The 134,211-nt window shown below is 64.1% G+C and overlaps 5 protein-coding genes across 6 annotated transcripts; all 5 read left to right on the top strand.

The window, feature by feature from the left end:
• Window positions 1-1,742: 1,742 nt before the first annotated feature.
• On the top strand, window positions 1,743-36,318 carry KIRREL1 (kirre like nephrin family adhesion molecule 1). Its single transcript, XM_064175814.1, has 15 exons — window positions 1,743-2,044; window positions 22,811-22,960; window positions 23,639-23,788; window positions 24,286-24,443; window positions 24,564-24,714; window positions 25,464-25,569; window positions 27,538-27,686; window positions 28,495-28,622; window positions 29,545-29,671; window positions 30,935-31,035; window positions 31,890-32,088; window positions 32,823-32,930; window positions 33,039-33,178; window positions 33,270-33,347; window positions 34,408-36,318. The coding sequence occupies exons 1-15, from the start codon at window positions 1,993-1,995 to the stop codon at window positions 34,867-34,869; spliced, it is 2,259 nt and encodes a 752-aa protein (XP_064031884.1). The 5' UTR covers window positions 1,743-1,992; the 3' UTR covers window positions 34,870-36,318.
• Window positions 36,319-41,515: 5,197 nt separating this feature from the next.
• Window positions 41,516-53,365, top strand: LOC135192579 (SLAM family member 9-like). 2 transcript variants are annotated; one of them, XM_064175822.1, is made up of 8 exons: window positions 41,525-42,000; window positions 47,258-47,599; window positions 48,509-48,802; window positions 50,144-50,263; window positions 50,387-50,478; window positions 51,198-51,325; window positions 52,051-52,797; window positions 52,939-53,365. In XM_064175822.1, exons 1-6 carry the CDS (start codon window positions 41,916-41,918, stop codon window positions 51,315-51,317), a joined length of 1,053 nt encoding a protein of 350 aa, XP_064031892.1. In that variant the 5' UTR covers window positions 41,525-41,915; the 3' UTR covers window positions 51,318-51,325; window positions 52,051-52,797; window positions 52,939-53,365. The 2 variants fall into 2 exon arrangements, with proteins under 2 accessions (XP_064031893.1, XP_064031892.1); XM_064175823.1 differs by lacking the exons at window positions 52,051-52,797; window positions 52,939-53,365 and having other exon boundaries at window positions 41,516-42,000; window positions 50,387-50,467; window positions 51,198-51,319.
• Window positions 53,366-54,795: 1,430 nt separating this feature from the next.
• LOC135192583 (SLAM family member 8-like) lies at window positions 54,796-59,289 on the top strand. The gene is made up of 7 exons (XM_064175829.1): window positions 54,796-54,874; window positions 56,657-57,004; window positions 57,266-57,538; window positions 57,620-57,739; window positions 57,829-57,902; window positions 58,879-58,949; window positions 59,046-59,289. Exons 1-6 carry the CDS (start codon window positions 54,826-54,828, stop codon window positions 58,933-58,935), a joined length of 921 nt encoding a protein of 306 aa, XP_064031899.1. The 5' UTR covers window positions 54,796-54,825; the 3' UTR covers window positions 58,936-58,949; window positions 59,046-59,289.
• A 1,314-nt stretch (window positions 59,290-60,603) lies between these two features.
• Window positions 60,604-76,943, top strand: LOC135192715 (ETS translocation variant 3-like). Its single transcript, XM_064176030.1, is given in 6 exon segments — window positions 60,604-60,719; window positions 64,123-64,186; window positions 67,825-68,062; window positions 71,656-71,771; window positions 75,650-76,575; window positions 76,577-76,943. Coding segments are annotated over 5 exon segments (1,635 nt in total). The 5' UTR covers window positions 60,604-60,719; window positions 64,123-64,140; the 3' UTR covers window positions 76,886-76,943.
• A 13,026-nt stretch (window positions 76,944-89,969) lies between these two features.
• LOC135192784 (rho guanine nucleotide exchange factor 11-like) lies at window positions 89,970-131,424 on the top strand. Its single transcript, XM_064176161.1, is given in 44 exon segments — window positions 89,970-90,089; window positions 98,362-98,397; window positions 99,030-99,118; window positions 99,964-100,062; window positions 100,925-100,974; window positions 101,065-101,122; window positions 102,810-102,985; window positions 103,163-103,234; window positions 104,427-104,546; window positions 105,117-105,171; window positions 105,279-105,355; window positions 106,177-106,293; window positions 107,126-107,200; window positions 108,009-108,110; window positions 108,872-108,970; window positions 110,158-110,200; window positions 111,155-111,251; window positions 111,374-111,496; window positions 112,503-112,526; window positions 113,467-113,611; window positions 114,535-114,634; window positions 114,909-114,938; window positions 115,238-115,361; window positions 116,997-117,176; window positions 117,733-117,780; window positions 118,354-118,541; window positions 119,481-119,627; window positions 120,631-120,710; window positions 120,997-121,122; window positions 121,251-121,368; window positions 122,391-122,569; window positions 123,981-124,056; window positions 124,788-124,955; window positions 125,525-125,612; window positions 125,743-125,880; window positions 126,024-126,106; window positions 126,182-126,409; window positions 127,020-127,224; window positions 127,226-127,266; window positions 128,109-128,204; window positions 128,800-128,846; window positions 128,848-129,006; window positions 129,473-129,641; window positions 130,310-131,424. Coding segments are annotated over 44 exon segments (4,557 nt in total). The 5' UTR covers window positions 89,970-90,057; the 3' UTR covers window positions 130,360-131,424.
• Window positions 131,425-134,211: the final 2,787 nt, after the last annotated feature.

Below are 134,211 nucleotides of genomic sequence, written 5' to 3'. Positions count from 1 at the left end.
CCCTGGGCACTGTGCCCCCTGGGCAGGCTGCTGGGGGTGCCCTGCTGGGGGGCAGGGGTTGGGGGTGCAGGAGATGCCCTCCAGAGCTTCTTTCCCACCCCTCTTCCGGGCTGGAATTTTGTCTCTCCAAGCCCTTAAAGACCTTTTCCAACCCAAGCAGCTCCAAGCTCCTTTGCCAACCTGCAGGCTCCGAGCCAGGAGTGCAGAACCCCCAACCTGCCCCCTGGCATTTTTCTGCGGGGGGGTCCCTTAGAACCCCCCCCCTTGAGCTTTCTGCTGCCTCAATCCCTTTGGTTTTTAGCTCCTACCCTCCCTCCCCTCCCCTTTCCAAAATCCTGGAATTGTTTTGGTTGGAAAAGACCTTTTGAGGCTCCTGGAGCCTAACCCAGCCCAGTGCTGCTCTCCCACCCCCTTGGCAAGCAGCTTGAGGCCGGGGGGGGGGGCGATGGGGGGAGGAAAAAAGGCAGCTGAGGAAGCTTCTGCTGCTGACTCAGGCCCTGGGACCCACTCCTGATGTTTTCCTTTTCCCCTCCTCAAACCCTCAGGGCTCAGAATTCTATTTAGGAAGAGAAAGGAAAAGGCTTAAAGGGGGTGGGGGGGGGATGGGGGAGGGGAAATTGGCTGAAAATCCAAAGGAGCTCCAAAAAGGGACCCGAGGAAAAAATACTGAACCCCCCCCCCCAGGGCAGCCCCAATCCGAGCGGCAGCGGCAGAGGGATGAAGCTTCTGCGACCAGGCAGGAGCAGCTCCGGGCGCAGGGGAAGGAGGATTTGGAGCCGCTGAAGGCTTCAGCCTGAGCCTGCGGCCAGGGACTGGGGGGAGAGGGGAGGGGGAGGTGGGGACGGGGACAGGGGGCAAGCGGGGGGGGGGGGGGGGGGTGCTGCCGTGGGGAGCCGAGGGAGGGGTGCTGAGGGGTCTGGGTGGGTGATGTGGGGTCCTAGATAGGTGCTGTGGAGTCCTGAGTAGGTGATGTGGGGTCCTGGGTGGGTGGTGTGAGGTCTGGGCAGGCGTTATGGGGTCTGGGTGGATGCTGTGGGGTCCTGAGGAGGTGTTATGGGATCTGGATGGGTGCTGTGGGGTCCTAGATGGGTGCTGTGGGGCTCTGAGAGGGTGTTATGGGGTCTGGATGGGTGATGTGGGGTCCTGGGTGGGTGATGTGGGATCTGTGTGGGTGATGTGGAGTCTGGGTGTGTGTTGTGGGGTCCTGGGTGTGTGCTGTGGGGTCCTGAGTGGGTGCTGTGGGGTCCTGAGTGGGTGCTGTGGGGTCTGGGTGTGTGTTATGGGGTCCTGGGTGGGTTCTGTGGGGTCTGGGTGGGTGTTGTAGGCTCTGGGTAGGTGCTGTGGGCTCTGCGTGGGTGTCTTGGGGTCCTGAGTGGGTGCGTGGGACACCTCCCACCTGTATGTGTCCCACCACAGATGTGTGTCCCCCCCCCAGCATGTACGGACCCTGCCCTAACAGACACGAACCCCCCACAACACGCGTGGGGCACCCCCGAACACCTACGTACCCTCCCCCCCCCAACACACACGACCCCTCCCCAACACGCCTGGGACGCCCCCACCCCCCCCCAGCCCCCACCCCCGGGCACACGCATGACGTCTGCGCTCCCCACCCCAAACACGCAGCCCCCCCTCTTCCCCTCCCCCCTCCCCCCTCCCCCCTCCAAGCCCCTCCCCCCCAGGCCCCTCCCCCCCCAGCCCCTCCTCTCCCGTTCCCCCCCCCCCCCTCCCCGTCCCCGCTCACTCCGGGGCTCGGCGCGGTCGGAGCGGAGCCGGCAGCAGGGATCCGGGCGCGGATCCTTCCCCCGCTCCCCTCCCCTCCGGGCCATGCTTTAACGGGGCCGGTACCGGGGTGAGGGGGTCCAGACAACCCCCAACCCCCACCCCAGCCCCCGCCCCCTCCCCCCCCCCAAAAAGAAACCCTCAACCCCCCAACCCCCCCCCCCCAAACTTCCAGCTCCCGGTGCCCGGAGCGCGGTCGGGACGGGAGCTATGCGGATCCTGCTCCTCTGCCTGCTGACTCTCGCTGATAGCCGCGGGCAAGGTGGGTACCGGCACCGGGCAGCGCCGGGCAGCGGGCACCGAGCCTGGGCACCGGGCAGAGAGCGCCGGAACCGGAGACCGGCAACGGGGGGGGGGGGGGTCGGGAGCCGGGGAGAGAGCATCGCGGAGCGGGGACGGAGCAGCGGGAACAGGGGGACCGAGCTCTGAGCACCGGGAACCGGGGACCGAGCTCTGAGCACCGGGAACCGGGGACCGAGCTCTGAGCACCGGGAACCGGGGACCGAGCTCTGAGCACCGGGAACCGGGGACCGAGCTCTGAGTATCGGGAACCGGGGACCGAGCTCTGAGTACCGGGAACCGGGGACCGAGCTATGGGCGAGAGGGATGAGGGGGACTGAGCCTCGAGTACCGGGAACCGAGGATCGGAGACCGGGAACCGGGAACCCAGGACCGAGCATTGGGGATCGGGAACCGGGGGCCGAGGACACAGGACCGGGAACCGGCGACCGAGGATTGGGGACCGGGCACCCAGAGCCGAGCCTCGGGCACCCAGAGCCGAGCCTCGGGCACCGGAGCTGGCCCCGAAGTGCGAGTCCCAACTCCGCGGGCAAGGCTCCAGCTCCGGCTCCGCTTCCTCGCCCGTTGGCCGCGGGGCGGGAGCGGGGCCGGGGGTGCGGGGGGGGGGTCGGAACCGCAGCGGGCTCCGGGCACTGGTGGTTGTTATTGTTCCGGGGGGGGGGTCCTCGGCGTGGGTAGGATCCCCCCCCCCATCCTCCCGCCCTCTCCCGGTGTGGGTAGATCCCAGCTCTGATCCTCGTGGACCTCCCTCTCCGCTTTGCTTTATCCTGGGGGGGGTTCAGTCGCCGTAGACCTCCCCCCCCCACCCCCCCTCCCCTTTCCTGTCCCACTCCCACCTTCCTGGGGGCATTTGCGGACCCCCCCATCCCCCCACCCCCTTTTATTTAGCTGCGCTTCTGGACCCGCCTTACTTGGGGGGGGGTCCCCAATTCTGCCCCACTCTCCCACCTCCGCCTTTATAGGGGGGGGGTTGGTACTCGTAGACCCCCCCCCCCACACACACTTTCACTGGGGGGGGGGTCCTGATGCGACCAGGTTCGGTTTCCCCCGTGCCGGGGGCAGGTCCTGGTGGATGTCCCAGGCTGGGGTCGGGGTCTTGTTGTCGTCGTCGCTGTTCCTCCCCCCCCCCCCCCCCCATTCCCGATCCTAATCCCCTCCCACCCCCACTCTCAATCCTGCCCCCCCCTCCCCCTCCCTGAGGCCTGAGCAGGAAGTCGTGGGTGAGGGCACCCCCAGGTCACTTCTTGGGTGCCCCCAGGAGTTGGGGACCCAACCCTGCCCCCCCCCCACCCTCTGTTTTTTGGGCGGGGGGGAGGTGTTAAGGGGAGGGACTCAGTAGGGACATGGTGGCGCTGGGGGGGGCTGAGCAGAGTGGGAGTCCTCTGCCCCCATCCAGGAGGGGAAACTGAGGCCCAGGCAGATGCTCAGCCGAGGTCACATGGGGGGGGGGGGGATGGACACACGGACACAGGACACGACCAACCCTGCTGCCCCCCCCCGCCCCCCAAACTCTCTCTGTGGGGGGGGTGGGGAAGTTCCTCCTGCGTGCAGTGAGCTCAAGCAGGTCTCAGCCCTGCTGCAGCCTCCACAGGGCCGGAGTCTGGTGGCCTCTTCCCTGCTTCTTCCCAGCCTCTTCCCTGCCTCCTTCCCTGCCTCCTTCTTCCCTGCCTCCTTCTTCCCTGCCTCCTGCTGTCTTCCTTCCCTCCTTCTGCTCTCCCTCCTCCTTCTCTGCCTTCTTCTTCCCCATCTCTTCCCTGCCTTCTCCCCTGCCTCCTTCTTTCTCCCCTGCCTCCTTCTGCTCTTTCTTCTCTGCCTCCTTTCTTCCCAATCTCTTCCCTGCCTCCTTCTTCCTTCCCTGCCTCCTTCTTCCTTCCCTGCCTCCTCCTTCTCTCTCCTTCTCCTCTGCCTTCTTCTTGCTTCCCAATCTCTTCCCTGCCTCCTTCCCTGCTTTCTTCTTCCCTATTTCTTCCCTGCCTCCTTCCTTCTTCCCAATCTCTTCTCTGCCTTCTCCTCTCCCTCCTTCTCCATCTCTTCCCAGCCTCCCCTTCCCAGCCTCCCCTTCCCAGCCTCCCCTTCCCAGCCTCCCCTTCCCAGCCTCCCCTTCCCAGCCTCCAGGCTCCTTCCCTGCTGCAAAACCCAATCTAATTTTTAATTAAGGGGGCGGCGTTGCCGAGATGCCAGAAGCTGGGAACCGGGAGCAGGGAGCCGGGAGCTGGGAGCAGGGAGCCAGGGGCCGGGAGCTGGGAGCTGGGAACTGGGAGCCGGGAGCCGGGAGCTGGGAACTGGGAGCCGGGAGCCGGGGGGGGGTTGAGGCCAGGCTGTGGGGGGGCCAGGCACAGCCAGACACAAGAACTGAGTCAAGCCTCAGGGTTTAGGAGGAGTCTGCAAAGCTTCTTAGGGGGCTTTGGGAGAGGGGGGGGTGGGTGGGGGTCAGATCCCAGGGTCCCCCGCGCCAAGCCTGGGGGCAGCACTTTGGGGGGGAGGGGTGTCGGGGGGGGCACTCCGCTGCCCTCCCAGGGACAAAAGCTCCTCCCGCTCTGCTCCCGGGGCCATGCGGAGCTGGCCGAGGGCAGGGCCCCCGCGGCTCGGGCTGGGGACCTCAGCGGCGTTCGGGCTGGGATGTTTGGGGGGGCGGGGGGGGGGTCGTACCCCTAGGGAAGCAATGTGGTGCCCCCTCCCCAAAGTCCATCCTGAGTGGCCTCATCCCGACCTGCATCCCAGCGTGGGGGGGGTTGGTGGAGCTCCGGAGGGTTGGGATGTGGTATTGGGGGGGGGGGGGTCACATCCCTAGGGAAGCAACGCGGTGCCCCCTCCCCCCTCCTCTCCCCTTGAAGTCCATCCTGGCCTCATCCCGACCTGCATCCCAGCGTGGGGGGGGTTGGCGGAGGGTTGGGATCCGGTGGGATTTGGGGGGGGGAGGGGTCACATCCCTAGGGAAGCAACGCGGAGACCCTCCCCCCCCCTCCTCGCGAAGTGCATCCTGAGTGGCCTCATCCCGATCTGCATCCCAGCGTGGGGGGGTTGGTGGAGGGTTGGGATCCGGTGGGATTTGGGACTGGGGGGGGTCACATCCCTAGGGAAGCAACGTGGTGCCCCCTCCCCCCTGCCCAAAGTCCATCCTGAGTGGCCTCATCCCGACCTGCATCCCAGCGCGGGGGGGTTTGGTGTGGGGAGGAGCTCCGGGGGGTTGGGATCCGATGGGATTTGGGACTTGGGGGGGGGGGGGGCACATCCCTTAAATAAATGACCTGGTGACCCCCCCCCAAAATCCATCCTGAGCAGCCTCATCCCATCCTGCTCCTCACCATCACAGCTGTGGTGCAGGGATGGGCTGGGGGCTCCAGAGGGATTTTGGGGGGGGGGGGTCCCATCTGTGGCCAATCCATGTGGTCCCCCCCCCCAGGCCATGCTGAGCAGCTTCATCCCCACTGCTGGAACTGTGACATGGATAAGATGGGATTGGGGGGGAAGGGAGGGTTGGGGGGGGGTCACATCCATATGTGAGCAACTTGGTGACCTCCCCCACCCCAAAATAATGGATGAGGACCCAGCTGCCCCCCCCCAACCCTGCCCCAACTCCCCCCCCCCCCCCCAGCAGCCTCAAGCCCATCCCAGACCCCAACCAAGTTGTGCTGGGGAAGGGAGGAAGGGAATTGGGGGGGGGAGGGGGAGGGTCCTACCAGCCCCTCCCCCCCCAGCCCCACCCTCTGTGTCTTAGGGGGCACCTGGGTGGGTGGCATTGGGGCCTGGCACACTCAGTGCCCTGAAAGGTGGCACTGGAGAGACTGGGAGGGGGCAGGGGGAGGCTCTGGGGTGGTTTGAGATGAGGCTCAGTCCTTTTGCTGGTGGCTTACTGGGATGGCACAGGGATGGCACTGGGATGGCACTTGGATGGCATTGAGATGGCACTTGGGTGATATTGGGATGGCACTTGGGTGATATTAGGATGGCACTGAGATGGCAATCAGATGGCACTGGAATAGCACTGAGATGGTACTGGGAAGGCACTGGGATGGCACTGGGATGGCACTTTGATGGCACTGGGATGGCACTGGGATGGCACTTTGATGGCACTGGGATGGCACTGAGATGGTACTAGGAAGGCACTGAGATGGCACTGGGATGGCAATTGGATGGCACTGAGTTGGCACCAGGATGGTGGCCTCAGCTTTCTAGGGCAAGGAGGATGGGCATGGTATGGGGGGGGGGAGGGATGATGCCAGGGCAAGGGGCAGAAGGGAGACAGTGACTGGCAGAGCAATGCCAGGGCAGAGAGGGGGAAGATGGCAGGACACAAGAGCACCTAGGTGGCACCAGCCTGGCATGTTCCTGCCCTTGGTGGCTCCTGCAGGTCCCCACTGGAACCCCCACAGCTGGGAGGGTGATGAAGATGGTGGTGGGCACCTCCCTGCCCTCCCTCTGGTGCCAACCTGCTGGTTCAGCTCCCTGTGTGCCACCATGCCAGGGTGCCAAGGTATGGCTGAAGCTGGCCCTGTCCCCTGGGGGTGAGATGTGGCAGAGAGGAGGAGGATGGTGACCTTCACCCCCCCTTGCTGGGCACCATCGTGCCCTGCCCGTGGGCATTCAGGGACTTGTGGTGCTGCTGCCTGGCCCCAGAGGAGTCCCTGGGTTTGAGGTGAGCTCAGTGCCCCCTGGGCACCCTCTGCCCTCAGCTGATCTCTGCCCATCCTCCTGGCTCTGCTTGGGCCTCGCCTTGTGCCCACCTACCCCTCAGTGCCACAGCAGCCCCCACCATGTGCCAGCCAGCTCCAGGGCACCCCTGTGGCAGGGCCCTGGGTCACCAGCATCGTACCACGGGGCCATGGTGGGCACCATGGGCACCCCACAGCAGGGTGACCACCCCCAGCCCTGCTGCCACCCCTCAGGACACCAGTTTGGCAACTGGGATGGAGGCTGGGGGGCACTGGTGGTGGTGGGCACTGGTGGTAGTGGGCACGGGTGGGCACTGGTGGGGTTTTGGTGGTGAGCACTGGTGGTAGTGGGCACTGGTGGGGTTTTGGTGGTGGGCACTGGTGGTAGTGGGCACTGGTGGGGTTTTGCCAATGCTTTTCCCTCCTCCAGGGTGGGGAGGGCAGGGAGCAGGGCCTGGATGCAGCCCCAGGCTCTGCCCTCTGCGGTGCCAGGGCCAGTGGGATGGGCTCTGCCACTGCTCCATGCTGGGACTTGCCTGGGCAGCCTCTGCCAGGGCTGAATCACTCAGTGCCATGCTGGGGCCCAGTTTGCCAGCAGGGGGGCAGCCACTCAACCTCTGTGCCCCCTGCCCCAGCACCCTCCCTGCCAGCCCCAGGGCACCCCTGGGCCCTTTGTCCCTGTGTCCCATCTGCATCCTGACCCTGGGGAGGTGGCACCAGGGTGGGTGGTGGCAGCTCTGTGCCAGTGCCCGGAGCTGGGCAGAGCTCCTCAGGCTCCTGTGGGATTCCATTCATGCCTCCTGGCCTGGATCCCACCTGGGATCCCACTGGGATGTGCTCCCCTCCTGCTGGGCTGGTCCCAGGGGGTGCTGGAGCCATGAGAGGTGCTGGCTGCCACCCTCGGTGCTGCCAACCTCGGTGCTGCCACACTGCCAGCCAGGGGCCCTCTGTGGCATCCATGGAGCTCTCCATGGGCTGCATCCATGGAGCTCTTCAGGGGTCCCCCCAAGGCTCTTTCCCCTCCATAGCTCCATCCATGGATCCATCCAAGGGGCTCTTTATGGAGCTCTCCAGGAGCTCATCCATGGGATCCATCCACAGGTCTCTCCAAGACTGCCTCTATGGATCCCTCCAGGGGTCCCCCCATGAGTCCCTCCAGGGGCCCCCCCATAGGTCTCTTTATGAGTCCCTCCAGGGGTCTCTCTGGGGGTCCCTCTGTAGATCCCTCCAGGAGTCCATCCACGATTCCCTCCATGGGTCCACCCAGAGGTCCCTCCAGGAGCTTATCCAGAGGTCCCTCTGTGGGTCCATGCAGGATCTGCCCCTGGATCCATGTAGGGGATCCGTCCGTGGGTCCACGCAGGGATCCGTCCGTGGGTCCATGCAGAGATCTGTCCGTGGGTCCACGCAGGGGCTGCCTGGGTGGGTCCATCCAGGGGGTCTCTGGGTGGGTCCACGCAGGGATCTGTCCGTGGGTCCACGCAGGGATCCGTCCGTGGGTCCACGCAGGGGCTGCCTGGGTGGGTCTCTGCCTCCCCCGCGCAGCCCCTGCCGTGCCACCCCCGTGGGGGCCGCAGCAGACTCCCCCCAAGCTCCCCCCCCCTAATTGCTGGGCTCGGCTCAGGTTTGCCGATCAAAGGCTGCGCCGCTCCCTCGCTGCCTGCTTTGCTTTTCATTATCTCTTAATTAATCACTGCGGCTCCCGCACTTAGCAGATAATTAAGGTCTCCTGGGCACGAGGCTCATTTTCATAACCTCCTGCTCCCAGCCAGGAGTGGGCACTGCTGGGGGGGGCCAGGGGGGTGGGAGCTAGAAGGGACCCAGGGACCAGCCCGCGCCTGGCAGCGTGGCCACGGCAGAGCTGCTTGGCACCAGCTCCAGCTCCAACCCAGTGCCAGTTCAGAGTGGGGTACACTGGGATGAGGACCCCCCCAGTGCCAGTTCAGAGTGGGGTACACTGGGATGAGGACCCCCCAGTGCCAGTTCAGAGTGGGGTACACTGGGGTGAGGACCCCCCAGTGCCAGTTCAGAGTGGGGTACACTGGGATGAGGAACCCCCTGACCTGGGTACCAGCTCCCAGAGGAGGATGCTTGGCATGAGCCCCCCCCCCCCAGTATCAACCTACAGGGAGGATGCTGGGATGAGGACCACCCCCCAGTATCAGCCTGCAGGGAGGTGCTGGGACTAAACCCCCTCAGGGTACCAGCCCCACGTGGGAGATGCTTGCACAAGTAGCACCCCCCCAGTGCCAGTCCACAGGAAGCCCCCCCCAGCATCAACCCATAGAGAGGGAAGCTGGGATGAGGACCCCCCCCCAGGGTACCAGCCCAGAGCTGGGGATGCTGGCATGAGGAACCCACCACTGGGGTTGGCACTCCCCAGTGCCCACCAGCCCAGAGGGGGGAGGATGCTCAGGGGGAAGCCTGCCCAGTGCCAATCCATGAGGAGCTCCATCAGTGCCAGTCCAAAGTGAGGGTACTGGGATGAGGAGCCCCTACCAGTGCCAGCCTGAAGTGGGGGTACTGGGATGAGGAGCCCCTACCAGTGCCAGCCTGAAGTGGGGGTACTGGGATGGAAGCTGCAAAAGTGACTCCTTTCCAGCCACTCCCTTCCTCCTCTCCTTCTCCTCTCCCTTCCTCCTCTCCCTTCCTCCTCTCCCTTCCTCCTCTCCCTTCCTCCTCTCCCTTCCTCCTCTCCTTCTCCTCTCCTTCTCCTCTCCTTCTCCTCTCCTTCTCCTCTCCTTCTCCTCTCCTTCTCCTCTCCCTCTCCTCTCCCTCTCCTCTCCCTCTCCTCTCCCTCTCCTCTCCCTCTCCTCTCCCTCTCCTCTCCCTCTCCTCTCCCTCTCCTCTCCTCTCCCCTTCCTTTCTTTCCTCCTTCCCTCTTTCCCTCCTTCACTTCCTCCTTCCCTTCCTCCCACCTCCTCTCCCTCCCTCCCTCCTTCCTCCTTCCCTCCCTTTATCCCTCCTTCCCTTCCTCCTTCTCTCCTTCCTTCTTTCCTTCCCTCTCTCTCTTCCTCCCTCCCTCTCCCCCCCAGGTCCCTCAGGCTGGCATCGGATGTGGCGCAGTGGCTGCGGTGATGCCAGAGGAAGAGGCTGGCAGGAAGGGAGGGCTTAAAGGGTGGGGGGGGGGGGGTGGAAAAAAAGGCAACTCCAGTTTGGGAAAGCTGAAGGAGAGGCAAGAAAGGAGGAGAGAGAGAGGGGGGGGAGAGAGAGGGAGGGAGAGGGAGAGAGGGAGGGGGGGGGGGGGGAGAGGCCTTTGCTGCAAGGGCCGGGCCGCGCAGGCTGCCAGCGTTGCCATGGCAACCGCGGGATTATGATCCAAATGGAAATCAAAATAAGAAGTGGAAGGAGGAGGAGGAGGAGGAGGAGGAGGAGGAGGAGGGAGGGAGGGAAGGAGGGAGTGGGCAGGGGGGGGGAGCTGGAGAGCAAAGCCAAAGAGTGGAGTAAAGGAGGAGGGGAAGGAACTTTCTTGGCGCTGGGTGGCTGCAGAGGTTGCCATGGCAACGGCGGCGAGAAGGAGCTGGGGGGAGGGAGGGGAGAAGGAAAGGAGGGGGGGCAAAGGAGAGAGGTAGAGGGTCGGGGGGGGGCTTGAGGGGGGGCAGGGAGTGGCTTGGAGGGGGGTGAGGAGCAGCTTGGGTGGGGGGAAGGAGCGGCTTGGGGGGGGCAAGGAGTGCCTTGGGGGCATAAGGAGTGTCTTAGGGGGGTAGGGAGCATCTTGGGGGGGGTAAGGAGCATCTTAGGGGGTAAGGAGCATCTGGGGGGGGGTAAGGAGCATCTTGGGGGGGGTAAGGAGCATCTTAGGGGGTAAGGAGCATCTGGGGGGGGGGTAAGGAGCATCTTGGGGGGGTAGGAAGCATCTTGAGGTGGGCAGGAAGCATCTTGGGGGTGTTAGGAGCATCCTGGAGGGGGATAGGAGCATCTGGGGGTGGTAAAGAGAGTCTTGGGGGGGCTAAGGAGCATCTTGGGGGGGTAAGGAGCATCTTGGGGGGGTAAGGAGCATCTGAGCATCTTGGAGGGGTAAGGTTGTGTCTTGGGGGGGCAGCAGGGAGCATCTTGGGGGGTAGGGAGTATCTTAGGGGTCCAAGTAGCATCTTTGGGGGGGGGCTGGAAGCATCCTGGGGGTCCTGGTTGTGTTTCTGGGGGGGGGGCAAGGGGACAGGTCTGGGTGTGGAGGTGAAGGTCTGCAGCTCCCTGCAGCATCCTCACTGCCCAGCACAGTGATGCAGAGGAGTGGGAGGAAGGCTGCAGCCTCCCTGGCGCTGGCACCTCCTGGGGGCTGTGGCATCAGCCCCGCGTGGAGTTAAAGGGGGGGGGGGGGCGGGCGTCGGGGGGTACCCAGGTTGCTGCCCACTTCCCCTGGTCAGCTTTGAGTGTTTTGGTGGGTGTCGAGTGCCAGCTGGGCACAGGAACACCATGGTGGGCACCAGGGCACTGTGATGGGCATAGGAATACTGTGATGGGCACAGGGATGCCATGGTGGGCACCAGGGCAGTGTGATGGGCACAGGAATACTGTGATGGGCATGGGAGTGCCATGGTGGGCACCAGGGCACTGTGATGGGCACAGGAATACTGTGATGGGCACAGGAGTGCCATGGTGGGCACCAGGGCACTGTGATGGGCATAGGAATACTGTGATGGGCACAGGGGTGCCATGGTGGGCACCAGAGCACCGCAGGGGCTCAACTCTTTCTTGGGAGGGTCTCAAGCCCTTGGTGAGAGTCTTAAGGCCTGGGTGGGGGTCTCAAGCCCCTGGGAGGAGTCTCAAGCCCTTTGCGGGGGGGGGGTCGCAGCCCCCTGGTGAAGGTCTCAAGCCCTGAGTGAGGCTCTCAAGCTCTTGGGGGGGGGTCGCAGCCTCTTGGTGGGGGCCTTAAACCCTGAGTGAGGCTCTCAAGCCCTTAATGAGGGTCTTAGTGCCTGGGTGAGGGTCTCAAGCCCTTGGGGGGGGTCTCAAGCCCTGAGTGAGAGTCTTAGTGCCTGGGTGAGGGTCTCAAGCCCTTGGGGGGGGTCTCAGCTCCTTGGCGAGGGTTGCAGCCCCTTGGGGGGGGTCTCAAGCCCTGAGTGAGAGTCTTAGTGCCTGGGTGAGGGTCTCAAGCCCTTGGGGGGGGTCTCAAGTGCCTGGGTGAGGGTCTCAAGCCCTTGGGGGGGTCTCAAGCCCTGAGTGAGAGTCTTAGTGCCTGGGTGGGGGTCTCAAGCCCTGCATGAGGGTCTCAAGCCCTTGGGGGAGGGTCTCAAGCCCTGCATGAGGGTCTCAAGCACTTGGGGGAGGGTCTCAGCCCCGGGTGTGGATCTCAGCCCCTTGGTGAGGGTCTCAGCCCCGGGGTGAGGGTCTCAGGCCCTCGGTGTGTGCGGGGGGGGGGTCGCAGCCCCCCGCCCGCCGCGGGGAGCCGAGGGTTAAGCTTTGCCTTTTCTTTCCGAAGAGCCTTGGCAGGAAATTCCTCAAATTCCAGGCTCGTGGAATCATCGCTGGGCTCTGACCGCAGGAGCTGGGAGCCAGAGCTGCTCCCTCCCGCTCCAGCCTTCGGCGCAGCCCCCCCCGGCCCCCACCCCCAATCGGCAGACAGGAGAGAGGAGGGGGTGTGGGGGGGGTCAAGGCTGTGACTCCTACCCTCCCCCCTCCCCCCCAATTCCCGACCCTATCCCCAAATCCAGGCACATCCCAGCCTGGGACCCTCCCCGCAGTCGCTCTGGAGGTGCCCAAAGTGCTCCCTGGGACGGGGGGGGTGAAATTCCAGCAGCCACTTCCCAACTCCCCCCCCCCCAAATATCCCATTTGGGTCCCCTGATCCTGATGGAAGAGACCAGGAGGGGGGGCGGGGAGGGGTCAGCTGAGGGCAGTGTTTGGGGGGGGAGGGGCAGGTTTCAGGGGGCTGCAGACCCCTCCCCAGCTCCTTCCCACCCCCACCCCTTGTGCTGTGCTGATCCAGGCCGGGGGGGGGGAGGGGGGAAGGGAGCTGAAATTCCTGCCCTGTGGAAGCAGAGGGGAAAGGGACACCCCCACCCCCCCCATGCCCCCCCAGGCAGGGGCTCACTGTGGGGTCCACACTGCCCCATAGAGATGGATGGGATGGGGTAGGGATGGGATGGGGATGGGATAGGAATGGATGGAGTGGGATGGAGATGGATGGAATGGGATGGGATTGGATAGAGTGGGATGGGGGTGGATGGAATGGGATGAGGATAGGATTGGATGGAGTGGGATGGGGATGGATGGAATGGGATGGGATGAGGATGAATGGATATGATGGGATGGGATGAGAATGGGTGGATATGATGGGAATGGGATGAGACAGGGAAGAATGGATGAGATAAGGATAGATGGATATGATGGGAATGGATGGATGGGATTGGATGGAGATGGATGGGATGAGGATGGATGGATATGATGGGATGAGCTAGGGGATGGATGGATGGATGGAGTGGGATGGGATAGGATGAGCTAGGGGTGGATGAGTGGGGTGAGGATGGATGAGATGATCTAGGAATGGATGGAATGGGATGAGCTAGGAGTGGATGAGTGGGATGGGATGAGCTGGGGGGGATGGATGGGATGAAGATGGATGGAATGGGATGGGATGGGATGGGATGAGCTAGGAGTGGATGAGTGGGATGGGATGAGCTGGGGGGGATGGATGGGATGAAGATGGATCAATGGGATGGGATGAGGAGGGATGGGATGAGCTGGGGATGGATGGATGGGATGAAGATGGATGGAATGGGATGGGATGGGATGAGCTGGGGTGGATGGATGGGATGAAGATGGATCCATGGGATGGGATGGGATGGGGAGGGCTGGGCAAGGCAGGGGCCACAGGCTGGGCCCCTCTCCCATCTGCTTGTCCAGAATCCAATGGGAATGAGAATTCCCTTAATTAGGATTTAGCTCATTAAGGCCTCTGGGCCCAGCAGCCCGGGGGGAGGGGGGGGGCTGGGGGCAGGCTGCCAGCTCAGGCTGCTTTGCTGCTTTTCATCCTCCCCCCCCCCCCGCCCCTCCCCCTCATTAATAATTAGGGAATTTTATTCTCCCCCTCCCCCCCCTCAGCCCTTCCTCTCCCTCCACCCCCCCAAGACAAGAGCCTTAATTAGCCTTTGTGCCCAAATTAATTACGCTGGAGCCAATCAAGGGAGCAGCTCCCAGCTCCCAGCAGCCCCAGAGCCGGGGGGGGGGGGGGGGGGGGGGGGATGGAATAAGGAGGGGAAGGCTCCAACTGGGGAGGATGAGGAGGGGGCTCAGACCCCCAGGGGGTCCTGGGTGCAGGTCTGTGCTGGGGGGGGGGAAGGGGGTACCTGCTGGGTGGGACTGAGACTGGGAGGGGTCTGGGAGGGAGGTGCCCAGAGGTTGGGGTGCCCCTTGAGGGGGGGGTTTAGGTGGGGGGCTTAGGTGGGGATGCAGCCTGGAGACCTGCTGGGTGTGACTGGGCACAAGGGATGGGTCTGGGGGGGGTGCCCAGGGGTCGGGGTGCCCCTTGAGGGGGGGCTTGGGTGGGGGTGCAGCCTGGGGACCTGCTGGGTGACACCGGGGACCTTGTGTGGGCTGAGATGCTCTGGGTTGGGGCACCCCTGGGCTACTGGTGCCACCCTGGGGGGGTGCGGGGGTATGCCCACCCCCACCCTTTGGTTCCACCCTCTGGGGGGGTTGGGTTCGAACAACCTCAATCCTGTCCCTGCCAGCCAGGAGGGGACACTGGCACGGGGTGGGTAGGGGGGGTGGGGGTGGAGCGATGCTCCCCCAGGTGGCAGCGGTGGGCACAGGGCTGGATGTGGCCCCATGCCGGTGCCTCCCGAGGCTGGGTGCTGGGCACTGCCAGCCAGGAGCTGGCACCATCCATGGCACTGGAATTCTTTCCATTCCCTCTGGGATCTGGGGAGGAGCCAGAGAGCTGCCAGGGGGCTGGAGGGCAACCCGGCTGGGGGTGGGCACAGGGTAGCTGCTGAAGGTGGTGGCATGGCAGGGGTGAGGGCAAATGGGCACCAAGGGTGGCAGGGATGGGGGAGATGGGGACTGGCTGCTGAGGGTGATGGCATAGCAGAGGGGAGAGCAAGGGCAGGGACACTGAGACTGGTGGCACCGTGAGGCTGGGCACAGGCTTTTGGCACTGTGGGGCTGGGCACAGGCTGGTGGCACTGTGGGGCTGGGCACAGGCTGTTGGCATTGTGGGGCTGGGCACAGGCTGTTGGCACTGTGGGGCTGGGCACAGGCTGGTGGCACTGTGGGGCTGGGCACAGGCTGTTGGCATTGTGGGGCTGGGCACAGGCTGTTGGCACTGTGGGGCTGGGCACAGGCTGGGGGCACTGTGGGGCTGCTGCCAACTCCCTGCTGCTGAGGGATTCGATTTTAGTGAGGGCTTCAGGAGTGGAGGTTCAGTGAATGCCACCCAGGGGGCAGCAGGGACAGGAATGTGCCAGGAGCTGGGAACCAGGCTGGGGAGGGGCAGGGAGGGGACACAGGGACGTGGGGCAGGGACAGAGCTTGAAACGACCCCCCCCAGATAGTGAGACTGGGACCAGGAGGGATCCTCCATCATCAGGATGGATCCTGTAGGACCAGGATGGGATCCTCCAGCACCAGGATGGATCCTGCAGGATCAGGATGGATCCTCCAGCACCAGGATGGATCCTGTAGGATCAGGATGGATCCTCCAGCAGCACCACCCCAGCCTGCATGTCCCTTGGAGCTGCTCCAGCTTTGGCACCCTCCCTTCACCCAGCCCTGGCAGCCTCAGATGCAAGAGACAGGAGAAGAAAATAGCAGCAGGGACTGAGGAGGAGGAGGAGAAGAAGAAGAGGAAGAGGAGAAGGAGGAGAATAAGAGGAGGAGTAGAGAAAGGCAAGGAGGAGGAGAGGAAGGAGAGGAGGAGAAGGAGAGGAGGAGAAGAGGAAGGAGAGGATGATGAAGAGAAGAGGAAGAGGAAGAGGAGGAGAGGAGGAAGAGATGAGCAGCAGAAGCAGCTTCTCCTGCCAAGCTGCTTTCCCAGTGCCCACCTGTGCCCATGCCTGGCCCTGGCTGTGGAGCCTCAATTGCCGATGCCATTGGGGACCCTCCGGAGCCAGCAGGGAGCTGCCAGCTGCAAGCTGCAGGCCAGAGCCTTGCCGGGGGGGGGAGGGGGTGCCAAGGGGATTGGGTCTCCAACTTGCCAGGGTGCAAGGGGATGCTGTGGGAGATGCCTGCTGGGTGCCAGTTGGGTGCCCATCGTGTCGTGGGTGGAGGGGATGCTTGGTGGCACCGCCGAAGTGAGCACCTCCCCCAGCTGCCCTCCTTGGCAAACCTCACTGGGGGCTTACCCCAGCCCCACTCTCCACCACTGGCATCCTCACTGCCACCCTGGGCACCCCCCAAGGTCGGGGGGGTGGTCCTCAGTGCCCAGCAGGCACTGTCCCTGCCTGCAGCCGTGGCTGGGTTGAGCTGAAAGCCCCAAATTGGCAGAGCCAAAAATAGCCTTGGCCAGGGAGCAGAGCGGGGGGGGCATGGGGGAGGAGGTGCCAGGGCCCATCACATCTCCACCCTGGCACAGCCCCGTGGCACTGCGCTGCCAGCACCCCGCAGGATGGCATCTCAGGGGGATCCTGCTGGGATCTGTCACCGGGGCTGGGCTCAGCACCCTCCCTGCCTCAGTTTCCCCTTGCAGCATGGGGGAGGGAGGGGACCCTGCAGTGCCAGCGCCCCGGGGGGGCTATCCCAGGGCTGGCACCGCTCATTTCCGTCCCACTGCCTCCTGCCGGGTGAGGAGAGGCTGCGGGCACCGAGGCTGTGACAGCAGAGTGCCAGCAGCGGGCACAGGGACGGGAGAGGTGCCCTGGGCTGAGCAGCCAGGCACAGCCTCACCCTGCAGGGCTGGGACACTGTGGGCACAGAGCAGGGGGGACAGGGCCAGGAGAGATGCCACAGCCACAACGACCTCCAGCTGTGGCCTCATCCTGCAGGGCTGTGGCACTGTGGGGACAGTGGAGAGGGGACAGGGACAGGGACAGCCATGGCCTCACCCTGCATGGCTGTGGCACTGTGGGGACAGTGGAGTGGGGACAGGGACAAGGGCAGTCACAGCTCACCCTGCAGGGCTGTGACAGTGGAGAGGAGACAGCAACGGGGACAGGGACAGGAGAGATGCCACAGCCACAACGACCTCCAGCCATGGCTCACCCTGCAGGGCTGTGACACTGCAGTGACATCGCGGGGGGAGGGCAGGGCCAGGAGAGATGCCACAGCCACGAGAGCCTCCATCCTGCCATGGCCTCACCCCGCGGGGCTGCGGCGCTGTGGCGACAGTGGAGTGGGGACAGAGGCACAGGAGGTGCCTCAGGCTCAGCATCCTGCCGTGGCCTCACGCTGCAGGGCTGCGACAGCGCAGAGAGGGACATCGATGGGGACAGGGACAGGACTGGAGCCATCCTCATCCTCCTCTCTCTGCCCTCTCCCTGCTTGGAGCAGGGCAGAGAGCTCCAAATCCTCTTCGCTCTCCGGCAGGGGAAGAGCAGGGCAGGGCTGAGGGCAGGGCTGAGGGCAGGGCTGAGGGCAGGGCTGAGGGCAGAGCTCAGAGCAGGGCTCAGGGCAGGGCTGAGGGCAGAGCTCAGGGCAGGGCTGAGGGCAGAGCTCAGAGCAGGGCTGAGGGCAGGGCTGAGGGCAGAGCTCAGGGCAGGGCTGAGGGCAGAGCTCAGGGCAGGGCTGAGGGCAGAGCTCAGGGCAGGGCTGAGGGCAGAGCTCAGGGCAGGGCTGAGGGCAGGGCTGAGGGCAGAGCTCAGAGCAGGGCTGAGGGCAGGGCTGAGGGCAGAGCTCAGGGCAGGGCTCAGGGCAGGGCTCAGAGCAGGGCTGAGGGCAGGGCTGAGGGCAGGGCTGAGGGCAGGGCTGAGGGCAGAGCTCAGGGCAGGGCTGAGGGCAGGGCTGAGGGCAGAGCTCAGAGCAGGGCTGAGGGCAGGGCTGAGGGCAGGGCTCAGGGCAGGGCTCAGGGCAGGGCTCAGAGCAGGGCTGAGGGCAGGGCTGAGGGCAGGGCTGAGGGCAGAGCTCAGGGCAGGGCTCAGGGCAGGGCTCAGAGCAGGGCTGAGGGCAGGGCTGAGGGCAGGGCTGAGGGCAGGGCTGAGGGCAGAGCTCAGAGCAGGGCTGAGGGCAGGGCTGAGGGCAGAGCTCAGGGCAGGGCTGAGGGCAGGGCTGAGGGCAGAGCTCAGAGCAGGGCTCAGGGCAGGGCTCAGAGCAGGGCTGAGGGCAGGGCTGAGGGCAGGGCTGAGGGCAGGGCTGAGGGCAGAGCTCAGAGCAGGGCTGAGGGCAGGGCTGAGGGCAGAGGGCAGGGCTGAGGGCAGAGCTCAGGGCAGGGCTGAGGGCAGGGCTCAGAGCAGGGCTGAGGGCAGGGCTGAGGGCAGAGCTCAGAGCAGGGCTCAGAGCAGAGCTCAGGGCAGGGCTCAGAGCAGGGCTCAGAGCAGGGCTGAGGGCAGGGCTGAGGGCAGAGCTCAGAGCAGGGCTGAGGGCAGGGCTCAGGGCAGGGCTCAGGGCAGGGCTGAGGGCAGAGCTCAGAGCAGGGCTCAGGGCACAGCTCAGGGCACAGCTCAGGGCAGGGCTCAGAGCAGGGCTCAGAGCAGGGCTGAGGGCAGGGCTGAGGGCAGGGCTCAGGGCAGGGCTGAGCCTGGAGAGGTTTTGGTTTCCCTTCCCTGCCCTCGGCGAGGATTTGAGTTCCCTTCCTGTGAACAAGCAACAAATAACAACAACGATCACAGGAACCTTGGGAGGGAAGGAGGAAAGGGGCAGGAGGAAGGGGAGAGGAAGGAAGGGGAGAGGGAGGGAAGGGGAAAGGAAGGGAAGGGAAAGAGAGGGAAGGGGGAAAGGGAGGAATGAGGAAAGGGGAAAGGGAGGAAAGAGGAAAGAGGGGAGAAGAGGAAAAAGAGAGGAAGGGGAAAAGAAGGGAAAGGGAGAAGAGGAAAAGGGAAGGAAGGGAAAAGGGAGGGAAGGGAAAAGGGATGAAGGAGAAAGGGGAAAGGGAGGAAAGGGGGAAAGGGAGAAGAGGGAAAGGGGAGAAAGGAAGGGAAGGGGAAAGGGGGGAAAGAGAAAAGGGAGGAAGGGGAAAGGGGCAAAGGGGAGAAAAGGAAAAGGGAGGAAAGGGAAAAGGGGAGGAAGGGGAAAAGGAGGAAAGGGGAAAGGGAGGAAAGGAAAAGGCACAGAAAATAAAAAAGGAAGAGGGAGGAGGAAAGGGAGAAAAGGAAAGGGGAAAGAAAGAAAGAGGAAAGGCCAGAAAAGGAAAAAGAAGGAAAAGGAAAATGGAGAAGAGGAAAAAGAGGAGACAGAGAAAGGAGAAGAGGGAGCAGAGGTGAACGAGGGAGGGGAGGGAAAAGGAGGGAGGAAATGGGGGGAGGAGGAAAAGGGGAAGCGGAGAGGGGCAAAGAGCGGCGGAGGGGGCTGGGGGCTGCGGCGAGGCGGGAGCGGAGCTGAGCTCGGGGAGCTTCGGCTCCATCTGAGAGCTGTCAGCGCCGATCGCAGCTCCGCGCTTGACGCGGCCGCGGGAGAGCTCAGCCCGGCCCGGCCCTGCCCGCGGCACCGGCACCGGCACCGGCGCTGCCCCCCCCCCCACCCCCGGCAACCCTGCCCCCACCCCGGCCCCGCGGGCACGAGTGGGGTGAGGAGAGGGAGGGGATGGAGGGGAGGGAGCCGCTGCGTGTCTGTGTGCCCCCCCCCGACATCTGTGTGCCCCCCAGCATGTCTGTGTGCCCCCCCCCGACATCTGTGTGCCCCCCCAACGTCTGTGTGCCCCCCAATGTGTGTGTGCCCCCTGCATATGTTTGTGCCCCCCAATGTGTGTGTGCCCCCCAATGTCTGTGTGCCCCCCAGCATGTCTGTGTGCCCCCCAGCATGTCTGTGTGCCCCCCCGACGTTTGTGCGCCCCCCAATGTCTGTGCCCCCCAATGTCTGTGCCCCCCAGCATGTGTTTGTGCCCCCCAATGTCTGTGTGCCACTCTGCATCTGTGTCCCTCCCAACATGTGTGCCCCCTGCATGTGTGTGCCCCCCAAACGTCTTTGTGCCCCCCCAATGTGTGTGCCCCTCTGCATACGTGTGCCCCCTGCATGTATGTGCCTCCCAATGTGTGTGCCCCCCAATGTGTGTGCCCCCCCCCGACGTGTGCGTGTCCCCCCAGCGTGTGTGTGCCCCCTCAAGGTGTGTGCCCCCAGCACGTGTGTGCTCCCTGGCACAGACACGAAGGGGGCACAGCGACAAGGAGGGCACTAGGATGAAGCGGGGGGGGGGGCACAGCAGCAAGATTAAGGTGGCAGGAGGGGCACGATAACGAGGAGGGCACAGCGATGGGGGTGGGCACGGTGGCAAGGGGAGGGGCATGACGAAGAGGAGGGCACAGCAGCGAGAGCAGCAGGAGGAGGGTGGCAGGGTGAGGAGGGTGGCACGGGCAGGGAGTGCCCCCCGGTGCCTCTCCAGCCTTCAGCCGTCTCCTTGGCACAATGTCAAGGCCCTGTGCCACCAGGAGCCTTGCAGGGCTGCCTGTGCTGTGCCAGTCGCTGGGCACTCAGCCTCCCCCACAGCCTCTATCACCCGTGCCCAGACTAAACAGGGACTGGCATCTTAGGGGCACATTTGGGGCACGCAGTACAGCCCCTCCTTGGGGGCAGGAGCTCTCTGCCAGCCGAGGGGCATCGCATGGTGACAGCTCCCACGCTCTGACGGGCACTGGCAGCAGCCACTGGTGGCTTGGCTGGCAGCAGGAGGGTGACAGCAGCACCCACTAGTGCCTGGCCTGGGCTACTGCTGTGCTGGGCACTGATGTGGCACAGGAGGGTCCCTCGACGGGTGTCTGAGGGGGAGGGGGGTGGGTGGCATTGCTGCCATCCAGGGGTCGTGCCCTTGGTGTGCCAGGGGAGAGTGAGTTGTGCCAAATGCGATTATCTGCTGCTGGGATTAGTGGCTGGGCTGGCATTTGCTGGGCAGGGGGCTGGGCAGGGGGCATTGGCACAGCTGGAGGTGGGCAGAGCACCCAGAGTGGGCATCTCCTCGCTGCCTGGCACTGTTACCTGTCATCTGCCAAACCCAGTGCCTGTGCCATGCCATGCCAGCCTGGTGCCCAGCCGGTCTGGTGCCATGCCTGCCCTATGCCAGCCAATGCCAAGCCAGTGCTGCCCATGGGGCGGGCGAGGAGGAGTCTCTGGTTCCCTCCATGCTGTGCCAGACCACAGTGGTACAGGGTTGGTGCCACCCCAGCCCCATTCCATGCCAGCCAGCTATGCCCACAGGGCAGGGGGGATGGGCTGGGGGTCCCCCTGCCTGTGCCAACCTCCCCTCACCCCCCTCCTGTGTCGCTGCCTCTGCCAGGCTGCTCTGCCTCTGATCTCTCGCCCACCTCTCTCCTGGCACCTTCCTCTTTGATCTCAGCTCTGCTCTCCCCTCCCCCACCCCTCCTCCTCCTCCTCCCATTCCCACTCCTCCCTCCCTGCATCTCCTTCCCTGCATCCCTGCTTCCTGCTCCCATCCCGAAGCATCACAGCCTTGGCACGTCTATGGCTGGCAAGGTGGCACCAAGGTCACCCCCCAGGGTGGCCCAAGGGCACCTCTGTGCCCCCCTCCCCCCCCCCAAATTCCTGATCTGGGAACTGCCTCATCCCAAAAACGTCCTTGGGAATTCCATCCTGGGAATGCTGAGGCTGCCACTGCTGGATCCTGGGGGTCCCAGGGGGCTTGAGGAGCCCCATCCTGGGCATGCTGGGGGGCACCACCCTGAGCTGGGGCATCCCACCCCCAAGTCCTGGGCATCCTGGCATGCCATGCCCCAGGGATCCAGCAGTGATCCCATCCCAGGGATCCTGTGGGGGGGTCCAGTCCAGGGATATCCTATCCCATGTGTCCCTGGGGGTCTGATCCCATGCCAGGGACCCTGAGGGCTCTGATCCAGGCAGGACCATCCCATGCCAAGGACCTGTGGCTGCTCCCATCCTGGGCCAACCCTTCCCAGGAGGGTACCAGATCCCAGGAATCCTGAGCTGCCCCTTCCCAGGGTGCCAGATCCCAGAGATCCTGGGGGGAGGGGGGCAGCATCCCAGGGATCCTGGAATGCTCATTCCCAGGTACCCCCAGGCCAGAGGTGCCAGGGGTGCCAGGGGTGCCAGCTGCCAGCCCTTCTGGGTTGTCCTATCCTGGAGTATTCTGGGGGTGCCCAATGCCAACTCCTCTGGCACAGCCTGGCACTGGGGATCCTCCCAGCTCAGAGCCCTGTGGATCCTTTGTGCCAAGTGCCAGCATGCCCTGTTGGCATCCTCGGGGCTGGCATGAGGGCTGGCAGGAAGGGCAGGGAGCTGGGGCACAGTCTGGGATCTCCTGGGATCCCTTTGGGATCTCTCAGGGGGTTTAGTGCCCAGGAGTGAGCCTGGACCCTCCCTCCACAGCCATGCCAGGGCTGGAGGTTGCCCAAGCTGTTTGCCCATGCTTGGCACGGGCATAACAAGGGCGTGGGGCACCCTGAGGGGGCAGAGCCAAGCCGTGCCAGGCTGTGCCAAGCCCAAGTGGGCCATGCCAGGGACTTAGTGACTTCATTATCCTCAGCTCCCTGATCCCAAAAGGGATTTGTGCCCTCCCTGCCCCGCCGGGAATTAGTCAAAGGAGGATTTGGGGGGGGGAAGTTGGCACTAAGAGGGTGGGGTTGGCACCATGGAAGGGGGGTTGGCATCGTAGAGTGGGGGTTGGCACCATGGAAGGGGGTTTGGCACCACAGAGATGGAGTTGGCACCACGGGGGGGGGCAGGAGAAGCAGCTCTGCCACCACCATGGGTTCCTTCTTTGTCCCTTGCCCCCCCGGGGCTGGCAGGGCACGTGGGTGCCACCACCCCGCACGTGTTGCCCTCCCCCCAACCCCTCCCTCCCTCCCTCCCTCTGCCCTCTCCTGGTCGATGCCCGCTGGCGCGTGACGGGCACCCAGCATCGACCCCTGGCTGCGGCGTGGGCCTGGGGGGGGGGATGGGGATGGGCACGGAGGGACTCTTGGGGGGGAGGGGTGGGGGTGGGGAGGGTCTGCCAGGGCGTTTTGGGAGAGCCATGACGGAGCACAGGGCGCAGCTGGCACGGGCAGCACGGTGCCAGGCTGAGCCCCCTGGTGCCCACGCAGTGGCACAGACTCGGTTCGTGGAGGAGCCTGAGGACCAGACGGTGGTGGCAGGGCAGAGGATTGTCCTCTCCTGCGTGGTGCTCAACTACTCTGGCATCGTGCAGTGGACCAAAGATGGCCTGGCCCTGGGCATGGGGCAGGGGCTCAAAGGTACCCAGGGGGCAGCTGGCATGGGGGTGGCACCGGGGAGGGGGAGGGAGGGGCTCTGGGGATGTCACCGTGCAGGGAGTGGTGGTTGGCACAGGATGGGGAGGGGGAGGGAGGGGCTCTGGGGATGTCACCGTGCAGGGGATGGTGGTTGGGTGGCACAGGTCCTGCCAGTGCTGGCTGCCAGCTCAGCTCCCTGGTGGTGGCACCCCCACGAAAGGGTCGTGGGTGTGGTGCTGTGGGCATGGTGCTGTGGGCATGGTGCCATGGGGCTGGGTGTTGGGGGATGCCTGTACTTGGCTCTTTGCTCTGTGTACTGCGGGTCCTGGGCACACAGAGGGCCCTGGGCACACAGAGGTCTCTGGGCACACAGGGGTCCCTGGGCACACAGAGGGCACTGGGCACACAGGGGGCACTGCTGCCTGTCTTCACCCAGCACCAGGGATCCCTTGTGTGTGCCAGAGACCCGTACCCGTGCCAGGTCCCTACTGGCCACCTGTGTGTGCCCACTGAGACTGGCACCCCTTTGCTCTGTACCCACTGGGGCAGGCACTGCTGCTCTATAAGCAGGGGGGTTGGATCCCTGCTCCCCACCCCTGCAGCCCTGTGGGGATGCCCTGCGGGGATGCCCTGCGCTGCGGCGGTGCCCTGTGCCGTGGCGATGCCAGTCTGTGCCCGCAGCCTGGCCGCGGTACCGCATCGTGGGCACGGCAGACTCGGGGCAGTACAACCTGGAGATCAGCGAGGCAGAGCTCTCCGACGATGCCACCTACGAGTGCCAGGCCACCGAGGCCGCGCTGCGCTCGCGCCGTGCCAAGCTCACCGTGCTCAGTAAGGGCAGAGCCCTGCGCCCCTGCCGCACCCCCCTGGCTCCACCACGCCCCCCTGGCACCACCACCCCCCTGGCACCACCACCCCTATAGCTTCACCATCCCCATGGCACCACCACCCCTACAGCCCCACCACCTCTATGACTCCACCACCCCCTTAGCCCTACCACCCCACCCCTTTGGCTCCACCATCCCCGTGGTACCATCTCCATGGCTCCACCACCCCCTTGGCTTCACCACCTCCTTGGCTCCACCACCCCCTTGGCTTCATCACCTCCTTGGCTCCACCACCCCCTTGGCCCTACCAGCTCCTTGGCTTCATCACCTCCTTGGCTCCACCACCCCCTTTGGCCCCAGCCATATCCCCACCATGCCCATGCCCCCCCCCCCGTCTCTGTGCCCCCTGTCCCCACGTCCCCTCCACTCCCCACCTCCCTCTCCCCCTGGGACCCAGCACCCACCCAGGGCCTCTCTCTCTCTCCCCCCTCCCCTCTGCAGTCCCCCCTGAGGACCCAACCATCGACGGTGCCCCTGAGATCCTGCTGCGTGCGGGCACCCCCTACAACCTGACCTGCCGGGCACGCAGTGCCAAGCCTGCTGCCACTATCGTCTGGTACCGCGATGGGCTGCAGCAGGACGGGGCCATCACCACCACGGTACTGGGCACACCCCCCCCCCGGGGGAGGGGAGAGGGAGGGGACCTCAGCTCCAGCCCCTTTCACCCCTGCTCCTCATCCTTGGGTGCCAACCTGGACTGTCCCCCCCCTGGCTGGCAGGAGGTGCTGGCAGATGGCAAGAGGGAGACGACCACCAGCCAGCTGGCAATCAACCCGAGCGACCTGGACATCGGCAGGGTCTTCTCCTGCCGCAGCACCAACGATGCCATCCCGGCGGGCAAGGAGACCTTCGTCAAGCTCAATGTCCACCGTGAGTCGGTGCCAGGGGAGGTGGCCTGGAGCCTCGGTGACACCCAGAGGGCAGGGAGAGGTGGCACAAGGCAGAGGCTCCTGGGCGCTGCGGGGTGGGACTGAAAGTGCCAGGGCCACGGATGGAGCCTGCGTGGCTGGAATCTGGTTGGTGCCTGTGGGGTTTGCCCAGCGCCTCCGGTGCCAGGCTGGAGCCCAGGGTGGGATTCGGTGGTGAATGTCGCCCCCCTGTGGCTGCTGCGGGAAGGGTCTGCGCAGCCGGGACCCAGAGCGCAGGGCAAGGGACACGCTGGGCGCAGCACCCACACCGGGCAGGGCTGCTGGGTGCCCACGCCAGGCAGGGATACTGGGTGCCCACACTGGGCACAGATACTGGGTGCCCACCCCAGACCAGGGTGATGGGTGCCCGTATCAGGAAGGAATGCTGGCTGCCCACACCAGGCACAGATGCTGGGTGCCCATATCAGGAAGGGATACTGGATGCCCACACTGGGCAGGGATGCTGGATGCCCACGCTGGGCAGGGATGCTGGGTGCCCACACTGGGCAGACATCCTGGGTGCCCACACTCAGCACCAGACCTTTGAAGCTCTCTGTCACCACCAGCCCCAGGCTTTGGGTGGCAGCACAGGCTGGCAGCATGATGCCCAGTGGCAGGGCCGGGCAGGGGACTCACCTTTTATCCCCTCACTCTCCACCACGTCACACCTGTGCCAGCACTGGTGCCAGCTGTGTGTCCCACCCCCTGCAGACCCCCCGACTGTCACCTTGTCCATCCAGCCCCAGACGGTGCAGGAGGGTGAGAGAGTTGTGTTCACCTGCATGGCCACTGCCAACCCCGAGATCAAAGGCTACAGGTGAGGAGGAGGAGGAGGAGGAGGAGGAGGAGGAGGAGGAGGAGGAGGAGGAGGAGGAGGAGGAGGAGGAGGAGGAGGAGGAGGAGGAGGAGGAGGAGGAGGAGGAGGAGGAGGAGGAGGAGGAGGAGGAAGGGGGGGGGGGGGGAGTGTGCTCTTGTGCCAGTGTGCTCTGGTGGCCAGCAGGGGCAGTGCCATCCTGGGGTGGATCAGAAGGGCTGTGGTGAGTAGGTGGAGAGAGATTCTCCTGCCCCTCTGCTCTGCCCTGCTGAGGCTGCCTCTGGAGGACTGTGTCCAGATCTGGCCCCGCCCTGGTTCAAGAGGGAACTGCTGGAGAGAGTCAGAGAGTCATGGAAACATAGAGCCATGGAACCACAGAGTCATGGAGCCATTGAGCCATGGAGCCATAGAGTCAAAGAGTCCTGGAACCATAAAGCCATGGAGCCATAGAGCCATGGATCCATAGAGCCATGGAGTCATGGAATCACAGAGTCATAGAACCAGAGAGTCATGGAGCCATAGAACCATAGAGCCATAGAGCCATGGAGTCCTGGAACCATAGAGCCATGGAGCCATAGAGCCATGGATCCATAGAGCCATGGAACCACAGAACCATGGAGCCAGAGTCAAAGAGTCCTGGAACCATAGAGCCATGGAGCCATAGAGCCATGGAGTCATGGAATCACAGAGCCATGGAATCACAGAGTCATAGAACCACAGAGTCATGGAGCCATAGAACCATAGAGCCATGGAACCATAGAGCCATGGAACCATAGAGCCATGGAACCATAGAGCCATAGACCCATGGAACCATAGACCCATGGAACCATAGAGCCATGGAACCAGAGAGTCATGGAGCTATGGAGTCATGGAGCCACAGAACCATAGGATCAGAATCACAGAACCATAGGATCAGTCAGAGCTGGAAGAGACCACAAGGACCACCCAGTGCCAACCCCTGCCAGGCTCTCACCACCCTCATGCTGAACAACTTCCTCCTCACCTCCACTCTGACTCTCCTCACCTCCAGCTCTGCTCCATCACCCCCAGTCCCATCACTCCCTGCCAGCCTCAGAAGCCCCTCCCCAGCTGTTTTGTAGCCCCCTGCAGACACTGCAAGGTCACAATGAGGTCTCCTGGGAGCCTTCTCCTCTCCATCCTGCACAGCCCCAACGGCCTCAGCCTCTGCTCAGAGCAGAGCAGCTCCAGCCCTCTGCTTGTGTCTTGGACCTGGTGGCCCTGAGAGGCTTTGCCAACCTGGATGGTCCTGCGACTCTGTGAGGTTCTGTTGGCACCAGCCTGGCACTCACCAGTCCTCTGATCATGCTGGCAGCCCTGGTCCAGCCCAGAGCCACAAAGATGCTGAAGGGAATGGAGCAGCTCTCTTGTGAGGAGAGCCTGAGGGAGCTGGGGCTGGGAGCTGGGCAAGCAGCCTGAGAGGTGCCCTCAGCAGTGGGCATCAGTGTGTGCAGGCTGAGTGCTAGGCTCTGCTGGGTGATGCCCATGCCAGGCCAAGGGGCACTGGGTGCCAGTTGAGGCACAGAAGGTTCCATGTGAACATGAGGAGGGATTTTTTTCCCCTGTGAGGGTGGCACAAGCCTGGCACAGGCTGCCCAGGAGGGGCAGTGGAGTCTTCCTGCCTGGAAATACTCAACCCCTGCCTGGATGTGTCCCTGTGTGCCCTGCTCTGGGTGCTGCTGCCCTGGCAGGGGTGGAGGTTGGCACAAGCCTGGCACAGGCTGCCCAGGAGGGGCAGTGCAGTCTTCCTGCCTGGAAATACTCAACCCCTGCCTGGATGTGTCCCTGTGTGCCCTGCTCTGGGTGCTGCTACCCTGGCAGGGGGCAGGTTGGCACTGGATGAGCTTTGCAGGTCCCTCCCAGCCCCTGGCACTCTGTGGTTCCATAGGGAAGGTTTTTGTGTGCCCCCGGCCCCGGGAATGTGCCCAGCTTGGCTCTGTGCCCCTCTGCCAGGTGGGCCAAGGGAGGGGTGATCATCGAGGAGGCCACGGAGGACAGGTACGACACGCAGGTGGACTACACCTTCTTCACCGAGCCTGTGTCCTGCGAGGTGCACAACGACATCGGCAGCACCAACGTCAGCACCTTGGTGGATGTGCACTGTGAGTGCGCCCCGGCCGCGCCCCGGCCACGCCCCCGGCCACGCCCCGGCCACGCCCTCGGCCCAGCGCTGCTGCTGCTGCTGCTTCGGCATCTTCCTCACCCTCTCTTCTTCAACATCCTCTCTTCATCATCCTCTCTTCTTCATCCTCCTCCTCTTCACTCACCCTCTCTTCTTCTTCATCCTCCTCCTCTTCACTCACCCTCTCTTCTTCATCCTCCTCTTCTTCACTCATCCTCTGTTCTTCAACATCCTCTCTTCATCGTGCTCTGTTTCTTCACCCCCTCTTCTTCGTCCTCTTCTTCACCGTCTTCATTCTTTTTCTTCACCCTCTCTTCTTCTTCATCCTCTTCTTCTTCATCCCTTCTTCTTCATCCTCTCTTCTTCTTCACCCTCTTCCTCTTCTTCATTCTTTTTCTTCACCCTCTCTTTGCTCTATCTTCTTCACCCTCTCTTCCCCTTCATCTTCTTCACTCTCTCCTCTTCTTCACCCTCTTCCTCTTCTTCTTTTGTTTACTTCACCTTCTCTTCTTCACCCTCTCCTCTTCTTCATTCCCTGCTTCTTAACCTCTTCACCCTCTCTTCTTCATCCTCTTCTTCATTTTCTCCTTCTTCACCTTCCCTTCTTCACCCTCTCTTCTTCTTCACTCTCTCTCCTTCACTCCCTCTACTTCACCCTTTCTTCTTCTTCATCTTCTCTTCTTCTTCCTCTTTTTCTTCACCCTGCCTTTTTCATCATCCCCTTCTTCATCCTCTGCTCTTCACTCTCTGCTTCTTCACCCTCTCTTCTTCATCTTCCTCTCCCCCAGTTGCCCCTCGGATCGTGGTGGACCCCAAGCCTACTGTCACTGACATCGGCTCCGACGTGACCCTGACCTGTGTCTGGTCAGGCAACCCCCCCCTGACCCTCACCTGGACCAAAAAGGAGTCCAACATGGTAGGCTCTGGTGGGCAAACTGGGATGGGGGGGTTGGGCTGTCCAAGGAGGGTCTTGATGGTCCAAAGAGGGTCTTGGGGGCCCAATGCGGATCTTGGGAGCCCAAGGAAGGTCTTGGGAGCCCAAGGAGGGTCTGGGTGGTCCAAAGAGGGTCTTGGTGGCCCAATGAGGGCCTTGGGGGCCCAAGGAGGGTTTGGGTGGTCCAAGGAGTGCCTCATGTTCCTGCTGCCCCCCTGCCCTTAAGCCAGCACTCAGCTCTGGTGGGAGATGTCCACAGCAGGGTGAGGAGGGGTTGGAGCTGCCTGCTCTTGGAGGTCCCTTCCATGCCAACCCAATCCATGAGCTCCTTGCCCAACCCTGGGCTGGTGAGAGATGCCCACAGCAGGGTGAGGGTGGGGTTGGACCTGGCTGCTCTTAAAGGACCCTTCCAATCCATTCCATCAGCTCCTTGACCATGGCAGTGTGTGGGGAGGTGAGGGATGGGGATTGGACCTGGCTGCTCTTGGAGGTCCCTTCCAACTCAACCCACTCCATAAGCAGGGTGAGGGGAGGGGGTTTGGACCTGGCTGCTCTTGGAGGTCCCTTCCAACCCATTCCATCAGCTCCTGGACTGCAGCAGTGTGGGTGGGGGAGGAGAGTGAAGGTTGAGGATTGAACCTGCCTGCTCTTGAAGGTCCCTTCCATGCCAACCCAATCCATGAGCTCCTTGCCCAACCCTGGGCTGGTGAGAGATGCCCACAGCAGGGTGAGGGTGGGGTTGGACCTGCCTGCTCTTGGAGGTCCCTTCCAACCCATTCCATCAGCTCCTGGACCGCAGCAGTGTGTGCGGGAGGGGGGTGACAGCTGAGGGTTGAACCTGGCTGCTGTTGGAGGTCCAGCCCAAGCCATGCCCAGGCTGGTGGTGATGCCCTCCCCCCCCCAGGTGCTGAGCAACAGCAATCAGCTGTACCTGAAGTCGGTGACGCAGGCGGACGCGGGGCAGTACATCTGCAAGGCCATCGTGCCCCGCATCGGCGTGGGCGAGAGGGAGGTCTCCCTCTTCGTCAACGGTGCGTGGGCGACCCCGCCCCGGGGGGAGGGCCAAAAGCAAGCCCCGCCCCCACAGCCCCGCCCCCACAGCCCCGCCCCAGAGGGACCAGCTGCAGAAGTTGGCAGCTCTACCTCTGGGGGGGGTTTAACCCCCACTTGGGTTCCCTCCCCCTGCCAAGGCTGTCCTGGGAGATGTGAGGGGCAGCAGGAGGGCAGAGGCTGGCACAGGTTACCCAGGGAGGGGTTGGAGGTGGGCAGAGGTCACATCCAGGCTCCACCTCGGGGGGGTTTAACCCCACTTGGGTTCCCTTCCCTCCCCCCAAGGCTCTCCCGGGGCTGAGGTTTGCTGGCAGGGAGCTGTGGGGGGCAGCAGGAGGAGGGCACAGGCTGGCACAGGTTACCCGGGGTGGGGGTGGAGGTGGTCAAGGGCAGGGTGGGTGAAGTCTCCAGCTGCTGGCCCCTGGTGCCTGTGGGGTGCAAGGGGCTGGGAGTGGGCAGGGGCTGGGGGGCAGCAGGAGGAGATCCTGCAGCAGCTCTGGGGAGCTGCTGAGCTCCTGGGCTGGTGCCCAGCAGTGTGGGCAGCAGGGGCAAGGGAGGGCACCCTGCAGAGCCCTGCCCAGCTGTGCAGAGCAGGGCACAGAGAGGGAGCTGCTGGAGCAGGGCCAGAGGAGGGCACAGCAGTGCTGGCAGGGCTCTTCTGGGGTGCCAGGCTGGGAGGGTTGGGGTGGCACAGCCTGGAGAGAAGGCTCCAGGGAGAGCTTCCAGTGCTGAGCTGGGCACAGTCTGGAGCAGGAGCTGTGGTGGCAGGAGCAGGGTGGGAGATGGTTTGGAAGTGTCAGAGGGAGGTTGGGAGTGGAGAAAAGGAGAACTTGGAGGTGCTGAGGGTGGGCAGAGCCTGGCACAGGGTGGTACAGAGAGGTGGGAGATGCCCCCTGGCTGGCACCATGCCAGAGCAGGGTGCTTGGGGCTGCCCCTGCTGGCTGCAGGGGGTTAGTTGGGCTGGGCAACCTCTCAAGGTGCTCTTCAACCCACCCCACTCCACAACTCTGCCACAGCCCTCCCTGCTGGTGCCCTCCCTGCTGGTGCCCACCCTGCTGGTGCCCACCTCCCCACCCTGCCACCTGCCAGCACCGAGCTCCAAAGCTCCTTTCGACCCACTCCACGCTGCCCACCGCCAGCCACTGCACACCCTGTGGGTGGGGGGGGGTGGGGGGGGGATGTGCGTGTGTGCCCACCTGCCCAAGCTGGGCATCTCACCCTGTGCCCCCCTCATGCCCCTGCAGGCCCCCCCATCATCTCCAGCCAGCCTGTGCAGTATGCAGCCCGTGGGGACCGCGGCAAGGTCGAGTGCTTCATCGGCAGCACTCCCCCCCCGGACCGCATCGTGAGTGCCTGAGCCCCCCCCCGGGGCCAGCCAGCAGGCAGCGATCAGGCAACCTGCAGCTGCTTTGCTCCTGCCTGCAGCCTGGGGGCTGCCCAGGGGCAGGGGGGCAGGGGTCTGCTGGAGGCAACCCAAGGGAGGCCTGCGAGGATGAGGAGGGGAAGCGGAGGGCTGCGTGAGGAGGAGAGGCTGAGGGAGTTGGGGTGACAGTATGGAGAGGAGGAGGGGAGGGGGAGGAGGAGGAGGAGGAGGGGGAAGAGGAGGAAGAGAAGGAGAAGTGAGGTAGAGGCAGTGAGGCAGTGAGGCAGTGAGGCAGTGCAGTGAGGCAGAGCTGCAAGGCAGTGAGGCATTGAAGCAGAGCAGTGAGGCAGAGCAGTGAGGCAGTGCTGTGAGGCAGAGCTGCAAGGCAGTGAGGCAGTGAAGCAGTGCAGTGAGGCAGTGCAGTGAGGCAGTGAGGCAGAGGCTCAGCTGCTTGCAGCTTGGCTCCATCTCCACTGCGTGCCCGAAGGCTCCTTTGGCCGTGGCCTCTCGCCAGCCAGGTTGGCACTTTGCCCAGCCTGACCTCATGAGGTGCCCCCAGGACTTGCCCACCCGGATCTGGGCAAGGCTGTGCCCTGTGGGGCACAATGGGAGGGGGCACAATGGGAGGGGGCACAATGCCCCAGGGCCCCTTTGCTTCCCCCTGCAGCAGCAGCAGCAGCAGTGGGGGGGGGGGTTATATATGGCCCATCAGTGCCACTGCGCAGGGGGCACAGGGCTGGCTGGGCACCTTGGCACCACGCTGGGAGGGTGCTGACACAGCCTTCCCCCCCCTGCTGTGTCCTTCCTCCTCTTCCTCCTTCCCTGGGTGGGAGCAGGCCTGGGCCTGGCAGGAGAACATCCTGGAGGCAGGGACGCTGGAGCGGTACACGGTGGAGAGGGCAAACACTGGCACCGGAGTCCTCTCCACCCTCACCATCAACAACGTCGTGGAGGCAGACTTCCAGAGCCGCTACAACTGCACCGCCTGGAACAGCTTCGGGCCTGGCACTGCCATCATCCAGCTGGAGGAGAGGGGTGAGCCTGCCTGGCACCGGTGCCACGCTGCCCGGCCGGGGGCCGCCCAGCACGGGGCTGTGGGCACGCAGGGTGGCGCTGGGGGCAGCTGGGATGGTGCCATGGCCACCCAGAGTGGCATTGTGGGCAGCTGGGATGGTGCCATGGCACCCAGAGTGGCACTGTGGGCAGCTGGGATGGTGCCATGGCACCCAGAGTGGCATTGTGGGCACTGAGGGTGGTGTTGTGGACAGCTGGGATGGTGCCATGGCCACCCAAAGTAACACCATGGGCACTGAGGGTGGTGCTGTGGGCAGCTGGAATGGTGCCATGGCACCCAGAGTGGCATTGTGGGCAGCTGGGATGGTGCCATGGCTACCCAGAGTGGCATTGTGGGCACTGAGGGTGGCATTGTGGGCAGCTGGGATGGTGCCATGGCCACCCAGAGTGGCATTGTGGGCAGCTGGGATGGTGCCATGGCCACCCAAAGTAACACCATGGGCACTGAGGGTGGTGTTGGCAGCTAGGATGGTGCCATGGCCACCCAGAGTGGCATTGTGGGCAGCTGGGATGGTGCCATGCCACCCAGCATGGCATTCTGACTACCCAGTGTGGTGCCATAGCAACCCAAGATGCCACCATGGCCACCCGACATGGCACTGTGGCCACCAGGGGGCTTCGGGGAGGGCGCTCCTGCCGCGGGCAGCTCCTGGCAGTGCCCCTGCCCCCAGCTCACGTGTCCCCACCTCCTGTAGAGGTCCTGCCCGTTGGCATCATCGCCGGTGCCACCATCGGTGCCAGCATCCTCCTCATCAGCTTCCTCGTGGCTCTCGCTTGCTTCCTCTACCGGCGCCGCAAAGGAAGTGAGTGGCAGAGGGGAGGGAGAGGGGCACAGGGTGGGCACCATCACCTTCTGGGGCAGAGCTGGCACACTGGCAGCCGCCTCCATGCCCGGTGCCACCTGTGCCCAGGCCGCAAGGACGTTACCCTGCGCAAGTTGGACATCAAGGTGGAGACAGTGAACAGGGAGCCGCTGGCACTGCACCCCGACCGCGAGGAGGACACTGCCAGCGTCTCCACTGCCACCCGGGTGATGAAGGCCATCTACTCGGTAAGGGGCACCCCCACCCCCCCCGTGCCCACAGCTCAGCCCCCCCCCCGAGGCTGGCAGCTGGCAATGGCTGTGCCCACATCTCCCACAGTCGTTCAAGGAGGATGTGGAGCTGAAGCAGGACCTGCGCTGCGACACCATCGACACCCGCGAGGAGTACGAGCTGAAGGTGTGCCAGGGGTGCCAGCTGGGGGCGCTGGGCTGGAGGGAAGGGCAAAGGGTTGGGGGTTGCATGGGTGAGTCTGCAGCTGGCACCGAGCTGGGAGCAAGGTGTGGAGGTGTTGGAGGGGAGCAGAGCCCTGGCAGAGGGCACCTTGCCAGGCTGGATGGGTGGGCAGAGGGCAAGGGGATGAGAGTGAAGAAGGCTCAGGGCAGAGCTCTGCCCTTTGGGCACAGCAAGGCCAAGCAGTGGCACAGGCTGGGCACAGAGTGGCAGAGAGGGCCCTGGGGGTGCTGGGTGGCAGCTGCAGAGGAGGCAGCAGTGTGCCCAGGTGGGCAGCAGAGGCAGGGGCAGCCTGGGCTGGCTGAGGAGCAGTGTGGGCAGCAGGAGCAGGGAGGTTCTTGTGCCCCTGTGCTGGCACTGCTCAGGCTGCCCCTGGAGTGCTGTGCCCAGCTCTGGGCTCCTCCAGTCAAGGGCAGCCCTGGAGGGCTTAAGAGAAGCTCGGAGATGCCAGCTGGTGCCATGGGTGGGAGGGCTTAAGAGCAGCTCAGAGGTGCCAGCTGGTGCCATGGATGGGAGGGCTTAAGAGCAGCTTGGAGGTGCCAGCTGGTGCCACGGCTGAGCCACCTGGTGCCATGGATGGGGAGGGCTTAAGAACAGCTCAGAGGTGCCAGCTGGTGCCATGGGTGGGAGGGCTTAAGAACAGCTCAGGGATGCCAGCTGGTGCCATGGATGGGAGGGCTTAAGAACAGCTCAGAGGTGCCAGCTGGTGCCATGGATGGGAGGGCTTAAGAGCAGCTCAGAGGTGCCAGCTGGTGCCATGGACAGGAGGGCTTAAGAACAGCTCAGAGGTGCCAGCTGGTGCCATGGATGGGAGGGCTTAAGAGCAGCTGGGGGAGGGGGGTGGTGCCAGCTGGTGCCACAGCTGAGCAGCCCTGGAGCTCCTACGAGCAGCTCGGAGGTGCCAGCTGGTGCCATGCGCTGGATGCCCCTCGAGTTCTCTTCCAGCCTGGCTGCCACTTTCCCCCGTGCCCACCTCTCGCCCCCCCTCTCTCGTGCCCGCTGCCAGGACCCCACCAACGGCTACTACAACGTCCGTGCCCAGGAGGAGCCTCGCCCCTCCTCCCGCTCCGTGCTCTACGCCGACTACCGTGCCCCTGGCACTGCCCGCTTCGAGCCTCGCCCCCCCTCGCGGCTCTCCCACTCCAGCGCCTATGCCCAGCTCAGCTCCTATGCCCGCCCGGGGGCACCTGAGTACCCCCCGGAGCCTGCCCCTGCGCCCGGCCCCGCGCCCACCGCCGGGGACAGCTCCGGGCAGCTGCCCTACGAGAACTACGGCGGGCACGGAGCCTTCCCGCCCGGCCCCGCCTATGCCACCTACCGCCTGGGCTATGGGCAGGGCCTGGAGCGGGCACCCTACGAGGCCTACGATGCCATGGGCAAGTACCCCAGTGCCAGCCGCTTCTCCTACACCTCCCAGCACTCGGACTATGGGCAGCGCTTCCAGCAGAGGATGCAGACTCACGTCTGAGCCCGCCCGGGGGGCACCCCGCAAGGAGGAGGTGGCAGGGGGTGGGCACGGGCACGGGCACGGGCATGGGCACGCACACGCGGGCAGAGGTGGTGGTGGGAGGGGTCCCAACAGGTACCTCACGACTGCCCCCCTGATATTCAGGGGTTCATCCTGACCCTCTCCTTGCCCTGCTTCCCCTCTGGTGCTGTGCCCGCTGCTGCCACCTCTGCCACCTCCCTGGGCTGAGGGGGCACTGCCAACCGCTGCCCCCCACCCAGAGACTCTCTTGGAGCTTCCACAGGTTCAGTTCCTCCTCTTTGGTACCCTCTTGGGGGAGGGAGGGGAGGGGGAGGTTTTGGGGAGGGCACCTCCCACCTCCCTCCGTGCCCACCCTGCTGCCCCCTGCCCCGTGCCAGCCTCAGTGGGTGCCAGCAGGGTTGGTTCTGCAGCTGGCGCCGAGCCACAGCCCCCCGGGCCCCTGCCGAGCTCTGCGGGGCTGGATCCCTCCTGGCACGGACCAGATCCCTCCTGACCACGGACCAGATCCCTCCTGACCATGGACCAGATCCCTCCTGGCACAGACCAGATCCCTCCTGACCACGGACCAGATCCCTCCTGACCATGGACCAGATCCCTCCTGGCACAGACCAGATCCCTCCTGACCATGGACCAGATCCCTCCTGACCATGGACCAGATCCCTCCTGGCACAGACCAGATCTCTTACAACCATGGACCAGATCCCTCCCTGGAGGTGGATCCCTCCTGACCATGGACCTGATCTCTTCTGACTATGGACCAGATCCTTCCCTGGAGGTGGATCCCTCCTGACCACAGACCAGATCCCTCCTGACCACAGACCAGATCCCTTCTGACTATGGACCAGATCTCTACCAACCACAGACCAGATCCCTCCCTGGAGCTGGATCCCTCTGGACCATGGACCAGATCCCTTCTGACCACAGACCAGATCCCTCCCCGGGGCTGGATCCCTTCCTGGGAAGCTTTCCCCCCCCCCAGGCCTCCTCCTGCCTCCCCCTGCCCCATTTCTGCCCCTCCCCACTCCCTGTGCCTTGATTTTGGGGTCCTCTCCCCCCACCCTTGGAGCCAGAGGGGGGGGGGGGATGGTGCCCTGGGGGGGGTCCCCTCCATACACACAGCCCCATCTGTGGGGGGGGCCTGGGTGCGTGTGGGGGGGTCCCCACTCAGCTGGTATCACCCTGAGCCCCCCCAGCAGCACCCCAAAGGACCCCAGGCACCAGCATGGGGATTTTGGGGGGGGTCCCCCATGAATGTATAGGAAGGACTCCCCCAGACACAGCTCCAGGGGCCTGGGGGGGGCACTGGGCGGGGGGGGGGAGGGGTCCACAACTTGGAGACCCCAAAATTGCTGCCTGTGGTAATGGCGGGGGGGGGTCCCCAATGCTTGACTGTGGTAATGGGGGGGGGTCCCCAATGCTTGACTATGGTAATGGGGGGGGGTCCCCAATGCTTGACTGTGGTAATGGCGGGGGGGGGTCCCCAATGCTTGACTATGGTAATGGGGGGGGGGTCCCCAATGCTTGACTGTGGTAATGGGGGGGGGGTCCCCAATTCCACTGCTCAAGGGTTGGGAGGCACATGGGTGGGGGTCACAACCCGGGGGGGGGGTGAAGGTGCAGTGTCCCCACAGCCCCTCCCTTACCCCCCCCAAGGATTAGGTACAAACCACCCCCATGGGTGTCCCCCACCCCAAGGGTCTGTCCAGCTCGGGGGGGGGAAACATTTGGGGATCCCCATCCCACTGAGCCCCCCCCGGCAGGGCCTGGCCCTGGCACAAACAGGTACGATTGGGGGGGGGGGGGAGGATTTGGGGGGGCTTGGGAAAGGACATGGCAGAAGTGGGGGGGTGGGTTTGGGGGGGGGGTCTCTATGCTTCTCCTTTCCTCCTTGCCACTGCCCCCCCCCCCAAAAAAAAGGTACTGCCAGGATGGGCCAAACCCTGGAAGGTGCTGAGCCCCCCCCCAATACCCCCCCCCCAAACCGCCCCCCCCCAGCCCAAGCCTCTGACTGCAGCCATTGCAATGGTGCCTGATTCACCTCCCCCCCCCCCTCACCCTGTAAACCCCCCCCCCCCCAAAGGGGACTACTCCATTCTGGGGGACCCCTACCTGAGGTGCTGCACCCCCCCAGTCGATAGCAATAGCCACACCCCCACGGCCCCCCCCCCCCCAAACCATAACCCCCCCCCAAAAAAAGGGATTTCTCCTCCTGTGTGCCCCCCCCCAGGCCCCCAAAACCTCCTCCAGGATCAAAGCTGAAGCTTTAAACTCAAACCTCACAGCCCTGGGGGGGGGGGGAGAGCGAAGGGGGGGGGCAATGAAATTTCGGGGGGGGGGGTGGAAGGAAGGGGAGGGGCAATGAAATTTGGGGGGGGTGAAATTAGGGGAGTGGGGGATGAAATTTGGGGGATGAAATTAAGGGGGGGGATGAAATGGGGGGAGGATGAAATTGGGGGGGTGAAATGGGGGGGGTGAAATTGGGGGGGTGAAATGGGGGGGGTGAAATTGGGGGGGGATTAAATAGGGGGGAATGAAATTAGGGGGGAGGGGGTTGAAACTGGAGGAGGGGCAATGAAATTAGGGGTGGGGGGAGATGATATTGGGGGGGGTAAAATTAGGGGTAGGGATGCAATTAGGGGCTGGGGGGGTGAGGTTAGGGTGGGGGGGACGCAATCAGGGGCTGGGGGGGCGAAATTGGGGCGGGGGGGTGCAATTAGGGGCTGGGGGGGCGAAATTAGGGCGGGGGGGTGCAATTAGGGGCTGGGGGGGCGAAATTAGGGCGGGGGGGATGCAATTAGGGGCTGGGGGGCGAAATTAGGGCGGGGGGGTGCAATTAGGGGCTGGGGGGGCGAAATTAGGGCGGGGGGGTGCAATTAGGGGCTGGGGGGCGAAATTGGGGCGGGGGGGGTGCAATTAGGGGCTGGGGGGGGTGAGGTTAGGGCGGGGGGGATGCAATTAGGGGCTGGGGGGGATGCAATTAGGAGTGGGGGGGATGACATTTGGGGGTTAAATTAGGGGTAAGGATGCAATTAGGGGCGGGGGGGGAAAGAAATTACGCGGGGGGGGGGGAGTGTGAAATTCGGGGCGGGGGCTCACCACCCCCCCCCCCATGCTGACCCCCCCTCAAACCCCCTCCCCCTACCTGCCGGCACCAGGGGAGAGGCTCCCTGCAGCCCAGGCTGGCTCAGCCCTCCCTCAGCACCACCTATTCCTGACCCCCCCTCCCCAAGCCCTTAACCTTCCTTCCTCCTGCCCCCCCCCCAGGGATACAAAGCCCCCCCCGGGCCCCCCCCCCCCCCCCCCCCCCCCGTTTTTTATTTGCCCTTTCCTGGTTTTTAAATGCTCTGTGCTCTATTTTTAGCCTCGGACACAATATCGGAGAGATATTTAATTTTTTTATATATATATAAAGAGAAAAAAGGTTCCAGAAGCTTCTCTGCTCCCTGGGGGGGTCCTGCCGCCGCCCCCCCCCCCCCCCACACACACATACCCCCCCGAAGGTGTCTGAGGTTTGGGTCCTGCGGGAACAAAGTGGAAGGGAAGAAAATTGGGGAGGGGGCAGAGAAAAATGTTCTGTGTATGGGAGGGGAGGGAGGAGGAGGAGGAGGAGGAGGAGGAGATGTAGAAGGAGAAGGAAGGAGGAGGGGGAGAAGGAAGAGAAGAAGGGGGAGGAGAGGGAGGAGGAGGAGGAGGGAGAGAAGGAGGAGGAGAAGGAGAAGAAGAAGGAGGAGGGGGAGGAGAGAGGGAGGAGGGGGAGGAGGAGGAGGAAGGAGGAGGGGAGAAGGAAGAGAAGAAGGGGGAGGAGAGGGAGGAGGAGGAGGAGGAGGAGGAGGAGGAGGAGGAGGAGGAGGAGGAGGAGGAGGAGGAGGAGGAGGAGGAGGAGGAGGAGGAGGAGAGGGAGGAGGAGGAGGAGAAGAAGAAGAAGAAGAGGAAGAGGAAGAAGCAAGGAGAGAAGGAGGATGGGGAGGAGGAGGTGGGGGGGAAGGGGAAGGAGGAAGAGGAGGAAGAGGAGGAGAAGGGGCAGAAAGAATTGGGGGGGGGCAGCTTATAGATAGATTGTGGGGGAGGAATAAGTAGGGAGGGGAAGGCAAAGGGGGGGGGTTAAAAACTGGGGGGGGCTCTGTAAGGGTCCTGAAGGACCTCCTGAGGGGAGTCCATGAGATCCTGGAGGGCCCAGGGGGGGTGGGGAGGGGGCAGGAGGCGCTGGGAGGCTGAGGAAGGCTCCAGGAGGTCCTTGGGGACTCAGCCGGGACAGGCTCTGAGGTTCCGGGGGGGAGGACACCCGGGGGGGGGGGGGGGGAGCACCTCGGGAACAGGCTCCGGGCCAGGCTTGGGCTCTCCCAGCCCTCGGCCTCCCCCTCCCCGCAGCCTCCCCCGGCCCCCCCCAGCCGCCGCCGCCGGCCCCGGGCAGGCTCCGCGGGGCCGTTCCCAGCCTCGGCGCTCAGCGGCAGGCGGCGGCGGCTCCGCTCCGGCGGCAGCGCTCGGCGCTGGGGAGGGGGAAGGGTCCCGGGAGCTGCCGGGGGGGGCGGAGGGGTCCCTGGCAGGGACTGAGAGCACCGAGCCGAGGGGCACTGAAGGGGGGCGGAGGCGTTGGGAGGGGTGGGGGGCACAGGCAGGAGCGGGGAAGGGGTGGGGGGGTGGGGGAGGGGGGCAGTGAGGGGGTGGGGGGCTTAGGGGCGGGAGGGGTCGCTTGGGGCTGGGCTCTGGAGGGTTTAGGTAGGGCTGGAGGGATGCTGGGGTCAGAGCCCGGGGCTCATGGGGGGGTTCGGAGGGGGCTGGGGGACTCTAGGGGGGCTCAAAGAGGACTGGGGGGCTCTAGGGGGGGTCAAGCAGGGCCGGGGGGCAGAAGCCCAGGTCTGGGGGCTTTAGAGGGCTCAGAGAGGGCTGGAGGGCTCTAAGGGGGGGCTCAAAGAGGGGTGGGGGTCTCAGGGATGCAGGTCTGGAGGCTCTAAGGGGGTTCAGAGGGGGCCAGAGGGCTCTAGGGGGGCTCAAACAGGGCTGAAGGACTCAGGGGCCCAGGTCGGGGGGGTCCAGGCGGGCTGAAGCAGGGCTGGGGGCTCAGGGGCTCTAGGGGGGCTGAAGCAGGGCTGGGGGCTCAGGGGCTCTAGGGGGGGTCAGAGAGGGCTGGGGGCTCTAGGGGGGCTGAAGCAGGGCTGGGGGCTGCAGGGGCTCTCGGGGGGCTGAAGCAGGGCTGGGGGCTGCAGGGTCCCAGGCTCTGGGGGGCTCTCAGCTGCGAGTCCCTGAAGCAGAGCACTCGGGGGGGGGCTCGGCGCTGGGGGGGCACTGAGAGCCGGAGGCCGCTGGGGCTCATGGTGCAGCTCCGCTCCGCTCCGGCGGGGGGAGGAGGAAGAGTTCCCTTCAGCTGCAGCCTCAACGCAGCCCTGACCCCCCCAGCTCCTCCTCCTCCTCCCTGCCCCAGGCCTCTGTCCCCATCTGAACCCAAATAGAGCAGGGGAAGGGAAGGGAAGGGAAAGAGAAGGGGAAAGGGGAAGGGAAGGGGAAGGGGAAAAGAGAAGAGCAAGGGGAAAGGGAAAGGGAAGGGGAAAGGGAAGGGGAAAGGGAAAGGGAAAGGGAAGGGGAAGGGGAAGGGGAAAGGGAAAGGGAAAGGGAAAGGGAAAGGGAAAGGGAAAGGGAAAGGGAAAGGGAAAGGGAAAGGGAAAGGGAAAGGGAAAGGGAAAGGGAAAGGCAAACTTCTGCCACAGCAACCTCTGCAGAGCTGCTGCTGGGGAGCAATAAAATGCTGCTTTCTCCCTCTCCTTTCTGCCAGCAGCCTCAGTGCCCTCCAGCAGCCCCAGTGCCCTCCAGCAGCCCCAGTGCCCTCCAGCAGCCCCAGTGCCCTCCAGCAGCCTCAGTGCCCTCCAGCACCCCCAGTGCCCTCCAGCAGCCCCAGTGCCCTCCAGCAGCCCCAGTGCCCTCCAGCAGCCTCTCTCCTTCCCTTTGCCCTTTGTGCCCAGAGAGGCTGTGGAGCCTCCTTGTGTGCAGAGCTGCCAAGCCCTGCCCTGGGCACTGTGCCCCCTGGGCAAGCTGCTGGGGGTGCCCTGCTGGGGGGCAGGGGTTGGGGGTGCAGGAGATGCCCTCCAGAGCTCCTTTCCCACTCCTCCATGCTGGAATTCTGTCTCCCAAGACCTTAAAGGTCTCTTCCCACCCCCCCAGCTGCAGGTTCTGTGCCAGCCTCTGGGCACCAGGTCAGGATTGGAGTTTTGGGACTCTTCCTGGGAAGATTCCTTCCCCCCCCCCAGCCCCCACAGCTCCTTGGCGCTTCCAAATCCTTTGCTGGGATGGTTCAGGGCTGGGAGTGGGGTGCGGGGTGGGGATGCTGCGCCCATCGCCCCCCCCAAGTGAGGAGAGGTAGAGTGAGGGCCCTCAGGGTTGCTTTGGCATCACCACCAGACCCTGCCAGAGCCTCTCCTCCCCTCTGTGTGTGTCCCCAGAGCCCCCCAAGCCTCACATCTGCCTGGGGACTTCTCCTCCCGCGCTGCTTTCTGCGCCATAGGGTGTCGAGCACCCCCCCCCCCCCGCCCCCCAAAACCCCCTCCCGGGGAGCACATCCCACCCCCATCCCCCCTCCCCAGGCTCCTGGGGGCGTTCCCAGGCTGCTCTCACTGCCTGAGCATCCCCAGGGGATGCAGTTTGGGTTTCTTCGAGCTCTGGGGCAGCCCCGAGCTGAGCATCCCCGGAACCAGCCGGAGCCTGGCCAGGGCTGTGCCAGCCTTAATCCGGGCACCGCAGCGAGCTGACGGAGGCTGCCGCAGGGTCGGGGGTCAGCCCCGGCCCCTGCCGTGCGGCTCTGAGCATCGGCTCGGGGCGCTGCGTGGGTCTCTTCCACTCGATCCTTCCAAGGGTCCACTCGATCCTTGCCGGTTCGCTCCCGCAGGAGCCGCTTCGGAGCGCGGCGATGCTTTGCTCTTCCTCCCGCTCGCAGCCGGAGGAAGCTTTCGCTCCTCCTCCTCCTCCTCCTCCTCCTCTCTCCTGCCGCTGACTCTGCCCACTGGAGCCGCACCGAGAGCCGAGCAAGGGGGAGAGGAATGGAGGGGCCCTGGAGCCGGAGCGGAGCTCTGCTGCCCTGCCCGCTCCTGCTGCTGCTGCTGCTGGCCCTGGGCTCGGCGCCAGGTGAGTCCGCGGGCGGCTGGCACTGGGGCTGGGGTGGCAGCGGGGCGGGCTGCGGGCAGCGACGGCAGTGCCCCCCCCCCCCCACCACCACCACATCCTGGCATCTCCGCGCTGCTTCAGGGCACTCCTCGCTGCTCGCTCCGATGCCCCAAGTGCCAGCTGGGGGAGATGCCTTCTGGAAGCCTTCGGTCGGAGCCTTCAGCGAAGGGTTTCGTAACCAGGCGGCAGCCGAAGGGCTGCGGGCAGCCCCCACCCCCTTCCCCCCCCGTTCCTCCTTTCCCCACTCCCACCCTTTCCCCGAGGCTCTCCCACCCTTAACCTGGCTTCTGTCACCCCCCTCAAGGGAGCCTTTTAAACCCCTTCCCCTCTATGCCAACCACCCCCCACCCTCCCGCTCACCCCCCCCCCCCCCCCCCCCCCCCGGGGCTGTGCCAGCTCCGCCTGGCAAACAGCTCCTTACGTAAAGCAGAGGGTGAGGAATCCCCTTAATTCCCGCTGCTAATCCTGGCCTCGTAATTCCCGCAAAACCTCCCCGATTCCTCCCGAAAGCATCTCCCGCTGCAGGCAGATTAGCGAGAGGATGATTAATGATTAATGATTAATTAGCCTCCGCCAGCGGGATGGGCTGCGGGCAGCTAACGGGCGAGAGGAGGAGGCTGGCACCAGGTGCCAGCTCTGCCACGCTGCTGCTGCTGCTGCTGGCATATCTGCCCCAGCTCCACGGCAAAGCGGTTCCTAACGCTGCTTCCCAGCTCCTTTCCCTGCAGGAAAATCCTTGGATGTTGGAGCTCAGAGGGATTTGGGGCGAGGGGAGGGGGAAGAGGGAGGGAAAACTTGGAGCTGGGAAGCGAATCCTGTGGCTTTCGGGGCTGGGAGCATCCCAGGGATGGATGCATGGAAGGGCAAACGTCTCCATCGCCGTCCTGCGCTCAGGGATGAGCAGATCCCGGGGTTCCCGGAATCCCAGGATAAACAGGATGGGCTGGGAGGGTGCCAGGGAGCAGAGGCAGCTGCTCCCGGCCGTCGTTTCCTGCGGCCCCTCGGGACTGTGGCGCAGGGAAGGCAGCTGGGGGAGACCCTCCTGGCCCGCAGAGGCACCGGGAAAAGCAGCGGGGAGGGAGGCAGCAGGGTGGGAGGCTCAGCACCTTCCCTGCGGGATCAGCATTCTCCCTGGGGGATCAGCATCCTCCCTGCGGGATCAGCATCCTCCCTGCGGGATCAGCATCCTCCCTGCGGGATCAGCACCTTCCCTGCGGGATCAGCACCTTCCCTGCGGGATCAGCATCCTCCCTCCGTCCTCCGCACCTTCCCTCTGTCCTCAGCACCTTCCCTCTGTCCTCAGCACCTTCCCTCTGTCCTCAGCACCTTCCCTCTGTCCTCAGTACCTTCCCTCCGTCCTCAGCACCTTCCCTCTGTCCTCAGCACCTTTCCTCTGTCCTCAGCACCTTTCCTCCGTCCTCAGCACCTTCCCTCCGTCCTCAGCACCTTTCCTATGTCCTCAGCACCTTTCCTCCGTCCTCAGCACCTTTCCTATGTCCTCAGTACCTTTCCTATGTCCTCAGTACCTTTCCTATGTCCTCAGCACCCTGCCTGCGGGCTCAGCATCGGTGCCCACTTGCAGGGGCAGCTCCCTGGGGACCCAGAAACTTTTGCACCATGCAAAGATGTGTTGGAAATTTGGCTTGGATCTAGGATCGGGCTGGGAGAGTGGGAATGGAGGCTGGGAGAAGGGTCAGGATTAAGACTGAGCTGGGAGAGTGGGAATGGAGGCTGGGAGAAGAGTCAGGATTAAGACTGAGCTGGGAGAGTGGGAATGGAGGCTGGGAGAAGGGTCAGGATTCAGACTGAGCTGGGAGAATGGGAATGGAGGCTGGGAGAAGGGTCAGGATTAAGACTGAGCTGGGAGAATGGGAATGGAGGCTGGGAGAAGGGTCAGGATTAAGACTGGGTTGGAAGATGAGGAATGGAGCCTGGGATAAACAGGCTCAGATCCACAGAAATCTCTATCAGCTTGGAGCACCTCTCCTGCATCCAAGGAAAGAGGCTGCTGGGCACAGGTAGGAAGCAAACCCTCAGCTCTCAGGGTTTCATCTGCTCTGATCTCGGGGGGCAGCTGCTGCTGCCTCCCACGGCAGGGAGAGGAGGGGGATTTGGGGGAGGGAGTGCAGAACTCCTCCTCCATCCTGGGAATCCATCCCAGGCAGGATGGGGGGAGAGGAGGGGAGGGGGAATTGGAGTGGTGCAGGACCCCTACTCTATCCTGGGAATCCACTCCAGGCAGGGAGGGAGGAGAGAAGGGGAGGAGATGAGGATTTAGAGGGGTGCAGGATCCCTCATCCATCCTAGGAGTCCATCCCAGGTAGGATGGGAAGAGGGGAGAGGAGAGGAGAGGAGAGGAGAGGAGAGGAGAGGAGAGGAGAGGAGAGGAGAGGAGAGGAGAGGAGAGGAGAGGAGAGGAGAGGAGAGGAGAGGAGAGGAGAGGGAGAGGAGAGGGAGAGGAGAGGAGAGGAGAGGAGAGGAGAGGAGAGGAGAGGAGAGGAGAGGAGAGGAGAGGAGAGGAGAGGAGAGGAGAGGAGAGGAGAGGAGAGGAGAGGAGAGGAGAGGAGAGGAGAGGAGAGGAGAGGAGAGGAGAGGAGAGGAGAGGAGAGGAGAGGAGAGGAGAGGAGAGGAGAGGAGAGGATCTGGAGAGGGTGATGGTGTTCAGGACCCTTCCACCATCCTGGGAATCCATCCCGGGCAGGATGAGGCCAAAGCTGCTTGCCCCAAGTTCTCCACGCTGCTGTTTGGCCAATGCCAATCCCGGCGTGGGACCAGGATTTGGGGGGTAGGGGGAAAAGGTGGCAGAGGGACATGCTGGGAGGGGAGGAGGAGCCGCGGGGGTGGGCAGAAGGAGACAGCTTGGAGGTAGGTGGGAGCTGGCAGGACCGAGGGAGGAGAAGAAGGAGGAGGAGGAGGAGGGAGGCGGTGCCGAGCAGCTCCCTCTCCGTGGCGTGATTCTTTGCAGGGAGCTGCTGCCTGCTGCCGTGGAAGGAAGGAAGGAAAAAAACCCAACCCAGAACACCAAAACAGAACAATAATTCCCCAAAACCTCAGCCCCAGCCCTTGGAGGCTCCGCTGGGAAGAGCTGGAACCCGGCAGGGCTGCAGGCAAAGCAGCTCCGACCCCTGCAGGGATCCTTTGGGCTGCAGAAAGACCTCTCCAAAAGTCCAGCCCAGACCAACCTGCAGCCCCCAACCACTGCCAAGCCGCCCCCCCCGCCCCCCACCCGCACCTCCAGTGCCACTGTGCTCAGCACCTCCAGGGATGAGGACTCCTCCAGCAGCCTGGATCCAGCAGCTCAGCTCCGTGCCTGCAGCATCGCTGCTGTCTGGGACCCCCCCCCCCCCCAGGCCACGGGGCTGGCAGCCTCCTGCTGCCTCCAGGGGTCACAGATCACAGATGTCAGGGGTTGGAAAGGACCCAAGGAGCTCGTCCAAGCCCTGCCAGAGCAGGGCCACCCAGGCTGGCTCAGGGCACACAGGAACACATCCAGACAGGCCTGGAAAGGCTCCAGGGAAGGAGACTCCACAGCCTCTCTGTGCCAGGGCTCTGGAACCCATCCAGGAAAGAAGTTCCCCCTGGTGTGGAGCTGCAACCTCCTGAGCTGCAGCTTCCATCCACTGCTGCTTGTGCTGAGCTGCAGCTTCCATCCACTGCTCCCTGTGCTGAGCTGCAGCTTCCATCCACTGCTCCCTGTGCTGAGCTGCAGCTTCCATCCACTGCTGCTTGTGCTGAGCTGCAGCTTCCATCCACTGCTCCCTGTGCTGAGCTGCAGCTTCCATCCACTGCTCCTTGTCCTACCCCAGGGAGCAGTGAGCAGAGCCTCTCCCCCCCCTCCTGACCCCCACCCTCAGATAGTTATAGACACTGATTCGATCCCCTCTCAGTCTTCTCCTCTCCAATCTAAGCAGCCCCAGTCCCCTCAGCCTCTCCTCACCAGGCAGTGCTCCAGTCCCCTCCTCATCCTCACAGCCTTCCCTTGGACTCTCTCCAGCAGTTCCTGTCCCTCTTCAACTGGGCAGCCCCAAACTGAAGGCAGAGCTCAAGAGGAGCTCTCAGCAGGGCAGAGCAGAGGGGCAGGAGAACCTCCCTGGGCACACTCACACAGAGTCCTCCCTTGACCCTTCTCCAGCATCTCCCTGCCCCTCTCCAACTGGGATCCCCTCACTGGGGACCAAGGCTGACAGAGGAGAGGAGTGGGCAAGGTGGAGAAGTCCCCAACGTGTCCCCCCGACCCTGCTCCATCAGGCACCGAGTCGGTGCCAAGCCCCACCCAGGACCCTCAGCCAGCACTGCAGAGGCTGCAACCTGACCCCGCAGCGCCAAGGAGCTGGCAGGGGAGCGGCCAACATCGCCCACCCCAGCCCCAGCCCCAGCCCCGACCCTCGCTGGCCTTAACCCATTGTCGATCTTTCGTAGGCGTCTTGCCCGAGGGCCGTTTTAAGGCAGACAGTGAGGTCCTGCTGCCTGGGAATTCCTCCCAGAGCCTCTTGGAACGCTGTACTGGTGAGACTGGGAACCTTCGGACGGCAGAGGGGGTCCTCTCCCAGCGCCTTCCAACCTCACATCCGAACCCAGTAGCTGCTTTGAGCCTTCTTCCGAGGGGTGGATATTGGGGGGTGGGGGCGTGGGGGGTTGTTTATGGAGCCAAGCAGTTATCCGAGCCCCTGGAATCCTTCTTCCTTCCCTGCTGGACCAGCTCCGTTAGGATGTGGCGCCGGGATGGGGACGTCTCGGTCCCCACGCCTGGAGGAGACATCAGAGATGCTGCTGCTGCTTCCCCCTTCCAGACGGATCCTTGCCCTGAGGGTCCTTCCGTTCCTGTCTTCTCCTCCGCTCCTTGCTCTTCCCACCTCGTTCCTGCTCTTCCCATCCTGTTCCTGCTCTCCCCATCCCATTCCTGCTCTTCCCATCCCGTTCCTGCTGTCCCCATCCCATTCCTGCTCTTCCCATCCCGTTCCTGCTCTTCCCACCTCGTTCCTGTTCTTCCCATCCTGTTCCTGCTGTCCCCATCCCGTTCCTGCTGTCCCCATCCTGTTCCTGCTGTCCCCATCTGGTTCCTGCTGTCTCCATCCCGTTCCTGCTCTTCCCATCCCATTCCTGCTCTTCCCATCCCATTCCTGCTCTTCCCATCCCGTTCCTGCTGTCCCCACCTCGCCCCCCGCCCTCTCCAGGCTCTCGCTGACCTTCTCCCCCTCCTCCCTACCTTCATCCCCAGAGCTTCTCTTCGGCCAAGCTCGGGCTCAGCCCCAGCAGGTCAACGGCATCCTGGGGGGCTCTGCGCTGCTCTCCCCTCTGCTGCCCCCCAACAAGACGGTGAAGGAGATCGAGTGGAGCTTCTCGGCCGGCGCCGGAGCCACCATTCAGGTGGCAGAGTTCGGCCCCAGCGGCTTCGAGCGGCCTGACCCCAGGGACAGGTTCAAGGAGAGGCTGGAGATGCTCAGCAACATGACGCTGAGGATCCGGAGCCTGGAGAGAGGAGACTCAGGGGTCTACGGCGCCAGGATCAAGCTGCAGCCGGCGCTGGTGGAGGATCAATCCTTCAACCTCACTGTCTACGGTGAGCAGCTGCGCGGCAGGGGCTGGGCACAGCCGGCAAGGCTCAGGGGTGGGCACCAGAGCCCTGGAGCCGTGGGGAAACTGAGGCACGGAGCGGTCCTGGGCTTCATCAGTGGTGCAGAGCCTCAAGAGTGGGCACCAAATCCACTCGGGGTGGGGAAACTGAGGCATGGAGCCATGCTTGGGGTTCACCAATGGCACAGAGCCCCAAGAGTGGGCACCAAACCCTATTTCAAGCAGGGAAACTGAGACACAGCTCAATGTGGAGGTCTAGCAGGGCACTTAGAAAGCTCTGAGTGTGGGCACTGAGCCCATTCCAGGTGGGGAAACTGAGGCATGGAGCCATGCTTGGGGTCCACCAATGGCACAGAGCCCCAAGAGTGGGCACCAAACCCCATTTTGAGTGGGGAAACTGAGGCATGGAGCCATGCTTGGGGTTCACCAATGGCACAGAGCCCCAAGAGTGGGCACCAAACCCCATTTTGAGTGGGGAAACTGAGGCATGGAGCCATGCTTGGGGTTCACCATTGGAGCAAAGCCCCGAGAGTGGGCACCAAATCCACTCCAGGTGGGGAAACTGAGGCACAGAGCAATGCTGGGCTTCATCAGTGGTGCAGAGCCTCAAGAGTGGGCACCAAACTCCACTCCGGGTGGGCACACTGAGGCAGGGATCCATGCCAGGCTTCGCCAGGGCAAGCTTTGACCTCAGCCTTCACCTCTCATCTCCTTAAGCCCTTCAGAAGGTCAATTCCTGCCTCCTCCAGGTCCGTTCCCCCCATGAGGACCGAGGCCGACGGTGGAGGGAGGGGGAGGGGGGGTGGGAGTGGGTTGGGCAGAGCGGAGAAAGTCCCCGACGTGAGTGTGCCCCCCCTCACCCCCACCCCCACCCCCCTAACTCCCTCGGTGACAGAGTCGGTGCCAAGCCCCCGGACCCGCAGCCAGCTGCTGGCCAGCACCGTGGAGTGGTGCAACCTGACCCTGCAGTGCCAAGGCGCTGGCAAAGGAGCAGTCAACGTCACCTGGCAGAGGGACAGCGCCGCCCGCGGGCTGCCCACCGACCGCCACCAGCTGTCCCCGGACGGCACCACCCTGAGGGTGGCTCTGCCCCCCGCGGCCGCCAACGTCACCTACGCCTGCACCGTCAGCAACCCTGCGGACCAGAAGGTTGTGCTCTTCGACCTGCAGAGCATCTGCCAGGGCGGAGGTGAGAGCCCCCCCGGGGGGTGGGACCCTCATAGGGGGGCTGAGAGCCTCCCCGGGGGGCTAAGACCCTCCCCAAGGGGGTGAGACCCTCATAGGGGGGCTGAGAGCCTCCCCGGGGGGGTGGGACCCTCATAGGGGGGCTGAGAGCCTCATAGGGGGGCTGACAGCCTCCCCGGGGAGCTGAGACCCTTATAGGGGGGCTGAGAGCCTCATAGGGGGGCTGAGAGCCTCCCCGGGGGGCTGAGACCCTCATAGGGGGGCTGAGAGCCTCCCCACGGGGCTGAGACCCTCCCCGAGGGGGTGAGACCCTCATAGGGGGGCTGAGAGCCTCCCCGGGGAGCTGAGACCCTCATAGAGGGGCTGAGACCCTCCCCGGGGGGCTGAGAGCCTCCCCACGGGGCTGAGACCCTCCCCGAGGGGGTGAGACCCTCATAGGGGGGCTGAGAGCCTCCCCGGGGGGCTGAGAGCCTCTCCATGGAGCTGAGATCCTTCCCATGGGGGTCTGAGACCCCCTCCATGGAGGTGAGACCCTCTACGGGGGGCTGAGACCCTCTCCGTGTGGCCGAGAGCCTCTCCACGGAGGTGAGACCTTCCCCGTGGGGTTGAGACCCTCTCTGTGGGGCTGAGGTGCTCAGAGGTGACCCTGACTTTTGGGGCGACCCTCACCTTGGGGACCCTCAGAAGTCACCTTCAGCCCAGGGCTGACACTCACTTTGGGGACCCTTGGGGACCCTCCTGGTGGGGACCTTCAGCAGTGACCCTCACGTTGAGGACTCTCCCCCCCAGAGCTGACCCTCACCATGGGGACCCTCACCCCAGGAGTGGCCCTCACCTTAGGGACCCTCCTGATGGGGACCTTCAGCAGTGACCCTCACCGTGGGGACCCTCAGAGCTGACGTTCACCTTGGGGACCCTCACCCTAGCAGTGACCCTCACCTTGGGGACCCTCAGAGCTGATCCTCACCGTGGGGACCCTCATGATGGGGACCTTCATCAGTGACCTTCCCCTTGGGGACCCTCAGAGCTGACCCTCAACCCTGGGGACCCTCACCCCAGCAGTGACCCTCACCTTGGGGACCCTCAGAGCTGATCCTCAGCCCTGGGGACCCTCACCCCAGCAGTGACCTTCCTCATGGGGACCCTCAGAGCTGATCCTCACCGTGGGGACCCTCACCCCAGCAGTGACCCTCACCGTGGGGCCCCTCGGAGCTGCCCCTCCCCCCGAGCACGCTCAAGGTTCCAGCTGCCTCGGCACGGGGTGGGGGCGCTGAAGCCCTGGCGGGGGGGGGGGTGGGGGTGGGCAGCCTGTGTGGGTGCTCAGTGCCACTCCGTGCCCTGCCAGGGGGGCAATCCTCCTTCTCCAAGTCGGGGTACATCGTCCTGACCCTCATCCTGGTGGCTGTCAGCCTGGGGGGGGCCTTCTGGTGCTGGAGGATGAACAGCGAGAAAGCAGCAGACCCAGGTAAGAGGAGACCCCCCCCGACCCCTGACCCTCCCCCCCCCACCCCGGCACGGCTTGGAGGGGGTCGACTTTTGGGGCCGCCAGGGTGCCCCCCTTGCCCGCTGACACTCAGCTGCCCCCCAGCTGCCACCCCCACGGTGCCCGCCGAGGAGAGCCCCTCGGACCCGCAGTACGCAGAGATCGTGCGCAGGAGCCCCCCGGAAGGTAATGACCAGGTGAGGCCCCCGGGGGGCGCTCTGCCAGGGGGCACCGGGCGGGCCGGGAGGGAGCCTGGGCACAGCTCGGCGGGGGGCAAGGGGTGGTCGTGGCAGGGTGCCCGCTGAGCTGGGCGGGGGGGTGGAGCGGTCCTGGGCACACTGGGGGGTCCTGGGCACGCTGGAGGGTCCTGGGCACGCTGGAGGGTCCTGGGCATGCTGGGATGGTCCTGGGCACGCTGGGAAGGTCCTGGGCACGCTGGAGGGTCCTGGGCACACTGGAGGGTCCTGGGCACGCTGGAGGGTCCTGGGCACACTGGAGGGTCCTGGGCACGCTGGAGGGTCCTGGGCACACTGGAGGGTCCTGGGCACGCTGGGATGGTCCTGGGCACGCTGGGGGGTCCTGGGCACATTGGGGGGTCCTGGGCATGCTGGGGGGTCCTGGGCACACTGGAGGGTGCTGGGCATGCTGGGATGGTCCTGGGCACGCTGGAGGGTCCTGGGCACGCTGGGAAGGCCTCGGCCAGGCTGGCAGCTCCTGCCCACGCTGCTCCCCCCCTGCCCCACGCCGTGGTCCCATCCCCGCAGGACCTCCTCCCCCTCCCCCCCACGGCCGCGGGTGCAGTTCGGGCTCGGCGCTGGTGCTGAGCCCCTCCCGCGGGGGCCTGGCTGCAGAGGGGGCAGGGGCACCTCGGAGCCCCTCCCCAGCTGCCCTCTGCCCCCCCCCGTCTGTGCCGCAGGGCCAGGGGCACCCCGAGAATAGCCAAGGGCAGAGCTGCCCCGAGAAGGCTCCGCAGGGCACCGCTGCCCACGAGCAGGGCAGCAGAGCCCCCGAGGACACCGCCGAGGAGGTGACATAGGAGCGCAGGTGGGCACCGAGCCCCGGGAGTGGGCACCGAGCCCCGGGAGTGGGCACCCAGCCCCGGGCACGGGTGGGGAAACTGAGGCACGGAGCTGTGCTGGGGTTACTCAGGCAGCTGTAGGTGCCAGGGCTGGGGTCTGGCACACGGAGCCCACCCCGGGCTGAGTGGGAACTGAGGAGGGGTACGGAGGGGAGGCTGAGGGAGGGTATGAAGAGGGGCACTGGGGGGGCACTGAGCACAGGTCTGGGGGGGCACTGGGGGGGCCCTGAGCGCAGGTCTGGGGGGCACTGGGGGGGCAGTGAGTGGAGTCTCGGGGGGGGCCCTGGGGGGGCACTGAGCGCAGGTCTGGGGGGCACTGGGGGGGCACTGAGCACAGGTCTGGGGGGCACTGGGGGGGCACTGAGCGCAGGTCTGGGGGGGCACTGGGGGGGCACTGAGCGCAGGTCTGGGGGGCACTGGGGGGGGCACTGAGCGCAGGTCTGGGGGGGCACTGGGGGGGCACTGAGCGCAGGTCTGGGGGGCACTGGGGGGGCACTGAGCGCAGGTCTGGGGGGCACTGGGGGGGCACTGAGTGGAGTCTGGGGGGGCACTGGGGGGGGCACTGAGCGCAGGTCTGGGGGGCACTGGGGGGGCACTGAGCGCAGGTCTGGGGGGGCCCTGGGGGGGCACTGAGTGGAGTCTGGGGGGGCACTGGGGGGGCACTGAGCAGGTCTCCTCCTGTCCCCCGCAGGCTCCAGGCCAGCTCCGGGAAGGGCTCTGCAGTTGTGTGCCAAATCCAAGCCCCTCCCGCCCCCGGCCCCGGGCACGGGTGGCACCATCCTGGGGGGCGGGGGGGGGCGGACGGACAGGAGGACGGACGGACGCTTCCTCCCCCCCCCCTTACTTCATCCTCCTCCTCCTCCTCCTCTCCCAACCTTTGCTCTCTCTCACATCTCCTCCCCGATGCCCTCCGAGGGCAGCAGGATCCTGGCGGTGCCCAAGCTGGGGGGGGGGAGGGGGCACCTTCTGTGGCACCTGGGATGGGTGGGGGGCACCTCCCATGGCCAAGCTCGGCTGGGGCTGGGGGCACCGGGGGTGGCTGGGGGCACGTCCTGGTGCCAGCTCTGGCATGGTGCTGCGGGGCCAGGGGAGGACTCTGCCCCCCCGCCCCCACCCCCAGCTCCTCCCCAGCCTCCAGCTCCTCATGCCAGGACCCTCGGGGGGGATGCCCACACGGGGTGGAGCTGCCCCCCCCCCCCCCCCCCCCCCCCCCGGCTTCACCACTGCCACAAAGATGCCAGGAGGAGGACACCAGTGGGACCCCCCCCCCGGCCCCATCCCACTGGAGTGGATGCAGATGGCATCACCATGGACATGGAAGGGCACAGAAGGGACCAGCCCCAGGTGGCATCACCATGGGCATGGAGTGGCACAGAAGGGACCAGCCCCAGGTGGCATCACCATGGGCATGGAGGGGCACAGAAGGGACCAGCCCCAGGTGGCATCACCATGGGCATGGAGGGGCACAGAAGGGACCAGCCCCAGGTGGCATCTCCTGGGCCATGGAGAGGCACAGAAGGGACCAGCCCCAGGTGGCATCTCCTGGACCACAGAGGGACACAGAAGGGACCAGCCCCAGGTGGCATCACCGTGGGCATGGAGGAACCAGCCCCAGGTGGCATCTCCTGGACCACAGAGGGACACAAAAGGGACCAGCTCCAGGTGGCATCACCATGGGCATGGAGAGGCACAGAAGGGATCAACCCCAGGTGGCATCTCCTGGACCACAGAGGGACACAGAAGGGACCAAACCCACCCCCCCGGTGGCACCTCCATGCCCACAGGTGGCACCGTTGCCCACACAGACCTGCCAAGCTGACCCCTCCCCCCCTGCCAGCCCTGCCATAGCTGTCCCTGCCTGTCACAGCCGCCGTGGCCGGGGGGGGTCTCACTGCCTGCGTGCCCACAGTGCCCACAGTGCCCACAGTGCCCACTGCCACGGGGCCCTCGCGTGGCCTCCCCCCCCCTGCCCCTGTCAACAGCAAATAAATGTTGGTGAGATCACAGTGGGGACCTGCTGCGGGACTGGCACCCCCCTGGCACCTCCGGGGCACCCCTGGGCACCCCATGGACACAGCTGGGCACCCCTGGACACCTCTGAGCATTGCGTGGCACACCTGAGGCATACTTGGGCACCTCTGGGGCACCCCTGGGCACCCCATGGACACAGCTGGGCACCCCTGGGCACCTCTGGGGAACACCTGGGCACCTCTGAGCACCCTATGGACATCCCTGGGGTACCTCTGGGCACACTTGGGCACCTGTGGGCACCACGGGGCACACCTGAGGCACACCTGGGCACCTCTGAGTGCTGGGCACAGATCTGAGGTGCTGGGCATAGAACAGCTCTGGTGCTGGGCACAGATCTGAGGTGCTGGGCACAGAACAGCTCTGAGTGCTGGGCACAGATCTCAGGTGCTGGGCACAGAACAGCTCTGGTGCTGGGCACAGGCAGAGAGCAGCTCCGGCGCTGGGCACAGGCGCAGCTCGGGCACTAGGGCTGGCACGCCCTGGCATCTGGATGCCCAAGCAACGCTCCCAAGCTGCCAAGGAGTCTCCTCCCTTTGATTTGAAGCCTCGGGGCGGGGGGGAGCAGCCCCCCCCCCCGGACCCAGCTTGGCACACCCAGGGGGGCACAAGGACCTGTGCCCGCCCCCGCGGGGTGCTGGGCACCATGTGGGCACCGCTCAGCTGCTGCTGTTGACTCAAGAGCTGGCAGCAGCTGGCAGGGTCCTGCCCCTCCCTGCCTTATTGCCCCTGGGCAGAGCAATCAGCTTGGGGCGCCGCAGGGAGCAGCCTGGGGGGTGGGCACCAGCCGGGGGGGGGGTGGCGACCACCTTAGGGGGGGTTAGGGACCTGCCTGGGGGGGTTGGGACCGACCTGGAGGGGTTGGGGACCACCTTGGGGGCATTGGGGACCAGCCTGGGGGGGGTTGGGATCAGCCTGGGGGGGTTGGGGACCACCTTGGGGGCATTGGGGACCAGCCTGGGGGGGTTGGGACCAGCCTGGGGGGGTTGGGGACCAGCCTGGGGGGGTTGGGACCAGCCTGGGGGCATTGGGGACCAGCCTGGGGGGGTTGGGGACCACCTTGGGGGCTTTGGGGACCACCCCAGGGTCTTTAAGGCCACCAAGGACCCCCCCAGGGACCTTAGGGACCTGCCCAGGAGCTGCCAGCAGCACCCTGGGGGGGGTCGGAGGAGCAGCCGAGGGGCTCTGAGGACCACCCCCCCCCTTACCCCCCCGCCCGTGGCGCAGCAGGAGGGTCCCGGCCAGCAGCCCCTGCCAGCTGTGCCAGCCTGCGCTCGGTGCCAGCCCCTGGCTGCTGTCCCCTCCTGTCGCCACTCCCCGCGTGGGTCCTGCACCATTTGCATCTTCACTTCCCACCCCCCCCCCCCTCCCCCCCTGCCCCGGGGCCACGTCGAAGCCGAGCGGAGGGCACGGAGCTGGCAGCGCTGGCACCGAGCCGATGCCACCCACCCCCCCCGGGCTCCTGCTGCTGGCGCTGGTGGTCGCAGGTAGGCGCAAAGGGGGGGCAGAGGCTGTGCCAGGCGGTGCCAGGGCGCACCCCCCCCCCCCGGCCCCCCCGCCCGCGGCGCGGAGCAGACCTTGGCAGGGGCAAATCTGGGTCCAGCTGAGGGAAAGGAGCCCCCAGGACCCCCCCGCGGCACGGGGTGGGGGGGGTTGGGTGGGCACTGCTGGCTCCTGGCAGGGTGAATTGGGGGCACTGCCCAGGGGGAGATGCTGCTGAGCCTCGCCCCCCCCCCCCACCCCCCGCATGAAATCAATCCCCCCCGAGCTCTCTGGTGCCCAGGTGGGCACCCTGCAGCTGGCACCTGGGGGTGCTCCTTCTGCCCCAGGGGGTGCAGCAGGGAGGGTGCCCCAGAGGATGGTGAGGGAGGGGGCAGGGGGAGGGGGTGAGGTCCTCTGAGGCCAACCCAGCCCCCACCAGTGCCACCCAAGCAGGTGCCATGGCCACGCTTGGGCCCCTCCCGGGACGATGCCAACCCCCGGCGGGTGGCAGAGGGTGGGCAGGAGCCTGCTGCCAGCCTTGGGCAGGGGGCACCACGGAGGTGCCACTGCCTCCCCTCTGTGCCAGGCCTGGGGGGGGGGGCACCAGGGAAGCCTTTGGGAGACCACCAGGGGCCAAGCCTGACCTCACCCCCCCCCAGACCCTGGCACTCAGCCCTGGCACTCAGCCCTGGCACTCAGCCCTGGCACCACATCCCTGCAGCTCTGCACCCCCCTGCCCGCTCCGGGGTTGGCACCCAAGCATCGGTGCCAGCAACCCAGGCCGGTGGGACCCAGCCCCCGGCGTTGGGGGTGCTCCATGCCCGGGGGGGGGTGGGGGTGGGGACGTGCTGGCCGCCAGCTTCCTCTCGCCATCATCTTCCTCTTTGCAAACCAAAGCGGGGACAGAGGTCAGCGGCGGCTGTGGGGGTGCAGGGTGGGGGGAGGGGGGGGGCGCGGATGTGTCCCTGCGTGGGCAGCTCTGTGGCTGCTGGGGAAGGCAGGCAGGAGGCTGCGCCCCCCCCACCCCCACCCCGGACCCCCCCAAAGGTTCAGCTGCTCCACAGGACCCTTGGGGACATCGCAGTTGGGACCCCAAAAGTCAGCCCTGGGGTCCCACACAGCTCTGGCCTGAGGGTCCCTGTCCCTGCCAGGACCTGGGGGATGTTTCTGGGTGGTTTGACCCCAAACTGAACCCCAAACCCCAGCCCTGAGCTCCCTCCCAGCCCTGCCCAGGAGCCTTTGTCCCCCTGGGGGCATCTCCCAAGGTTTCAGCTCCAACCTGCCCTGGCTTGAGCTCCACTCAGCCCAGGAAACCTTCCTCCTCCTCCTCCTCCCTCTCCTCCTCCTCTCTCTCCTCTTCCTCCCTCTCCTCTCCCCTCTCCTCTCTCCTCTCTCCCCTCTCCTCTCTCGTCTCTCCTCTTCCTCCCTCTCCTCTTCCCCTCTCCTCTTTCCCCTCCCCTCTCCCCTCTCCCCTCTCCCCTCTCTCCTCTCTCGTCTCTCCTCTCTCGTCTCTCCTCTTCCTCCCTCTCCTCTTCCTCTCTCCTCTTTCCCCTCCCCTCTCCCCTCTCCTCTCTCCTCTCTCCTCCTCCAGCACCCAGTGCCTCCCTCTCTGCCCAGTGCCACACTTGGTGCCCACTGCCAGGGCAGTGCTGGGGGGGGGGGGGGGGGGGGTGCAGGCTGCAGTCAATCAGCCCAGGGTGGGCACCAGGAGCTGCTGGCACAGGTGGGCAGATGCCCAGAGGAGCCCTGGCTGAGGCTTCCCTCGGGGGGGGGTCTCCACCCTGCAGGTCCTGCCCTGCCCTGGCAGGGAGCTGCTGCCAAGCCTCAGGCAGTGGAAGGTGCCCTGGGGGGGTCTGTGCTGCTCTGCCCTCTCCTGCCCCCCAACAAGACAGTGAAGGCAGTGGAGTGGAGCTTCTCGGATGGTTCTGGTGCCAACATCCTGCTGGCAGAGCTTGGCCCGGGAGGCTTTCACCGTCCAGAGCCCCAGGACAGGTTCCAGGGCAGGCTGGAGCTGGTGGAGAGCCTGGCACTGAGGATCTGGGCACTGCAGAGGGGGGACACTGGCACCTACCAGGCTCGGGTCAAACTGGTGCCAGCCCTGCTGGAGGATCACAGCTTCCACCTCTCTGTCCGTGGTGAGTGCTGCAGGTTGGTGCTCAGCCCCCAGCTGGCACTGCCCAACCCTTCCCTGCCCCCGGTGCCAGGGGAGGGAAATTCCCGGTGGGGGAGCAGCTGCCAGCCTGAGCTGCTTCCTACCTTCCTGCTCCCTTTCACTGCCACCTGCTGCCCAGCTTGACCCTCCTCGAGGGCACCAGAGGTGCCCATCCCCCCCTCCTTGCCCCCCTCCTCCCAAGGTGGGTGGGATGCCCTGGTAGGGTTTGCTGTGTCTCACACAGGGCCAGTGCCAGTGCCAAGGATCCAGCACCAGCTGCTCTCCCTCACCACCCAAGGGTGCAACATCAGCCTCCGGTGCTGGGTGCCAGCTGACAGCGATGCCAAGGTCGCCTGGCAGCAGGGGGCACCGTGGGGACAGCTGGGTGAGGACAACCAGACTTTGCACCTGGCTGTGCCCAGCAGTGCCCTCGATGCCAGCTACACCTGCGTGGCCTGGAACTCCATCCAGCAGCAGAACATCTCTGCCCACCTGGGCAGCCTGTGCCAGCCCCTGGGTAAATACCACCCCCCCCCGGGCACCCAGTGCCACCAGGGCACCGAGGGCTTGGCACCCACTGTGGCTTGTCCCCCCATAGGGACAGGTGGCTGGTTCAGGTGGCATCTGTGCCTGGTGGTGCTGGGCCTGCTCCTGGGCACCCTGCTTGGCATCTTCTGCCTCTGGAGGAAGAAGATGAGGAAGAAAAGGCCCAGGGAAGGTGGGTACCGGACCAGGAGGTCTCTGTGCCCCCCTCCCCAGCCTGCTGGCACCCTTGGGCCCATCCTTGCCCCCTCTCTCTCTCTGTAGCCAGCATGGATGCCCCACAGGAGCTTTCTTATGCCTTGGTCCAGAGGGCAAACACCTCGGGGACAGCTGAGCTGGTGAGGGTGGGCACCAGGGGCAGATCTGGCTCCTGGCACATGGCACAGCGATGCCAGGGCTGGACTTTGCTGCCAGGCCATGGCATGGAGGTGCTGGAGCTGGATTTGATTCCTGCCAGTGCCAGGCTCTGGCCTCCAGCCCTGCCCTCCAGGTGCTGTGCCCAAAGGTCTCTCCATGCCTCCGGAATCCTCAACCCCATTCCCATCCCCACTCCCATTCCCCAGCCCCAATCTTCATCCCCACTCCTCACTCCCATTCCCAGCCCCATTCTCATTCCCATTCCCATCTCTATTCCCAGCCCAATTCCCATTCCCCAGCCCCATTTCCATCCTCATTTCTATCCCCAATCCCCATTCCCATCTCCATCCCCATTCCCATTCCCCAGCTCAGCCTCATTCCAAGCCACATCCTCAGTCCCATCCCCATTCTCATTCCCTATTCCTCATTCCACATTCCCCATCCTCAGTCCCATCCCCATTCCCCATTCCCTGTCCCCATTCCCCATCTCTATTCCCCATTCCCCATTCCCTATTCCCATTCCCATCCCCTATCTCCTATCCCCATTCCCATTCCCTATCCCCATTCCCATTCCCTATCCCCATTCCCATTCCCAAACCCCATTCCCATTCCCATTCCCTATCCCCATTCCCCATTCCCCATCCCCATTCCCATTCCCATCCCCTATCTCCTATCCCCATTCCCATTCCCAATCCCCATTCCCATTCCCATTCCCTATCCCCATTCCCATTCCCCATCCCCATCCCCACTCCCATCCCCTCCCCCTGGCAGCAGCTCCCAACCTCCCCCCAGGGCTCCTCAGGCTTTCAGAGCTGCTGCCAGAGGAGATCCCAGAAGCCACTCCCGAGCCCCCCTTGTGCCCACCCCCGGCCGGGCACTGCCCGTGCCCATCCCCCCCCTCCCCCCCCGGGTGCTGGTGGCTCAGGGTGGGCTCTGTCCCCACTTTCTGCCCCCCAGCCCCACTCCACCACCATCTACAGCCAGGTTCAGTCCCGTCCCATGGTGCTCACCTGACCCCCCCATGGCTGGTGAGTACCCCTGGGGGGGGGGGCAGACGTTGCCCCCATGGTGCCCCTCCCGTGGTGCCCCCACCCTGACTGTGCCCTCTCTGGCGCCCCCGGCAGGATGGGGACCACCGAGGCAAGAGGCAGGAGCAGCCTGGGGGCGATGGATGCTCAGCAGGGCCCTGCCCTGTGCCCTCCCTGCGCTATGGACCCCCAGGCTCCAGAGGCTCCTACAGGGCTCTGCAGGGGCCATAGGGTCCATAGGGTCCATAGGGTTCCATAGGCTCCTATAGGCTCCTGCAGGCTCCAGAGGCTCCTATAGGGCTCTGCAGGGGCCATAGGGTCCATGGGGTCCATAGGGTTCCATAGGCTCCTATAGGCTCCTGCAGGTTCCATAGGCTCCTATAGGGCTCTACAGGGTCCATAGGATCCATAAGGTTCCATAGGGTCCTATAGGGCTCTATAGGGTCCATAGGATCCATAGGGTTCCACAGGGTCCTGTAAGTTCCATAGGGTCCTATAAGGCTCTACAGGGTCCTATAGGCTCCATAGGGTCCTACAGGTCTCTATAAGGTCCATGGGGTCCATAGAATTCCATAGGGTCCTGTAAGTTCCATAGGGTCCTATAGGGTTCCATAGGCTCCATAGGGTCCTATAGGGCTCCATAGGGTTCCATAGGCTCCATAGGGTCCTATAGGTCTCTATAAGGTCCATGGGGTCCATAGGGTCCTGTAGGTCTCTATAGGCTCCATGAGATCCTGTAGGGCTGTACAGGCTCCATAGGGCCCTGTAGGGCTCTATAGAGTCCATAGGATCCTATAGGGTCCTGTAGGCTCCGTAGGGTTCCTACAGAGTCCTCTGGCCAAAAGGTGGGGAGGGGGCCCCAGCTTGTAACCCACCCCCAGACCCTGGCCCCAATAAAGGTGACAGTGAGAAGTGGGTGCAGCTCTGGGGGTCACCCCCCGGCGGACATGGTATGGGGAGGGGGGGAGGGGGTCCGGGCGATGTGAGGGGGGGTGTGACACACGTGGCGGGGGGGGGGGGGCAGAGGGATGGGGGTGGGGCAGACGCAGGGGCACAGCTGGATCCCTGCACAGCTGGATCCCTGTACAGCTGGGTCCCTGCACAGCTGGATCCCTGCACAGCTGGATCCCTGCACGGCTGGGTCCCTGCACAGCTGGATCCCTGCACAGCTGGGTCCCTGCACAGCTGGATCCCTGCACAGCTGGATCCCTGCACAGCTGGACCCCTGCACAGCTGGATCCCTGCACAGCTGGATGTGCCTCTGCCCCCCTCTCCCCACCTGCAGGACTCTCGCACAGCTGGGTCCGGGCACGGCTGTGCCCCCCCCCACACACATACACACATCTGGACCCCCCCACAGCTGGCTGCCCGCACAGCTGGATTCACCCTCCCCTCCCCTGCCGAAGGGTCCCTTCACAGCTGGCTCCCGGCCCCGCCGGGCTGTCCGCCCTTCGCTTTCCGCCTCCGTTTGTCCCTCGCCGCCTCCCGTAGCGGCGCCGGGGCGGGGTCCCTGCGTGCGCGCTCCCGCCGCGGGGCGGGGCCGGAAGCGGAAGCGCGTGGGAGCGTGCCCGGAAGTGTGTGGGCGGTGGCGGCGGTTCCGGTTCCGGCGCCCGTGCGGGGGAGGCAGCGGCGGCGGCGGCGGCGGCGGCAGCAGGAGGCGAGCGGCGAGCGGAGCGTTCCCCGCATCGGCACCGCGGCCCGGGCGCGCCCCGCCGCCACCCCCCTCCCCGACCCCGCCACACCCGGCCCGGCCACAGCCGCCCCTCGAAGGTGGGTTCCCGGTACCGGGCAGGCCGAATCGCCGCCACCGCCTGCCGACCTGCGCTGGGCTCGCTCCGTGCGGTCCCGTTGGGGCGCGGTGGATCGGCTGCTGGCGGGGAGGAGGAGGGGGGGGGCGGTTACCGGAGTTGGCGGCGCGGCGGGAGCGGGGGGGGGGGGTCGGTGGGAAGGGACACGACGCGCACGGGCGTGGGTGGGCTCAGCTACCGGGAGGCCCTCGGTGAGGCGGGGGCCGCGGCGGGGCCGGCTGGCTGCGGCCGTGCTGGTGACGCCGGGGAGGGGAGGTTGCTGCGGGAGGCCTGGGAGAGGCACGGCAGAGCCCTCGGTAACGGCGCGGGGGGGGGGCTGCGGCGGGGGGGGGGGGGGAACGGCGGCGGCGACCTACGGGAACGATACCGAGGTGCGGGCAGCCGTAACGGCGAACCCTGCCCGCTACCGGGCCCGTCCCTGCGCAGGGCGGAGTTGCTCAGGCTCCGCTACAGCTGTGGGCTCGGTAACCGGGGCGGGGGGGGGTGTGGGGGCGCCCGGTTGAGGTTCGTGGCGGAGGCGGCGGCGGCGGCGGCGCCGTTCCCGTGTCTGGAGCGAAGGATGGCGGCGAGGAGGGAGGAGGGAGGGAGGGAGCCGAGGTTGGCGGAGCGGGGCGGGGGGGGGGGGAAGCGCTTGGCGGAGCCGCCGCGGCCCCGCCCGGGGCGAGGGAGGGAGGGAGCGGCAGGCAGGCTGGGGCAGGCCGGCGGCGGCGGCGGCGGGGGGGGGGGCTGTAACGGGAGCCCCCGGGAGGGCTTGGGCCGCCGCCGCCTCCCCGGCGCCTCGGCTGCTCCCGGCAGCCATTTACATACTTTGAACAGTTCAAAGCCGCCGGGGCCCGGCGGGGACGGAGCGGGAACGGCGCCGGGGACGGGGGCTGGGGGGGGGGGAAGTGTCCCGGGGGTGTGGAAGGGAACAACTCCCGCGGCGGGACCGGAGCGGCCCCGGAGCGTTACCGGCAGCGGGGGGGGGGGCCTGGGGAGGGGAGAGAGAGAGAGAGAGAGAGAGAGAGAGAGGGAGAGGCCTGTCCCGGGAGCCTGGGGGGGGGGAACCGATCCCGGAGCCTGGGGGGGGGAACCGGTCCCGGAGCCTGGGGGGGGGGGAACCGATCCCGGAGCCGGGGGGGGGGAACCGATCCCGGAGCCTGGGGGGGGCAGCCCGGGGGGCCTGGGGGGGTCGTGGAGCTGGGGCAGGTCTGAGGTGCCCTGGGGGCTGTGGGGGTGCAGCGCTGGGATTGGGGGGGGGGGGGGAGGTTGCCTTGGGGGCTGCATTGGAGCCTTTGGAAGTGGGGGGGGGGGGGAGGGAAGTAGCCCTGGAGTCTGGGGGGGTCGGTGTGGGGTCTGGGGGGGCTGCCTTGGAGTTTGGCCGCGGGGGGGGGGGGCACAGCCCCGGAGTTTGTTGGGGAATGAGCCCAGAGCTTGGGGGGGGCTCAGGCAGGGATTTTGGGGGGGGGGGGGGGCAAGAAATGTGCCCTGGAATTGGGGGGGGGCAAGAAATGTGCCTTGGAATTGGGGGGGGGGGCAAGAAATGTGCCTTGGAATTGGGGGGGGGGCAAGAAATGTGCCTTGGAAATGGGGGGGGGCAAGAAATGTGCCTTGGAAATGGGGGGGGGGGCAAGAAATGTGCCTTGGAAATGGGGGGGGGGGCAAGAAATGTGCCTTGGAATTTGGGGGGGGGCAAGAAATGTGCCTTGGAATTGGGGGGGGGGCAAGAAATGTGCCTTGGAATTTGGGGGGGGGGGAGGATTTTCCCAGAGCCTTTTTTGGGGGGGGATCTGTCTTGGATTATTTGGGGGGGGGGGGGAGGGAACTGCCTTTGAATTTTGGGGGGGGGGAGGATTTTCCTAGAGCCTTTTATTGGGGGGGGTGGGGAAACTGCCTTGGATTTTGGGGGGGGGGCAAGAAATGTGCCCTGGGATTTGGAAGAGGGGGGGGGGGGGCAGGAACCACTGAGCCTGGGGGAGGACTTCCCAGGCTCTTTTGTTGAGGGGGGGTCTGCCCTGGAGTGGTTTGGGGGGGGGGCAGTGTGCCTTGGGGGAGCAACCACAAATCCTTTTTGGGGGGGGGGGAAAGGCTTTTCCCAGGCCCTTATTATATTTGGGGGGGGGCAGGATTTTCCTAGACCCTTTTTTTTTGGGGGGGGGCTGTGTGTTTGGGGGGGCAGTGCTTGGGGGGGGCTGTTTCAGAGCTCTGGTGTTGTTTTGGGGGGGGCGTGTTTGGGGGGGGCTGTTTCAGAGCTGTGGTGTGTTTGGGGGGGGCTGATTGGTTTGGGGGGGCTGTGTGTTTTGGGGGGGCTGTGTGTTTTGGGGGGCCTCTGTGCTTCAGGGGGGGCTGTGTGTTTGGGGGGGGCTGTGTGCTTGGGGGGGGCTGTGTGTTTTGGGGGGGCTGTGTGTTTGGGGGGGCTGTTCAGAGCTGTGGTGTTGTTTGGGGGGGCTGTGTGTTTCGGGGGGGCTGTGTGTTTCGGGGGGGCTGTGTGTTTCGGGGGGGGCCTCTGTGCTTCAGGGGGGGCTGTGTGTTTGGGGGGGGGGCTGTGTGTTTGGGGGGGGTCTCTGTGTTTGGGGGGGGCTGCCCTGAAGCTGGGAGTGTTGCACGGGGAAGGATTTATCCCAGAGCTGGAATTTTCCTCTCGCTGGGAAGGACTCTCCCCCGGGGGGGTTCTGTGTGTGTGTGGGGGGGGGGATGTGTTTGGGGGGGGGGGGGGGGGGGGGTCCATTTTTACCTCCTGTGTTAGGTTTGGGACTTTGTTGCTGTCGCTTTTCTTTGCGGGGGGGGGAATGAAACAAACCAAAGCACTCTGAGCCCACCTGGAGCCTTTGGGATCAGGAGCTGGGATCTTCCCTGTGCCATTCCCAACTTTTTTGCCCCCCCCCCCCCCCCCCCCCCCCCCCCCCCCCCTTTTCCCTCTCCCCCCCCCCCCTTTTCCCTCTTCCCCCCCCCCTTTTCCCTCTCCCCCCCCCCTTTTCCCTCTCCCCCCCCCCCTTTTCCCTCTCCCCCCCCCCTTTTCCCTCTCCCCCCCCCCTTTTCCCTCTCCCCCCCCCCTTTTCCCTCTCCCCCCCCCTTTTCCCTCTCCCCCCCCCTTTTCCCTCCCCCCCCCCTTTGCCCCCCCCGCCGGGCTGGCCCCGCAGCGCTGTGTGCTTTGGCAGCGGCGCAGGCTGCGAGCACAGAGGAACTGTGCTGGGGTTGTTGTGTCTGCGCTGGCCCTGCCGCCGCCTGCCTGCCGCGGGAGCCAGGGATGCAGAGCGGGAATTGGGCAGGGAAAGACAGGGAGGAGGAGGAGGAGGAGGAGGGGGAAAGGAGTTGGGAAGCCTGGGGGGGGTTGTCCCCTTCTCGGGTGGTGACGTCGCTGATGGCAGTTCCCTTCTGTTCGGCAGTCAGCAGGAGGGAGGAAAATGAAAGCAGGCTGCAGCATCGTGGATAAGCCAGAAGGAGGAGGAGGTAAGGACTGGGTTGTGCTCTTCCTGCCCTGCTTCCTTGGTTTTCCCCCTTGGGAATAGGAGCTCAGGTGTGGGATTGATCCCAGCTCGTCCCAGGGGGCTTTAGGTGGGGAGGAGCTGGGGGGGACACGAGGGTTAGGGTGTGACAAACTCCGACCCCTGGAGATGATTTATCCATGAGGCTTGGGGACTGTGGAGGCAGAGCCTCTCCCAGCTCGTGTCTGTGTTCTTCCCTGTCCTTTTTCCCTGGATAAAGGAGCTCAGGTGTGGGATTGATCCCAGCTCGTCCCAGTGGGCTTTAGGTGGGGAGGAGCTGGGCATGAGCTGGATGCTGGGGGGGAGGTCAAGATGGGATAGAATCCAGTCCCCTGGAGATGATTTATCCATGAGGATTTGGGATCCTGGAGGTAGAGCTTCTCCCAGCTTGTGGGTGTGTTCTTCCCTGTCCTTTTTCCCTGGATGAAGGAGCTCAGGTGTGGGATTGATCCCAGCTCTTCCCAGGGGGCTTTAGGTGGGGAGGAGCTGGGCATGAGCTGGATGTTGGGGGGGAGGTTAAGATGGGATAGAATCCATCCCCCTGGAGATGATTTATCCATGAGGATTTGGGATCCTGGAGGCAGAGCCTCTCCTAGCTCATGCCTCTGTTCTTCCCAGTCCTTTTTCCCTGGATAAAGGAGCTCAGGTGTGGGATTCATCCCAGCTCTTCCCAGGGGGCTTTAGGTGGGGAGGAGCTGGGCATGAGCTGGGATCTGTCGAGCATGAGCTGGATGCTGGGGGGGAGGTCAAGATGGGATAGAATCCAGCCCCCTGGAGATTTATGCATGAGGATTTGGGATCCTGGAGGCAGAGCCTCTCCCAGCTCATGCCTCTGTTCTTCCCAGTCCTTTTTCCCTGGATAAAGGAGCTCAGGTGTGGGATTCATCCCAGCTCTTCCCAAAGCACAAGCTGGGTGCAAGCAGGGATCCACCAAACCTGAGCTGGATCTGATGGATCTGAGCTGGCTTTAAGATGGGAATAAACCTCCCCTTCCCCTTCCCCCCTCTCCTCCTCCATCTCCCTGGAGATGACTTATCCCTGAGGATTTGGGATCCTGGAGGTGGATCTTTTCCCTGCTTTTTGCCTCCGTCACAGCCCTGCTGCTGCTGTGGGTGGTGGTGGTGGAGTCGTGAGGTGAATTCTTCCTCCCAACCACCACAGCTTCCAAACGTGGCCACTATGCTTTGAGGGGGTGGAAATCCCCCCCCTAAACCCCTCCCCAATCCCAAACTTGGGAAAAGACTGGGATAAAGCTGTGCTTGGCAACCCCTCTGGAACATCTGGAAGCTGGAAGGAGCTGCTGGAGTCACCACGAGCTCATCCCAGCCTCCCAAATCAAGCAGCCAGAGAGCAGCTCAGAGCTTCGCTTTGGGCTCCTTCCTGCTGCCTCTGACCTTTGGGCACCTCCAGGGTGGATCCTGGGGGGAAGTTTTCCAAGGAGAGGAGGAGGAGCAGCAGGAGGAGGAGGAGGAGGAGGAGCAGCAGGAGGAGGAGCTCTGAGAGCCTCTCCGAGAGCCTCTCTGCCAGCCTGGGCCCTGGGGTGAGATGGTTGGGACTAGGGAGCAGTGTTCAGTGAGCAGCACTGGAGGTCAGCGTTGGGTGGTCAGTGGTGAGTGACCACTGAGAGTGAGTGACAGTGAGTGAGAGTGACAGTGAGTGAGAGTGACAGTGACTGTGTGTGATGTGACAGTGACAGTGTGTGATAGTGAGAGTGACAGTGTGTGATGTGACAGTGTGTGATGTGACAGTGTGTGATGTGACAGTGATAGTGAGAGTGATAGTGAGAGTGACTGTGTGATGTGACAGTGATTGTGACAGTGAGAGTGACAGTGACTGTGTGTGATGTGACAGTGACAGTGATAGTGTGTGACAGTGACAGTGATAGTGACAGTGTGTGACAGTGTGTGATAGTGATAGTGTGTGAGAGTGACAGTGTGTGACAGTGAGAGTGACTGACAGTGTGTGATAGTGACAGTGACAGAGTGACAGTGTTTGATAGTGACAGTGTGTGATGTGACAGTGACACTGTGTGTGATGTGACAGTGACAGTGTGTGTGATGTGACAGTGACAGTGTGTGTGATGTGACAGTGACAGTGTGTGTGATGTGACAGTGACAGTGTGTGTGATGTGACAGTGACAGTGTGTGTGATGTGACAGTGTGTGTGATGTGACAGTGTGTGTGATGTGACAGTGAATGACAATGAGAGTGAGTGAAAGTGACAGTGAGTGACAATGATAGTGACAGTGATATCAGTGAGTGATATTAGTGGGTGATCAGTGAGTGATGTTAGTGATATTAGTGGGTGATTAGTGAGTGGTAATTAGTGCTGTTGGTGATGTCAGTGGGGGTCAGTCAGTGATTATTAGTGGGTGATTAGTGGGTGGTAATTAGTGCTGTTGGTGATGTCAGTGGGGCTCAGTCAGTGACATTAGTGGGTGATGTCAGTGCCACTCAGTGACTGCTGCTTGCTGCCTGATGTGACCTCAGGCCATGAGGTGGAGGACATCAGTGACAAGCACTTAGTGAACCATTAGTGTTAATGACTGATGTTAGTGATCAGTGGAGTGCCCCCAGGGATCTTCACACCTCACAGCCCCCAGCCTGGCTCTGTGCTCTCACTCTGGACCACACCTGAGCCATCCATGCCTGATCTGAGTCCTGCACCTCTCAGGTTGGGTTGGGGGAGACCTTTAGGGTCATTGAGTCCAACTCTCGACCCAACACTCCCAAGGCCACCAAACCATGGCCAGGACTGGCCTTAGAGTCCTGGAACTGCTTGGGGGAGACCTTCAGGGGCAGCAAGTCCAAACATCAACCCAGCACCACCGTGGCCATGCCAGATCTGAGGGTCCTGGAACTGGTTGGGTTGGAGAAGACCTCTGAGGTCATTGGGTCCAACCATGAGTTTAACCCCAAGGACCAAGAGGGCTGCTGAGGGGCTGGAAGGTGCCCAGAGCAGGGCAGCAAGGCTGGGGAGGGGCCTGGGGCACAGCCCTGTGAGGAGAGGCTGAGGGAGCTGGGAGGTGCAGCCTGGCCCAGAGGAGGGTGCCAGGGCAGAGCTGATTGCTGCCTGCAGCTGCCTGCAGCGAGGTTGTGGCCAGCTGGGGTTGGGCTCTGCTGCCAGGCCCCCAGGGCCAGAAGCAGGGCACAGAGCCTGAAGCTGTGCCAGGGCAGGCTGAGGCTGGGTGTGAGGAGGAAGCTGTGCCCAGGGAGAGTGATTGGCACTGGCATGGGCTGCCCAGGGAGGTGGTGGAGGTGAGGGGTGCCCCTTACCCCTTAGGGTAAGGCCCATTGGCCTCTGCCCACCCATCCAGCCTGGCAAGGTGCCCTCTGCAGGGCTCTGCTCCCCTCCGACACCTCCGCACCTTGCTCCCAGCTCGCTGCCAGCTGCAAACTCACTGATGCAGCCCCCAAGCCCTTGCCAGCAGAACCACTGTGGGAGATGTGGGCACTGCCAGCTGCCAGCCCTGGGTGGGTAGGAGGAGAGCAGCTGCTGGCTGAGCTGCGGGCACAGGGTGGTGCCGGTGGTGCCCTTTACCCTGTCGCCTAAGGTCCACTGTCCCCTGCCCAGCGACCTAACCCCCTCTGTGGTTGTGCCCAGGGTACCATTTCCCAGAGTGGGCCTACAAGACGGAGTCCAGCCCTGGCTCCAGGCAGATCCAGCTGTGGCACTTCATCCTGGAGCTGCTGCAGAAGGAGGAGTTCCGCCACGTCATCGCCTGGCAGCAGGGCGAGTACGGAGAGTTCGTCATCAAGGACCCCGACGAGGTGGCCAGGCTGTGGGGCAGGAGGAAGTGCAAGCCCCAGATGAACTATGACAAGCTCAGCAGGGCCCTCAGGTGAGCAGGGAGGGAGGGAGAGGGAGGGAGAGGAGAGAGGGTTGAGGAGAGGTCTCCGTGGAGAGGAGGAGGAAGCTTCGTGGAAGGGAGAAGCTTTGGTGGAGGAAGGGTAAGGAGAGGCCTCTGTGGAGGAGAGGTCCAGAGGAAGCTCTGTGAGGGAGAAGTGAGGAGGAAAGGTGAGGAGAAGCCTCCATGGAGGAAGGCTGAAGCGAGATGTGAAGAGGAAGCTCTGTGAGGGAGAGGTGAGGAGAAGCCTCCATGGAGGGGAGTTGAAGAGGAATCTCTATGGAGGAAGGCTGAGGAGGAGCCTCCATGGGGGTGGAATGCTGAGGAGGAGCCTCCATGGGGGCAGAAGGCTGAGGAGGAGCCTCCATGGGGGCAGAAAGGTGAGGAGGAGCCTCCATGGGGGCAGAAGGCTGAGGAGGAGCCTCCATGGGGGAGGAAGGCTGAGGAGGAGCCTCCATGGGGGAGGAAGGCTGAGGAGGAGCCTCCATGGGGGAGGAAGGCTGAGGAGGAGCCTCCATGGGGGAGGAAGGCTGAGGAGGAGCCTCCATGGGGGAGGAAGGCTGAGGAGGAGCCTCCATGGGGGAGGAAGGCTGAGGAGGAGCCTCCATGGGGGAGGAAGGCTGAGGAGGAGCCTCCATGGGGTTGCTTTTCCTCCCTTTTAACCCCTCCATGTGGTAACTTCTCTCCTTTTCCACCCTTTTGGGGTTATTTTAACCCCTTCATAGTTTTCCCCCCCCCATTCCTGCCCCTCTGTGAGGTTATTCCCCCCCCCCCATTATCCTCCCCCTCCCTGTGCACCTTTCCCCTTCCCCTTTTCCTGTCTCCCCCTCCCCAGCCTTGCTGTTCCCATTTCTCTTGCCTCTTTCCCACCCATTTAACCCCAGACCTTTCCTTTGGCCCTTTTGACCTCCTCCTCTCCATCCCACGAAGCCTTTTGCCCATTCCCAGCCCCTCAGGGCAGCTTCCCAGCTCCTTTCCCAGCTCCATTATCACTTCCCCACCTTGGACTTCGTTGCCCTCCTGATTAGCTCCTTGGGTGTGGAGCTGCAGAAGGCAAACACAGGAGCAGCAAACAGCTCAGGGCCTGAGGCTGGGAAGAGGAAGGGAAGAGCCAAACCCAACCAGCAGCACAGACTGGGCTGGAGAGCAGCCCCCAGCCCCCCCTGCCACCCCTCCCTGCCCCCTGCCCCCTGCCCACCACTTCCCTTCACCTTTAACCCCCTTGGAGAGTTGATTTGGCCTCAGCTTTAGCCCCTGGCTTGATTTCTGCCCAACTTTAGCCCCTCCATGGCTTGTTTCACCCCAACTTTAGCCCCTCCATGGCTTGTTTCACCCCAACTTTAGCCCCTCCATGGCTTGTTTCACCCCAACTTTAGCCCCTGGATTGATTTCTCCTCAACTTTAACCTCTTTATGACTTATTTCACCCCAACTTTAGCCCATGGATTGGTTTCACACCAATTTTAGCCCCTTTGGGTTGATTTCTCCCCAACTTTAGCCCCTCTATGACTTATTTTACCCCAACTTTACCCTCTTGGGGTTGACTTAACCCCAACTTTAGCCTCTTTATGGCTTATTTCACCCCAATTTTAGCCCCTTGGGGTTGATTTCACTCCAATTTTAGCCCCTCTACGATTTATTTCACCCCAACTCTAGCCCCTGGGTTGATTTCACCCCAACTTTAGCCTCTCTGTGACTTATTTCACCCCAATTTTAGCCCCATGGGGTTGACTTAACCCCAACTTTAGCCTCTTTATGACTTAGTTGTCCTCATTTTTAGCCCCTGGATTGATTTCACCCCAACTTTAGCCTCTCCATGACTTATTTCACCCCAACTTTAGCCTCTCCATGACTTATTTCACCCCAATTTTAACCCCTTGGTGTTACTTTTACCCCTTTTTTAGGGTTCACTTCACCTCATTTCACTCAGAACCTTTCCTGGGGCTGATTTTATTCTTCTGCCCTTTCCTTGGGGTTACTCCCCCTCACTTTTATCCCTTCCTTGATTGTCTTTAGCCTCTTCTCTTATTCCCCCCCCCACTTCTAACCCCTCTCTTGGGGGTTCTTTTAGCTCCTTCCTTGGATTTGTTTTTAGCCCACACTTGGGGCTGATTTTACCTCACTTTTAGCCTCTCCATAAGGCTTTTGGGGGTGACTCTGTCCCATTTCCAAGCCATGGGAGGCTTTTACCTCATTTTTAGCCCCTCCCAAAGCTTTTGTACCCCTTTTTAGCCTCTTTTTGGGGTGACTTTGTCCCATTTCTAAGCCATGGGAGGCTTTTACCTCATTTTTATCCCCCCCAAGGCTTTTGTACCCTTTTTAGCCTCTTTTTGGGGTGACTCTGTCCCATTTCTAAGCCATGGGAGGCTTTTACCTCATTTTTAGCCCCTCCACAAAGCTTTTGTACCCTTTTTAGCCTCTTTTTGGGGTGACTTTGTCCCATTTCCAAGCCATGGGAGGCTTTTACCTCCCTTTCAGCCCCTTTGGTTATTTTGCCTCCTTTCCAGCTTGGATTTTAGCACATTTTAACCTCTTCCCTGGGGTTATTTTACCTCCTCTTTTTTTTTTACCCCCCCCCCCCCCCCCAGGGTTCAGTCAGATCAGAGCTGGTGGCAACCACAGGGCTGTGGCTTCTTGCCCCTTGTTGGGTGTTGCCCCTGCCTTGTTTGCTGCTCTGTGGCAAGAGCCAGGCTGGGTTAAGCCTTTGTTTGGAGTGGGGGTGAGGACAAACAGTGGGGGGTGGGGATTGCACCCACCTCCTTCTGCAGCTTCTTCTGCAGCCCTGAGGATGAGGAAGGGAGCTTGGCACAGGCAGCAGGGAGGCTCAAAAGCAAAGAGGGAGGTGGTTGGCAGCTGGGTGGGTGTGCAGGGCAGTGGCTGTGCTGCCATCCAGGGAGAGCTGCAGAGCTGGGGGCAGGAAGCTCAGGAGGTTCCAGCAGGGCAAGTGGAGGGTCCTGGCCCTGGGGAGGGACAACCTCCTGCAGCAGGACAGGGCAGGGAGGGACCTGCTGGGCAGCAGCTGCACAGAGCAGGAGATGCCAGGGCTGGGGGGCAGCAAAGTGCCCAGCAGCCAGCAGGGTGCCCACATGGCCACAAAGGTCCCCCCAAGGCTCTGCTGGGGGCATGGGGCAGAGTGTGGGCAGCAGGGCAAGGGTTAGGTGCTGCTGCCACTCTGCTGGGCCCTGGGCAGGGCACCTCTGGAGTGCCAGGGGGGACAGGGCCAGGCTGCCCCCCCCAGTGCCAGGGGCTGGGAGGTGCTGGAGAGAGTCCAGGGGGGGCTGGGGAGGTGCTGAGGGGCCTGGAGCAGCTCTGGCAGGGTCAGAGGCTGAGCCCTGCCTGGGCTGAGAGCCTGCAGGAGAGCAGCCCCAGAGGGCATCTGGGCAGTGCCCAGCAATAGCTCAAGGGTGGGGGGGGGCAAGGGGCTGGGGCTGGCAACTGCTGAGTGGTGCCAAGGGGCACAAAGTGGGTGCCAGGAGGAGGAAGTTGTTTGCTGTGAGGGTGCTGAGGAGGCCTGGAGCAGGCTGCCCAGAGAGGCTGTGGAGCCTCCTTCAGGCCCTGCTTTGACCTCTCTCTCTGCCCCTCCCTTAGGTATTACTACAACAAGAGGATCCTCCACAAGACTAAAGGCAAAAGGTTCACCTACAAGTTCAACTTCAACAAGCTGGTGATGCCCAACTACCCCTTCATCAACATCCGCCCCAACGGTGAGCCTGGCACCCCCCAGCCTCCTGCTTCCCAGCAGTGGCAACTGGGGGGCTTGGGGGGACCCCCTCGAGCCTCTTCCTTCTCCTCTCGGCCCCTTGCAGCTCTGGGACAGTCAGGGCTGGCTGCTGCTGAGGCTTTGGCTGGAGGGTTCCTTCCCCTGGGCATGGCTGGGGGCACCTGGAGGTGTTTTGGTGTCCTGGCTGAGGCTCTGGGGGGTGGTTTGGGTTGGGTTGGTTTGGGCATTGAGGCTGGAGGGGGTTGGTGGCCTTGGGAGCAGAGGGGGTTTAGCTCCTGCTGCTGCTGCAGGGACTTCACCTCCCTCATGTGCTCAGGACTCAGCTCTATGATGGGATGGGAGTTGGAGCCCTCTGGAGAAGGAGCTTAGAGGGGCACGGCCAGGCTGGGGAGGGGCAGGGCAGGGCCTTGTGCTCTCCTCCCTGCTCCCAGCTCTGCTCCTTCTGCAGCAAAAGGAGCTCTGCTCAGCCAGCTCCTGGGTGGAGTTTGGTGGAAGGGGGTCCTGGGAGGAGGAAGAGGGCCCTGAGAGGAAGGGGGTCCCAGGAGGAGGAAGAGGGTCCCAGGAGGAAGGGGGTCCTGGAAGGAGGAAGAGGACCCTGAGAGGAAGAGGGTCCCAGGAGGAGGAAGAGCTCCCTTGAAGGTCCCTTCAGGCCACCCCACTCTGGGGTTCCATCAGGTGCAGCCCTGGAGCAGAGGTCCCTGAGTGGAGCCTGCAGGCAGTGAGCTCCTGTGGGCTCCTGTGGGCTCCTGTGGGCTGCAGCAGGGCTGGGGGCGAGAAGGGGATCCGGGAGCAGAGCTCTGAGCAGGCAGGACCTGGCCTGGCCTGGCTGACCTCGGCAGCTCCTCCCCAGCCCACCCCCCCCCGTGGCTCTCCTGCTGCCCCCTCTCTGGAGCAGGATCCTTTGCCCACAAGACTTGGGTGGATTTAAGTCTCTCCCCACCCCCAGCCCAGAGCTGCATCTCTCCACCTTTGCTTCCAGACCTCCTCAGGCAGCAGGGAAATGAGGACCCCCCCCCAGGACCCCTCCACACACAAACCCTCCTGGGGTGCTCCTGCTGCCGAGCTCCAAACCCTCTGGGGAAGGGCAGGAGCTGCCTGAACCAGCTTTGTTCTCCCAACCTCTTTGTTCTCACCTGCTGGAGAGTGAGGCCCAAGAGCCCCCGGGGGGGGGCAGCTCAGCTGTGTCTAGCAGGGAGGGGAGCTGGGACCCAGCACCCCAACTCCTGCACCCCCACAGCAGCTGAGCAAAACAGGTTGTGTGTGGCCAGAGCTTCTCAGGGCCCTACCTCTGCTGAGATGGCAGCCAACAAAAACCACCTCTTGGATCCCCTCCCTACCCTCAGGGAAATCCCAGCTGGAGCCAAAAGCACCAAAGATGATCTCCAGGCTTTGTTTTCTGAGCAACTTCTCCCCCCCCACCCCTCCCCTCCCCTTCCACCTCCACCTCTGCCTCGAATCCAACCTGGGAGAAGCAAAAATCTTCCATCTCCAACCCTTTTTTTTTCCCTCTCCCCTCCCTTCACCTGGGTGGGACCTGCCGTGGGGGTGGCTCAGATTCAACTCCCAACCTTCCTGCCAGACCTCCAGGCAAGAAAGGAGAAGGAAAAGTCTTCTCCAAGAGCTTTTTAGCCCAAAAGTCTGGGGGTGGAAGAGCAGCAAGGAGCTGCTCTGGGAATCTATAATTACTGCAAGGACAAGTTTGGGCAGTTCCAAGCTGGATGTTGCTCACTGCTGCTGCTTTCTTTCTCCCCCCCCTCCTCTCCCTCTTGTTTTCAGCCACTCCCCTCCTGTCTCTGGGGCATGGAAAAAAAAAACCCACACGACCAACAACCTCCTCCCCCCCCAAAAACAGAGAGAGAGAGAGAAAGGAGTTGGGGAGAGCTGGAATGCACTCAGCTCCTTCCAGCCTCTTTGCCTCCTGCCTGGGCTTGGGGCATTGGAAGGGACCTGGGAAGATCACCCAGTTCCAGCTGCAAGGACCTGGGAAGATCACCCAGTTCCAGCTGCAAGGACCTGGGAAGATCACCCAGATCTAGCTGCAAGGACCTGGGAAGATCACCCAGATCTAGCTGCAAGGACCTGGGAAGATCACCCAGTTCCAGCTGCAAGGACCTGGGAAGATCACCCAGATCTAGCTGCAAGGACCTGGGAAGATCACCCAGATCTAGCTGCAAGGACCTGGGAAGATCACCCAGATCTAGCTGCAAGGACCTGGGAAGATCACCCAGTTCCAGCTGCAAGGACCTGGGAAGATCACCCAGGTCCAGCTGGGTGGCAGAACCCATGGCAAGGTGGGGGGGGTTGGGAACTGGGTGAGCTTTAGCCTCATCCAACCTGGATGCCCACAGCCTCCCTGGGCAACCTCTCCCAGGCTCTCCCCACCCTCACTCTGCAGAATGTCTTCCCCCTCCCTGCTCTCAGTCTCCCCTCTGCCAGCTCCAAGCTGTTCCCTCTGCTCCTGGCACTTGTCACAAGTCCCTCCCCAGCTGCTCCTGGAGCCCTTTCAGGTACTGGGAGCCTGCTCTAAGGTCTCCCTGGAGCCTTCTCTTCTCCAGGCTGTCCTCACAGAGGAGCTTCTGCAGCCCTCTGAGCATCCTGGTGACCTCCTCTGGACCTGCTTCGTGTCCCACTTATGCTGGGGGCACCAGAAGTGGGGGGAGGGCTGCAGGTGGGGGCTGAGCAGAGCCTCCCATTCAGCTGCCTGCTGGAGATGAGCAGCTCTGGAGGCATGGAGCTGGCAGAGGAGGCAGCAGGAGCTGGCAGCAGCATCGGGAGGGGGCACAGATGAGTGACTTTGAGTCAGCCCTGCAAGGCTGAGGTGTCCCAGCAGAGCTTCTCAGGTGGCATTTGAGGGCAGTTGCCTCACTCTGCTCCTCAGGCAGCTTGGCTGAGATGTTTGCTGCTTAAGCCAGGGCTGAGGAGGTCAGGGGAGGGCATCAGAGTGGAAGTTGTGTCAGGTTCCTGAAACCTCACCTGGGGCAGAGGGAGAAGGGAGAGAGCTGTAGGGAGGAGGTGCTGGGGAGGGCAGAGCAGGCAGCACTTGTGTCACACCAGCCCCAGGGAGGCTCCAGGCTGGGGGCAGTGGGAAAGGAGCTCGGGGAGGGTTGGTGCCAAGGGCTGGAGATGAGCCAGGGTGTGCCCAGGTGGGCAAGAAGGGCACCAGCAGCCTGGCTTGGATCAGCAGCAGTGTGGGCAGCAGGAGCAGGGCAGGGATTGTCCCCCAGGGCTGGGCACTGGGGAGGGCACTGCCAGAAGCCTGGGGGCAGGATTGGGCTCCTCAGTGCCAGAAGGGCATGGAGAGGGTGGAGAGGGCATAGGGAAGGGCAAGGAAGGTGGGCAGGCGTCTGGAGAAGAGGCTTTGGAGGGGGAGCTGGGGGTGGGGAGGCTGGAGGGGAGAAGGCTGAGGGGGGGGGGAAGACCTCCTGGGGCTCTGCAGCTGCCTGGGAGGAGGCTGCAGCCAGGTGGAGGTCAAAGTCTTCTGCCAAGCGATAGGAGAAGAGGAAATGGCCTCGAGTTGTCCCGGGGCAGGTTCAGCTTGGCCACGAGGAGCAATTTCTGCCCCTTGAAGGTTGCCCAGGCCTGGCCCAGGCTACCCAGGGGCAGTGGTGGAGTCCCCAGCCCTGGAGCTGTGGTGCTGAAGGCCCTGGGTTGGCAGTGCCCTGGGTTGGCAGTGCCCCTGGCAGTGCTGGGTTAAGGGTTTGTACTCCATCCCCTTGGAGGTCTCCCTGACAGGCTCTTCTCAGCCTGGCTGCCAGCCCCCGGGGGACGTCTGTGGGTACCACAGCCCAAGGAGCAGCCTCTGGGCTGGAGCTTTACCTCCCTCTCACCTCTCTCCCGTCTGTTCCTCTCTCTCCCTTGCAGGAGTCGTCCCCCAGAGCGCTCCTCCCGTCCCCACCGCCTCCTCCCGCTTCCACTTCCCCCCCCTGGACAGCCACTCGCCCACCGAGGACCCCCAGCCCGGCCGCTTCTCCGGCCCCTCGCTGGTGCCGTCCAGCGCCGAAGCCTTGGCCGAGGGCGGCGAGAGGAAGCCTGAGCTGGCGGAGCTGGAGGACAGCGGCTCCGAGTGGCGCCCCCGCGTGGATCTGATGGGCTCCCGCAGCGCCGTGGGCACCGGCGGGGGCGGCGGCGGCGGCGGCGGCGGCATCAGCAACCACCAGAAGCGCAAACCCGAGCTGATGCTGCCCCTCTTCGGCAGGCCTGGCATGTACCCGGACCCCCACAGCCCCTTCGCCGCCTCCCCGCTGCCGGGGCGCGGCGGAGTGCTCAACGTGCCCATCTCGCCCGCCCTGTCCCTCACCCCCACCCTCTTCTCCTACAGCCCATCCCCGGGGCTCAGCCCGTTCACGGGCAGCAGCTGCTTCTCCTTCAACCCCGAGGAGATGAAACACTACCTGCACTCGCAGGCCTGCTCCGTCTTCAACTACCACCTGAGCCCGCGGACTTTCCCCCGCTACCCGCTCATGGTGCCGCCACTACAGTGCCAAGTGCCCCTGGAGGAGCAGCCGCAGTTCCCCATCAAGCTGCAGCCTCCGCCCGTGGGGAGGAAGCACAGAGAGAGACTGGAGAGCGCCGAGGAGCCGCCGGCGGCGGCCGCGGGCACGCAGCTGGCGTCGCCTCCCCCGCCCCGGGTCAAGGTGGAGCCTGCTGGCGACAAGGAGGCAGAGCCCCAGGAGCTGCTGGCCAAGGGCAAAGAGAAGAACGAGAGGGAGGAAGGCTCCGGCGCGGCCGCCGGCTCGGAAGAGGAGAAGGGTCCTGTCTTCGCCCGCCCTGCTGCCCCGTCCTGGCACCCCCCCCCCGCCGCTGGCACCCCTCGCCCAGCCTGGCTGCTCGGCCGAAGAAGCTCAGGAGCAAGGAGTGAGCAGCGGCGAGAAGCCTGCCCGGGATGCCGCCGCGGAAGGCGGAGGGCAGGAGAAGAGGGAGGATGCTCTGATGCCGCCCAAGCTGCGCCTGAAGCGCCGCTGGAACGGCGACCGCCAGCCCGACGGCGCCGAGGAGCGTCCCAACGGCCGCCTGCATTGGAACGGAGCCTTGGGCGGCTCTCACCTGCAGGAGGCTGCCAGAGCCCTGCCGGCCGCCGCCGCCGCCTCCGACACCTAACGGCGGAGCTGCAGCCGGCGCCGTGTTTATGTAGCAAGGTTGCAGAGCTTGGTGGGAAGGGGGAAGGGGTTGGGGTGGGGGGGGGGGGGGGAGGGCTTATTTTGGCCTTTTTTTGGGGGTTTTGTTGCCTTTTTTTTAACCTTTTTTTTTTTTTTTTTAGCCTGATTTGGGGAATTTTGGAGCTCCTTAGGGAGGGGAAGGGGAAGGGGAAAGGTGAGGCAAGAGGAGGGAAGGGGCAAGTTGTGCTCTTGGCTTTTTCCCCCCCTCCCGGGGAGGAATCCAGCAGGTGAGAGGCAGGTTTTGGCTTCACTCCGGGGGTGGCAGAGGGGATGTGGAGGAGGGGGGATGGGGGAGGATAAAAAGTCTCCTTTTGGAGCTTCTCCCCTCCCCACCCCCCCCCCCTCCACCCCATCGCCTTGCCGTGAACTCCTCAAGCGTGGTCGAAGCCTTCCCAGCAGGATGGAGAAACTCCAGGAATGGTTTAGCTTAGTTTTTGTTTCCTTTTCTTTCGGGATCCAATCTCCAACAGTTCCTCCGAGTCCCCTTTTTTAGTTTCCCTTCGTGGTTTGGGTTCTCTCGGAGCTTGGGTGCGCGGTGGTGGGAGAAGACTTTTGTGCCCTTCCCCCTCCCATCCCCACCCTCCTCACCTCTGCACTGCCTCCGATGCTGGCTGGAGGGGGAGGGTTAGGGGATGGGGGAGGGTTAGGGGAGGGGGTTGGGGTTTTTTTTTTGGTGGAGTGGGGGAATTTTGCACTGTCTGCGGAGTGGGGAAGAGGCAGAAAGCCACCAGACGCTGCTGGAGGCGGAGGAGGTGGTGGAGAAGGAGGAGGTGGAGAAGGAGGAGGTGCAGGAGGAGGAGGTGGAGGAGGAGCTGCGTTGCCTGCGAACGGATTCGGATCCGTTTTTAGCTCATCCCTTTTTGGTTCTTTTTGCCTTTCTGAATTAACTTTGCAGAAGCCATGAGGAAAAAAAAAAAAAACCAAAAAAAAAAAACCAAAAAACACAAAAAAAAAAGATAGAAAAACTAAAAAAAAAATCAAAACAAAACAAAAAAAAAAAAAAAGAGAAAAAAAAACTAATCAGGGAAGGGAGAAAAAAAAAACAACAAAAACCAAACAACAAAACAAAAACCCCAACCAGAAGAAACCCAAGAACCTGATGCCTTTAAAATCCACCTTCAAATGCACCCAAAGCGAGGGGTGGGGGTGGTGGGGGAAGGGGTGGGGGGGTGGGGAGGGGGTTTGGGGTTTGGTTTGTTTGTTGTTGTTTGTTGTTGCTGGTTTTTTTTTTAATCCCCTTCCCCCTCCTCCCGCCGAGGGTGGAGTTGGGAAAGCGATGGGAGAGGGTCGCGGGTGGTGGAAGGAGGAAGAGGAGCAGGAGCCTTGGTCGAGCCTTGCTGTGGTTCCCCTGTCACCTTTTTTCATGCCTTAACTAAGCGAAGACTTGATGCAAGCGAGGGGCTGGGTGGAAGCCAGGCCCGGGGGGGGGGGCTGGGCTTTTTTTTGGGGGGGGGGGGGGGGAGGTTTGGTGGCTTTTGGTGATGGCTTTGGAGGAGCTCTGCACTGAGAGCTGCAGCTGCCCCCTGGGCTGGGGGGGGTGGTGGTGGTGGAGGGAGGTCGCAGCTCGGTTCTCAAGCTGCCCTCTTCTCCCACCCCCCCCCCGCGGCTGTGTGGTTCTCCCCGCGTCGGGAGGAAGGGGAAATCCCAAAGAGTTCCTTGGAAGGAGCTTGGGAGCAGCTCTGCCTCCGGCGGGATGGAGCCGCGCTCGGTGTGGGCAGATCCCAGCGCAGGGCGGAGGGCTCCGGGAGGGAGCTGTCGGAGGAGCACAAGTTGAGATTTGCAGACACAATTCAGGCAGGGAGATGGAGCTGGGATGGCTCTGGTGGAAGGACCAGAGCTGATCCCGAGGGATGCAGGGAGCTGTGATCCAATTGTGTGTGTGTGTCCCCCACACAACCCCCTTCACCCCCCGGGCTGTGCTCTGCAGCTCCTGGCGCAGGGATTGACCCTCCGGGGCTGGAGCTGAGTGCCTGGAATTGAGCTCCAAGCATGGAGGGGGGGTGGGGGAAGGAGGGGAGAAGGAGCCCCTGGGTCCCTGGGGAGGGATCCGTGAGTGAACTCAGGAATTAGAAACTCGAGGCCTTTCCCATCAGGAATTCATGTCGTGCCCCCCCACCCCTCCTGCTGGAGCCCGAAGGGGCTGAGGAGGGGTGGGGAGGGGAGGATGGGGTGGGGGCTGCGGTTCCCCCTTCCCCCCCTCCCCACTTTTCATTTAAGGCAAAAAGCAAAAACCCCCAAATAGAAACCCCCCAAAAAAGAAAACACAAACCCAACCAAGTTGAACTCTTGTTTGGCTTTAAAAGTTTGTAATCGGATTTTGGGGGGGGGGTGGGAGATGGTCGGGGAGGGGCTGGGGGGGGTTGGGTGGGTGGGTGGGGTTGGGGGGAGGGGTGCTGGGGGGGGGTTGTTGTCTTCAGAGCCATTGCACTGCAAACCAGGGAGCTCCGCGTTCAGGGATTAACAAAGGACTCAGGTTCTCAAGCCACCAGACCAAGGTGGGGGGGGAAGTGACCAAGGAGCTTCCATCACCCCCCCACACACACAACCTCCCCCCCTTAGCCCTCCCACACCCCCAGACCAGCCTGTGGGGGTTGAGGTGAAGGGAAGAGGGGGGGGGAGGGAGTGGGGAGAGTGTGTTGGGTTTGGGGGGTGTTGAGGAAGCTTTCACCTCCCCACTTCCACCTCCCTCACCACTGGCAGCAGCCTTGGAGGAGGAAGAAGAAAGAGAAGGAGGAGGAAGAGGAGGAGGAGGAAGAGGAGGAGGACACTTGGAGATGCTAAAGAAACAACAAATCAGCTGAATGAAGACAATGAGAGCAAGAAAATGAGATGGAAAAAGAGAGAAAGAGAGGAAAGAAAATGGATTCTGGAAATATTCCAATGTGCCAAAAGCTTTTTTTTTTCCTTTCTTTTTTTTTTTTTTTGTTGTTATTTTTGGGTTGTTTTGGTTTTTTTTTTTTAAGGAAAAAAAAAGAAAGAAAAAAAAAAACAAAAAAACTTTTGGGAAGTTTGTTAAAAAAAAAAAAAGAAAAGAGGAAAAGAAAAAAGTTTTTGCAGCCCTTTGGGATCTTCACCTGTAGTAAACTCAACCTCCCTCCCTCCCCCCCCCCCCCAAGAAGCATGTTCATGGTTTTTAAACCTCCTTTTTGTTTGGTTTGGGTTTAATTTTTTTTTTGGGGGGGGGGGGGGGGTAGGGAATTTTTTTGTTTGTTTTTTGGCTTTGTTTTAGTTGTAGAAAAGAGGAAAAAAAAATGAGTTAAAAAAAATGAGTAGGCAAAAAGAGACTTTGGTTTGGAAGAGGACAAGGAGCAGCGAGCAGGGAGCTGAGGGGAGGAAGGCATCAGCCAAAAATCCACCCCCCCCACCCCCCCAGAGCCAAAATGCAGCTGGCTGGAGGGGTGGGGAGCAGCCAGGAGGCTCCTCGCAGTGTGCAGCCAACCATGGAGCAGCCCGAGCAGGTCTGGGCCCTCTCCGAGCCTTGGGGAGGAGGAGGAGGAAGAGGAAGAGCCTCCAGAAGCATTAAGCTCTGTGATTGGTGGTGGTGACCTCAGTAGCCAATGATGTGGACCTTGGTGGGTGATGGCATCGACTTGTGGCTGGTGAGGTCTGACTGATGGCAGCGAACTTGGTGGCTCCTGGCACCAGCCTCGGTGGTGGAAGACATCAAACTTGGTGGCCAATGGCATCAAGCTGAACGGCTGCTGGCATCAACCTCTGGCTGGTGAGGTCAGCTTCTGGCTGGTGAGGTCAACATCTGGCTGCTGGCATCAACCTCCATGGTCGAGGACATCAAAGTTGGCAGCTGCTGGCATCAACTACAGGAGTCAAGGACATCAAACTTGGCGGCTGACAGTGTCAACGGCTGCTGGCATCAGACTTGGTGGCTGATGGCATCAACCTCTGGCTGATGAGGTCAACCTCCAGCTGCTGGCATCAACCTACATGGTCGAGGACATCAAACTTGGTGGCTGATGACGTCAAACTCAACGGCCGCTGGCATCAAGCTTGGTGGCTGATGGCATTAACCTCTGGCTAAGGAGGTCAACCTCTGGCTGATGGCATCGACCTCTGTGGTCAAAGACATTAAACTCAGCAGCTGATGGCATCAAACCTGGTGGCTGATGGCATCACCATCAGTCGTTGAGGACATCAAACTTGGTGGCCAACAGCATCAAACACAGCAGCTGATGGCATCAAACTTGGTGGCTGATGGTGCCAACCTCTGGCTGATGGCATCCACCTCAGTGGCTGAGGACATCAGAGTTGATGGCTGCTGGCATTAAAAAGATGGTGTCAGCCTCTGGCTTGTGGCATCAACCTCAGTGGTCGAGGACATCAACCTTGGCTGGTGGTGTGGAACTCTACAGCTGGTGGCATCAAACTTGGTGGCCGATGGTGCCAACGTCAGTGGCTGATGATCATCAGTCACCGATGGCATCAACTGTGGCAGCTGCTGGCATCAGATTTGGAGCCTGATGGTGACAACAAAGCAGTTGATGATGTCAAACTTGGCGACTGATGACATCAACCTCAGCGGCCAATCACATCGACTCTGGTACTCGACGATGGCATCAACCTTGGCACCTTGCTCCTGTCAACCTCAGTGGCCAGTGGTGTCAAACCTGCTTGCTGATGACATCAGACTTGGTGGCCAGTGGCATCGGCCTTGGTGGCAGATTGAGTTGCCCACAGTGGTCAGTAATGCCAACCTTGAGGCAGCTGATCTTGTCCAGCTGGGCAGAGCAGTGACATGGACCTCAGCTTTGGCAGCTGCTGATGCCAACTTGGCAACTGTAGCACCAACCTCGACAGCCTTGGTGGCCACTGGCATCTGGCTCGGTGGGCAATGGGGTCAAGCTTGGTGGTTGATGACATCAAACGCAGTGGCCAGTTAGGGTCAGCCTTGGTGGTTGATGGTGTCAGCCTCAGCGGCTGATGAGGTCAGCATTGGTTCATGACGTCAACCTCAATGGCCAATGGGGTCAGCCTTGGTTCATGATGTCAACCTCAGCAGCCAATGGGGTCAGCCTTGGTGGTTGATGATGTCACCATCAACAGCCAGTTGAGGTCAGCCTCAGTGGCCAGTGGTGTCACCCTCAATGGCCAACTGGGCTCAGCCTTGGGGATGTTGTCAACCTCAGCAGCCAATGGAATCAGCCTTGGTGATTGATGATGTCACCCTCAACAGCCAATGGGGTCAGCCTTAGAGGTCGATGGGGTCACCCTCAGTGGCCAACTGGGGTCAGCCTTGGTGGTTGATGTTGTCACCATCAACAGCCACTTGGGGTCAGCCTCAATGGCCAACTGGGGTCAGCCTTGGTGATGGATGATGTCAACCTCAGCAGCCACTGGGGTCAGCCTCAGTGGCCAATGGCGTCACCCTCAATAGCCAACTGGGCTCAGCCTTGATGATTGATGACATCAACCTCACCAACCAACACCCTGAATCTCCTCAACCAACATCAGCCACATGGCCCCCAATGCCATCACCCTGGGCCCCTGCTGCCGTCACCCACGGGGGGCAGAGCTCTCTGCTGCAGCTCCTTTGTCCCCTTTTTATTTATTCCATAGTGACTTTTGGGGTTGTTTTTTTGGGGTTGTTTTTCTTTTGTTTTCTTTTTTATTTGGGTCCTTCCTCAAGGGGAACTTTTTTTTTGCTCGTGGGGGAGGCCTTTTGGTTTTTTTCCTCCTGTTCCTTTCTTTGTCCTCTTCTGAATCCTGAAGGGTTTCACAGAGACCTAAAAAAAAAACAACAAACCACAACAAAAAGATGAATTTTCTTCAGCTTGGAACTAATCAAACTGTTTAAAAATCGATTTTTTTTTTGTTGTTGGTGGTTTGGGGTTTGTTTGTTTTTTTTTTTTTTCCTTTTAGAGTGCTTTAAGAAGAAAATTTTACTGCTTAGAATGTCAGGGGTGGGGTGGGGCTGAAAACCTTCTCCCTTGCTTTCTTTTTTTGTGTTCTTTGCTTTGGGTTTGCTTTGTGGTTTGGTTGGTTGGTTTGGTTTTTGGTTTGTTTCTAACCCTGAGGCATCTTCTTTGTATTCAGGAGCAGGGTTTTAGCATGGGTGCACACACGGGGTGGGGGTGGGGGAAGCTTTGGGGTGGGATTTGAGGGGGACACACACACACACACATATCATCCCACCCCCGTGTCGGTGGCGCGGTGTATATAAGCTGTGTAAAGTTAGGCTTGAAACACTTGGTCGTGCAGTGCCTTTGGACGTTCCAATTTCTGTCGAGTCCTGGGGAAAGAGGAAAGAAATGCAGCAAAAGGTGGCCAAAAGTGGCAAAGGAACCCAATGAAACCCAATGGGAAGCAGTAGAACTCAACAGGATCCCAGTGGGAAGCCACAAAACTCAACAGGAACCCAATGGGAAGCCACAAAACTCAACAGGAACCCAATGGGAAGCCACAAAACTCAACAGGATCCCAGTGGGAAGCCACAAAACTCAACAGGAACCCAGTGGGAAGCCACAAAACTCATCAGGAACCCAATGGGAAGCAACAAAACTCAACAGGAACCCAATGGGAAGCAACAAAGCTCAACAGGATCCAAATGAAACCCAATGGGAAGGAACAAAACTCAACAGGAACCCAATGAGAAGCAACAAAACTCAACATGGACCCAATGGGTAGCCACAAAACTCAACAGGAACCCAATGGTAAGCAACAAAACTCAACAGGATCCCAATGGGAAGCAACAAAACTCAACAGGAACCCAATGGGAAGCAACAAAACTCATCAGGAACCCAATGGGAAGCCACAAAACTCATCAGGAACCCAATGGGAAGCAACAAAACACATCAGGAACCCAATGGGAAGCCACAAAACTCATCAGGAACCCAATGGGAAGCAACAAAACACATCAGGAACCCAATGGGAAGCAACAAAACTTAACAGGAACCCAATGGGAAGCCACAAAACTCAACAGGAACCCAATGGGAAGCAACAAAGCTCAACAGGATCCAAATGAAACCCAGTGGGGAGGAACAAAACAGGAACCCAATGAAACCCAATGAGAAGCAACAAAACTCAACATGGACCCAATGGGAAGCAACAAAACTCATCAGGAACCAAATGGGAAGCAACAAAGCTCAACAGGATCCCAGTGGGAAGCAACAAAACTCAACAGGAACCCAATGGGAAACAACAAAACTCAACAGGATCCCAATGGGAAGCAACAAAACTCAACAGGATCCCAATGGGAAGCAACAAAACTCAACAGGAACCCAACAAAACCCAATGGGAACCAACAGAACTCGACAGAAACTGAACAGGAACCCAACAAAACCCAATGGGAACTAACAAAACTTGACAACAATCTAACAAATGCTCAACAAACTCAAGAAAACCTCAACAGAAACCCACCAAAACCCAATGAATGCTCAACTAAACTTAACCAACCCCAATAAAAACTCAACAAACTGAATAGAAACTCAACAAAAAAAACAAACAATGAAACTCAACAAACCTCTATAGGAATTGAGTCAAACCCAACAGAAACTCAACCAAACCCAAGAAACCCTTAAGAAAATTCAACAGAACCTGAATAAAACTCAACAAAACCCAACACAAGCCCCAAGAATGTCAGTGAAGTTCAACAGAAACTCAACCAAGCCCTCAGGAAGAGAAGCTCATCAAAATCCAACTGAAACTCAAAGTCAACCCTAACAGATCCTCCAGGAAACAAAAAACCCAACAGAAACTCAACAGAACCCAACAGATCCTCAATGAAAAGCAACCAAACCAAATAAACCTGCAAGAAAACTCAAGAGAAACTCCATGAAGTTCCTCACCATGAGGGTGGTGAAGCCCTGGAATGGGTTGCCCAGGGACGTGGTCAAAGAGTCAACCCTGGAGGTGTTTAAGGCCAGGCTGGATGAGGATCTGGACAGCCTGATCTAGTGTGAGCTATCCCTGCCCATGGCAGGGGGTTTGGAACAAGATGATCCTTGTGGTGCCTTCCAACCCTGACTGATTCTGTGGTTGTAAAACTCAACAGATCTCAAGAGACCTTCAAGAGAACCCAACAGGAAGTCAGAAAATCTCATCAGGAACTCAACAGAAGCTCAATAAACTCAGTGGAGCTCAACCCAGCAGAAACTCGTAACAAAACCCAACAGAAACTCAACAAACTTTACAGGAACTCAACAAAACTCAACCAGACCTCAATAAAACTCATCAGAAGCTCAACAAACTCAACAGAAACTCAACAAAACCAAACAGAAACTCAACAGAACCCAACAAATTCAACATCAACTCAACTTCCTCAGCAGAAACTCAACAAAACCCAACAGACACTCAACCCAACCCAACAGAAACTCAACACAAACTAAGTTTCCTCATCAGAAACTCAACAAAACCCAACAGAATCTCAACTTACTCATCAGGAACTCAACAAAACCCAACAGAAACTCAACGCAAACTAAACTTCCTCATCAGAAACTCAACAAAACCCAACAAAAACTCAACTTCCTCAGCAGAAACTCACCAAAACTCATCAGAAGCTCAACAAAACCCAACAGAAGCTAAACACAAACTCAACTTACTCATCAGGAACTCCACAAAACCCAACAGAAACTCAACACAAACTCAACACAAACTCAACTTCCTCAGCAGAAACCCAACCCAACGGAAACTCAACCCAACCCAACGGAAACTCAACCCAACCCAATGGAAACTCAACCCAACCCAACAGAAACTCAACTTCCTCAACAGAAACTCAACAAAACTCATCAGAAGCTCCACAAAACCCAACACAAAGTCAACAAATCTCCTCAGAAACTCAATTTACTCAGCAGAAACTCAACCCAACCCAACAGAAACTCAGCCAAACCCAACAGAAACTCAACACCAACTCAACTTCCTCAGCAGAAACTCAACCCAACCCAACAGAAACTCAACCCAACAGAAACTCAACCCAACAGAAACTCAACCCAACAGAAACTCAACCCAACCCAACAGAAACTCAACACCAACTCAACCTCCTCAGCAGAAACTCAACCCAACCCAACAGAAACTCAACCCAACCCAACAGAAACTCAACCCAACAGAAACTCAACCCAACCCAACAGAAGCTCAACCAAACCCAACAGAAACTCAACCAAACCCAACAGAAACTCAACACCAACTCAACCTCCTCAGCAGAAACTCAACCCAACCCAACAGAAGCTCAACGCCAACTCAATTTCCTCAGCAGAAACTCAACCCAACCCAACAGAAACTCAACCCAACCCAACAGAAACTCAGCCAAACCCAACAGAAACTCAACACCAACTCAATTTCCTCAGCAGAAACTCAACCCAACCCAACAGAAACTCAACCCAACCCAACAGAAACTCAGCCAAACCCAACAGAAACTCAAGGCAAAGTCAACCCCAGCCCCCCCCAAGCCCCCCCCCCCGCCGCAGCGGTCGCATATATATATTATATATATATATGATGTAATGTTAGAGACCTTCTATGTACAATGTACCTATTTTTTTGGGCCAGGGGTATCTGATAGCTCTGTATTTTGGTATGGAAGTGGAAAAAAAAAGAAACAAAGGAAAAGAAAACAAAAAGGAAAGAAAAAAAAAAACAAAAAGGACAAAAAAAAAAGGACAAAAAAAAATTATTTTACCTCAAATTTAAATAAAAAAGATAAAATTTCAAAGCAAAGGAAAGAAAAAGGAAAGAAAAAGGAGCCCAAAAGAAAAACCAAAGTTCAGATGAAAGGTTTCAAGCAGCTGATGGAGGTTGGGGGGTGGGGGGGGGGGGTGATTCGGGGGGTGGCATCATCTTGGGGGTGGTAAAATTGACTTGGGGCAGTGGCATCAACTTGGTGATGACTTCAGCTGGGTGATGCCATTGTTTTGGGGGTGGTGGCATCAGCTGGGTGGTGGCATCAGCTGGGTGGTGGCATCGAGTTGGGGGTGGCATTGGTTTGGGGGTGGTGGCATCAACTTGGGGGTGGGATTGGTTTGGGGTTGGTGGCATTGGTTTGGGGTTGGTGGCATCAACTGGGTGGTGCCATTGTTTTGGGGGTGGTGGCATCAACTTGGGGGTGGCATTGGTTTGGGGGTGGTGGCATCAACTTGGTGATGCCATTGGTTTGGGTTTGGTGGCATCAACTGGGTGGTGCCATTGGTTTGGGTTTGGTAGCATTGATTTGGGGGTGCTGACATCAACTTGGTGATGACATCAACTTGATGGTGGCATTGTTTTGGGTTTGGTGGCATCAACTTGGTGATGGCTTCAACTGGGTGGTGCCATTGGTTTGGGGGTGGTGGCATCAGCTGGGTGGTGGCATCGACTTGGGGATGGCATTGGTTTGGGTTTGGTGGCGTCAGCTGGGTGGTGGCATCGACTTGGGGGTGGCATTGGTTTGGGGGTGGTGGCATCAACTGGGTGATGCCATTGGTTTGGGGGTGGTGGCATCCTGGGGGTGGCAGAATTGGGGTGGTAGCATCAACTTGGTGGTGGCATTGACTTGGGATGGTGGCATCATCTTTGAGGCAGTGACACCAACTCGGGAGCAGTGGCATCAGGCTGGGTACCAGGGTTGGCATCACCTCACTTAATGGATGGGATGGGAAGGGCTGGAGGCTCTTTGCCAGCTCCAAAGATCCCTTCCAGGCTCCACTATGCTGGGAAGGAGTGGGACTGGAGGGAATTGGTGGGCACAGGTTGGCACAGGTGGGCACAGGTTGGCACTGGTGGGCCAGAGCCTGCCTGCCCTGTCCCCCAGCTCAGGGCTCTCTCATTCCTTATCCCAGCCCAAAGGGATCTGTGTCAGGAGGGGATTAGGAGCTTGGAGCTCTCCTGACTCTCAGCCCTGCACCTGCAGCACCTCCCCAGGACCTTCATTAATGATCATTGATAATTATCGATAATTAATCAACGTTAATTAATTATTGTTACTATTAACGAGCTGCAGGATGCTGGGGGGAGGAAGGGATGAAGAGGAGGAGGAAGATTTTGTGCCCCCCCCCAGCACCCTTCGATGGCTCAGGAGCTGCCTGGGGAGAGCTTCCCACACACAGTTAACCTGATGGGACCTGGAGGTTAATTAAAGGCTCCTTAATGAGTCGCTAATGAATTGCCAGGTCCTGGCAGCTGCTTTTAATCCTCAGCCTGGATTTCATTAGCGCTTGGAGCAGGGAGGGGAGTTGGGCTAGGGGTGGGCATGAGATGGGTGAGATGGGTGGGTGCCCACTGCAGGCTGCAAGGTGCCCATTGCTGATGCCACAGCAGCACCCAGTGGTTGGCACCGGGAGACAGCCTCAGGCACTCCCCCCCGGGTGGGTACTGAGGCCGTGGGAGGTGGGCAGCAGGCAGCAGAGCAAAGCCCCCTCGGGTGCTGCCCTTGGGCTGTGCCAGGCGGTGCCACCTCTGATACCCATCCCTGCCCTCCACAGGCTCCTGACCCCCGTGGCTGGGGGGGTTCTGCTGCCAACTGGGGGGCATGGAGCAGCTGCCCCCCCCCCCCCCCTTTGCCTGCCATCTCCCCCCCTGCTGCCAGCCTGGGGGGGGGCACCACCAGCTGCCAGCCTGGGCGACCTTCTCCAGGCACCTCCTGGCACCCCCCAGCTGCCCCCCATCAGGGTTGCCCCCCAGGAGCTTCCCTGGGCAGGGGCTGGGGGCTGGGGGCAGGGGTCGGACCCCCCCCGAGCCAGGCTGGGGGAGGAGGAGGAAGAGGAGGAGGAAGGTTTGGGTGATGCCAACGCTGCCAGGAGCTGCCTCAGGGTGGAGCTGAAGGCCACGAGGATGGCTCGAAGAGGAGTGCCCACCCCTGGCACCTTCTCACCCCCCCCCGGCACATTCTCATCCACCCTGGCACCTTCACATCCCCCCCTGGCACCTTCTCACCCCCCCGGCACCTTCTCATCCACCCTGGCACCTTCAGGAGAGGCCCCCATGGGGGGGGTGCGGGAGAGACCCCCAAAGGTGAGGCACAGGAGGGACCCCAAAGGGGGGGCGCAGGTGAGACCCCCCCCTAGCTGTGCCCCCCCCCCCCAATCCCTGCTGCCCCTGGGGGGTCCCCCAGCCCCAGCTCTCTCTGGGGGTCTCCCCCCAACCCCTGCCATCCCCGGGGGTCCCCCAGGGCCAGGTCTCCCCAGGGGTCCCCCAGACCGAGGTCTTCTTGGGACCCCAGACCCAAACCTCCCCCTGCGGCTCCCCTCGGCCAGGGTCTCCCTATAGGGACCCCAGACCCAGCTCTGTCCCTGCGGCTCCCCATGGGGACCCCAGACCCAAACCTCTCCCTGCGGCTCCCCTCGGCCAGGGTCTCCCTATAGGGACCCCAGACCCAGCTCTGTCCCTGCGGCTCCCCATGGGGACCCCAGACCCAAACCTCTCCCTGCGGCTCCCCTCGGCCAGCGTCTCCCTATAGGGACCCCAGACCCAGACCTCTCCCTGCGGCTTCCATAGGGACCCCAGACCCAAACCTCTCTCTATGACTCCCCCCGGGCAGGGTCTCCCCATGGGGACCCCAGACCCAAACCTCTCCCTGCGGCTCCCCCCGGCCAGGGTCTCCCCACGGGACCCCAGCCCCAGGTGCCCCCCGCAGGGCTCTCCCCAGGGCTCTCCGCGGGAGTCTCCCCATGGGGCCCCTCCCCCTGCCCCTCCCCCAGCCCCACCCCCTGCCCCGCCCCCTGCCCCGCCCCCTGCCCCTCCCTCCCCGCCCCCCCCCCGCCCCCCCGCAGCCTCCTCCGCTCCTCGCTGCGGCCCCGGGGCCGGGCGCGGCCCTGCCAGGCCTCTCCCTCGGGCCGGCCCCAGCGGCTCCGCCGGGCGGGTTCGGGGCTTGGGCAGGGCAAAGCTCCGGGGGGGGGGGTGGGGAGGGGGGGGGCGGCGGTGGCCTGGGAGCCGCTACCGGCACCGGCACCGACACAGCTACCGGCACCGACCCGCACCGGCACCGGCACCGGCACCGGCACCGGCGAGCGCAGCCCGGGCCGGGGCTCGGCCGCACCCCCGCGGCAGGGTCGGGGCCGGGGGGGGCCGGGGGGGGCCGGGGGGGCCCCGGCGCAGGCCGCGGGGCGGGCGCGGAGCGGATGGCGGCGACCGGAGCGGGCCGGGGGCGGCCGCAGCTGCCTGGGGCCTGAGCGCTGCGCCCGCGGCGGAGCCGCCATGAGCCTGAGGCCTCCGCAGGGCCCCGACAGGTGAGGCAGGGCAGGGGGAGAGGGGCAGGGGTGGGGGGCAGGGGGCAGGGAGGGAAGGGAGAGGGCAGGGGGGGGAAGGGAAGCGGCGAGCGGCCGGGGGGGGGCAGGGGGCGGCAGGGTCTGGCTGCGGCTGCGGCTCGGGGAGGCCTTGGGGCTGCTGTCAGCGCCGCTGGGAGCCCCAGAGCCCCCTCGGGACCCCCCAGACATCACCCCCAAAAATCCTCACCCCCCCCAAATCCTCACCCCCCTGATCTCCCCCAGACCTCACCCCCAGATCCCCCCCCCTCACCCTTCAGCCTCCAAAGCCTCACTCCCTAAATCCTCCTTCCCCCTCACCCTCCAAACCCTTACCCCCCCAAATCCTCCCCCCCAAATCCCCCCCCCTCACCCCTCACCCTCCAAACCCTCACCCCCCTGATCCCCCCCCCCAGATCCCCCCCCAAATCCTCACCCCCCAGATCCCCCCCAGGTCCTCACCCCACCCTGATCCCCCCCTCAGATCCCCCCCAAGTCCTTACCCCTCCCCACAGTTCCCCCCCGGCCCTCACCCCCCCCCCCCAAATCCTCACCTCCCCTGGTCCCTCTGAACCCTCACCCCCCCCAAATCCTCACCCCCCTGATCTCCCCCAGACCTCACCCCCAGATCCCCCCCACCCCTCACCCTTCAGCCTCCAAAGCCTCACTCCCTAAATCTTCCTTCCCCCCCCAACCTCCAAACCCTCACCCCCCAAAATCCTCCCCCCCAAATCCACCCTCCAAACCCTCACCCCTCCCAACGCCCCCCCAAGCCCCCCCCAAACCATCACCCCCCAAAAATCCCTCCAAACTCCCTACCCCCCCAACCCCTCCCTCTCAGACCCTCACCCCTAAACCCCCCCCCGCAAAACCACCTTAAAATCACTCCAAGCCACTGCAAACCCCCTCCTGACCCCCCCCAAACCCACCCTAAAATCACCCCAAAACTCATCCAAGACCTCAACCCCCCCCAAAAATCCCTGCAACCCCCCCCAAAAATCCCTGCAAACCCCCCCAAAAATCACTCCCACTCCAGAATCACTACAAACCCACCCTTAGGTCAGCCTGAATCACCCCAAACCCCACCCCAAAATCATCCAAAATCCACCCCAAACCCACTCCTAAATCACCCCAAATCCTTCCCCAAATCCACCCCAAACCCACCCAAAAATCATCTAAAATCCACCCCAAACCCACTCCTGAACCCACCCCAAACCCACCCTAAAATCACCCCAAAAATCATCCAAGACCTCAAACCCACCCAAAAATCACTGCAAACCCACCCTTAGGTCACTCTAAATCACCCCAAAATCCACCCCAAACCCACTCCTAAGTCACCCCAAATCCTTCCCCAAACCCACCCAAAAATCCACTCCAAACCCACTCCTAAATCACCCTAGACCCACTCTTAAAATGCATCCCAAACCCACCCAAAAGTCACTCCAAACCCACCCAAAAATCACCTCAAACCCACCCTTAAATCACCCCAAACTCCACCCCAAAATCCACCCCAAACCCACTCTAAAATCACCCCAAACCCACCCAAAAATCCCCTCAAACCTACCCCAAAATCCACCCCAAACTCACCCAAAAACCCCACCCCAAATCACCCCAAAACCCACCCCAGACCCACCCCAAAATGACTCCAAACCCACCCAAAAATCACCTCAAGCTCACCCCAAACCCACCCCAAATCACCCCAAAACCCACCCCAGACCCACCCCAAAATGACTCCAAACCCACCCAAAAATCACCTCAAGCTCACCCCAACCCCACCCCAAATCACCCCAAAACCCACCCCAGACCCACCCCAAACCCACTCCTGAATCACCTCAAACCCACCCCAAAATGATTCCAACCCCACCCCAAACCCACTCCTGAATCACCCCAGCCCCCCCCCAGCCCCCCACTAAACTCCCCCCCCCCCCAGCTTTAGCCCCGGGGGTCCCCCCCCGCCCGTCTCTGGCCCTGGCAGCAGCAACTTCCTGCCCCCAGAGCTCCTCAGTGCTGCCCTGGGGGGCATGGTTGGGGGCGGGGGGGCACAGCTGAGGGTCAGCTCATTAAGGTCATTAAGGTCATTAAGGTCATTAAGCCCCAGCAGGATGTGTTTGGGGGGGGGGGGAGTGGGAAGGTGGTGAGGGAAGGACCCACTCGTGTGTGCCACTCCCCCAGCCCCCACCTCTGCAGAGTGGGGGGTGCCAGGTGGGCATCTGCCTGGCTCCATGCCTGGGCTTGGGCACAGAGGGGAGCTGGCAGTGGGCACCTGGCAGCATGCAGCAGGTGGGCATCTGCCTGGCTCCATGCCTGGGTTTGGGCACAGAGGGGAGCTGGCAGTGGGCACCTGGCAGCATGCAGCAGGTGGGCATCTGCCTGGATCCATGCCTGGGTTTGGGCACAGAGAGGAGCTGGCAGTGGGCACCTGGCAGCACCGTGGAGCTCCTCCTGGCATCCATGGCTAAGGTCTGATGCCAGAGGGATGTGGTCCATGCCCCCCCCCCCATTTTGGGGTGATGTGAGGGGGCTGCAGGTTGGTTGTGCCCATCCTGCTTCAGCAGAAGCTTCCTCCTGCCCTTGGCATGGGCCAGGCTGTGTGTGCCAGGGCCCCCTGGGCCATGCCCTGGGGCTGTGCCCTCTGTCCCCGGTGGGTCTCAGCCCCAGGGTTTGGTTTCCCTCCTGGGGGCCCTGAAGAAGCCCAAACTGAGGCTTTGCCCCCCCCCGGGGGATGCTCCTCAGGGATGCTCCCGGTGGGTTCCAGCTGCTTCCTCCACCCTCCTGGCACCTCCCTGGGGGTGGCATTGGGGCACAGCTGCCCCACGGTGAGCAGCTGGGGGTGTGTGGGGCAGCCCGGGGGGGGCAGGGAGCAGGGCCCCTGGGCTCAGCTGCTGCTGCCCCTTGGCCCCGGTGCCAGGCTTAAGCCTTCTCCCTGCTCCTTAAATAGCCTCAGCCTCGCTGCCACCCTGTGAGGTCAGCAGCCTGCAGTGCCCCTGCCTGGCACTGTGCTGCTGGCTGGCACCGCCGGCAGAGAGCAGGGCAGGATTTCCACCCCCACCCCGCGCCCCCCGGGGGAGGCTTCTGCCCTCCTCTGGAGGTTGGCTCTAAGGGTGGGCATGGAGCTGGGGGCACTGCCAGCTCAGCGGTGCCCGCAGGCAGCTGGCAGGGGCGGTGGGAGGAGGAGGAGGAGCCCTGGGGTGGTGCTGTGCAGGGCTCGTGGGGCACCACTCGTGGCGTGGTGAGAGGAGAGGGAATGGAGGGGAGCTGGGGGGGGGGAGGATGAGGCTGGAGAGGAGGAAGAGCCTGGGGGCAGGGAGGGCAGGGAGAGCCTGCGGCGGGCCAGGGCCAGGGGAGGTGAAGCCTCCTGCGCTGGTGGAGCTGCCCCTGCCCGTGCCAGGGCTGGGCACTGGCTGAGCTGTGAGGCTCCTTCTGCCCCTGCCCAGTCCCTGTGCTCCTGCACCTCCCTCCCCGGAGCCTTCTCCTGCACCTCCCTCCCCGGAGCCTTCTCCTGCACCTCCCTCCCCGGAGCCTTCTCCTGCACCTCCCTCCCCGGAGCCTTCTCCTCCATCTCCCTCCCCGGAGCCTTCTCCTGCACCTCCCTCCCGGAGCCTTCTCCTGCACCTCCCTCCCTGGAGCCTTCTCCTGCACCTCCCTCCCCGGAGCCTTCTCCTGCACCTCCCTCCCCGGAGCCTTCTCCTACACCTCCCTCCCTGGAGCCTTCTCCTGCACCTCCCTCCCCGGAGCCTTCTCCTGCACCTCCCTCCCCGGAGCCTTCTCCTGCACCTCCCTCCCCGGAGCCTTCTCCTGCACCTCCCTCCCGGGGCTGCTCAGCTCCAGGTGGGCTCAGCCCCTCCAGCCCCGCAGCTCTCTCCGCAGCTCTCCCTGCCCGCGGGGGTCATTTTCCTTCTCCCTTCCCCCCCCAATTCCCTGAATCCCTGAGCTCGAATCCGTGCGGGAGGCCAAAACCGTTCCCAGAGTGCCCGCAGGGGGCTGCGGGGGGTGGGCAGAGGCTGGGAGGGTGCAAGGCTGAGGCTGAGCAGGGAGAAACCATCCCCCGGGGGCAGGTTTTCGCCGCTGGCCAAACCAGCTCTGCCAGTGCGGGTGCCCCGGGCTGGCACCGTTAATGATTGCAGAGCTGGCACTGGGCAGGCTCAGGACCTCCCTGCGGCATTCCCGGAAAAGCCTGGCCCGGAGCTGCCTGCCACAGACCTCTTCCCTGCCTGGGGAGCTCCCAGCCAGGCTCCACCTCGCCTCAGATCCCCTCCCCCACCCCACTTGCGTTCCCCTCCCCCCCCGCCAGGGCTCTCCCGGGGCTGAGGTTTGCTGGCAGGGAGCAGTGGGGGGCAGCAGCAGGAGGAGGGCACAGGCTGGCACAGGCTGCCCAGGGAGGGGGTGGAGGTGGTCAAGGGCAGGGTGGGTGAAGCCTCCAGCTGGTGCCCCTGGTGCCTGTGGGGTGCAAGGGGCTGGGGGTGGGCAGGAGCTGGGGGGCAGCAGGAGGAGATCCTGCAGCAGCTCTGGGGAGCTGCTGAGCTCCTGGGCTGGTGCCCAGCAGTGTGGGCAGCAGGGGCAAGGGAGGGCACCCTGCAGAGCCCTGCCCAGCTGTGCAGAGCAGGGCACAGAGAGGGAGCTGCTGGAGGAGGGCACAGCAGTGCTGGCAGGGCTCTGCTGGGGTGCCAGGCTGGGAGGGTTGGGGTGGCACAGCCTGGAGAGGAGAAGGCTCAAGGGAGAGCTTCAGGAAGCTTCCAGAGCTGGGCACAGAGTGTGGGGAGGGTCTGGAAGTGCCAAGAGGGAGGTTGGGAGTGGAGAGAAGGAGAAGTTGGAGGTGCTGAGGGTGGGCAGAGCCTGGCACAGGCTGCCCTGAGAGAGGTGGGAGATGCCCCCTGGGTGGCACCATGCCTGGGCCAGGCTGTTTTATTGGGGGGGTCTCTGGTTGGGTCTGTCCTTGCTGGCTGCAGGAGGTTGGACTGGAGGAGCTCTGAAGGTCTCTTCCCACCCATCCCATTCCATGACTCCAGACCTCAATCCCTCCTCTCCCTCTCCCTCTCCCTCTCCCTCTCCCTCTCCCTCTCCCTCTCCCTCTCCCTCTCCTCTCCCTCAGTCCTTGGAGGCCTTTGCTGGGCAGAGCTCTGCAGCCTCCATCCCTTGTTGGGGCTGATCCTGCCTTTGGGAATGCTCTGAGGGCTTCTTCAGGGGGCAGCAGGACCCCAATCCAGGAGAGCAATCCCAGAAGAGGAATCCAGGGGGACACAAGGAGAGGAATCCCCCAGGAGGGAATCCAGGGATTGGCTGGATCCAGTCTGCTGTTAGCACAGACATTTGCAGCTGCTCTGCTGCTGTGGCTGGGGGGACACAGACCTCATTCCTGGAGGGAATCATTCCTGGAGGGACACAGACCCCTCCCATTCCTGGAGGGATATGAATGCCTCATTCCTGGAGGGATATCCCTTGCCTGGAGGGTCACAGACCCCCATTCCTGCAGGGAATCTCATTCCTGCAGGGACACAGAGAGGCCATCCCTAAGGATTCCTCCCCCTGGAGCAGGCACTGAAGCTCTTGCAGCTGCTTCCTGAATCCCATCCTGGTTTATCCCTTTTTTTTTCCCCTGGGAAGGGGAGATCCCAGATCCCAGATCCCTTCCTTGTCTCCTTCCTTCCTGCTCCCAGCATTCCCCAGGCCGTGGCTGTGGCCCAGGCTTTGGCACAGGACAGTCTGGGAGCAGTGACTCAGGCTCAGGCTTCCCACCAAGGCCCTTCCCAGCTCCTGCTTCCTGCTTCCCAGTTTTCCCATCCAGTCCTTTCCCCCCCCCCAGTTTCTCCTCTTTCCCACCCACTTCCCTTCTTCCCCACCCACTCCTCCCTTCCCTCACCCATTCCTCCTTTTTCCCACCTACTTCCCACTTTTTTCCCCACCTATTGCCCATCTTTTTTCCCTCCACTTCTCCTTTTCCCACTCACTTCCCTTTTTCCCCACCTATTTCTCCTCTTTCCCAACCATTCCTCCCTTTCCTCACCCATTCCTCCCTTTCCTCACCCATTCCTCCCTTTTCCCACCTATTTCCCTCCCTTTTCCCACCTATTTCCCTCCCTTTTCCCACCTATTTCCCTCCCTTTTCCCACCTATTTCCCTCCCTTTTCCCACCTATTTCCCTCCCTTTTCCCACCTATTTCCCTCTTTTTCCCATCTATTTCCCACCTTCTCCCCCTCCATTCCTCCTTTTTCCCCCCACTCCTCCCTTTCCTCACTCATTTATCTTTTCCCCACCTACTTCCTTCTTTTTTCCATCCATTTCTCCCATTCCCCACCTATTTCCCTCCTTTTCCCACCTATTTCCCTCCTTTTTCCCCTCCATTCCTCCTTTTTCCCACCCATTTCCCTTTTCCCTCACCTGTTTCTCCTCTTTCCCAACCATTCCTCTTTTTCCCATCCATTTCTCCCTTTTCCCATCTACTTCCCATCTTTTCCCCCTCCATTCCTCCTTCCCCCTCCCCACTCCTCCCTTTCCTCACCCATTTCCCCTTTTCCCCTCCTGCTTCCCTCTCTTTTCCCATCCATTTCTGCCTTTTCCCATCTTTTCCCTCCTCTTCCTCCTTTTTCCCTCCCATCCCTCATTGTTTGCCTTGGATTTGCTTCCTTTTTCCCATCTCAGCCTTCAGCTTCCAGCAGGATTTTGGTTTCATCCTTTCCCCCTTCCCATTTTATCTCCCCCTGCCCTGTGCCCACCTCCTGCCCTGGCAGCCTGCTGTGCCCTTCCCCCTCCCTCCTTCCCATTTCCCCCTCCCTCCTTCCCATTTCCCCCTCCCTCCTTCCCATTTCCCCCTCCCTCCTTCCCATTTCCCCCTCCCTCCTTCCCATTTCCCCCTCCCTCCTTCCCATTTCCCCCTCCCTCCTTCCCATTTCCCCCTCCCTCCTTCCCATTTCCCCCTCCTTCCTTCCCATTTCCCCCTCCCTCCTTCCTTCCCTCCCTCTCCTTCCCTCCCTCTCCTTCCTTCCCTCTCCCCCCCCTCCCCAGTCAGCCCCCCGAGGGCATCCCCTCCCCCCCGCAGAGCTGTGCCCGTGGGCAGCCTCAGCGCTGCAGCCTGGCACCCAGTGGGTTGCCCCTGCCAAGGCCTCAGCTCCTTCCCGGCGCTTTTCCAGGGCTCCAGGAGCTCTTCCTGGCTGGGGTCCAGCCCCGGGGGGGCTCTGGAGCTGCCTGCTGGAGCCTGGAGCTGCCTCTGGCCCCAGCTAAGGCAATTAGGAAGCAGCTTAAGCAAAGCCGAATTAAGAGACTCTTTTAGGCAGCACTAAGCCAGCCCTGGCCCGGGGGTGCCCATGGGCACAGCCCTGGCACCTGCCAGCCTGCCACTGCTGGGGGACTGGGGGCACCTGCATGGCCTGGGGGAGCTCAGGCCTGGCACTGATGGGTTGAGGGAGCTCAGGCCTGGCACTGATGGGTTGGAGGAGCTCAGGCCTGGCACTGATGAGTTGAGGGAGCTCAGGCCTGGCACTGATGGGTTGGGGGAGCTCAGGCCTGGCACTGATGGGTTGAGGGAGCTCAGGCCTGGCACTGATGGGTTGGGGGAGCTCAGGCCTGGCACTGATGGGTTGGGGGAGCTCAGGCCTGGCACTGATGGGTTGGGGGAGCTCAGGCCTGGCACTGATGGGTTGAGGGAGCTCAGGCCTGGCACTGATGGGTTGGGGGAGCTCAGGCCTGGCACTGATGGGTTGGGGGAGCTCAGTCCTGGCACTGATGGGTTGGGGGAGCTCAGGCCTGGCACTGATGGGTTGAGGGAGCTCAGGCCTGGCACTGATGGGTTGAGGGAGCTCAGGCCTGGCACTGATGGGTTGGGGGAGCTCAGGCCTGGCACTGATGGGTTGGGGGAGCTCAGGCCTGGCACTGATGGGTTGGGGGAGCTCAGGCCTGGCACTTGGGGGCCCTGAGGATGCTGCTGTGGGCAGGTGGAGGCTTGCCAAGGGGGCATTTGCCCAGATGCCCTCTCCCTGTGCTTCCCCAGACCCAGGGGTGACGCTGCTGGGGCCGGGGGGGCAGTGCCAAGGGCTCAGTGCCCCCTGGTGAGCTGTGCAGCCCAAGGAGCTGAGTCTGTGGGGCCAGGCTGAGGCCTGCCCTGAGCACTGGGGGTGCCCCCAGGCCGTGCCTGGGCACAGGGAGGTGTTGTTTTGGGGGTGCCACCCCCCTGCCCACTCTGCTCTCTGTCACCTCTGCCTCTGCTTTGTCTCCTCTCTGCTGCCCTCGGGGTGCCCTCTGTGCCACCACCACCCCCCCTGGCAGAGGACAGGGCAGCAAGAGGCAGCCTCAGGTGCCCAGGTAAGAAGCTCCTGGGCTCTGCTGCTGCTCCTCTGCTGCATCCCAGCCTTGGCAGTGCCAGGCAGAGGCTTCCCTCCCCCAGCAGCTTCTTCATCTCCTTCCTCTTCCTCCTGCTGCCTGCCCTGCTCTGAGCTGTGCCAGCTCTGGGTGGGAGGAGAAGAGGCAGGAGAGAGCCCTGGGGGGGGCTGGGGGAGGCCTTCAGGGAGTGCCCAAAGCCCTCCTGGGGGGCAGGAGCCAGGATTGGACCCCCCCAGGGAGCCACTTCTGGGATGCTCCTCTGGGAGACTGCCCTGGCACCTTGGGTGGCACCTTGGGTATTTCTTACTGGCTCTGGGATGTTCCCCTGGCACCTTGGGTGCCTCCTGCTAGCTCTGGAATGCTCTCCTGGCACCTTGGGTACCTTCTGCTGCCTCTGGGATGTTCCCCTGGCACCTTGGGTGCCTCCTGCTGGCTCTGGAATGCTCTCCTGGCACTTTGGGTGGCACCTTGGGTGTTTCTTTCTGGCTCTGGGATGCTCCCCTGGCACCTTGGATACCTCCTGCTGGCTCTGGGCTGGTTCTGTCCCCGATGCCAGACGTGGCTGGGAGATGGCACCTCCCAGCTGTGCCCCCCTGTGCCCTCTGCCCTGCCAGGTTGAGCAGCCTCTCCTCCCTGGGGGACTCCTCCGAGCGAAGGTCTCCTGGGCACCAGCGGCAGCCCTCGGACGCCTCTGAAGGCACAGGTGGGTACCTGCTGGGCACCTGCAGGGCACCTCCAGCCCAGCCCCCACCCTGCAGCCAGCAGGGACAAACCCAACCAGAGACCCCCCCCAAAACAGCCTGGCCCTGGCATGGTGCCACCCAGAGGGCATCTCCCACCTCTCTCTGGGCAGCCTGTGCCAGGCTCTGCCCACCCTCAGCACCTCCAACTTCTCCTTCTCTCCAATGCCAACCTCCCTCTTGGCACTCCCAACCCCTGCCCCTTGCTCCTGCCCCCACAGCTCCTGCCCCACACTCTGTGCCCAGCTCTGTGCCCAGCTCTGCAAGCTCTCCACAAGGCCTCGAGGGCATCTCCTGGCCTCTGCCTTGCCCCCTGGCACCACAGCCCAACCCCCCCTGGCTGCAGCCTCCTGCCAGGCAGTGCAGAGCCTCAGGAGGTCTCCCCTCAGCCTCCTCTTCCTCAGCCTCCCCTGCCCTCTCCTGTGCCCTCTGCACCCCCTCCATGCCCTCCTGGCACCGAGGAGCCCAAACCCTGCCCCCAGCCTGCCAGCAGTGCCCTCCCCAGTGCCCATCCCAGGAGGCACAATCCTTGCCCAGCTCCTGCTGCCCACACTGCTGCTGATCCAGCCCATGCTGCTGGTGCCCTTCCTGCCCACCTGGGCACCCCCTGGCACATCTCCATCCCTTGGCACCAACCCCCCCCAGCTCCTTTCCCCCTGCCCCCAGCCTGGATCCTTCCCGTGTTTGTCGCATCCCAGAGCTTGGCACCGGCAGGGCAGGGAGGGGAGGGGGGTTGGGCACCTGTGGGTGCCCAGTGCCCACTGCAGGCCTGGGCCTTGAGCTGCTGGTGCCCTCCTGTGCCTGGCAGGGCTGGTGCAGCGCTGTGTGGTGGTGCAGAGGGACCAGAATGGCTTCGGCTTCACCGTCAGCGGCGACCGCGTGGTGCTGGTGCAGTCAGTGCGGCCTGGTGAGGGCAGGGGGTGCCAGCTGCTGCCCAGCTGCTGCCCCAGGGCACCCCTCACCCCCTGCCAGCCACTGCCCCGTGGCAGAAAGAAGAGAGGAAGCTGCTGGGGCAGAGCCAGAGCCGGGGGGAAAGGGGCTGGGGGTGGGTAGAGGGTGAGGGGTTGGGCAGTAGCAGCAGCAGCAGGAGGAGGAGGGCACAGGCTGGCACAGGCTGCCCAGGGAGGGGGTGGAGGTGGCCAAGGGCAGGGTGGGTGAAGCCTCCAGCTGGTGGCCCCTGGTGCCTGTGGGGTGCAAGGGGCTGGGGGTGGGCAGGGGCTGGGGGACAGCAGGAGGAGATCCTGCAGCAGCTCTGGGGAGCTGCTGAGCTCCTGGGCTGGTGCCCAGCAGTGTGGGCAGCAGGGGCAAGGGAGGGCACCCTGCAGAGCCCTGCCCAGCTGTGGAGGGCAGGGCACAGAGAGGGAGCTGCTGGAGCAGGGCCAGAGGAGGGCACAGCAGTGCTGGCAGGGCTCTGCTGGGTGCCAGGCTGGGAGGGTTGGGGTGGCACAGCCTGGAGAGGAGAAGGCTCCAGGGAGAGCTTCAGGAAGCTTCAAGGCTTGGGGCAGAGACTGGCACTGGGGAGGGCACTGCTGGCACCATGCCAGGGGAAGGCTGTTTGGGGCTGCAGGGGGTTGCAGTGGGGGTGCCCTTGGAAGGTCCTTTCCACCCAAGCCAGTCCATGGCTCTGCCCCACTCCTGCCCGCTGGTGCCCATCTCCCCACCCTGGCAGGGCACAGCACCCAGGGCCCAGCTGGCAGCTGTGCCCCTGGCTCCCTGCTGCTGTCCCTTTGTCCTTGCTGACCTCTGTCCCCTCCTCCCTTGTGCCACAGGGGGGGCAGCCATGAGAGCAGGGGTGCAGGAGGGCGACAGAATCGTCAAGGTGAGCACCCCCCCGAGGCTGGCAGTGCCCACCTCTAGCTGCCAGCTGGGCACCACCCTGCCTGTGACCCTCTTCTTGTGCCCCTCCCAGGTGAATGGCACCATGGTGACCAACAGCTCCCACCTGGAAGTGGTGAAGTTGATCAAGTGTGAGTATGGCCCCGAGGAGCTCTGCCTGGCACCAGCTGGCATCCAGCTTCCTCAAGGTGCCCCCTGGGGAGCTGGTGCCAGCTGCTGGGGCCTGCCCCTGGCTCACAGCAGCCCCATGGAGGCTCCAGGCTGGGGGGAAGGAGCTGGGGGCAGGAGCTGGTGCCAGCTGCTGGAGAGGAGGCAGGGGGTGCCCAGGTGGGCAGGAAGGGCAGCAGCAGCCTGGCTGGGCCCAGCCACAGCCTTTGGCTCTCTGCAGCTGGTCGAGAGGAGGCTGGAGCCAGGGCAGGGTTGGGCACCGCTGCCAGGGCACAGGAGCAGAGCAGATGCCCTCAGGGTGCCCCAGGGCAGCTCCAGCTGGGCCAGGAGGGAGCAACTTCTGCCCTGCAGCCGTGCCCAGGCCTGCCCAGGGGCACTGCTGGAGCCCCCAGGCCCTGCAGCTGTGGTGCTGAGGCCGTGGCTGAGCCCCAGGGCCCAGCTCCTGCCCGGCCTGGCCCAGACCCTGCCCAGCTCTGTGCCAGCCGCAGCCAGCGCCAGGGCCTGGGGGCAGAGCAGAGCTCTGGAGAGCTCCTGCGGGGGCAGCGCCGAGGCTGCGGGCCCCGGGCAGGGGGTGGGGGGGCAGGGCAGGGTGGCACCAACCTTCTTGGGCTTGGGGAAGAAGGGCAACCACTTGTCCCTGTCGGGCAGGGCCTGGCACTTGTCGCTGGCACCAGGCGGGCGCAGCTCCCGGCAGCGGATGCCAATGTGGCTCATGTAGGTGCTGAGGGCAAAGGCCATGGGGGAGCTGCAAGAGAGGCAGCAGCAGGCTGCAGGGCACAGCTCCAGCTGCAGGCACAGCTGCAGGGCACAGCTCCAGCTGCAGGCACAGCTGCAGGGTACAGCTGCAGGGCACAGGCACAGCTGCAGGGCACAGCTCCAGCTGCAGGCACAGCTGCAGGGCACAGCTCCAGCTGCAGGCACAGCTGCAGGGTACAGCTCCAGCTGCAGGCACAGCTGCAGGGCACAGCTCCAGCTGCAGGCACAGCTCCAGCTGCAGGCACAGCTGCAGGGCACAGCTCCAGCTGCAGGCACAGCTGCAGGGCACAGCTCCAGCTGCAGGCACAGCTGCAGGGCACAGCTCCAGCTGCAGGCACAGCTGCAGGGCACAGCTCCAGCTGCAGGCACAGCTGCAGGGTACAGGCACAGCTGCAGGCACAGCTCCAGCTGCAGGCACAGCTGCAGGGCACAGCTCCAGCTGCAGGCACAGCTCCAGCTGCAGGCACAGCTCCAGCTGCAGGCACAGCTGCAGGGCACAGCTCCAGCTGCAGGGCACAGCTGCAGGGCACAGGCACAGCTGCAGGCACAGCTGCCAGGTGCAGCTCCAGCTGGGTCAGCAGCAGAGGCTGCAACATCATCTCCCAGGGCTCCACTTGGGCAGCAGAGGGCACCTGGGTGGGCACCCAGGGAGGGGAGGCAGGGGGCAGGTGGGCACCCAGGGAAGGGAGTCAGGGGGCAGGTGGGCACCGGTGGAATCCCCAAGCCCTGCAGGGGTCTCCAGCCCCTGGCACTGTGCCATGGCTTGGTGGTGCTGCCCTGGCAGTGCTGGGCACAGGCTTTGCCCTCGATGCCCCTTCAAGGCCTCCAGCCCTTGCCCGGCCCCACTTTAACTCTTCCTCCTCCTCCTCCTCTTCCTCCCTCCCCGCTCTGCAGCCGGCGCCTATGTGGCTCTGACCCTGCTGGGTTCCCCTCCCCCCTCCGCGGCTCTCTCCTCTTCCCAACCCGACGGCAGCAGCGCCCCGGGGGGGCCCAGGACCACCTCCTGCTGCCCCCCACCCCCCCCGCCGCTGCCTCCTCCCCAGCGCATCACCGAGCCCAGGCCCCTGCAGGTACCCAGCCCCGGCCCCTGCTGCCAGCCTGCGCCTGGCACCGCTGCCCGCCCTGCCCCCCACACCCCCGAAGCGACGCGGCCGTGGGGAGGGGGCTCTGGGGAGGGGTCGCTGGGGGCTGGGGGAGGGGCGGGGGGGGGCAGCGAAGCTGCAGCTGCGTCTGTGCTGCCCCCGCAGGACCCCGAGGTGCAGAAGCATGCGGCCCAGATCCTGCGCAGGATGCTGCGGCAGGAGGAGGCAGAGCTGCAGGTAGGAGCCGGGCACCGAGCTGGGCACTGAGCTGGGCACCGAGCTGGGCACCGAGCCGGGCACTGAGCCGGGCACCGAGCCGGGCACCGAGCTGGGCACCGAGCTGGACACTGAGCCGGGCACTGAGCCGGGCACCGAGCCGGGCACCGAGCCGGGCACCGAGCTGGGCACCGAGCCGGGCACTGAGCCGGGCACCGAGCCGGGCACCGAGCTGGGCACCGAGCTGGACACTGAGCCGGGCACTGAGCCGGGCACCGAGCCGGGCACCGAGCCGGGCACCGAGCTGGGCACCGAGCTGGGCACCGAGCCGGGCACTGAGCCGGGCACCGAGCCGGGCACCGAGCTGGCCACCGAGCTGGGCACCGAGCCGGGCACTGAGCCGGGCACCGAGCCGGGCACCGAGCCGGGGGAGGCCTCTGGGGATGGGAGGAGTGTGGAGGTGGTTGGCATGGAAGAGTTCCCTGCCCCGAGGGCAGCCCAAGCCCAGCGCAGCCTCAGGGCTCTGGCAGCACCTCCAGGGGTGGGCACTGCCAGTGCCAGCCTGGGCAGCCTGTGCCAGGCTTGGAGAACCCTTCCAGGGGAGGAGTTTCTTGTGGCCAAGCTGAGCCTGTCCTGGGGCCATGCTGCTGGTGCCCTTCTTGCCCACCTGGGCACCCCCTGGCTCTTCTCCAGCCCTTGGCACCAACCCCCCCCAGGTCCTTTCCCACTGCCCCCAGCCTGGAGCCATGCACCAAAGAGCCCAACCCTGCCCCCGGGCTGTGCCCTCCCCAATGCCCATCCCAGGGGCACAGTCTCTGCCCAGCTCCTGTTGCCCACACTGCTGCTGATCCAAGCCATCCTGCTGGTGCCCTTCTTGCCCACCTGGGCACCCCCTGGCTCCTCTCCAGCCCCCCCCCCCACCAACTCCCTCTGCTCCTTCTCCCTCCTGCCCCTTGCCCACCTTCCTTGTGTGCCCTCCTCACCCCCTCAACACCCTCCTGGCACTGAGGAGCCCAAACCCTGCCCCCCAGGCTGCCAGCTGTGCCCTCCCCACTGCCCTTCCTGAAGGCTTTCGACCTCCAGCCTCATCCAGTGCCACCCTGAGTGCTGTGGGCAGTGCCAGGCTCTCAGCTGAGCTTCCCCCCGAGGCGGTGGGGAGGTTGGCACCGGGGGGGGCACTGGGGCAGCTCTGAAGGTGTCCTGCCCTGCACAGAGGTTCTATGAGGCCTACAGCAGGCAGCCTGGCAGCGAGGTGGAGGAGCAGATCGAGGGGGCACGGCGCAGGCTCAGCCAGCTGCAGCTCAAGATCCTGCAGGAGACTGGCAGCTGCCTGGTAGGCACTGCAGGGCACTGCTGGGGGCACCACATGGGGCACTGCAGGGCACTGCTGGAGCACTGCTGGGGGCACTGCGGGGCACTGCTGGGGGCACTGCAGGGCACTGCTGGGGCACTGCAGGGGCACCACATGGGGCACTGCTGGGGCACTGTTGGGGGCACCACATGGGGCACTGCTGGTAGGCACTGCTGGGGCACTGCTGGGGGCACCACATGGGACACTGCTGGGGCACTGCTGGGGGCACCACAGGGGGCACTGCAGGGGGCACTGCTGGGGGTTCTCTGGTAGGCACTGCAGGGGGCACCATTGGGGGCACTGCTGGGGGCACCATAGAGGATACTGTTGGTAGGCACCACAGGGGGCACCATTGGGGGCACTGCTGGTAGGCACCACAGGGGCACTGCTGGGGCACTGCTGGGGCTGCTTCCACCTCCCCCATCCTGCCTGCGGCTTAAGGAGACCCTTCTGGGGTGGGGGTGGCATCCCCTGGCATCCAGATCATGTGCTGGGAGGTAGCTCATGCCCAGGGTGCCAGTGGCCATGCCAACCCAAGTGCTCCCCTTGCAGGACTCAGGGAGGCTGTGCAGTGACTCCAGCCTGGGCAGCGTGAGGGCAGTGCCAGGTGAGTGGTGCTGCCAGCTGGGGTCACCTCCTCCTGCCTCCCTCCCCCCTCCCTCCCCGGGGCTCCTGGCACTGCCAGGCCTGGCTCAGGGTCTGCTCTGCTGCCAGGTCGCCTGTCCCTGGACTCTCAGGACGGTGACAGTGGCTTGGAGTCGGGGCCTGAGCGACTGCCCTCGGCCAGCGAGGTGAGAGGGTCCCTGTGGGCACGGCCCTGGCACGGCCCTGGCATGGGGGAGGGAGCACCCAGCTGGGGAGATGAGGAACTGCAGCTGGGGCTGGAGCTTGGCTCTGAGCTGCCCAAACCCAGCGTGGGAGGGAGGGAAAGGAGCTCTGGAGGGCATCTCCTGCACCCCTGCCCCCCAGCAGGGCACCCCCAGCAGCCTGCCCAGGGGGCACAGTGCCCAGGGCAGGGCTGGGCAGCTCTGCACACCAGGAGGCTCCACAGCCTCTCTGGGCAGCCTGCTCCAGGCCTCAGCACCCTCACAGCAAACAACTTCCTCCTCCTGGCACCCACTTTGTGCCCCTTGGCACCACTCAGCGGATGCCAGCCCCAGCCCTTTGCCCTCCTCCACACCCTTGAGCTGTTGCTGGGCACTGCCCAGATGCCCTCTGGGCAGCTCTGGAGCTGCTGCGCTTCTGCTGCTGCTGCCTTGGCACTGCCCCTGCCCTGCTGCCCCTGCCCCTGCCCTGCTGCCCCTGCCCTGCTGCCCCTGCCCTGCTGCCCCTGCCCTGCTGCCCCTGCCCCTGCCCTGCTGCCCCTGCCCCTGCCCTGCTCCCCCTGCCCCTGCTGCCCCTGCCCCTGCCCCTGCCCCTGCCCTGCTGCCCCTGCCCCCCCCGAAGCCCTCCCCTACCTTCTCTGGGTGCCTTCCTCACCCTCACCCTCCTCTCCTGCCTCCCCCTGGCAGGGTCTTTGTGGCCTCCAGAGCCTCCTGCTGGCTGGGCAGAGCCTCCTGCCCTCGGGCAGTGCCCAGGTGCCCGCTGAGGCCTCTGCTGCTGTGCCCAGCAGGTGTCCCTCACCCACCCTGTGCCCTCTGAGCGTGCCCTGGACAGCCCCAGGACCTCCCCCGTGCCCAGCTCCCGCCTGTGCCAGCACCGCCGGCAGGGCTCCGACCCCCCCGAGCAGGTGGGTGGAGGATGATGAGCACAGGGAGGTGAGGAAGGCTGCAGGCAGCCTCCAGACCTCCCCCCGAGGAGCTTCTTCCTCTCCTTCCTCTTCCTCCTCCTGCTCCCTGTCCCTGTGCCAGCTCTGGGTGGGAGGAGAAGAGGCAGGAGAGAGCCCTGGGGGGGGCTGGGGGAGGCCTTCAGGGGGTGCCCAAAGCCCTCCAGGGGGGGGCAGGAGCCAGGATTGGACCCCCCCCAGGGAGCCACTTCTGGGATGCTCCTCTGGGAGGCTGCCCTGGCACCTTGGGTGGCACCTTGGTACCTCCTGCTGGCTCTGGGATGCTGCTCTGGCACCTTGGGCACCTCCTGCTGGCTCTGGGATGCTGCTCTGGCACCTTGGGCACCTCCTGCTGGCTCTGGGATGCTGCCCTGGCATCCTGGGCATCTCCTGCTGGCTCTGGGATGCTGCCCTGGCACCTTGGGTACCTCCTGCCGGCTCTGGGATGCTGCCCTGGCACCTTGGGCACCTCCTGCTGGTTCTGGGATGCTGCCCTGGCATCTTGGGCATCTCCTGCTGGCTCTGGGATGCTGCCCTGGCACCTTGGGTACCTCCTGCTGGCTCTGGGATGCTGCCCTGGCACCTTGGGTACCTCCTGCCGGCTCTGGGATGCTGCCCTGGCACCTTGGGTACCTCCTGCTGGCTCTGGCATGCTCCCCTGGCACCTTGGGCACCTCCTGTCTCTTCAGACAGCCTCCAAACCCCCTCCTGAGGAGCTGGAGGGGGGAGGTGGGAGATGCCCTGGCAGAGCTGGGCACTTGGCCTGGCACTACCTGTGTCTCCTCCTTCCCTGCAGGGCACAGAGAGGGCAGGAGGAGCTCTGATCATCGGCCCCGAGGAGGACTGGGACCCAGGGGACTGCAGCAGTGAGGTACCAGGGGAGGGTTGGCACAGGGCTGTGCCCACTGCCCGGCCCTGGCACCTCTGTGGCAGGTGGAGGCCTTTGGGAAGCAGAGGCAGGAGTGGGGCAGGAAGGCTCTGGGGGTTGGGATGGCACCAACCTGGGCACCAAACCCTGCCCACAGCTGCCAGGCCCACACCTGGCTTGGACACCTCCAGGGGTGGGCACCCCAGTGCCAGCCTGGGCAGCCTGTGCCAGGCTTGGAGAAGTTTCTCCTCGTGGCCAAACTGAGCCTGCCCTGGGCCAGCCTGAGGGCATCTCCTGGCCTCTGCCTTGCCCCCTGGCACCACAGCCCAACCCCCCCCCCCGGCTGCAGCCTCCTGCCAGGCAGTGCAGAGCCTCAGGAGGTCTCCCCTCAGCCTCCTCTTCCTCAGCCTCCCCCCCCCAGCCCCCTCTGCTCCTTCTCCCTGCTCCCCAGACCCTTCCTCCCCTCCCCTGCCCTCCCCTGTGCCCTCTGCACCCACTGCATGCCCTCCTGGCACCCAGGAGCCCAAACCCTGCCCAGCTGTGCCCTCCTCAGTGCCCATCCCAGGGGCACAGTCCCTGCCCAGCTCCTGCTGCCCACCCTGGGGCTGGTCCAGGCCATGCTGCTGGTGCCCTTCTTGCCCACCTGGGCACCCTTGGCACCAGCCCCCCAGCTCCTGTTCCCCTGCCCTCAGCCTGCAGCCATGCACTGAAGAGCCCAACCCTGCCCCCAGGCTGTACCCTCCCTGGTGCCCACCCCGGGGCTGGCACAGGTCTCCTCCCTGAGTGGCTTCTGTGCTCTGCTCCTCCCCAGGGAGATTTCCTCTTCCAGGACCTGGCCAAGCTCAAGTCTCGTCCTGCCCACCTGGGGGTCTTCCTGCGCTACATCTGCTCCCAGGCCGACCCCAGCCCCCTGGTAAGGACCCCCCCGGTGCCAGGGGACCCTCCCCTGGTGCCAGGGGACCCCCCCGGTGCCAAGGGAACCCCCCCGGTGCCAGGGGAACCCCCCCGGTGCCAAGGGAACCTCCCCGGTGCCAGGGGAACCCCCCCCCCGGTGCCAAGGGACCCCCCCGGTGCCAAGGACCTCCCCTGGTGCCAAGGGACCCTGCCACACTCAGTGCCAAGGGTCCCCCACCCAGTCCAGAGGGTTTCTCATCTTCCTCTTCCTCCTCCCTCTTCCTCCTCCTCCCTCTTCCTCCTCCTCCCTCTTCCTCCTCCTCCCTCTTCTTCCTCCTCCCTCTTCTTCCTCCTCCCTCTTCCTCCTTCTCCCTCTTCCTCCCTCTTCCTCTTCCTCTCTTTTCTTCCTCCTTCTCCCTCTTCTTCCTCCTCCTCTCCTCTTCCTCCTCCTCCCTCTTCCTCCTTCCTCCCTCTTCCTCCTTCCTCCCTCTTCCTCCTTCCTCCCTCTTCCTCCTTCCTCCCTCTTCCTCCTCCTCCCTCTTCCTCCTCCTCCCTCTTCCTCCTCCTCTCTTTTCTTCCTCCTTCTCCCTCTTCTCCCTCCTCCTCCTCTCCTCTTTCTCCCCCTCTCCTCCTCCCCCCTCTCTCCCTTCTTTCCCCCCCTCTCTTTCTTCCTCCTCTCTCCCTTCCTCCTCCCCTTCTCCTCCTTACTCCTCCCACACTCTTCCTTCTTCCTTCCTCCTTCTCCTCCTCCTCCTCCTCCTGCTCTGCTCTCCCCTGCAGCTCTTCTACCTCTGCTCTGATGTCTGCCAGCAGAGCAGCCCCAGGGACTGCAGGGCCTTGGCCAGGGACATCCTCAGCATCTTCCTGGACAGGAACGCGGTGAGGAGCAGGGCGGGGCCGGGGCGGGGCAGGGCGGGGCCGGGAGGGGCTGCCCAGGGCAGGGTGGGGCTGGGGTGTGGCAGGGTGGGGCCGGGAGGGGCAGCAAAGTGCCCAGCAGCCAGCAGGGTGCCCACATGGGCACAAAGGTCCCCTCGAGGCTCTGCTGGGGGCATGGGGCAGAGGGTGGGCAGCAGGGCAAGGGTTAGGTTCTGCTGCCACTCTGCTGGGCCCTGGGCAGGGCACCTCTGGAGTGCTCTGCCCTGCCCTGGGTCCTGCCCTGGGTCCTGCCCTGGGTCCTGAGCTGGGTCCTGAGCTGGGTCCTGAGCTGGGTCCTGCCCTGGGTCCTGCCCTGGGTCCTGAGCTGGGTCCTGCCCTGGGTCCTGCCCTGGGTCCTGCGCTGGGTCCTGAGCTGGGTCCTGCCCTGGGTCCTGAGCTGGGTCCTGAGCTGGGTCCTGAGCTGGGTCCTGCCCTGGGTCCTGCCCTGGGTCCTGAGCTGGGTCCTGCCCTGGGTCCTGCCCTGGGTCCTGAGCTGGGTCCTGAGCTGGGTCCTGCCCTGGGTCCTGCCCTGGGTCCTGAGCTGGGTCCTGAGCTGGGTCCTGCCTTGGGTCCTGCCCTGGGTCCTGCCCTGGGTCCTGCCTTGGGTCCTGCCCTGGGTCCTGCCCTGGGTCCTGAGCTGGGTCCTGAGCTGGGTCCTGCCCTGGGTCCTGCCCTGGGTCCTGAGCTGGGTCCTGAGCTGGGTCCTGCCCTGGGTCCTGAGCTGGGTCCTGAGCTGGATCCTGAGCTGGGTCCTGAGCTGGGTCCTGAGCTGGGTCCTGCCCTGGGTCCTGCCCTGGGTCCTGAGCTGGGTCCTGAGCTGGATCCTGAGCTGGGTCCTGAGCTGGGTCCTGAGCTGGGTCCTGCCCTGGGTCCTGAGCTGGATCCTGAGCTGGGTCCTGCCCTGGGTCCTGCCCTGGGTCCTGAGCTGGGTCCTGAGCTGGGTCCTGAGCTGGATCCTGAGCTGGGTCCTGCCCTGGGTCCTGAGCTGGGTCCTGAGCTGGGTCCTGCCCTGGGTCCTGCCCTGGGTCCTGAGCTGGGTCCTGAGCTGGGTCCTGCCCTGGGTCCTGAGCTGGGTCCTGAGCTGGGTCCTGAGCTGGGTCCTGAGCTGGGTCCTGAGCTGGGTCCTGAGCTGCTCTTTTCTCTCTCCACAGCCTCTCCGAGTGAAGGTTTCTGAGCAGCTCCTGGCTGAGATTGGTGAGGAACAGCTCTGGGAGCCTGCCCTGGCACCTTGGCACCTCCTGCTGGCTCTGGGAGCCTGCCCTGGCACCTTGGCACCTCCTGCTGGCTCTGGGATTGTGCCCCTGGGCTGGGCACTGGGGAGGGCACTGCTGGCAGGCTGGGGGCAGGGTTTGGGCTCCTAAGTGCCAGGAGGGCATGGAGGGGGTGCAGAGGGCACAGGGGAGGGCAGGGGAGGAAGGGTCTGGGGAGCAGGGAGAAGGAGCAGAGCAGGGGGGGGGAGGCTGAGGAAGAGGAGGCTGAGGGGAGACCTCCTGAGGCTCTGCACTGCCTGGCAGGAGGCTGCAGACAGGGGGGGGTTGGGCTGTGGTGCCAGGGGGCAAGGCAGAGGCCAGGAGATGCCCTCGAGGCCTTGTGGAGAGCTTGCAGAGCTGGGCACAGAGCTGGGCACAGAGTGTGGGGCAGGAGCTGTGGGGGCAGGAGCAGGGGGCAGGGGTTGGGAGTGCCAAGATGGAGGTTGGCAGTGGAGAGGAGAAGTTGGAGGTGCTGAGGGTGGGCAGAGCCTGGCACAGGCTGCCCAGAGAGAGGTGGGAGATGCCCTCTGGGGTAGCACCATGCCAGGGCCAGGCTGTTTTGTGGGGGGGGTCTCTGTTTGGGTCTGTCCCTGCTGGCTGCAGGGGGTTGGGCTGGGTGAGCTCTGCAGGTGCCTTCCACCCAGCCATGGTGCCATGGGTGCCAGCCCAGCCCATGCCCTCTGGAGATGCCAAAGGAGGACCCCAGAGGACCTCTGCAGGTCTCTTCCTGCTGCCCTCTCGGGTCTGGGGCCTGGAGCTGCTCAGCTCTGTCCCTGTGGCCCCTTCTGGGGGCTGGAGCTGGTCCCTGGCAGGTGTCTGGTGCTGAGGGCTTGGGCTGGAGGGAGGGCAGTGGAGGAGCTGCTGCTGGGTGCCAGCTGTGCCCCTGTGCCACCCGCAGAGAGCCGCCTGCGGAACGGGGACGACGTCAGAGCTGCCCTCTTGGATGCCCAGGAGCTGGTGATGCCTGAGATCCAGGAGCAGATCCAGGACTACAGGTACCAGAGCTGCCCTCTTTGCCCACCTCGAAGCAGCTCCTGCCCACCACGGGGGGTGGGGGTGGTGCCAGCTGCCAGCTTTGGCACCCCTGCCCCCTGCCCTACCTTCGTCTCCTCCCCAGGACCAAGCGCACCATGGGCCTGGGCAGCCTCTATGGGGAGAATGACCTCCTGGAGCTGGATGGGGACCCCCAGAGGGAGAGGCAGGTGGCAGAGAAGCAGCTGGCACAGCTGGGTGACATCCTGTGAGTGCCATCTGCCAGGCAGCTGCCAGCTGAAGGGGTGGGCAGAGGCGTTTGGGGCAGGCGCAGGCTCAGCTCTGCTGCTTTGGCCCTGCCTGCTCTGCAGGTTGCCTGTGCCCTGTGCCAGCTTCTCTTTGGCAAAGAGGGCACAGGGTGGGCAGAGGGAGGTGGGGAGGGGGCTGAGAGGTGCCCCTCAGGGGTCTTGGCTGTGCCCACTGCTGCTTGGGTGCTCCTCAGCTGTGCCACCGAGGGATGGAGCTGACCTCCGCAGGGCACTGAGGGCTGCAGGAGTGGCACAGCTCAGGGGGGTTGGGGGCACAAAAGCCACCCAGGGGGACCTGAGGTTGGCACTGCTGGAAGCCAGGAGGGCATGGAGGGGGTGCAGAGGGCACAGAGGAGGGCAGGGGAGGGGAGGAAGGGTCTGGGGAGCAGGGAGAAGGAGCAGAAGGGGGGGGGGGGAGGCTGAGGAAGAGGAGGCTGAGGGGAGACCTCCTGAGGCTCTGCACTGCCTGGCAGGAGGCTGCAGCCAGGGGGGGTTGGGCTGTGGTGCCAGGGGGCAAGGCAGAGGCCAGGAGATGCCCTCGAGGCCTTGTGGAGAGCTTGCAGAGCTGGGCACAGAGTGTGGGGCAGGAGCAGGGGGCAGGGGTTGGGAGTGCCAAGAGGGAGGTTGGCATTGGAGAGAAGGAGAAGTTGGAGGTGCTGAGGGTGGGCAGAGCCTGGCACAGGCTGCCCCAAGAGAGGTGGGAGATGCCCCCTGGGTGGCACCATGCCAGGGCCAGGCTGTTTTGGGGGGGGGGTCTCTGTTTGGGTCTGTCCCTGCTGGCTGCAGGGTGGGGGCTGGGCTGGAGGAGCCCTGCAGGTGCCCCCAGTGCCAGCCCAGTGCTTGGCTGCCAGGAGGGGCTGGGGCAGGCTGTGGGTGGTGACTCTGTGCTGGTACTGGGCACGATGCCCACAGCCCCCTGCCCACCCCCCCTGCCCTTTGACCCCTTCCTCCCCTCTCTCTCTGCAGGTCCAAGTATGAGGAGGACAGGAGGTGAGTGGCCCTGGGGCACTGCAGGTCACCCTCCCTGTGCCCCTTTTGCCCTCTGGCCCCATGCCAACCATGGCCCCAGGTGCCCTCAGCCTGCCCCCTGCCCCAGCCCCTCTGTGCCCTTCCCTGCACCCTGCCCCAGCCCCTCCATGCCCATCCTGGGCAGGCTGAACACTGCCCTCAGGCTCCTGCCCTGCCCCTGCCCAGCCTCCTCACCTGCCTCCTGCCTCCCTTCCCTGTGTGCCCACCCAGATGCCATGACACAGTGCCAGGGGATGGAGACCTCTGCAAGGCCTGGGCATTCCACCTGTGCCAACCTGCCCCTTCCCCTCCTTCCCTGTGTGCCCACCCAGGCGCCCTCTGCTGCCCAGAGGGAGCTGTGTGTGCCCATGGGTGATGGAGTCCCAGGGCTGGGCAGGGGATTGGGGTTGGAGGAGACCTTGGAAGGGGCATCGAGGTCAAAGCCTGTGCCCAGCACTGCCAGGACAGCACCACCAAGCCATGGCACAGTGCCAGGGGCTGGAGACCCCTGCAGGGCCTGGGGATTCCCCCGGTGCCCTCCTGCCCCCTGCCTCCCCTCCCTGGGTGCCCACCCAGGTGCCCTCTGCTGCCCAGGTGGAGCCCTGGGAGATGATGTCGCAGCCTCTGCTGCTGCTGCCCAGCTGTGCCTGCAGCTGTGCCTGCAGCTGTGCCTGCAGCTGGAGCTGTGCCTGCAGCTGGAGCTGTACCCTGCAGCTGTACCCTGCAGCTGTGCCTGTACCCTGCAGCTGTGCCTGCAGCTGTGCCTGCAGCTGGAGCTGTGCCCTGCAGCTGTGCCTGCAGCTGTGCCTGCAGCTGTGCCTGCAGCTGCAGCTGTGCCCTGCAGCTGTGCCCTGCAGCTGTGCCCTGCAGCTGTGCCTGCAGCTGGAGCTGTGCCTGCAGCCTGCTGCTGCCTCTCTTGCAGCTCCCCCATGGCCTTTGCCCTCAGCACCTACATGAGCCACATTGGCATCCGCTGCCGGGAGCTGCGCCCGCCTGGTGCCAGCGACAAGTGCCAGGCCCTGCCCGACAGGGACAAGTGGTTGCCCTTCTTCCCCAAGCCCAAGAAGGTTGGTGCCACCCTGCCCTGCCCCCCCCACCCCCTGCCCGGGGCCCGCAGCCTCGGCGCTGCCCCCGCAGGAGCTCTCCAGAGCTCTGCTCTGCCCCCAGGCCCTGGCGCTGGCTGCGGCTGGCACAGAGCTGGGCAGGGTCTGGGCCAGGCCGGGCAGGAGCTGGGCCCTGGGGCTCAGCCACGGCCTCAGCACCACAGCTGCAGGGCCTGGGGGCTCCAGCAGTGCCCCTGGGCAGGCCTGGGCACGGCTGCAGGGCAGAAGTTGCTCCCTCCTGGCCCAGCTGGAGCTGCCCTGGGGCACCCTGAGGGCATCTGCTCTGCTCCTGTGCCCTGGCAGCGGTGCCCAACCCTGCCCTGGCTCCAGCCTCCTCTGGACCAGCTGCAGAGAGCCAAAGGCTGTGGCTGGGCCCAGCCAGGCTGCTGCTGCCCTTCCTGCCCACCTGGGCACCCCCTGCCTCCTCTCCAGCAGCTGGCACCAGCTCCTGCCCCCAGCTCCTTCCCCCCAGCCTGGAGCCTCCATGGGGCTGCTGTGAGCCAGGGGCAGGCCCCAGCAGCTGGCACCAGCTCCCCAGGGGGCACCTTGAGGGCATCTCCTCTCCTGCTGGGGGAGGAAGCCAAGCCCCAGCTGGCTCCAAGCCCCTGCCAGGGAGCTGCAGGAGGCCTCCCCCAAAGCCTCCTCTCTGCTTCCCCTCCCCCCTGGCTCCAGCCTGGCCTGGACCCTCTGCAGCTGCCTCCTGCCCCTCCAGCAGCTCCTCGCTGCCAGCTGCCTGATCCTTGCCCCCGTCCCTTACCCTGGTGCCACGGGGGCAGCAGGCAGTGCCAGCCTGGGGGCTGTGCTGCTGACCCTGGGGGCTGTGCTGCTGACCCTGGGGGCTGTGCTGCTGACCCTGGGCTCCGTTGCTGCCCCCTGGGTGGTGCCAGCAGAGCAGCAGCAGCAGGAAGGAGAAGGAGGCCCTGGAGGACAAGAAGCGCAACCCCATCCTCAAGTACATCGGCAAGCCCAAGGCCTCCTCGCAGAGCAGTGAGTCCGGCGGCCAGCGGGGGGCGCTGCTGCCACCTTCGTGCCCTCGGGGGGGGCTGCCCAGGTGGCTTGGGTCACCCTCTGGGGCACTGCTGCAGGGCAACCTGCACCGCTCAGGTCCCATCGGCCGCTCCCTGCCCTCCTCCGGGCAGCAGGTCCCAGGGCTCTGTGCCCCCCACCCGTGCCCTGTGCCCCCCACCCATGCCCTGTGCCCCCCACCCGTGCCCTGTGCCCCCAGGGCTGGTTTCTCATCTCCCTTTTGTTTTCCTTTCAGCATTTCATGTCCCTTTGTCCCCCGTGGAAGGTAAAAGCTTTTTCTTTCCCCCCCCTCCCCTCATCTGCTTACTTTGAGTTGGCCTCCAGCCCCCACCCCACCCTCCTCACCCAGCCCCTCAGGGTGGGCTCAGGTGGGTGCATGGTGCCCCCCAACCTTGGCAGCACCACCTCATGGTGCCACCACCAGCACCACCTTCACCTCCGCCAGCCCGAGCTGGACTCCGCTCCCAGCTCCCCCCAGGGAGGTTGTGATGCCAGCAGGGGTGGGCAGCAGCAGGGGCATGCCCAGCCCAGCCTGGCTGAGGTTGGTGCCCTGCTTCTGCCCAGCAGTCAGGCCTGGCAGCGTGAGGAACATCATCCAGCACTTCGAGAGCAGCCAGCAGCAGGAGGGCCAGGAGCAGGGCAGCCAGCGGCGTGCCAGCGGCGGCACCGAGGAGCTGCTGCCAGACAGGTGGGCACGGAGGGGCAGGGGCAGCACCAGCTGGCACAGAGGGGCAGCACCAGCTGGCACAGAGGGGCAGGGATAGCACCAGCTGGCACAGAGGGGCAGCACCAGCACCAGCTGGCACAGAGGGGCAGCGGCAGCACCAGCTGGCACAGAGGGGCAGCACCAGCTGGCACAGAGGGGCAGCAGCAGCACCAGCACCAGCTGGCACAGAGGGGCAAAGTCAAGGGCACGGAATCAGAGCCACAGACAGGGAGTGGCAGCCACAGCATCAGTGTCAGTGACAGTGGCAGTCACAACATCAGCCTCAACAGGCACAGAGGGGCAGAGTCAGGGGCACAGAGTGACAGCAGCATCCTCAGTGGGCACAGAGTGGCAGAGTGGCAGTGGCACCGTCAGCCTCAGCTGGCACAGAGGGGCAGTCAGGGGCACAGAGTGACAAGAGTGACAGCATCATCCTCAGTGGGCACAGAGTGGCAGAGTGGCAGTGGCACCATCAGCCTCAGCTGGCACAGAGGGGCAGAGTCAAGGGCACGGAATCAGAGCCACAGCCATAGAGTGGCAGCCACAGCATCAGTGTCACAGAGTGACAGTGACCGTCACAGCCTCAGCCTCAACAGGCACAGAGGGGCAGGGACAGCATCAGAGTCACAGAGGCAGAGTGACAGTCACAGGGTCAGGCACAGAGTCACAGTGTGACAGTCACAGAGAGTCAGGCACAGAGTCACAGAGTGACAGTCACAGAGGCAGAGTGACAGTCACAGAGTCAGGCACAGAGTCACAGTGTGACAGTCACAGAGGCAGAGCCACAGTCACAGTGTGACAGTCACAGAGGCAGAGCCACAGTCACAGAGTGACAGTCACAGGGTCAGAGCCACAGTCACAGAGAGTCAGGCACAGAGTCAGGCACAGTGACAGTCACAGTGTGGCAGTCACAGAGTCAGAGTGACAGAGTCAGAGAGTGACAGTGACAGTCACAGCCTCAGCCTCAGCAGGCACAGAGGGGCAGGGACAGCATCAGAGTCACAGTGACAGAGTGACAGTCCTTGAGTCAGCCTCAGAGCCAGTGACAGTCACAGTCAGAGCCAGATTGAGCCACAGAGTGACAGCGACAGAGTCCCAGAGTGGCCCCATCTGGAAGGGACCTCCGGAGCCCATCCAGTGCCAACCCTCGCCCCCGGCAGGCCCCCAGCAGGGACATCCTGCTCTGGCTCAGCACTCCCAGAGCCTTGCCCAGCCCCTCCCTGCCTACCTCCAGGGCTGAGGCCTCAAGCACCTCCCTGGGCACCCTCCCGCGGAGCTGCAGCAGCCTCCTGGCAGGGGACTTGTGGCACTGAGCCACCCTCAGCCTGCCCTGCCCTGGCTGCAGCCCAAGGCTGCCACTGCCCTTCTGCCCTTGCCCAGCTTCTCCCCCACCCCCAAGCTCCTTCCCTCGGGGCTAACTTCTCCCCCCCCCTCCCCTGTGCTGGCAGTGAGGCTTGCTCCAGCCCAGCCGCAGGACCCTGCCCTTGCTCCTGGGGCAGGGAGCAGAAGGCTCTGCCCATGCCCTTTGAGGTGCCCTCCCCAGCCCCCGGGGGGGGAGGTGTGGTGGTGCCAAGAGGCTGCCCCCGGCCGTGTGGGCACTCTGCCTCCCTGCTGCAGCTGCCGAGCCGAGGTCAGGCTGGGTCGCTCGGAGAGCCTGAAGGGCAGGGAGGAGCTGAAGAGGTCGAGGAAGGCAGAGAATGTGCCCAGGTCCCGCAGCGATGTGGACATGGATGCCGCTGCCGAGGCTGCCAGGCTGCACCAGTCAGCATCTTCCTCTGCTTCCAGCCTGTCCACCAGGTGGGGGATGCCAGCACAGCCCTGCCCGGGCACCCCCCGCGCCTCGGGGGGTGGTGCTGGTGGATGGGGGGGCAGATTTTGGGCTCGGAGGCAGCTGGGAAGGGGGGGAAGGGGAGAGGCCAGCAGGGGCTGAGCTGTGCCCTGGGGGGCAGAGGTTCTGCAGCCTCAGCCTCAGCTCCTCGCAGCCTCCTCAAGGCCTTTCCCGAGGCCAAATCGGGCTTGGGATTGCCCCCCCCAAACCCTCTCCTCGCTGGCACCAGCCCATGAGGGGCTCCTGCGGGAGGAGAGGCTCCAGGATGCCACCAGGGCTGTCCTGAGCCCCCCACCCCCGTACCCCCTGGCTGTCTGTCCCCATCCCCACCGAGCTGTCTGTCCCCATCCCCTGGGGCTGTCTGTCCCCATCCCCCCTGGGGCTGTCTGTCCCCATCCCCCCTGGGGCTGTTTGTCCCCATCCCCCCCGAGCTGTCTGTCCCCATCCCCCCCAGCTGACTGTCCCCATCCCCCCCGGGGCTGTGTGTCCCCATCCCCCCCAGCTGACTGTCCCCATCCCCCCCAGGTCCCTGGAGAACCCCACCCCCCCCTACACGCCGAAGCTGGGACGCAGGTGAGTGGCCCAGCGCCGGGCACTGCCCTCCCTCTGCCGTGCCAACCGCGACCCCTGGGGGCTGCTTCTTCCCCAGAGCCAGGAGGGTCACCGCAGGGGGGGGGGGGGTTTGCACCCCCTCCCCTCAACTTTGGGAGGTCCATTTGAGGTCGGGGGGGGGGTTGAGAGCCCCGGGGGGGGGTCCTGTATAGCTTTGCCTTCTCCATCAGTTGAGGCCTGAAGAGAGCAGGAGGGGAGGTGGTGGCAGGAGGGCAGGAGCCTCTCCCCCTCCTTAGGTGCCCATGCCCGGGGGGGTCGGGGGGGGCAGCTCTGTTCCCTTGTGTCTCACACAGGAGCCCTGTAGCTGTCTTCTGGGGGCCGTAGTCTGTGAGCCCAGAGGCCCAGGCTTGTGCTCAAGGCCAATTAGGGCCCAAGGTAGATATTGGTGGCACTGGGTGGGGGGGGTGGGGGTCGGGGAGGGGGTCGGGGAAGGGGCAGGGACTGCTGGGGTCAGCCTGGGTCGGGTCTCTTTTTGGGGGGGGTTGGCTGTGAGGCTGCTTCCAGCAACCCAACTGCTCCTGCCCCTCCTTCCAGGAGCATCGAATCTCCCAACCTGGGCTTTGGGCTGGATCCTTTCCTGCCTCACCTGCTGGAGGATGAGCAGGGCCAAGCCTCGGACCTGGAGCCTGAGCTGGACTGGCAGAGCTGGCAGCAGGTGGTCAGCAGGGAGCTGGTGGCAAACCTGCCCCAGAAGGAGATCGACAGGCAGGAGGTCATCAACGGTGAGCAGCAGCCCCCGGGGGGGCCAAACCTCCCCCCCAGTGGGGACAGAACCTCCCCCCCCAGTGGGGACAGAACTTCCCCCACCCACGGGGACAGAACCTCCCCTAAGTGGGGACAGAATCTGCACCCCCGTGGGGACAGAACCTCCCCCCCAGTGGGGACAGAACCTCCCCCCCCGTGGGGACAAAACCTCCCCCCCCGTGGGGACAAAACCTCCCCAGTGGGGACAAAACCTCCCCCCCCATGGGGACAGAACCTCCCCCCCCCAGTGGGGACAGAACCTCCCCAGTGGGGACAGAACCTCCCCCCCCGTGGGGACAAAACCTCCCCTCCAGTGGGGACAGAACCTCCCCCCCCGTGGGGACAGAACCTCCCCCCCTAGTGGGGACAGAACCTCCCCCCCAGTGGGGACAGAACCTCCCCCCCAGTGGGGACAGAACCTCCCCCCGAGTGGGGACAGAATCTGCACCCCCGTGGGGACAAAACCTCCCCCCCCGTGGGGACAAAACCTCCCCAGTGGGGACAAAACCTCCCCCCCAGTGGGGACAGAATCTCCACCCCGTGGGGACAAAACCTCCCCCCCCATGGGGACAGAACCTCCCCTAAGTGGGGACAGAACCTCCCCTAAGTGGGGACAGAACCTCCCCCCCCAGTGGGGACAGAACCTCCCCCCCCGTGGGGACAAAACCTCCCCTAAGTGGGGACAGAACCTCCCCAGTGGAGACAGAACCTCCTCTAAGTGGGAACCTCCCCCCCCCGTGGGGACAGAACCTCCCCCACCCATGGGGACAGAACCTCCCCCCCCGTGGGAACAGGCCCCCCCAGTGGGGACAGAACCTCCACCCCGTGGGTCCAGCCCCCCCCCGTGGGTCCAGCTGCCCCAGCCCCCGGGCAGGGTCCCCTCGGGGCCGCCCCCCCAGCGCTGCTCCCTCCCGCAGAGCTCTTTGCCACGGAGGCCTCTCACCTGCGCACGCTGCGGGTGCTGGACCTGCTCTTCTACCAGAGGATGAGGAGGGAGAACCTCCTGTCCCGGGAGGAGCTGGCACTGCTCTTCCCCAACCTCCCTGACCTCATCGACATCCACAGTAAGCTGCTCCCTGCTCTGCTGCTGCCACCCGGCCAGGGCCACCCTCTGCTGGCACTCCCCTGGGCAGCTGCCCTCGGCAGGGTGGTGCCAGGCCCTGCCACCTCCCAGGGGGGTAGCACAGGGCACAGAGATTCCCAAATGCCAGCGTGGAGGAGTGGGAAAGGAGCTCTGGAGGGCATCTCCTGCACCCTCCAGCCCTGCTCCAGCAGCTTGCCCAGGGGGCACAGTGCCCAGGGCAGGGCTTGGCAGCTCTGCACACCAGGAGGCTCCACAGCCTCTCTGGGCAGCCTGCTCCAGGCCTCAGCACCCTCACAGCAAACAACTTCCTCCTCCTGGCACCCACTTTGTGCCCCTTGGCACCACTCAGCAGATGCCAGCCCCAGCCTCTTGCCTCCCCTCCCTCACCCTTGAGCTGTTGCTGGGCACTGCCCAGATGCCCTCTGGGGCTGCTCTCCTGCAGGCTCTCAGCCCAGGCAGGGCTCAGCCTCTGCCCCTGCCAGAGCTGCTCCAGGCCCCTCAGCACCTCCCCAGCCCCCCCTGGGCTCTCTCCAGCACCTCCCAGCCCCTGGCACTGTGGGGGGTTGAGCTCAGCCCTGGCCCCCCCTGGCATTCCAGAGGTGCCCTGCCCAGGGCCCAGCAGAGTGGCAGCAGCACCTAACCCTTGCCCTGCTGCCCACACTCTGCCCATGCCCCCAGCAGAGCCTTGGGGGGACCTTTGTGGCCATGTGGGCACCCTGCTGGCTGCTGGGCACTTTGCTGCCCCCCAGCCGTGCCAGGCCCTGCCCTGTGCAGCTGCTGCCCAGCAGGTCCCTCCCTGCTCTGTCTCCCACTCCTCAGAGCCCCAAGCTCTGTCCCCAGCAGCAATCCAAACCCCCTCTGGCTTTCAGCTGTGCAGCCAAGTGGCACCTTCTGGGGCTGGCATCTGGGCTGGCAGCCTGGGGGTGGCCTCAGGGCAGCCTCCTGAGGGTGGCTCCTGGTGGCCTCTGCCCCTCCTTGCCCAGATTCCCTCTCGGAATCCATGAGGAAGCTGCGGGAGGAGGGACCAATCATCAAGGAAATCGGGGACCTGATGCTGTCTCGGGTAAGGACCCCCGGGGGGGTGAAGGACCAGGCTGGGGGAGGCCTTAGGGCACCCTGGGCAGGTTGGGGGTGTCTGTGCCCGCGGGCAAGGGCAGGAGGATCCTCAGGGTCCTTGGCCTTTAAGCAATCCCTCACCCCCAGCCCGGTTGGCATCTTGGAAGGGAGGTGGAGGTGCCTCAGGGCCAAAGCCTGGCTGAGAGGGTCCTGAGCTTCCCTCCTCCCCTCCTGCCCTCCCCTCCCTCCCCTCCTGCCCTCCCCCCCGTGCCTCCTGCCCTCCCCGATGCCAGTTCGATGGCCTGGCCAAGGAGGAGATCCAGCAGGTGGCTGCAGACTTCTGCTCCTACCAATCCATCGCCCTGGAGCTGATCAAGACCAAGCAGCGCAAGGAGAGTCGCTTCCAGCTCTTCATGCAGGTCTGGGGCTCGCCTGCGGGGGGCGCTCCTGCCCCCTCCCTGTGCCGCTTGGGCTTCTGCCCCTCCCCCAGCCCAGCCCAGCCCCCCTCGGGGCCTCTTCTCACCTTGCTCTGCCTCCCCCCCCCCAGGAAGCAGAGAGCCACCCCCAGTGCCGGCGCCTGCAGCTGAAGGACCTGATCGTGTCGGAGATGCAGCGGCTGACCAAGTACCCCCTGCTGCTGGAGAGCATCATCAGGCACACCGAGGGTGGGCACTGCCCGCCGCGGGCACCGCCGCCCCCTGCCCCTCCCCCCCGCCGCCGGCCTGGGCTCCTCTGGCACCACCCAGAGCCCTGCGACGGAGCCAGGAGCAAGCAGCAGGGTTGGGTGCCAGGAGCTTGTGCCCATCTCACCTCTCAGTGCCAGGACCTTGTCCCCATCCCACCTTTGGGTGCCAGGAGCAAATGTCCTGGGGAGCTGCAGGGCAGCAGGGTTGGGGAGCTGCAAACTTGTCCCTATACCACTTTGGGGTGCCAGGAGCTTGTCCCTGTCCCACCTTTGGGTGCCAGGAGCTTGTCCCCATCCCATCTCTGAGTGCCAGGACCTTGTCCCCATCCCCAGCAGCTCCTTGGGCTCCTCTGGGACCTTCTTTGGGCACTCAGAGCAGCAGGAAGGAGCCAGCAGAAAGCAGCAGGCTGGGGAGGTGCTGAGGATGCTCTGATCCCCTGGGCAGCTGCAGGGCATCAGGGTTGGGGAGCTGCAAACTTGTCCCCATCCCACTTTGGGGTGCCAGGAGCTTGTCCCCATCCCACTTTGGGATGCCAGGAGATTGTCCCCATCCCATCTCTGGGTGCCAGGAGATTGTCCCCATCCCATCTCTGGGTGCCAGGAGCAAATGCCCTGAGGAGCTGCAAGGCAGCAGGGTTGGGTGCCAGGAGCTTGTCCCCATCACACTTGGGATTGCCAGGACCTTGTCCCCATCCCATCTCTGAGTGCCAGGACCTTGTCCCCATCCCATCTCTGAGTGCCAGGACCTTGCCCCATCCCATCTCTGAGTGCCAGGACCTTGTCCCCATCCCCAGCAGCTCCTTGGACTACTCTGGGACCTTCTTTGGGCCCTCAGAGCAGCAGGAAGGAGCCAGCAGAAAGCAGCAGGCTGGGGAGGTGCTGAGGATGCTCTGATCCCCTGGGCAGCCGCAGGGCAGCAGGGTTGGGTGCCAGGAGCTTGTCCCCATCCTGTGCCCCTTGGGGTTGGTGCTGAGGTTCTGCCACCCGCTGTGTGCCCTGCAGTGGGCAGCTCGGAGCAGGAGAAGCTGTGCAGGGCCCGGGACCAGTGCAGAGCCATCCTGAAGCATGTGAACGAGGCCGTGAAGAGGGCGGAGAACAGGCAGCGCCTGGAGGGCTACCAGAAGCGCCTGGATGCCACCTCCCTGGAGCGCACCAGCAACCCTCTGGCCGCAGAGTTCAAGGTAGGCAGCCCCTCCCCCACCCCCCGACCCTCCCCTCCTGCTGCAGGGAGTCTGCGGAGCTCCCATGGTCACCATCATCATCATCATCATCATCACCTGCCAGCCGCTGGTGCTGTGCCCCCCAGGGATCAGTGCTGGGCACAGGCCTGGGCAGTGTCTTTATTGATGAGCTGGAGCAGGGCACTGAGGGCAGCAGCAGTGAGCTCACAGCTGGCACCAAGCTAGGAGCAGTGTGGAGGTGCTGGAGGGGAGCAGAGCCCCTGGCAGAGGGCACCTTGCCAGGCTGGATGGGTGGGCAGAGGCCAAGGGGATGAGATGGAACAAGTCCCAGGCTCTACACCTTGGGCACAGCAACCCCAAGCAGTTTGCAGTCAGTTTGCAGCTGGCACCAAGTTGGCAGCAGCAGTGGAGGTGTTGGAGGGGAGCAGAGCCCTGGCAGAGGGCACCTTGCCAGGCTGGATGGGTGGGCAGAGGGCAAGGGGATGAGAGTGAAGAAGGCTCAGGGCAGGGCTCTGCCCTTTGGGCACAGCAAGGCCAAGCAGTGGCACAGGCTGGGCACAGAGTGGCTGAGAGCAGGCAGGCAGAGAGGGCCCTGGGGGTGCTGGGTGGCAGCTGCAGAGGAGGCAGCAGTGTGCCCAGGTGGGCAGCAGAGGCAGGGGCAGCCTGGGCTGGCTGAGGAGCAGTGTGGGCAGCAGGAGCAGGGAGGTTCTTGTGCCCCTGTGCTGGCACTGCTCAGGCCAGCCCTGGAGTGCTGTGCCCAGCTCTGGGCTCCTGCATTGCAGAGAGCTGCTGAGGGGCTGGCAGGTGCCCAGAGCAGGGCAGCAAGGCTGGGGAGGGGGCACAGCCCTGTGAGGAGAGGCTGAGGGAGCTGGGGGGGTGCAGCCTGGCACAGAGGAGGGTGCCAGGGCAGAGCTGATTGCTGCCTGCAGCTGCCTGCAGGGAGGTTGTGCCCAGCTGGAGCCAGAAGCAGGGCACAGAGGCTGAAGCTGTGCCAGGGCAGGCTGAGGCTGGGTGTGAGGAGGAAGCTGTTGGCAGAGAGAGTGATTGGCACTGGCATGGGCTGCCCAGGGAGGTGGTGCAGTGCCCATGGCTGCAGCCAAGGCTGGCTGGGGGGCACTGAGTGCCATGGTCTGGTTGGTTGGGCAGGGCTGGGTGAGAGGTTGGCATGGCTGAGCTTGGAGCTCTCTGCCAACCTGCCTGGCACAGGTTGAGGATGCTGAGACCCTGGCACAGGCTGCCCAGGGCGGGCTGTGGAGTCTCCCTCCCTGGAGATGCTCAACCCCTGCCTGGATGTGTCCCTGTGTGCCCTGCTCTGGGTGCTGCTGCCCTGGCAGGGGCTGGGTGGCACTGGGTGAGCTCTGGGGGTCCCTGCCAGCCCCTGGCACTCTGTGGCTCTGTGATCCTCTTGCAGAACCTGGACCTCACCTCCCGGTGCATGATCCACGAGGGGGCCCTCAGCTGGAGAGTCAGCAAGGACAAGACTGTGGGTAGGGATCTGCTGCCCCTGGGATCTGCCCCCTGGGATCTGCTGCTGCTGCCCCTGGGATCTGCTGCCCCCTGGGATCTGCTGCCCCCTGGGATCTGCTGCCCCTGGGATCTGCTGCCCCCTGGGATCTGCTGCTGCTGCCCCTGGGGTCTGCTGCTGCCCCCTGGGATCTGCTGCCCCCTGGGATCTGCTGCCCCCTGGGATCTGCCCCCTGGGATCATCCTCAGCTTCCTTAGGGATCAGCTGCAGCTTCCCAGTTCTTGCTGGGACCACCTTTAGCATCCCCAACCCCCCTGACCCCCCCCTGCAGCCTGCTCTGCTCCTGGCTGCGAGCCCAGGGAGGTTCCTCCTGCGGGGGGATGCTGGAGCTTGAGGTTGTCTCCTGTCACTTCCCTCCTCCTCCTCCTCCTTTTCTTCCTCCTCTTCCTCCATCACCTCCTCCTCCTCTTCCTTCTCCTTCTTCTCCTCTTTCTTTTCTTCCTCCTTCTCTTCTTCCTCTTCCTTCTCCTCCTTCTCTTCTTCCTCTTCCTTCTCCTCCTTCTCTTCTTCCTCTTCCTTCTCCTCCTTCTCTTCCTCCTTCTTTTCTTCTTCCTCCTCCTTCTTTTCTTCCTCCTCCTACTTCTTTTCTTCCTCTTCCTCCTCCTCCTCCTCTTCCTTCTCCTCCTCCTCCTCTTCTTCCTCCTTCTCTTCTTCCTCCTTCTCTTCTTCCTCCTCCTCCTCCTCCCCCCCCAGACCTTCACGTGCTGCTGCTGGAGGACCTCTTGGTGCTGCTGCAGAAGCAGGACGAGAAGTTGGTGCTGAAGTGCCACAGCAAAACGGCCTTGGGCTCCTCGGACACCAAGCAGAGCTTCAGCCCCGTCCTCAAGCTCACCTCGGTGCTGATCCGCTCCGTGGCCACAGGTGGGCGCCAGAGGAGGTGGAGGAGGTGGAGGAGGTGGAGGAGGAGGAGGTGGAGGAGGAGGAGGAGGGGGTGCAGAGGGCACAGGGGAGGGCAGGGGAGGGGAGGAAGGGTCTGGGGAGCAGGGAGAAGGAGCAGAGGGGGCTGGGGGGGGGAGGCTGAGGAAGAGGAGGCTGAGGGGAGACCTCCTGAGGCTCTGCACTGCCTGGCAGGAGGCTGCTGCCAAGGCCAAGTGATGTGGCAGGAGGCCTCAGGTGGCACCAGGCCAGCTCCAGCTTGGCCACCAGGAACAATTTGTGCCCCTCGAGGCTTGCCCAGGCCTGTGCCAGGCTTGCCCAGGGGGCAGTGATGGAGTCCCCCTGCCAGGAGTGGTCTCCAAGCCCCTGGAGCTGAAGTGCTGAGGCCATGGCTTGGTGCTGCCCCTGGCACTGCTGGGGCAGGGTTGGCCTCGGTCCCCAGTCGAGGCCTCTGCCAGCCTTGCCCCAGCCCATGGCATGGCTGCGTGGCAGGCAGGAGCTGCCTTGGCTGGTGCCAGGGTGCCAGGCTGTGCCCTCCCTCCCCTCCCTGGCAGACAAAAGAGCTCTCTTCATCATCTGCACCTCGGAGCTGGGACCTCAGATCTACGAGCTGGTGGCTCAGACCTCCTCGGAGAGGAGCACGTAAGGGTGGCACAGGTGGCACAGGGCACGGGGCTGGCACTGCTGCCGCTGCCAGGCAGGGGAGGGGAGGGGGGGGATGGGCAGCAGCGCCCCCGGAGGGGCTAACGCAGGGGTCTTGGCCCGGGGGCAGGTGGATGGAGCTGCTGGAGGAGGCCGTGCAGAGTGCCAGCAGGAGTGCCAGCAGGAGTGCCAGCAGCAGTGCCAGCAGCAGTGCCAGCTTCGCCCCCCCCCGCCGCCCCCCGGAGCCTGCCCGCCTGGCACCGCCTGGGTGAGCAGCTGCAGGGGCAGCCCTGGCACGGGCAGAGGAGCTCTGGGGGCAGCCCTGCAGAGCCTTCAGCTGCCTCTGCCCACCCCTAGGGTGTGTGTGGGGGGGGTCAGTGGTGCCCACTGCCCCCTTCTGTGTGCCCACAGCTTGGCATTGCCCGACCCCGAGGTCTGCCCACTGCTGCCTGCAGCCCCCAGCTCCGGGGCAGAGGCAGAAGATTGCTCCTCAGGTGAGGTCCTCCAGCCTGTGCCCACCGCTGCTGGGCACGGAGGTGGAGCTGAGCCCTGCCCCTGCCCCCCTGCAGATGACAATGCCAACCCCCTCCTGCCCGCGGGGGGGGCCCAGGCCCTGCTGGAGGAGGAGCCTGGCAGCAGCGAGGTAGAGGAAGGGGATGAAGAGCTGCCCAGGGCCCCCCTGCCCACGGGGCTCCAGCTGGAGGTGGGCACAGCCCAGCACCCAGGACCCCCCCCACAGCTGCCCCTGCCAGGCCCAGCTGGCACAGAGGGGTTGGCTGAGGCAGCGCTGGAGGATGGTGAGTCAGGGGGGGGAGGCTCCAGCCTCGACCCTGGGGCCTCAACCCAGGCTGTGGGTGGCACTGAGGGCACAGAGGGCACAGAGGGCACCGAGGCTTGGTCTGCTGGAAGGGCAGGAGGGCATCTACAGAGGCCATGGGCTGAGGGCAGCAGGGGCTGGGCAGTGCCCTTGGGTCACAGCAACCCCAGGCTGGGGCAGGGGGAAAGGAGCTTGGGGGAGTTGGAGAGGAGAAGTTGGAGGTGCTGAGGGTGGGCAGAGCCTGGCACAGGCTGCCCAGGGAGAGGTGGGAGATGCCCCCTGGGTGGCACCATGCCAGGGCCAGGCTGTTTTGGGGGGTGGTCTCTGGTTGGGTCTGTCCCTGCTGGCTGCAGGAGGTTGGGCTGGAGGTGCCCTGCAGGTGCCCCCAGTGCCAGCCCAGTGCTTGGCTGCCAGGAGGGGCTGGGGCAGGCTGTGGGTGGTGACTCTGTGCTGGTGATGCCCCCTGGGTGGCACCATGCCAGGGCAGGGTTGTTTTGGGGAGGGTCTGTGCCTGCTGGCTGCAGGGTGGGGGCTGGGCAGGGCTGGGTGCCCTCTCCCCACCCCCTCCCCACTCTCCCCTCCCCCTGCAGTGGAGTCCCTGCGGCTGCTGCTGCTCCGCAGGCTGCTGCCCGGCAGGGAGCTGGAGCCCGAGGACGATGCCACCCCCACGGCCTCCATGCCAGGGGGTGCCCCCTGCGGCTGGCACTCGACGCTCTCCACCCCCCAGCAGCTGCTGGCAGAGCCCTCATGCCAAGGTGCCAAGGGCCGAGAAGAGGGCACCCAGCAGGGGGGGAGCTGCCCCCGAGGACCCCAACGGCTACAGGGTGGTCAGGAAAGGTAGAGGGGGGCAGAGAGGGCACCTGGGGGGCACACGGGGCAGGGGGCAGGGGGCACAGGGGGCAGGGGGCACAGGGGGCAGCTTCTTCCCTCTGAGCCTGGGGGGCTTTGGGGTCTGTGTGGCTGTGGTGAGGCCTGAGGGCAGCTGGGTGCTGGGTGCTGGTGCTGGGTGCTGGTGGTGGCATCTTGATGGGTGCTGGGTTCCTATGGGTGCTGGTGGTGGCATCTTGCTGGGTGCTGCTGGGTGCTGGTGCTGGGTGCTGCTGGGTGCTGCTGCTGGGTGCTGCTGCTGGGTGCTGCTGGGTGCTGATGCTGGGTGCTGGTGCTGGGCGCTGGTGTTGGGCGCTGGTGATGGGTGCTGGTGGGTGCTGGGTGCTGGTGCTGGGTGCAGCTGGGTGTTGGTGCTGGGTGCTGGTGCTGGGTGCTGCTGGGTGCTGGTGGGTGCTGGGTGCTGCTGGGTGTTGGTGCTGGGTGCTGGTGCTGGGTGCTGCTGGGTGTTGGTGCTGGGTGCTGGTGCTGGGTGCTGGTGGGTGCTGCTGGGTGTTGGTGCTGGGTGCTGCTGCTGGGTGCTGCTGCTGGGTGCTGCTGGGTGCTGCTGGGTGCTGCTGGGTGCTGCTGGGTGCTGGTGCTGGGTGCTGGTGGGTGCTGCTGGGTGTTGGTGCTGGGTGCTGCTGCTGGGTGCTGCTGGGTGTTGGTGCTGGGTGCTGCTGCTGGGTGCTGCTGCTGGGTGCTGCTGGGTGCTGTTGGGTGCTGGTGCTGGGTGCTGGTGGGTGCTGGGTGCTGCTCACCCCTGCCCTCTCCCCCCTCTCTCTCTCTCTCTCTCTTTCCCTTGGGGGGCACAGCCCAGGGTAAGGAGGGGGCTGAGGAGGCCACGCCCTCGCCAGGCAGCAGCCAATCAGAAACTGAGCTGCAGGAAGGAGGCGGAGCTAATGTAGATGGTAAAGAGACCCCCCCAGGCCCCTGCCCCCACGGCGGGCACCAGGGGGGCACTGTCAGGGATGCTCCGGGATATGGCCTCGAGGATCCCCCCCGATGCCAACCAAACCCCCTCAGATGCCACCAACCCCCCCTAGGATGTCACCAACCCCCCCTAGGATGTCACCAACCCCCCCTCAGCTGCCACCAGCCCCCCTTAGATGCCAACCAAACCCCCTTAGATGCCAACCAAACCCCCTCAGATGCCACCTGACACCTTCAGATGCCACCAACCCCTCCTTAGATGCCACCAACCTCCCTCAGATGCCACCAACCTGCCCTCTGATACCATCAAAGCCCCCTCAGATGCCACCAACCCCCCTTAGATGCCAACCAGACCCCCTCAGCTGCCACCAACCTGCCCTCTGATGCCACCTGACCCCTTCAGATGCCACCAACCCCTCCTTAGATGCAAACCAAACCCTCTCAGATGCCAACCAAACCTCCTTCAAATGCCACCAACCCTCCCTCAGATGCCACCAACCCCCCTCAGATGCCACCTGACCCCCCCAGCTGCCCCCTCCCCCCCCCCTAACGCTTCCCCTCCCCCCCCTCCAGGCAACTACTTCTACATCAGCACAGCCTCAGGCCCCTCCCAGCCCCGGGCCGCAGCCCCCAGCCCCCCGGGGGGGGCCCTGCAGGATGCCCCCCCCCACCTCAGCCCCCCCACTGCGGCTGGGGACCCCCCCCGGGCCCCCCCCCCGCGACGTTGACCTCATCTTCCTCACCATGGAGCAGCTGAGCCTGAAGCTCCACAGGCTGAAAGTGAGCCCCAAAGTGGGGGGGTCCCGGGGGGGGGGCACAGGGGGACCCCAAATCACCCCCCCCGACCCCCTCCTCATCCCTTTCTGGGGGGGGGTCCCAATTTGGGGGGGGGGGGAGGGCACAGAGTGACCCCAAATGACCTCTCTCTGACCCCCACTCCTTTATTTAGACCCCAAAATTTAGGGGGGGTCCCAACTGGGCTGGGGGGGGACACACACCCAGAGGGTGCCCCAAATCCCCCCCCCCCGACCCTCTCCTTCCTTTTTGGGGGGGGTCCCAGCAGGGTGTTAGGGAATGGGGCTGGGGGGGGGGCACAGAGACCCCCAAAATGAGCCCCCCCCACCCCCCCCGACCCCAAACTTTCCCTTTCAGCCCCCAAAATAGAGGGGGGAGAGCTGGGGGGGGGGGTGAGGAAGGACAATTTAGGGGGGGGGGCAGGGGTCATGACCTCAGTGCCCCCCCCCAGGCCCTGGAAGGTGCCCACAGAGCTCTGCTGAGCTCCCTGGGCCGCAGCCCCCCCCCCGCTGACGTCAGCAGCTCCCCCCCGGCGGGGGGCAGAAGGCCTCAGCGAGGACCCCCCCGGAGCAGCCCCCCCCGGGGCCTGGCACTGCAGGGGGCTGGCACCAACGCCCCGGGTAAGGCTGGCACCGCTGCCCCCCCCCCAGTGCCAACCTCCTCCCAAAGCCTCCTCCCCCCTCCCCCCCCAAGTCCTCCCATGCCCCACTCTGGACCCCCCCCCCCCCTTCCTCTCCCTCCTCTTCCTCTCCCCCCTCTTCCTCCCCCCTCTTCCTCTTCCTCCTCTTCCTCTCCCCCCCCTTTCCTCTCCCCCCTCTTCCTCTCCCCCCTCTTCCTCTCCCCCCTCTTCCTCTTCCTCCTCTTCCTCCCCCCCCCCTTTCCTCTCCCCTCTCTTCCTCTTCCCCCTCTTCCTCTCCCCCCTCTTCCTCTTCCTCCTCTTCCTCCCCCCCCCTTTCCTCTCCCCCCCCTTTCCTCTCCCCCCCTTCCTCTCCCCCCTCTTCCTCTTCCTCCTCTTCCTCTCCCCTACCCTTTCCTCTCCCCCCCCTTTCCTCTCCCCCCCCTTTCCTCTCCCCCCCTTCCTCTCCCCCCCTTCCTCTCCCCCCTCTTCCTCTTCCTCCTCTTCCTCTCCCCCCTCTTCCTCCCCCCCTTCCTCTCCCCCCCCTCCCCCCCCTCCCCCCCACTTTTACCCCCCAGCCCCCCCCATCCTCTCCCCCCCCATGCCCCTCCCCTCCCCCCATCCATCTCCGCCCCCCCCCGCCCCCCCCTCACCTCCCTCCCTTCTTTCCAGGCTCCAGAGCCCCCCTGGCTGAGGACCCCCCCCCAGATTCCTGCCTCTGACCACACTGAGGACTGTCGGGGGGGGGGGGGGCAGTGGGAAGGGTCCTTGTGACCCCCCCCAGAGTCCTTCCAACCCAGGAGCAAGGCCTGGGGGGGGCCTTTAACCCCCCCCTTAAACTGCTGGACTTTGGGGGGGGGGGGGGAAGAGAAGTAGCTGGAACTGGGGGGGAGCTGGGAGGGGCTTTTCATCCTGCATGGCAGCAGCCCCCCCCCCCCCGAAATAGCCCCCAGCCCCCCCCCCCCCGTGCCCCCTCCCTGCCCCCCAGAGCTGGATCTGTATAAATGCACTTTGTTCTGTGCCCCCCCCGCAGCCCCCTCCCCACCTTATAAATAGAGACCCCCCCCATGTAAATAACCCCCCCCGGGCCCCCCCCCCCCCCCCCCATCCTGGTGACAACAGAGAGGGAAGACCCCCCCCAAAATCTCCCCCCTCCCAAAATCCCCCCCCCAAAAATCCCTCCCCCCCCAAAATCCTCCTCCCATGGCTTTTGGTGGGGGGGGGACCCTGGGGGACAGTTGGGGGGGGGGAGGGGACAACAGAGAAGGGAAGACCCCCCCCAAATCCACCCCCCCTGCCCCCTGCCCCCCACTCTGGCATTCATGGGAGGGGTCCCTGAGGGACAATCATGGGGGGGGGGAAGGGACAACAGAGAAGGGAGACCCCCCCCAAACCCCCCCCTCAAAACCACCCCCCCCAAGCCCCCCCCTCAAAACCACCCCCCCCAAGTCCCCCCCCCAGGCTTTTAGGGGGTCCTTAGGGGGGGGGAGAGGACAACAGAGAAGGGAGACCCCCCCCAAACCCCCTACCCCCAAATCCCCCCCCCAAAGCTCCCCACAACCTCTCCCCCCCCCCCCCCCCATTCGCGGGGGGGTCCCTTGGGGGATGATGCCAGGGGGGGGTTGGAGGAGGGCACACGCGCGGGGGGGGGACACCCCCGGGGGGGGGTCCCGAGGAGGTGCCCCCAGCTCCCTTCGCCCCCCCGCCCCCCCCCCGTGCCCCCCCCGGGGGGGTTATATATATTATACATAATAGAGAGCCACAGCCGCAGGTGGCACTGCCAAGGCTCTGCTGCCTCTCTGCCCCCTGCTGCCAGCCTCGGTGCCAGCCTCGCTGCCAGCCTCGGTGCCAGCCGCAGCTCAGCTGCTGCCCTGCAGCTGCTCCTCCTCTGCCTCCTCCTCCTCTTCCTCCTCCTCCCCCTGGTCTCTAAGGGGGGAGGGGTCCCAAGCTGGCAGCAGCTGCCGGAGCTGTGCCCAGGCTGGGCTGGCACAGGGGATTCGGTTGCCCTGGGGGGGATGGGAGGGGCATTGGGTCAGGTGGTGCCACTGTTGTGGTGCCAATCTCATTGTGTGCCCCATGGTGGTGCCAGCCTCACTGTGTGCCACCATAGTGGTGCCAATCTCATTGTGTGCCCCATGGTGGTGCCAGCCTCACTGTGTGCCACCATTGTGGTGCCAATCTCATTGTGTGCCCCATGGTGGTGCCAGCCTCATTGTGTGCCACCATAGTGGTGCCAGCCCTGCTGTGTGCCCCGTGGTGGTGCCAGCCTCACTGTGTGCCACCATAGTGGTGCCAATCTCATTGTGTGCCCCATGGTGGTGCCAGCCTCACTGTGTGCCACCATTGTGGTGCCAATCTCATTGTGTGCCCCATGGTGGTGCCAGCCTCATTGTGTGCCACCATAGTGGTGCCAGCCCTGCTGTGTGCCCCGTGGTGGTGCCAGCCTCACTGTGTGCCACCATAGTGGTGCCAGCCCTGCTGTGTGCCCCATGGTGGTGCCAGCCTCACTGTGTGCCACCATTGTGGTGCCAATCTCATTGTGTGCCCCATGGTGGTGCCAGCCTCACTGTGTGCCACCATTGTGGTGCCAGCCCTGCTGTGTGCCCCATGGTGGTGCCAGCCTCATTGTGTGCCCCATTGTGGTGCCAATCTCACTGTGTGGCACCATTGTGGTGCCAACCCTCCTGTGTGCCACCATCATGATGCCAGCCTCATTGTGTGCCCCACTGTGGTGCCAGCCTCACTGTGTGCCCCGTGGTGGTGCCAACCCTCCTGTGTGCCCCATGGTGGTGCCAGTCTCATTGTGTGCCCCATGGTGGTGCCAACCCTCCTGTGTGCCCACACTGCTGCCTCCCCCATACCCATGCCCACCCCATAGTGCTGCCCACCCCCCTGGCACTGCCAGCCCCACCATGCTGCCAGTCCCACAGAGCTGGTGGCCTGGTGGCAGTGCCCACCCCCATGCCCAGCTCACCTCCAGCAGCAGCCTCCTCAGCCCCTGCTGCCCTGGCACCTGTGCCCTGCTCTCCCTCTGCTGCTGCAGCGCTGCCAGGAGGGCACCGAGGCCCTGCTGGGTGACCTGGTTGTCTGTGGGGGGGTGGGCACAGAGTGGGGCAGGGCAGTGGGGGGGCACCTCCATGCCCACCACCTGCCCCCTCCCCCTACTCACGGCTCAGGTTGAGGCTGAGCAGTGCCCTGTTCCCTGGCATCACCACGGTGCCCTGGCACTGCTGGGCCTCAGCCAGCAGCGGGTGCAGAGGCTGGGCTGGCACTGCCACCTGGGCACAGACAGGGAGGGAGTGAGGGGAGGGGGCACCCTCCTGACCCCCAGCCCTCCACCCTGTGCCAGCCTCTGCCCATCATGTGCCACCTTTTGCCCCCTCTGTGCCAGTCCCTGCCCACCCTCTGACAGCCCCAGTCCAGCCTGTGCCGCCCCTTGCCCACTCTGTGCCAGCCCCTGCCCACCTTTGCCCACCTTTGCCCACCCTCTGCCACCTCCAGCCCTCCCTGTGCCAGTCCTTGTCACCCTATGCCAGCCCATGCCCACCCTATACCACCCTCTGTCAGCCCATGCCCATCCTTGCCCACCCTGTGCCACTCCTACTCACCCTATGCCAGCTCCTGTCACCTTATGCCAATGCCTGCCCACCCTGTGCCAACCCCTGCCCGCCCTATACCACCCTTTACCCACTCTATGCCAGCCCATGCCCACCCTGTGCCACTCCTACCCACCCTATGCCGACCCTTGCCAGTCCTGTCCCACCCTTTACCCACCCTGTGCCAGTCCCTGCCCGCCCTGTGCCAGCCTCACCTGCGGGTCCAGGCTCTGCCCACTGCCTCCTGGCTCCCTGCTGCGGGGGGGGGCTCTGGGCTCTGGTGCTGGTGCTGGGGGGGGCAGGGGGGGGTGGGCATTAACCTGGCAGTGCCCCCCCCGGCCCCCCCCCCCCGGCCCCCCCCACCCAGGACCCTCACTCACCCTTCTTGCCCTGCCTGCCCTCTCTCTTCCTTGGCACCTCCTGGCACGGGGGGGGGGCACACAGCAGCTTGAGGACCCCCCCAAAAAAAAAGCCTCTGAGCTGCAGAAAGCTCCAAGGGGGGGGGGGGGGGGGGGAGCGGGGGGGGCATGGGGAGAGCCCCCCCAAAACCTTCACCTTCTTCTTCGGGGGGGGGCTCCTGGCGGCGCGGGGGGGGGGGCAGCTTCTTGGGCACCTTCTGCCCCTCGCTGGCATTGAGGGTCTGGGGGGGGGGAGGGGAGGGAAAGAGGCTCAGAGCGACCCCCCCCGGGGGGGGGCAGGAACTGCCCAAGGGATTCTCTGGGGCCGGGGGGGGGGGCACAGAGGGGCCCTGGGGGGGGCACAGAGGTCTCCGCGGGGGGGGCACAGAGGGGCCCTGGGGGGGGCACAGAGGTCTCCGCGGGGGGGGCACAGAGGGTCCCTGGGGGGGGGCACAGAGGTCTCCGCGGGGGGGGCACAGTTCCCCTGGGGAGGGTCTCAGAGGTTTCCTGGGGGGGGCACAGAGGTCCCCAGGGGGGCTCAGAGGTTCCTTGTCGGGGGGGCGAGTTCGGAGGGTCCCGG

Source organism: Pogoniulus pusillus, chromosome 43 (genome assembly GCF_015220805.1).
Source record: "Pogoniulus pusillus isolate bPogPus1 chromosome 43, bPogPus1.pri, whole genome shotgun sequence".
NCBI lineage: Eukaryota > Metazoa > Chordata > Aves > Piciformes > Lybiidae > Pogoniulus > Pogoniulus pusillus.
The sequence above is the reverse complement of the archived record's forward strand: the minus strand, read 5'-3'. Positions and strand labels throughout refer to the sequence as shown.

What these genes read in the sequence shown, in the direction of transcription:
- LOC135192579 (XM_064175822.1), top strand. Translation starts at nt 41,916, where the DNA reads ATGGAGGGGCCCTGGAGCCGGAGCGGAGCTCTGCTGCCCTGCCCGCTC. An exon ending in GGCCCTGGGCTCGGCGCCAG is followed by an intron (nt 42,001 to 47,257) that starts GTGAGTCCGCGG and finishes CTTCATCCCCAG; the next exon opens with AGCTTCTCTTCGGCCAAGCT. An exon ending in CGAGAAAGCAGCAGACCCAG is followed by an intron (nt 50,264 to 50,386) that starts GTAAGAGGAGAC and finishes GCTGCCCCCCAG; the next exon opens with CTGCCACCCCCACGGTGCCC.
- LOC135192583 (XM_064175829.1), top strand. Translation starts at nt 54,826, where the DNA reads ATGCCACCCACCCCCCCCGGGCTCCTGCTGCTGGCGCTGGTGGTCGCA. An exon ending in CAGCCTGTGCCAGCCCCTGG is followed by an intron (nt 57,539 to 57,619) that starts GTAAATACCACC and finishes GTCCCCCCATAG; the next exon opens with GGACAGGTGGCTGGTTCAGG. An exon ending in CCTCGGGGACAGCTGAGCTG is followed by an intron (nt 57,903 to 58,878) that starts GTGAGGGTGGGC and finishes TCTGCCCCCCAG; the next exon opens with CCCCACTCCACCACCATCTA.
- KIRREL1 (XM_064175814.1), top strand. Translation starts at nt 1,993, where the DNA reads ATGCGGATCCTGCTCCTCTGCCTGCTGACTCTCGCTGATAGCCGCGGG. An exon ending in CCCGAGATCAAAGGCTACAG is followed by an intron (nt 25,570 to 27,537) that starts GTGAGGAGGAGG and finishes CCCCTCTGCCAG; the next exon opens with GTGGGCCAAGGGAGGGGTGA. An exon ending in CTACCGGCGCCGCAAAGGAA is followed by an intron (nt 32,931 to 33,038) that starts GTGAGTGGCAGA and finishes ACCTGTGCCCAG; the next exon opens with GCCGCAAGGACGTTACCCTG.